The sequence below is a fragment of the Oncorhynchus clarkii genome, chromosome 4 (assembly GCF_045791955.1).
Source record: "Oncorhynchus clarkii lewisi isolate Uvic-CL-2024 chromosome 4, UVic_Ocla_1.0, whole genome shotgun sequence".
Lineage (NCBI taxonomy): Eukaryota > Metazoa > Chordata > Actinopteri > Salmoniformes > Salmonidae > Oncorhynchus > Oncorhynchus clarkii.
In genome coordinates this window covers 93768873-93913051 of record NC_092150.1, presented here as the reverse complement: position 1 = coordinate 93913051, position 144179 = coordinate 93768873, and the positions used below count along the sequence as shown (strand labels likewise).

At 43.2% G+C, this 144179-nt stretch overlaps 1 protein-coding gene across 1 annotated transcript; it reads left to right on the top strand.

Annotated features, from left to right (window-relative positions):
* Window positions 1–42410: 42410 nt before the first annotated feature.
* Window positions 42411–97380, top strand: LOC139407925 (T-box transcription factor TBX18-like). The gene is made up of 8 exons (XM_071151808.1): window positions 42411–43011; window positions 46525–46684; window positions 47317–47418; window positions 47940–48111; window positions 50685–50852; window positions 64746–64810; window positions 77259–77350; window positions 96558–97380. The coding sequence occupies exons 1-8, from the start codon at window positions 42771–42773 to the stop codon at window positions 97109–97111; spliced, it is 1554 nt and encodes a 517-aa protein (XP_071007909.1). The 5' UTR covers window positions 42411–42770; the 3' UTR covers window positions 97112–97380.
* The last annotated feature ends 46799 nt before the right edge of the window (window positions 97381–144179 follow it).

Sequence of the window (144179 nt, the reverse complement as noted above, 5' to 3'; positions counted from 1 at the left end):
GGGCCAGATTGGGAATTTAGCTAGGACACCGATGTTAACACCCCTACTCTTAGCAAAACAGCAGCCCTTGGTCTCTGTCCAGCGGTTCCTCCTTTAAAAGTTGGGTCATACTGCGGCCTTGCCGCATTCTGTGGCACGTCATTTAATTGTCAGCCTTTTTTTTATTGCAAATTATTGCTAATTTGACCCCCAGAGGGCATCTTTGAGAAGCATTTGATAGTATTCCGTATTGGCTTTACCGGAGAATTTAAAACCTTTTTTCTAATAACATAGTATATGGGATTGATTTTAAGAAATGTTGCTTAATTCATTAGATTACTATTATTGTGTTTCTATTCAGAGGAAAATGAAAAACAAAACCCTCAGGGTTTCCGTTAGGATGGAATGGAAAATATGGCGCTGTACAACGTGACGGTCGGGAGTAGGCTACAGGATTGAAGGGTTCTACATTGTTTGCCTTCATTAGACAACTTTGTTCCAATATTTCTGTAAATCAGTGATATTTATTCCGATAGTAATTCGTTATGGATCCATAACTAAATCAACATCTACACTTTGAAAGTTTTTTTTTGTCATTAATTTATTAACAAAATGTGTTTTTTTGCTTATTAGGCTTCTGTGCAGTCTATAATACATACTGTAGTAAACATGGGAAAGTGTCTAATTCCTTACATAAGGAAGAGCAGGTCATGTCTGTACTACAGAATGCGGGGCACATGGAAGACCAGTGTTATTTCATAGTTCTACAATGTAGAAAATAGTAAAAAAAAAATACTTGATTAGTTAATTTCATGGTGTTTCTATTCCATGAAAAATGAAAAACCCTCTGGGTTTCCATTAGGATGGAACAGAAAATATGTACAACGTGACGCTCAAAAATTCAGAGCGTTGTCCGATTGTCAGTTTGTAAATTCAGACCGTTTCACTCTCGAAGCGCACACTGGACATTCGGGCCGAGGAGTAGGGTTGATTTGAGCGTGCTGGCCTTACAACGGCAGTCAAGCACCCAAGTTAACGTTGGCTAGCTTGCTAGCTACTTCCAGACACAAATGAACACACTCTGACCATTTTACTCACCCTAGCAGAGCCGGTAAGGCAGTTTTTGTGTTAACCAGAGTGGTGACTGTAACTATGCTGCTGGAAACAATTTATTTACACTTTTTTGACGACGTTTACTGACATCGGCCATGTTCGACAGGTGTTGAGCGCTCGTAAATGAAATATTCTATGTTCTGGTACTCAGACGAGAGTGCTCTGAAATCTGTGTAGACAGCCAGAGCAAATTCACAAAAGCACCGGAATGCCCATTGAGACAACGACTATACCATTTAGCTAAGCTAAGAATGACGGGAATAATCAAGTCAATAAACGCTTGATAGTTAGTTAGCCTATAGTCAATATACTGACAAATTTGATGTATAACTACTAACGTTAGGTAGCCAGCTAACATACCGGTACATACTGCTGTAATGATATGCTATGTGGTTCATAACACAATATTTCTGTCAAGGAATGCTATTCTGATATGTCAGATGAAGACCAGCAAGTCAGGGCCATTAAAGCAAGGATGCCCCATGTGGCTTTAGAATGGTCAAAGAAAGTCTCAGAGCAACGGGCCATCGTGAACAATGGCGAAGAGTTAGGGAGGCTTTGCAGCGTGTCGATGGTGCAGGTATCATTGCATATTTCCCATCACCTAATGAACAACCACAATACCAGTCTGGTGTTAATATTTCTGTGCTGTATTGACTTTGACTTATCCTGAAAATGACATCTGCTGCTTTAGACTGAACGGTCAAATCTCAGTTATTGTACAAAATACAAGCAATTTTCTTTACTTTCAGAGTGCAAGCTGATCATGGGGTCAAAATGTAGATATTGCCAGATGTTCACTGTCTGAGAAACAGGCCGTGGAAGCTTTACTGCTGGCACAAAGTGTCCATAACCAGAGGTAATTAAACTGTTCTGTGTTCTTCTTCTCTCTTCCTCTCTGCCTGCCTTGTTGTGCTTGGAACCTGTCTCACATGCATTAATTAAAAAACCCTTCAGAGGTCCGCTGCAAATGTTCAGATGTACACCACATAAACACAGACATTTTCACTGGACTATCTGTTGCTATCTGTTGCTGCCAAGTCATGATTTCCCTGGGGGTTAGTCTTGCAATAACCAAGTGGTGAGACACATAGACCTCTATGTTTAAATGTTTCAGGTTCACTCCGATAGGTGTCTGTGTCACATACAGTCTATTGACATTCAGTTGTTTGTCCTCATGTGTCTGTTTTTCAGCATAAAGTACTCTGTAGACACTTAGTGTGGACACCAGGTGAGACCACACACACACATTAACAGTCTCTCTCCTTCACTTCATGCCTCTACCCCTGCTCCCTCTCTATCCATCTGTCTCTCGTCTGCAGGTATGTTTTGATGTGAGTGAGGAAGCCAGTCCCGTCATCGCCACCTCACCCATTCTTAAGATAACCTTTGGGCCAACTGGGGGCCCAAGGCTGGTTAGGAGACACTGTTAGGAGACAATGTAATTGTGATGAACTGTGAGAATATTAGGGTAGCACTGTAATTCATTAATCATATGCTGTCTGCCCCTATTCTTACATCTTTCCCTTTCTGTCTTCTTCACCTCTCTCCCCACCTCGCCTTTCTTCCTCGTTTTATAATGCACAACATATGTGCATTGAAGTACAGATTTAACTTCTATATATAATATTATAATTATCATAATTATAATGCATTTATGTATTTATAACACCTGGATAATGTACTTCTTCCAATAAAGCGTTTCTCCACTGATCAGTGAATATATTCAATGTACAGGCTACAATGAGGGGATCTCATGCGTGGTAATAACTACAGCACATGTAGCACACGCTACACAATAAGCAAGTAAATAGTTAGCTAATTTACTTCAGCTGCATTGCAAGGAAAGGTTACACAATTGTTCCAGTAAATATTTTAGCTAGCTAAAATCTATACATCCACTGCTTCCCAAGACGACAGCCTGGTTTGCTTGTTTTCTCAGGAGTCCCTAAAACATTAAACAACACAAATTCATTCTCATCTCATAACACTAGCTAGCTAGCTGGTTAATGTTAGCTAGTCAGATAAAACTTGCTAAATAGCATTTTGTTTGTAAATTAATTTTATGACAAAAAAACATGCACAAACGTTTGTCTCTACATTAACTAACATATTCCTCTGAATTGTACGTGTTTTGTTTGTCTCGTTATGACGGTATAACTACTTACATTTGGTTCCACCATCATCACCGAGGGACGGGTGGTCAAATTCGTCATTGGATGTGATTGGTCGTATAAAAACCTTGGGACCCAAATGCATAACGAGTGCTCTAACTCCCCCTTGTGGTGGTCTGGGGCAATGAAGCCGTGATGCTGTGTACCTCTAGGTCCCGTGGTGTAAGCTGTCAACTTTTAAAGGAGGAACCACTGTAGACGTAGCCTATCTATCTGATGCTGTCCGGTAAAAAAAGAGTTGTTGCCGACTGTAGCACTGATGCGAGGGAAGCAAGTGAGCATTTGGTCTCCCTTAATAAAAAAGTATAAAAAAATTGCCAATCAGCATTGGCTTCATACCATTGAGAGCAAAAAAAAGCATTGGGGGCAAACTACCTGCCCTCCAGGACACCTACACCACCCAAAGTCACAGGAAGGCCAAAGAGGTCATCAAGGACAACAACCACCGAGCGAGCCACTGCCTGTTCACCCCGCTATCATCCAGAAGGCGAGGTCAGTACAGGTGCATCAAAGCTGGGACCAAGAGACTGAAAAACAGTTTCTATCTCAAGGCCATCAGACTGTTAAATAGCCATCACTAATTCAGAGGCTGCTGCCTACATACAGACCTGAAATCATTGGCCACTTTAATAAATAATAATAAATGAATCACTAGTTTAATAATTCCACTTTAATAACGTTTATATATCTTACATTACTCATTTTGCCTTCTGGATGATAGGCAGCAGCCACTCAATGTTAGTGGTGGCTGTTTAACAGTCTGATGGCCTTGAGATAGAAGCTGTTTTTCAGTCTCTCGGTCCCAGCTTTGATGCACCTGTACTGACCTCTCCTTCTGGATGGTAGCGGTGTGAACAGGCAGTGGCTCGGGTGGTTGATGTCCTTGATGATCTTTTTGGCCTTCCTGTGACATCGGGTGGTGTAGGTGTCCTGGAGGGCAGGTAGTTTGCCCCCGGTGATGCGTTGTGCAGACCTCACTACCCTCTGGAGAGCCTTACGATTATGGGTGGAGCAGTTGCCGTACCAGGCGGTGATACAGCCCGACAGGATGCTCTCGATTGTGCATCTGTAAAGGTTTGTGAGTGTTTTTGGTGACAAGCCGAATTTGTTCAGCCTCCTGAGGTTGAAGAGGCGCTGTTGTGCCTTCTTCACCACGCTGTCTGTGTGGGTGGACCAATTCAGTTTGTCCATGATGTGGACGCCGAGGAACTTAAAAACTTTCCACCCTCTCCACTACTGTCCGATGTGGATCGGGGCTGCTCCCTCTGCTGTTCCCTGAAGTCCACGATCATCTCCTTAGATTTGTTGACATTGAGTGTGAGGTTATTTTCCTGACACCAGACTCTGAGGGCCTTCACCTCCTCCCTGTAGGCCGTCTCGTCATTGTTGGTAGTCAAGCCTACCACTCTAGTGTTGTCTGCAAACTTGATGATTGAGTTGGAGGCGTGCATGGCCACGCAGTCGTGAATGAACAGGGAGTACAGGAGAGGGCTGAGAACGCATCCTTGTGGGGCCCCAGTGTTGAGGATCAGCGGGGTGGAGATGTTGTTACCTACCCTCACCACCTGGGGGCGGCCTGTCAGGAAGCCCAGTACCCAGTTGCACAGGGCGGGGTTGAGACCCAGGGTCTCGAGCTTAACTTGCTATGGCTGCAATCCCCCTATCGGGATAAGTGTCATCAACAACCGCTGAATAGCATAGCGCTTAACCTCTCTGATCTCCCCATCCCGGATCCGGTATCAGGAATACAGACTCAAGCTCATTACCATAACGCAACGTTAACTATTCATGAAAATCGCAAATGAAATGAAATAAATATGCCATCTCTCACGCTTAGCCTTTTGTAAACAACACTGTCATCTCAGATTTTCAAAATATGCTTCTCAACCATAGGAAAACAATAATTTGTGTAAAAGTAGCTAGCTAGCGTAGCATTTAGCGTTAGCATTAGCGTTAGCATCCAGCACGCAACATTTCAACAAAAACATAAAAGCCTTCAAATAAAATAATTTACCTTTGAAGAACTTCTGATGTTTTCAATGAGGATACTCTCAGTTAGATAGCAGATGCTCAGTTTTTCCAAAAAGATTCTTTGTGTATTAGAAATAGCTCCGTTTTATACATCACATTTGGCTACCAAAAAAACCCGAAAATTCAGTCCTCAAAACGCGAACTTTTTTCCAAATGAACTCCATAATATCGACTGAAAACATGGCAAACGTTGTTTAGAATCAATCCTCAAGGTGTTTTTCACATATCTCTTCATTGATATATCGTTCTTGGAAGCATGGTTTCTCCCCTCAATAAAATGGAAAAGTACAAGCAGCTGGCAATTGCGCACCGAATTCCACGCAGGACACCAGGCGGACACTTGGAAAATGTAGTCTCTTATGGTCAATCTTCCAATGATATGCCTACAAATACGTCACAATGCTGCTAACACCTTGGGGGAACGACAGAAAGTGTAGGCTCATTCCTTGCGCAATCACAGCCATATAAGGAGACAATGGAAAACAGAGCTTCAGAAATTCTGCTCATTTCCTGGTTGACGCATCATCTTGGTTTCGCCTGTAGAATGAGTTCTGGGGCACTTACAGACAATATCTTTGCAGATTCTGAAACTTCAGAGTGTTTTCTTTCAAAAACTGTCAAGAATATGCATAGTCGAGCATCTTTTCGTGACAAAATATCGCGCTTAAAACGGGAACGTTTTTTATCCAAAAATGAAATAGCGCCCCTAGAGATCCAACAGGTTAATTCAATAAATATTACTACAAATATTTATATTCATGAAATCACAAGTGCAATATAGGAAAACACAGCTTAGCCTTTTGTTAATCCACCTGTCGTGTCAGATTTTGAAATGATGCTTTACAGCGAAAGCAATCCAAGCGTTTGTGAAGTTTATCGATAGCATAACAAAACATTATGTACACTAAACATTAAGTAGCTAGGTCACGAAAATCAGAAAAGCAATCAAATTAATAGTTTAACTTTGATGATCTTCGGAAGTTTTCACTCACGAGACTCCCAGTTACACAACAAATGTTCCTTTTGTTCCATAATTTTTATATCCAAAATAGCTCCGTTTGTTTGTCGCTTTATGTTCAGAAATCCGCAGGAAATAGCGATCACGACAACGCATTTGAAAATTCCAAATAGTTTCCATAATGTCCACAGAAACATGCCAAACGTTTTTATAATCAATCCTCAGGTTGTTTTTAAAATATGTAATTGATAATATACCAACAGCAAATGTCTTTCACAGTAGGATATGGAAAAACTATAGCTGTCCAAATTCTGTTGCGAGCAAATCTCATGTGACCACTTGACGCGATGTTATCGTTCTGGCTAATTTTTCAAAATAAAAGCCCGAAACTACGTCTGAAGACTGTTGATACCTTGAGAAAGCGATAGGAAAGGGAATCTGGTTCATATCCCTTTAAATCAAGCAAAAAGAGTCTATGGAACATGGAGTTTTCAAAATAGAAGCCACTTCCTGTTTTGTTTTTCCTCAGGGTTTCGCCTGCAAGATCAGTTATGTTATACTCACAGACATTATTTTGACTGTTTTGGAAACTTTAGAGTGTTTTCTATCCAATACTAATAATAATATGCATATATTAGCAACTGAGACTGAGGAGCTGGCCGTTTACAATGGGCACCTTTTCATCCAAGCTAGTCAACACTGCCCCTCCAGCCATAAAAAGTTAATGACGAGCTTGGAGGGTACTATGGTGTTAAATGCTGAGCTGTAGTCGATGAACAGCATTCTACCATAGGTATTCCTCCTGTCCAGATGGGTTAGGGCAGTGTGCAGTGTGATTGCGATTGCGTCGTCTGTGGACCTATTGGGGTGGTAAGCAAATTGGAGAGGGTCTAGGGTGTCAGGTAGGGTGGAGGTGATATGGTCCTTGACTAGTCTCTCAAAGCACTTCATGATGACGGAAGTGAGTGCTACAGGGCGGTAGTTGTTTAGCTCAGCTCCCTTAGCTTTCTTGGGAACAGGAACAATGGTGGCCCTCTTGAAGCATGTGGGAACAGCAGACTGGGATAAGGATTGATTGAATATGTCTGTAAACACACCAGCCAGATGGTCTGCGCATGCTCTGAAGACAGGGGATGCCGTCTGGGCTGGGGATTCCGTCTGGGCCTGCAGCCTTGCGAGGGTTAACACGCTTAAATGTTTTACTCACATTGGCTGCTGTGAAGGAGAGCCCGCAGGTTTTGGTAGCGGGCCGTGTCAGTGGCACTTTATTGTCCTCAATGCAAGTAAGGGAATACCCCCCTGAATTGTACAAAAATGAATGGCAAGATATTGGCATTGGACAAACCATGTACACGATGTCCAATACCACCCAAAGCGGCGTTGATTCGTGCAAAGTATATGGCAAATGCCATATGGCAATTGCCAATTGTAACACCTCAAAAATCCAACAGGGGGCGAGTGCGCTCCACCTGGGTTTTTCATATTGGAAATGCAACCCAAGTCAACATCCAAAAGAAAAATTTTGAAAAAAGGATATTTTTTTCAAAAACTTTTCACCCCTTAAAAAAGTGCTTTCTGGGCCTTTTTTCGAAATTCTTTCGCTTTTTTTGTCAATTACACATGTGTAAGAACTGTATGATTATACTTTTGTCCAATTTTGATATCAATTATTTTTTTTTTTAATTACATGCGCATAAGGCATATGTTTTGTCCATTTGCAATATGATTTCATAGGAAGTCAAAAGTCAAAAATGTCAAAATTTGGTAAAAAACTTCACACATCCTTAAAAAAGTGCTTTCTGGACCGTTTTTCAAAATTCTTTCAATTTTTATGTCAATTACACATGTATAAGAACTTTATCAACATATTTTAGTCATACTTTATTATCATTTTTTTTTTTTTTTTACTAGTGCATAAGGCATATGTTTTCTCCATTTGGAATATGATTTCATAGGAAGTCAAAAGTCAAAAGTCAAAAATGTCAAAATTTGGTAAAAAACTTCACACATCCTTAAAAAAGTGCTTTCTGGACCGTTTTTCAAAATTCTTTCGAATTTTGTGTCAATTACACACGTATAAGAACTGTATCAACATACTTTATTCGTATTTTATTATCATAATTGTTTTTGTTTTTTTTACTTGTGCATAAGGCATATGTTTTGTCCATTTGCAATATGATTTAATAGGATGTCAAAAGTCGAAAATTAGATATTTTTTTTAAACTTTAAAAACTAAAAAAAGTGCTTTCTGGACCGTTTTTCGAAATTGTTTCGATTTTAAGACAATTAATCATGTGTAAGAAGTGTATGAATATACTTTTGTAAAATGTTATTATCATAATTTTATTTTTTTTACTTGTGCATAAGGAATATGATTTGTCCATTTGCAATATGATTTCATAGGAAGTCAAAAGTCAAAGTCAAAAGTCAATTTTTTTGGGGGCCAAAATTGACTGAACTGATGAACTCGGGACGGCCGGGCAGTGATAGTTGTTCATTTCCATCACTCGTTGTGTTGATTTCATCATGTCCATTTGCAATATGTTTTTTCACTATAGAATCATATTGCAAATGCGCGTGCAACTGGTAACCGGGAAAAAAAAAATGATGATTTCATTATGTCCATTTGTTTATGTTTCCTTACTTTTTCAAAGTCACTGTGCATTTGCAATATGTTTTACCATCACGAATTTGTCATGCTCAAAATTCAAACTATACTTTGCTCAAACTATACCTTTGTCAACTTGTATTATCATAATTTTTTTTTGTTTTACTTGTGCATAAGGCATATGTTTTGTCCATTTGCAATATGATGTCATAGGAAGTCAAAAGTCAAAGTCAAAAGTAACGATTTTCCTCCGTGCAACTGGTGATCTGAAATGTGCAACTGGTGATCTGAAATGTGCAACTGGTGATCTGAAATGTGCAACTGGTAACCCAAAAAAAATAATTTGATTCTATGTTTCCTTACTTTTTCAAAGTCACTGTGCATTTGCAATATGTTTTAATGGGCAGGTACCATCACGAATTTGTCATGCTATAAAAATCCTGCAGGAATGTGAAATTGACTGGCCCGATGAACTCGGGATGGCTTTGCAGTGATTCTGGGTCATCTCAATCGCTCGTTTGGGTTGATTTCAGAATGTCGCTTTTGGTGATGTTTTTTCACTATAGAATCATATTGCAAATGCACGTGCAACTGGTCACCCAAAAAAAAAAAAAAATTGATTTTTTTTGTTTATGTTTCCTTACTTTTTCAAAGTCACTGTGCATTTGCAATATGTTTTAATGGGCAGGTACCATCACGAATTGGTCATGCTATAAAAATCCTGCAGGAATGTGAAATTGACTAGCCCGATGAACTCGGGATGGCTTTGCAGTGATTCTGGGTCATCTCAATGGCTCGTTTGGGTAGATTTCAGAATGTCGCTTTTGGTGATGTTTTTTCACTATAGAATCATATTGCAAATGCACGTGCAACTGGTCACCTAAAAATAAAAATAAATTGTTTATGTTTCCTTACTTTTTCAAAGTCACTGTGCATTTGCAATATGCTTTTTCACTATAGAATCATATTGCAAATGCACGTGCAACTGGTCACCCCCCAAAAAAATTTTTAGATTTTTTTTGTTTATGTTTCCTTACTTTTTCAAAGTCACTGTGCATTTGCAATATGTTTTTTCACTATAGAATCATATTGCAAATGCACGTGCAACTGGTCACCCAAAAATGAAAATTTTGGATTTTTTTTGTTTATGTTTCCTTACTTTTTCAAAGTCACTGTGCATTTGCAATATGTTTTTTCACTATAGAATCATATTGCAAATGCACGTGCAACTGGTCACCCCCCAAAAAAATTTTTAGATTTTTTTTGTTTATGTTTCCTTACTTTTTCAAAGTCACTGTGCATTTGCAATATTTTTTTTCACTATAGAATCATATTGCAAATGCACGTGCAACTGGTCACCCAAAAATAAAAATTTTGGATTTTTTTTGTTTATGTTTCCTTACTTTTTCAAAGTCACTGTGCATTTGCAATATGTTTTTTCACTATAGAATCATATTGCAAATGCACGTGCAACTGGTCACCCAAAAATAAAAAATTTGGATTTTTTTTGTTTATGTTTCCTTACTTTTTCAAAGTCACTGTGCATTTGCAATATGTTTTTTCACTATAGAATCATATTGCAAATGCACGTGCAACTGGTCACCCCCCAAATTTTTTTTTAGATTTTTTTTGTTTATGTTTCCTTACTTTTTCAAAGTCACTGTGCATTTGCAATATGTTTTTTCACTATAGAATCATATTGCAAATGCACGTGCAACTGGTCACCCAAAAATAAAAATTTAGGATTTTTTTTGTTTATGTTTCCTTACTTTTTCAAAGTCACTGTGCATTTGCAATATGTTTTTTCACTATAGAATCATATTGCAAATGCACGTGCAACTGGTCAGCCAAAAAAAAAAAGGTTTGATTTTTTTTGTTTATGTTTCCTTACTTTTTCAAAGTCACTGTGCATTTGCAATATGTTTCAATGGGCCGGTACCATCACGAATTGGTCATGCTATAAAAATCCTGCAGGAATGTGAAATTGACTGGCCCGATGAACTCGGGATGGCTTTGCAGTGATTCTGGTTCATCTCAATCGCTCGTTAGGGTTGATTTCAGAATGTCGCTTTTGGTGATGGTACCTCACTGTTTAAACATATTGCAAAAGTACAAGAGTCAAGTGGACAAGAGTCCATCAGTCAATTAGATATCATTCTGACACCAAACTGATACAAACTGACACCAAACCCACTTTTTCCAACTCGTTTAGTAGCCAACTATTACATACTTCAGAGCTGGCCCAAAATTCACAACGCCTTGGGTTCAAACCATAAAAAAAACATAAAACACGTAGTTAAGTTCTAGCTGCGGGTCCATTTCTTAAGTTATGTGTTGGCCTAGCTGAGGCGACCCCGAATCCCAAGTTTCGGCTCGATAGGTCATTTGGTGTCCGAGAAAAACCCTAATTGGTGCTGAAAATCCACTATTTTCCATGACTTGCTACGGGGTCCTTGAACGAGCTATCGGACAGAAACGTCGGGGTCCGTCTCTATGGGCCGAGCCGGTTTCAATGCACCTAGCCTTGCGTCTCTGAGACTTTTCTAAACGTCGTCATTTTCGTGATGGTCAAAATGAATTGAAGGTATTGCAAATGTACAAGGCTGTTTCTCGGTCCGAGAACCATCTAGAGCCACGTAACTCACCACGCACCATCGACCGGAGGTCTAGAACAGGTTTCTAAAGTTTCGGAACTCTAGGTCTGACGGTTCTTTTTTAGCTCGAACAAAGCTAACTATTGCAGCCACTGTCTGTCTCTACGCACCCCAATACGTCCCTCCTTCCAAGTTGTGTTTTAGTGTAATTTTTTTTTCCTTAGAATTTTTTGGGGAAAAATGACTGATTTACAGTTCATGGGGGTTGCCTAATCACACATATGAAGTTTTGGACAGATCTGACTTTTTTAACCCTTCGAAACAGCCCCTGAGACACCAATTATGGCACTTCCGGTTGGCACAGGAAGCTACAAATCAACACATATCCTCATTGGGGTATGCTGTTACAGAATCCTGAGTTTTAACTCCTTACGTTAAGAATTGACTGATTTACACAGGGTTGAATGCACTATGTCTATCAAACTGCAGGCAGGGTATGGGTAAACACTTTTAGGGGCATTTTAACCACTTCCGGTTGGTCCAGGAAGCTCAGAATCAACACAGGTAGACCTCATAGTGGCCTGATGGACTGGTACCGAAGACAGGTTCATACGGCATTCATAACCCATATAGACTTCAGGTTGAAATTAGGGGTGCAGGCAATGTATTCCTATGGGGAGAGATGACCGTGCATTCTGTGAGATCAAAAAACACTGTTTTACTGGTAAGGGTTAATGCCACACGGTCAAGGTTAGGCTTGCACGGATCGGGAGGACCTTAGGAACATTCCTGTGGTGGAATTTTTCTTCTCACCCTAACGGTTCTCTCACTCTCACCCAAAATCAAATGACGTTGTGGGGCAGGCTTCATTTTGGGCCTACTATTCTAATGGTCGCTGCGCCTAGACCGAGCGAGCTACGGTCAAGCGGGATAGCTCGTTGAACTCGTCACAGTCTGGAGACTATGGTGATGCCATTTTTTGTGTTGATTTCAGAATGACATTTTGGTGATGGTCCCTCTCCGTTTAAACATATTGCAAATGCACAAAAGTCAACTAGCAAGTCAGTGTCCACCAGTCATTTAGATGTCATTATGACACCAAACGGATATCAATTGACACCAAACCCACTTTTTCCTACTCATTTAGAAGCCAACTATCACATATGTCAGAGCAGGCCCATAATTCACAGCGCCTTCGGTTTAAAACATAATAAAAAGGTAAAACACATAGTTACGTTCTAGCTGCGGGTCCAGTTCGGACATTATGTGAAGTCCTATGTGAGGCGACCCCGAATCCCGAGTTTCGGCTCGATAGGTCATTTGGTGTCCGAGAAAAACCCTAATTGGTGCTGAAAATCCACTTTTTTCCATGCCTTGCTACGGGGTCCTTGAACGAGCTATCGGACAGAAACGTTGGGGTCCGTCTCTATGGGCCGAGCCGGTTTCAATGCACCTAGCCTTGCGTCTCTGAGACTTTTCTAAACGTCGTCATTTTTGTGATGGTCAAAATGAATTGAAGGTATTGCAAATGTACGAGGCTGTTTCTCGGTCCGAGAACCGTCTAGAGCCACGTAACTCACCACGCACCATCGACCGGAGGTCTAGAACAGGTTTCTAAAGTTTCGGAACTCTAGGTCTGACGGTTCTTTTTTAGCTCCAACAAAGCTAACTATTGCAGCCACTGTCTGTCTCTACGCACCCCAATACGTCCCTCCATCCAAGGTGTGTTTTAGTGTGATTTTTTTTTCCTTTGATTTTTTTTGGGAAAAATGACTGATTTACAGTTCATGGGGGTTGCCTAATCACACATATGAAGTTTTGGAAAGATCAGACTTTTTTAACCCCTCGAAACAGCCCCTGAGACACCAGTTATGGCACTTCCGGTTGGCACAGGAAGCTATAAATCAACACATATCCCCATTGGGGTATGCTGTTACAGAATCCTGAGTTTTAAGTCCTTACGTTAAGAACTGACTGATTTACACAGGGTTGAATGCACTATGTCTGTCAAACTGCAGGCAGGGTATGGGTAAACACTTTTAGGGGCATTTTAACCACTTCCGGTTGGTCCAGGAAGCTCAGAATCAACACAGGTAGACCTCATAGTGGCCTGATGGACTGGTACCGAAGACAGGTTCATACGGCATTCATAACCCATATAGACTTCAGGTTGAAATTAGGGGTGCAGGCAATGTATTCCTATGGGGAGAGATGGCACTGTAATCTGTGAGATCAAAAAACACTGTTTTACTGTTAAGGGTTAATGCCACACGGTCAAGGTTAGGCTTGTACAGATCGGGAGGACCTTAGGAACATTCATGTGGTGGAATTTTTCTTCTCACCCTAACGGTTCTCTCACTGTCACTCAAAAGCAAATGACATTGTGGGGCAGGCTTCATTTTGGGCCTACTTTTCTAATGGTCGTTGCGCTTAGACCGAGCGAGCTACGGTCAAGCGGGATAGCTCGTTGAACTCGGCACAGTCTGGAGACTATGGTGATGCCATTTTTTGTCTTGATTTCAGACTGACATTTTGGTGATGGTCCCTCTCCGTTTAAACATATTGCAAATGCACAAAAGTCAACTAGCAAGTCAGTGTCCATCAATCAATTAGATGTCATTATGACACCAAACGGATATCAATTGACACCAAACCCACTTTTTCCTACTCATTTAGAAGCCAACTAAACGAAATACTGCAAAGTTTCCTAGGAACGTGAAGTGAGGCGACCATCTCTGTCGGTGCCGGAAGTAATGACTAGATGTAGTAACATTAGTCTAATGTTAACTAGAGGTACTAATGTTAGCCTAATGTTAACTAGATGTAGTAACATTAGGATAATGTTAACTAGATGTAGTAATGTTAGCCTAATGTTAACTAGATGTAGTAACGTTAGGATAATGTTAACTAGATGTAGTAATGTTAGCCTAATGTTAACTAGATGTAGTAACATTAGCCTAATGTTAACTAGATGTAGTAACGTTAGCCTAATGTTAACTAGATGTAGTAACATTAGGATAATGTTAACTAGATTTAGTAACATTAGCCTAATGTTAACTAGATGTAGTAATGTTAGCCTAATGTTAACTAGATGTAGTAACGTTAGCCTAATGTTAACTAGATGTAGTAACGTCAGGATAATGTTAACTAGATGTAGTAACGTCAGGATAATGTTAATTAGATGTTGTAATGTCAGGATCATGTTATCTAGATGTTGTAACGTCAGGATAATGTTCACTAGATGTAGTAACGTCAGGATAATGTTAACTATATGTAGTAACGTCAGGATAATGTTAACTAGATATAGTAATGTCAGGATAATGTTAACTAGATGTTGCAATGTCAGGATAATGTTAACTAGATGTTGTAACATCAGGATAATGTTAACTAGATGTAGTAACTAGATGTAGTAACGTCAGAATAATGTTAACAAGATGTAGTAATGTCAGGATAATGTTAACTAGATGTAGTAACGTTAGCCTAATGTTAACTAGATGTAGTAACGTTAGCCGAATGTTAACTAGATGTAGTAACGTTAGGATAATATTAACTAGATGTAGTAACGTCAGGATAATGTTAACTAGATGTAGCAACATTAGGATAATGTTAACTAGATGCAGTAAAGTCAGGATAATGTTAACTAGATGTATTAACATTAGCCTAATGTTAACTAGAGGTACTAACGTTAGCCTAATGTTAACTAGATGTAGTAACGTTAGCCTAATGTTGACTAGATGTAGTAATGTTAGCCTAATGTTAACTAGATGTAGTAACGTTAGGATAATGTTAACTAGATGTAGTGACATTAGCCTAATGTTAACTAGATGTAGTGACATTAGCCTAATGTTAACTAGATGTACTAACGTTAGCCTAATGTTAACTAGATGTAGTAACGTTAGCCTAATGTTAACTAGATGTAGTAACGTTAGGATAATGTTAACTAGATTTAGTAACATTAGCCTAATATTAACTAGATGTAGTAACATTAGGATAATGTTAACTAGATGTAGTGACATTAGCCTAATGTTAACTAGATGTACTAACGTTAGCCTAATGTTAACTAGATGTAGTAACGTTAGCCTAATGTTAACTAGATGTAGTAACGTTAGGCTAATTTAACTAGATGTAGTAACTTTAGGATAATGTTAACTAGATGTAGTAACGTTAGGATAATTTTAACTAGATGTAGTAACGTTAGGATAATGTTAACTAGATGTAGTAATGTTAGCCTAATGTTAACTAGATGTAGTAACATTAGGATAATGTTAACTAGATGTAGTAACGCTAGCCTAATGTTTACTAGATGTAGTAACGTTAGGATAATGTTAACAAGATATAGTAACGTCAGGATAATGTTAAATAGATGTAGCAACATTAGGATAATGTTAACTAGATTCAGTAAAGTCAGGATAATGTTAACTAGATGTATTAACATTAGCCTAATGTTAACTAGATGTAGTAACGTTAGGATAATGTTAACTAGATGTAGTAACGTCAGGATAATGTTAACTAGATGTAGTAACATTAGCCTAATGTTAACTAGATGTAGTAATGTCAGTATAATGTTAACTAGATGTTGTAATGTCAGGATAATGTTAACTAGATGTTGTAATGTCAGGATAATGTTACCTAGATGTAGTAATGTTAGCCTAATGTTAACTAGATGTAGTAACGTCAGGATAATGTTAACTAGATGTAATAACTAGATGTAGTAACGTCAGGATAATGTTAACTAGATGTAGTAGCGTCAGGATAATGTTAACTAGATGTAGTAACGTCATGATAATGTTAACTAGACGGTGTAACGTCTGGATAATGTTAACTAGATGTAGTAACGTTAGGATAATGTTAAATCGATGTAATAACATTAGGATAATGTTAACTAGATGCAATAACGTTACGATAATGATAACTAGATGTAGTAACATTATGATAATGTTAACTAGATGTAGTAAGGCCAGGATAATGTTAACTAGATGTAGTAACATTGGGATAATGTTAACTAGAGGTAGTAATTTTAGCCTCAGGTTAACTAGATGTAGTAACATCAGGATAATGTTAACTAGATGTACTAACTTTAGCCTAATGTTAACTAGCTGATCTGAGAGGATGGAAGTTCAAAATGCAGCTAGATGCAGAAGGCTAATGTTAACTAGCTGGCCTGGGAGGATGGATGTTCAATATGTAACTAGATGTAGTAACGTCAGGATAATGTTTCTCTACAAGTAGGGTGACTCAGTAGGGTGACTCAGCAGGGTGACAGCGGGGTGACTCAGTGGGGTGACTCAGTAGGGTGACTCAGCGGGGTGACTCAGTGGGGTGACTCAGTAGGGTGACTCGGCGGGGTGACTAAGTAGGGTGACTAAGTGTGGTGACTCAGTGGGGTGACTCAGCAGGGTGACAGCGGGGTGACTTAGTAGGGTGACTCAGTAGGGTGACTCAGTAGGGTGACTCAGTGGGGTGACTCAGAAGGGTGACTCAGTAGGGTGACTGAGCGGGGTGACTGAGCGGGGTGACAGTGTGGTGACTCAGTGGGGTGACTCAGTAGGCTGACTCAATGGGGTGACTCAGAAGGGTGACTCAGTAGGGTGACTGTGCGGGGTGACTGAGAGGGGGTGACTTAGCGTGGTGACAGTGGGGTGACTCAGCGGGGTGACAGTGGGTGATTCAGCGGGGTGACTCAGCGTTTTTTTTCGGGGTGGGGTGACTCAGTAGGGTGACTCAGTAGGGTGACTCAGTAGGGTGACTCAGTGGGGTGACTCAGAAGGGTGACTCAGTAGGGTGACTGAGCGGGGTGACTGAGCGGGGTGACAGTGCGGTGACTCAGTGGGGTGACTCAGTTGGGTGACTCAGTAGGGTGACTCAGTAGGGTGACTCAGCAGGGTGACAGCGGGGTGACTCAGTAGGGTGACTCAGTAGGGTGACTCAGTAGGGTGACTCAGTGGGTGACTCAGTAAGGTGACTCAGTGGGGTGACTCAGCGGGGTGACAATGGGGTGACTCAGTGGGGTGACTCAGTAGGGTGACTCAGTGTGGTGACTCAGTGGGGTGACTCAGCAGGGTGACAGCGGGGTGACTCAGTAGGGTGACTCAGTAGGGTGACTCAGCGGGGTGACTCAGCATTTTTTTTCCTACTCCATATATTAAATGAAGGACACGTGTATCTGGAGCATGTCTACTCCTTAGCTCTAACAGAATGTCAGACATCCAGAAGTCTATAAAGATATCTGACCCTTCTCTCCTTCACTCCCTCTCTCATGTGATAGAAGGGGATTTCTGATGGAACTTTCAGTTTTATTTCCTGAAGTTTCCATTGTTAAAGAATCTGCTCCGAATTACCCTTGACCTGCATCGCACCCATTTCTCTCCCTCCCCCTCTCTCTCCATCCCCCTTTCTCTCCCTCCATCTCTCTCCCTCTCCCTCTCTCTCCCACCATCTCTCTCCCTCCCCCTCTCTCTCCCTCCAACTCTCACTCCATCCATCTCTCTCTCCCTCCACTTATCTCTCCCTCCATCTCTCTCTCCCTCCCCCTTTCTCTCCCTCCATCTCTCTCTCTCCCTCCATCTCTCTCTCCCTTCATCACTCTCTCTCCCTCCATCTTTCTCTCCCTTCATCTCTCTCTCTCCCTCCATCTTTCTCTCCCTCCATCTCTCTCGCTCCACCTCTCTCTCCCTCCCCCTTTCGCTTCCTCCATCTCTCTCTCTCCCTCAATCTCTCTCTCTCTCCCTCCACCTCTCCCTCCCCTTTCTCTCCCTCCATCACTCTCTCTCCCTCCATCTTTCTCTCCCTCCATCTCTCTCTCTCCCTCCATCTCTCTCTCCCTCCACCTCTTTCTCCCTCCATCACTCTCTCTCCCTCCATCTCTCTCTCCCTCCCCCTTTCTCTCCCTCCATCTCTCTCTCACACCTCTCTCCCTCCACCTCTCCCCCCACCTCTCTCTCTCCCCATCTCTCTCCCCATCTCTCTCTCCCTCCACCTCTCTCTCCCTCCCCCTTTCGCTCCCTCCATTTCTCTCTCTCCCTCCATCTCTCTCTCCCTCCACCTCTCCCTCCCCCTTTCTCTCCCTCCATCACTCTCTCTCTCCATCTTTCTCTCCCTCCATCTCTCTCTCTCCCTCCATCTCTCTCCTTCCACCTCTCTCTCCCTCCATCACTCTCTCTCCCTCCATCTCTCTCTCCCTCCCCCTTTCTCTCCCTCCATCTCTCTCTCACACCTCTCTCCCTCCACCTCTCCCCCCACCTCTCTCTCTCCCCATCTCTCTCCCCACCTCTCTCTCCCTCCCCCTTTCGCTCCCTCCACCTCTCTCTCCCTCCACCTCTCTCTCCCTCAATCTCTCTCTCTCTCCCCCTCCATCTCTCGCTCCCTCCCCCTTTCTCTCCCTTCATCTATCTCTCTCCCTCCATCTCTCTCTCCCTCCACCTCTCTCTCCCTCCATCTCTCTCTCCCTCCATCTCTCCTTCCCTCCACCTTTCTCTCCCCCAACCTCTCTCTATCCCCCACCTTTCTCCCTCAATCTTTCTCTCCCTTCATCTCTCTCTCTCCCTCCATCTTTCTCTCCCTCCATCTCTCTCGCTCCACCTCTCTCTCCCTCCCCCTTTCGCTTCCTCCATCTCTCTCTCTCCCTCAATCTCTCTCTCTCTCCCTCCACCTCTCCCTCCCCTTTCTCTCCCTCCATCACTCTCTCTCCCTCCATCTTTCTCTCCCTCCATCTCTCTCTCTCCCTCCATCTCTCTCTCCCTCCACATCTTTCTCCCTCCATCACTCTCTCTCCCTCCATCTCTCTCTCCCTCCCCCTTTCTCTCCCTCCATCTCTCTCTCACACCTCTCTCCCTCCACCTCTCCCCCCACCTCTCTCTCTCCCCATCTCTCTCCCCATCTCTCTCTCCCTCCACCTCTCTCTCCCTCCCCCTTTCGCTCCCTCCATTTCTCTCTCTCCCTCCATCTCTCTCTCCCTCCACCTCTCCCTCCCCCTTTCTCTCCCTCCATCACTCTCTCTCTCTCCATCTTTCTCTCCCTCCATCTCTCTCTCTCCCTCCATCTCTCTCCCTCCACCTCTCTCTCCCTCCATCACTCTCTCTCCCTCCATCTCTCTCTCCCTCCCCCTTTCTCTCCCTCCATCTCTCTCTCACACCTCTCTCCCTCCACCTCTCCCCCCACCTCTCTCTCTCCCCATCTCTCTCCCCACCTCTCTCTCCCTCCCCCTTTCGCTCCCTCCACCTCTCTCTCCCTCCACCTCTCTCTCCCTCAATCTCTCTCTCTCTCCCCCTCCATCTCTCGCTCCCTCCCCCTTTCTCTCCCTTCATCTATCTCTCTCCCTCCATCTCTCTCTCCCTCCACCTCTCTCTCCCTCCATCTCTCTCTCCCTCCATCTCTCCTTCCCTCCACCTTTCTCTCCCCCAACCTCTCTCTATCCCCCACCTTTCTCCCTCAATCTCTCTCTCCCCATCTCTCTCTCCCTCCATCTCTCTCTCCCCACCTCTCTCTCCCCCCACCCTTTTCCCTCCATCTCTCTCTCCCCATCTCTCTCTCTCCCCATCTCTCTCTCTCCACCTCTCTCTCTCTCCCGCCATCTCTCTCCCCCCACCTCTCTCTCCATCCATCTCTCCCTCCTTCCACCTCTATCTCACACACCTCTCTCCCTCCACCTCTCCCCCCACCTCTCTCTCTCCCCATCTCTCTCTCCCCATCTCTCTTTCCCTCCACCTCTCTCTCTCTCCAACTCTCTATCCCTCCACCACCTCTCTCTCCCTCCATCTCTCTCTCCCCCCACCTCTCTCTTCCTCCACCTCTCTCTCCATCCATCTCTCCCTCCCTCCACCCCTCTCTCTCCCACCTCTCTCCCTCCACCTCTCCCCCCACCTCTCTCTCTCCCCATCTCTCTCTCCCCCAACCTCTCTCTCCCTCCACTTCTCTCTCCCTCCACCTCTCTCCCCCTCCATCTCTCTCCCTCCACCTCCCTCCCTCCACCTCTCCCTCCCTCCACCTCTCTCTCCCCCACCTCTCTCCCTCTACCTCTCCCCCACCTCTCTCTCTCCCCATCTATCTCTCCCTCCACTCTCCCTCTCCACCTCTTTCTCCCTCCATCTCTCTCTCTCCACCTCTCTCCCCCTCCATCTCCCTCCCTCCAACTCTCTCTCCCTACATCTCCCCCCAGCTCTCTCTCACACTCTCTCTCTCTCCATCTCTCTCTCTCCACCTCTCCCTCCACTTCTCACTTCCTTCAACATCTCTCTCTCCACCCCTCTCTCTCCCCACCTCTCCCTCCATCTCTCTCTCCCTATCTCTCTCTCCCTATCTCTCTCTCCCTCCACCTCTCTCTCTCCAACTCTCTCTCCCTCCACCTCTCTCTCTCCACCTCTCTCTCCCTCCAACTCTCTCTCCCTCCACCTCTCTCTCCCTCCACCTCTCTCTCCCTACATCTCTCTCCCCCCACCTCTCGCTCACTCCATCTCTCTCTCTCCACCTCTCTCTCCACCTCTCCCTCCATCTCTCTCTCCCTCCATTTCTCTCTCCCCCCACCTCTCTCTCCCTCCACCTCTCCCTCCCTCCAACTCTCTCTCCCCCACCTCTCTCCCTCCACCTCTCCCCCAACATCTCTCTCTCCCCATCTCTCTCTCCCCCACGTCTCTCTCTCCACCTCTCTCTCCCTCCACCTCTCTCTCCCTCCATCTCTCTCTCCCCCAACCTCTCTCTCCCTCCACCTCTCTCTCCCTCCACCTCTCTCTCCCCCACCTCTCTCTCACTCCATCTCTCTCTCTCCAACTCTCTCTCTCCACCTCTCCCTCCACCTCTCTCTCCCCCACCTCTCTCTCTCCACCTCTCTCTCCCCCACCTCTCTCTCTCTCCACCTCTCTCTCCCCTCACCTCTCTCCCTCCACCTCCCTCCCTCCACCTCTCCCACCTCTCTCCCTCCACCTCTCTCACACCCACCTCTCTCCCTCCACCTCTCCCCCCACCTCTCTCTCTCCCTATCTCTCTCTCCCTCCACCTCTCTCTCTCCACCTCTCTCTCCCTCCAACTCTCTCTCCCTCCACCTTTCTCTCCCTCCACCTCTCCCTCCCTCCACCTCTCTCTCCCTACATCTCTCTCCCCCCACCTCTCTCTCACTCCATCTCTCTCTCTCCACCTCTCTCTCTCCACCTCTCCCTCCACCTCTCTCTCCCCCAGCTCTCTCTCTCCACCTCTCTCTCCCCCACCTCTCTCTCTCTCCACCTCTCTCTCCCCTCACCTCTCTCCCTCCATCTCTCTCCCTCCACCTCTCTCTCTCCTCCTCTCCCTCCCTCCACCTCTCTCCCTACATCTCTTTCCCCCCCACCTCTCTCTCACTCCATCTCTCTCTCTCCACCTCTCTCTCTCCACCTCTCCCTCCACCTCTCTCTCCCCCACCTCTCTCTCTCCACCTCTCTCTCCCCCACCTCTCTCTCTCGCCACCTCTCTCTCCCCTCACCTCTCTCCCTACATCTCTCTCTCTCTCCATCTCTCTCTCTCCACCTCTCCCTCCCTCCACCTCTCTCTCCCTCCAGCTTTCTCTCTCACTTGTTTTTCTTCTCATTTTAGCCAACAGAACTTAAAGGGGCAATAAAACATACACATTTTAATCAGCCCTTTAAACAGTTGTTTCTTGTTTGCCTTTCAGAGACAGTTTTTAAACTCCTCCCTGCCTCCAACCCCACCCCTCCCCTTGCTTGTAGAGTCACTGATGCATAATGGTCAGAACTTGATAGGCATACAGAGGGTATGGGCTAGTATGCAGTAATGAGAGTGTGTGTGTGTGTAGTTGCCTTCGTGTGTGGTCTGTGGTAGTGGTGCATTATATTACTAATACATAGATGTTAGTATATTACACACTCTTTCATCTCTGTCTGGTTGTGTCATCATGGAGACAAAGGAACGTGCTACTTTTATATGAAACCCAAAATCCTACTTCAGTATAGAACTAATGACTACTACAGGACTACAGAGAGAGAGAGAGAGGGAGAAGGAGGGAGGGAGAGAGAAAGGGGGTGGGAGGGAGGGAGAAAGAGAGAGGGAGAGAGCGAGAGAGAGAGAGAGAGAGAGAAGGGGTAGGGAGGGAGGGAGGGAGGGAGGGAGGGAGGGAGGGAGGGAGGGAGGGAGGGAGAGCGAAAGAAAGAGGGTGAGAGAGGGAGAGTCTAAGCCATGTCTAGGCCGGGGGTATAGTTCTACTAAGCTATATGGAATTGTTTTAGGAAGGTCATATCACGGATTATTTATATAACATACAGAAATGTATAGATAGATGGGATGTCTCCTGGTCTGATAAACACTGCTCTAGTTCTGTCACCTTTCACCTCAGATGGGATGTCTCCTGGTCTGATAAACACTGCTCTAGTTCTGTCACCTTTCACCTCAGATGGGATGTCTCCCGGTCTGAAAAACACTGCTCTAGTTCTGTCACCTTTCACCTCAGAAGGGATGTCTCCTGGTGTGACCAACACTGCTCTAGTTCTGTCACCTTTCACCTCAGAAGGAAAAAAAACAGATATCTCTAGCTGAAACTGACAGATTTTTATGGGGATTTATGTATAATGCTAGATAGATTTCCGCGGGGGCGCGGACATCGACCTTAGAGGGTTAATGATTGTGAAATGTGAAAACTTAGGATGGATCAACAACATTGTAGTTACTCCACAATACTAACCTAAATGAAAGAGTGAAAATAAGGAAGCCTGTACAGAAAAAAAAATTATTAAAACATGCATCGTATTTTTAAAAAATGTGTCAAAGAAATGAACTTCATGACTCACAACTGTAATCGTTGCCAAATGTGATTCTAACATGTATTGACTCAGGGGTGTGAATAATTCTGTAAATTATATATTTCTGTATTTCATTTTCAATAGATTAGCAAAAATGTCATGATAGGGTGTTGTGTGTAGATGGCATGTTGAATTCCGGCTGTCACGTAACAACATGTGGAATAAGTCAAGGGGTCTGAATACTTTCTGAAGGCTGTATGTCCCCATACTTTAAGACATCTTCTCCTCCCACAGCGTACAGGTTTATATTTACAGAGATCACACAGTGTAAAGGTTTATATTTAAAGAGATCACACAGTGTAAAGGTTTATATTTACAGAGATCACACAGTGTAAAGGTTTATATTTACAGAGATCACACAGTGTAAAGGTTTATATTTAAAGAGATCACACAGTGTAAAGGTTTATATTTACAGAGATCACACAGTGTAAAGGTTTATATTTAAAGAGATCACAGTGTAAAGGTTTATATTTACAGAGATCACACAGTGTAAAGGTTTATATTTAAAGAGATCACAGTGTAAAGGTTTATATTTAAAGAGATCACAGTGTAAAGGTTTATATTTACAGAGATCACAGTGTAAAGGTTTATATTTACAGAGATCACAGTGTAAAGGTTTATATTTACAGAGATCACAGTGTAAAGGTTTATATTTACAGAGATCACAGTGTAAAGGTTTATATTTAAAGAGATCACAGTGTAAAGGTTTATATTTACAGAGATCACAGTGTAAAGGTTTATATTTACAGAGATCACAGTGTAAAGGTTTATATTTAAAGAGATCACAGTGTAAAGGTTTATATTTAAAGAGATCACAGTGTAAAGGTTTATATTTACAGAGATCACACAGTGTAAAGGTTTATATTTACAGAGATCACAGTGTAAAGGTTTATATTTACAGAGATCACACAGTGTAAAGGTTTATATTTAAAGAGATCACAGTGTAAAGGTTTATATTTAAAGAGATCACAGTGTAAAGGTTTATATTTAAAGAGATCACAGTGTAAAGGTTTATATTTAAAGAGATCACAGTGTAAAGGTTTATATTATATTTAAAGAGATCACAGTGTAAAGGTTTATATTTAAAGAGATCACAGTGTAAAGGTTTATATTTAAAGAGATCACAGTGTAAAGGTTTATATTTACAGAGATCACACAGTGTAAAGGTTTATATTTAAAGAGATCACACAGTGTAAAGGTTTATATTTACAGAGATCACACAGTGTAAAGGTTTATATTTACAGAGATCACAGTGTAAAGGTTTATATTTAAAGAGATCACAGTGTAAAGGTTTATATTTACAGAGATCACAGTGTAAAGGTTTATATTTAAAGAGATCACAGCGTAAAGGTTTATATTTAAAGAGATCACAGTGTAAAGGTTTATATTTAAAGAGATCACAGTGTAAAGGTTTATATTTAAAGAGATCAAAGTGTAAAGGTTTATATTTAAAGAGATCACAGTGTAAAGGTTTATATTATATTTAAAGAGATCACAGTGTAAAGGTTTATATTTAAAGAGATCACAGTGTAGAGGTTTATATTTAAAGAGATCACAGTGTAAAGGTTTATATTTACAGAGATCACACAGTGTAAAGGTTTATATTTAAAGAGATCACACAGTGTAAAGGTTTATATTTACAGAGATCACACAGTGTAAAGGTTTATATTTACAGAGATCACAGTGTAAAGGTTTATATTTAAAGAGATCACAGTGTAAAGGTTTATATTTACAGAGATCACAGTGTAAAGGTTTATATTTAAAGAGATCACAGTGTAAAGGTTTATATTTAAAGAGATCACAGTGTAAAGGTTTATATTTACAGAGATCACACAGTGTAAAGGTTTATATTTAAAGAGATCACACAGTGTAAAGGTTTATATTTACAGAGATCACACAGTGTAAAGGTTTATATTTACAGAGATCACAGTGTAAAGGTTTATATTTAAAGAGATCACAGTGTAAAGGTTTATATTTACAGAGATCACACAGTGTAAAGGTTTATATTTAAAGAGATCACACAGTGTAAAGGTTTATATTTACAGAGATCACACAGTGTAAAGGTTTATATTTACAGAGATCACAGTGTAAAGGTTTATATTTAAAGAGATCACAGTGTAAAGGTTTATATTTACAGAGATCACAGTGTAAAGGTTTATATTTAAAGAGATCACAGTGTAAAGGTTTATATTTAAAGAGATCACAGTGTAAAGGTTTATATTTACAGAGATCACACAGTGTAAAGGTTTATATTTAAAGAGATCACAGTGTAAAGGTTTATATTTAAAGAGATCACAGTGTAAAGGTTTATATTTACAGAGATCACACAGTGTAAAGGTTTATATTTAAAGAGATCACACAGTGTAAAGGTTTATATTTACAGAGATCACACAGTGTAAAGGTTTATATTTAAAGAGATCACAGTGTAAAGGTTTATATTTAAAGAGATCACAGTGTAAAGGTTTATATTTACAGAGATCACACAGTGTAAAGGTTTATATTTAAAGAGATCACAGTGTAAAGGTTTATATTTACAGAGATCACAGTGTAAAGGTTTATATTTACAGAGATCACAGTGTAAAGGTTTATATTTAAAGAGATCACAGTGTACCCTATCAACTCCACCTGGGTTGGGGTCAATTCATTTTCAATTAATTCAATGAAGAATGTTCAGTTTCCTCATTTCCTCCTGTTAGAATTGGACTTTCAGCTGACTTCCTGAGGTGACTGAATTGAAATGGAGCTGACCCCAACCTCCACTGATACATTGCCCCATATGTAAGCCCCAAAATCAACAGCAGAGCAGAACGAAGGATCATGCTGACATGCTTCTCCTATTGTTCTACACAATAATCTGTGCAATACAAACATAGACAATATTCATTGGGAGAATATCAACTGCATTTCCTTGATTCCTCACATCCTCTTTCTTTGATTCCTTCAAACCCATTGGATGAGGTGAGGGGCCCTCTCAACATCTCATCCAAGGGGTTTTTAAGAAGGATTCCTCGTGCCCTCAAATGGGTTTTGAGAAGGAGGCAAGGAGAGAGGACACAATGAATTAAGGAAAAACAATTGAGATTATGTTATTGCCAAATACATGTGGTCCCTCCCAAATCAACTTCTTGGAAAAATATAATTTCCTTGATTCATTGTGTCCTCTCTCCTTGCCTCCTTCTCAAAACGCATTTGAGGAAGCAAGGAATCCTTCTCAAACCCATTGGATGAGATGGTGAGAGGGCTCTCCTCTCTGACCTTCTCATCCAATGGGTTTGGAGGAAAACACGAGGAATGCAAGGAGACAAAAAAATGCACTCCTTAAAGTATTGATGTAGGTGGAATCTGCGAAAGCCAGCAGCAACGGGAGGAGGAGGGAACCAGGTTATTTTCTTCTAGTTAGGCTATCTTGATTTCTGTCTCCCTCTTGAGGAATGTGTGTGTCTTGATTATTTAAAGCAACAGTAGCCTATATATAGTTTATTTGATTAAAACACATAAGGTGTGTCTATATAGGGAAAAATACACCTTTTAAAATATAAGTTAAAGAATAGGACTAAATCAAATCAAACTTTATTAAGTCCATGTAAAATAGGCGGTGTAGATTGCCTCAAGATAACATCGTAATATTCTATATCTGTAAGTTCAAATCAAAGTTTATTTGTCACGTGCGCCGAATACAACAGTGAAATGCTGAATACAACAGGTGTAGTAGACCTCACAGTGAAATGCTGAATACAACAGGTGTAGTAGACCTTACAGTGAAATGCTGAATACAACAGGTGTAGTAGACCTTACAGTGAAATGCTGAATACAACAGGTGTAGTAGACCTCACAGTGAAATGCTGAATACAACAGGTGTAGTAGACCTTACAGTGAAATGCTGAATACAACAGGTGTAGTAGACCTTACAGTGAAATGCTGAATACAACAGGTGTAGTAGACCTTACAGTGAAATGCTGAATACAACAGGTGTAGTAGACCTCACAGTGAAATGCTGAATACAACAGGTGTAGTAGACCTTACAGTGAAATGCTGAATACAACAGGTGTAGTAGACCTTACAGTGAAATGCTGAATACAACAGGTGTAGTAGACCTTACAGTGAAATGCTGAATACAACAGGTGTAGTAGACCTCACAGTGAAATGCTGAATACAACAGGTGTAGTAGACCTTACAGTGAAATGCTGAATACAACAGGTGTAGTAGACCTCACAGTGAAATGCTGAATACAACAGGTGTAGTAGACCTTACAGTGAAATGCTGAATACAACAGGTGTAGTAGACCTCACAGTGAAATGCTTACTTACAAGCTCTAACCAATAGTGCAAAAAATGTATTAGGTGAACAATAGGTAAGTAAAGAAATAAAACAACAGTAAAAAGACAGGCTATGTACAGTAGAGAGGCTATATACAGTAGAGAGGCTATATACAGTAGAGAGGCTATATACAGTAGAGAGACTATATACAGTAGAGAGGCTATATACAGTAGAGAGGCTATATACAGTAGAGAGGCTATATACAGTAGAGAGGCTACATACAGTAGAGAGGCTATAAACAGTAGAGAGGCTACATACAGTAGAGAGGCTATATACAGTAGAGAGGCTATATACAGTAGAGAGGCTATATACAGTAGAGGCTATATACAGTAGAGAGGCTATATACAGTAGAGAGGCTATATACAGTAGAGAGGTTATATACAGTAGAGAGGCTATATACAGTAGAGAGGCTATAACAGTAGAGAGGCTATATACAGTAGAGAGGCTATATACAGTAGAGAGGCTATATACAGTAGAGAGGCTATATACAGTAGAGAGGCTATATACAGTAGAGAGGCTACATACAGTAGAGAGGTTATATACAGTAGAGAGGCTATATACAGTAGAGGGGCTATAACAGTAGAGAGGCTATATACAGTAGAGAGGCTATATACAGTAGAGAGGCTACATACAGTAGAGAGGCTATAAACAGTAGAGAGGCTACATACAGTAGAGAGGCTATATACAGTAGAGAGGCTATATACAGTAGAGAGGCTATATACAGTAGAGAGGTTATATACAGTAGAGAGGCTATATACAGTAGAGAGGCTATATACAGTAGAGAGGTTATATACAGTAGAGAGTCTATATACAGTAGAGAGGCTATATACAGTAGAGAGGCTATGTACAGTAGAGAGGCTATGTACAGTAGAGACTATATACAGTAGAGAGGCTATATACAGTAGTGAGGCTATGTACAGTAGAGAGGCTATGTACAGTAGAGAGGCTATATACAGTAGAGAGGCTATATACAGTAGAGAGGCTATATACAGTAGAGAGACTATATACAGTAGAGAGGCTATATACAGTAGAGAGGCTATGTACAGTAGAGAGGCTATGTACAGTAGAGACTATATACAGTAGAGAGGCTATATACAGTAGTGAGGCTATGTACAGTAGAGAGGCTATGTACAGTAGAGAGGCTATATACAGTAGAGAGGCTATATACAGTAGAGAGGTTATATACAGTAGAGAGGCTATATACAGTAGAGAGGCTATAACAGTAGAGAGGCTATATACAGTAGAGAGGCTATATACAGTAGAGAGGCTATATACAGTAGAGAGGCTATATACAGTAGAGAGGCTATATACAGTAGAGAGGCTACATACAGTAGAGAGGTTATATACAGTAGAGAGGCTATATACAGTAGAGGGGCTATAACAGTAGAGAGGCTATATACAGTAGAGAGGCTATATACAGTATAGAGGCTACATACAGTAGAGAGGCTATAAACAGTAGAGAGGCTACATACAGTAGAGAGGCTATATACAGTAGAGAGGCTATATACAGTAGAGAGGCTATATACAGTAGAGAGGTTATATACAGTAGAGAGGCTATATACAGTAGAGAGGCTATATACAGTAGAGAGGTTATATACAGTAGAGAGTCTATATACAGTAGAGAGGCTATATACAGTAGAGAGGCTATGTACAGTAGAGAGGCTATGTACAGTAGAGACTATATACAGTAGAGAGGCTATATACAGTAGTGAGGCTATGTACAGTAGAGAGGCTATGTACAGTAGAGAGGCTATATACAGTAGAGAGGCTATATACAGTAGAGAGACTATATACAGTAGAGAGGCTATATACAGTAGAGAGGCTATATACAGTAGAGAGGCTATATACAGTAGAGGGGCTATATACAGTAGAGAGGCTATATGCAGTAGAGAGGTTATATACAGTAGAGAGGCTATATACAGTAGAGAGGCTATATACAGTAGAGAGACTATATACAGTAGAGAGGCTATATACAGTAGATAGGCTATATACAGTAGAGAGGCTATATACAGTAGAGGGGCTATATACAGTAGAGAGGCTATATGCAGTAGAGAGGTTATATACAGTAGAGAGGCTATATACAGTAGAGAGGCTATATACAGTAGAGAGACTATATACAGTAGAGAGGCTATATACAGTAGAGAGGCTATATTCAGTAGAGAGGCTATATACAGTAGAGAGGCTATATGCAGTAGAGAGGCTATATACAGTAGAGAGGCTATATACAGTAGTGAGGTTATATACAATAGAGAGGCTATATACAGTAGAGAGACTATATACAGTAGAGAGGCTATATACAGTAGAGAGGCTATATACAGTAGAGACTATATACAGTAGAGAGGCTATATACAGTAGAGAGGCTATGTACAGTAGAGAGGCTATATACAGTAGAGAGGCTATATACAGTAGAGAGGCTATATACAGTAGTGAGGCTATATACAGTAGAGAGGCTATATACAGTAGTGAGGTTATATACAGTAGAGAGGCTATATACAGTAGAGAGGCTATATACAGTAGAGAGGCTATATACAGTAGAGAGGCTATATACAGTAGTGAGGCTATATACAGTAGAGACTATATACAGTAGAGAGGCTATATACAGTAGAGAGGCTATGTACAGTAGAGAGGCTATATACAGTAGAGAGGCTATGTACAGTAGAGAGGCTATGTACAGTAGAGAGGCTATATACAGTAGAGAGGCTATATACAGTAGAGAGGCTATGTACAGTAGTGAGGCTATATACAGTAGTGAGGCTATATACAGTAGTGAGGCTATATACAGTAGTGAGGCTATATACAGTAGAGAGGCTATATACAGTAGAGAGGCTATATACAGTAGCAAGGCTATATAAGTAGCGAGGCTACATACAGACACCGGTTAGTCAGGCTGATTGAGGTAGCATGTACATGTAGATATGGTTAAAGTGACTATGCATGTATGATGAACAGAGAGTAGCAGTAGTGTAAAAGAGGGGTTGGCGGGTGGTGAGTGGCGGGACACAATGCAGATAGCCCGGTTAGCCAATGTGTGGAAGCACTGGTTGGTCGGGCTAATTTAGGTACTATGTACATGAATGTATAGTTAAAGTGACTATGCATATATGATAAACAGAGAGTAACAGCAGCGTAAAAGAGGGGTTGGGGACACACACAATGCAAATAGTCCGGGTAACCATTTGGTTACCTGTTCAGTAGTCTTATGGCTTAGGGGGTAACAAATTGTTGAGAAGCCTCTTGGACCTAGACTTGGCACTCCGGTACCGCTTGCCATGCGGTAGTAGAGAGAACAGTCCATGACTGGGGTGGCTGGGGTCTATTACAATTTTTAGGGCCTTCCTCTGACACCGTCTGGTATAGAGATCCTGGATGGCAGGCAGCTTAGCCCCAGTGATGTACTGGGCCGTACACACTACCCTCTTTAGTGCCTTGCGGTCAGAGGCCGAGCAATTGCCGTACCAGGCAGTGATGCAACCAGTGCTCTCGATGTCGCTCTCGAAGTTAAACTAAAAATGAGCACTTTACATAGTCGAGGGTAATAACCTTCAATCTGGACAGAAAAAATCTTGAGGCTAGAAAAATGAATTGACAGATATTACGAAAACAAACCCAAACATGACGTAAACAAAGAGAACCAACCTCAAAAAGAAAACACGACTCCTCGACGGACACAGACGACTTATGCTTATGCCACCGGGAATGGTAAGGGTGGAAACCAATCTGTTAAAATCAGTAAATGACAAAATGGTCTTTAATTAGTGTGGACCACTAGGCTGTGCTCACGGATAGTAGCCCAACAAGGCATGGGAGGCAAGGTAACCAGAGGCAATTAAGCACAGCTGACGGTACTAATGACATACTCTCCTTCCCCTATAAGAGAGAGTATGGAACCAGCAGAGATGAGGGGGGAAAACTATCTCTGGAAGATGGCCACCGAGAGAGAGGAGCTATCCAGGAAGAACCACTAAGACGGTGACAATCCTGTGACTTTTGTTGTAGTTTAAAGATAATCCTATTGTGTTCCTGTTTCATCTGGAGAAGAAGATGTATGTTTTTCCTTGGAAGATTTTCGTTGATTATGTTGGAGTGTTTGTGTTGACCAAATGCCCTCAATAGAGAACTGTGTTCAATCAAGAAAACCTACTCCTGACTCGTTTATTCCACCTTCCCGCTTTAGAGTGACGTCCAATTACTTGGTCCGCTCACAGCAGTAAATACACAACAGTTCAGGGGCCTTGCTTTAACAAACTTAACCATTTTCACTGGAGTGTACAAAACGTCTTTCAAGCTGTCAGGCATTCCCTTTGGCGCAAGAGCCTCTCGGTGGATACTGCAGTGTACCCAAGTGACGTCGGGAGCAACTGCACGCGCGTTACCACTCCACTATGTCGCCGGTCATGGCTTTTGTGCCATCAACATAGACACCAACACATCTTGACCACCAAAGTCCATTTGATGTCACAAAGCTGTCCAGTACTGTAAAAATATCCTCTCATGTTGTCCTGGTTTGCCGAAGAGGATGTCTTCCTTAATTGACCCCCAATAAATATAACGGACATATTGTTGACTCATCCAGCTGTAATAAATAGAATTCACTGGCTTATATGCGAAGTAGTAATTGTTTTTGAGATATATGGACACTGGTGTTCCCACTGAGATACATGGACACTGGTGTTCCCACTGAGATACATGGACACTGGTGTTCCCACTGAGATACATGGACACTGGTGTTCCCACTGAGATAGATGGACACTGGTGTTCCCACTGAGATACGCGGACACTGGTGTTCCCACTGAGATATATGGACACTGGTGTTCCCACTGAGATACATGGACACTGGTGTTCCCACTGAGATACATGGACACTGGTGTTCCCACTGAGATAGATGTACACTGGTGTTCCCACTGAGATAGATGGACACTGGTGTTCCCACTGAGATACGCGGACACTGGTGTTCCCACTGAGATACATGGACACTGGTGTTCCCACTGAGATACATGGACACTGGTGTTCCCACTGAGATACATGGACACTGGTGTTCCCACTGAGATACATGGACACTGGTGTTCCCACTGAGATAGATGGACACTGGTGTTCCCACTGAGATACGCGGACACTGGTGTTCCCACTGAGATACATGGACACTGGTGTTCCCACTGAGATAGATGGACACTGGTGTTCCCACTGAGATACATGGACACTGGTGTTCCCACTGAGATACGCGGACACTGGTGTTCCCACTGAGATACATGGACACTGGTGTTCCCACTGAGATACATGGACACTGGTGTTCCCACTGAGATACATGGACACTGGTGTTCCCACTGAGATACATGGACACTGGTGTTCCCACTGAGATAGATGGACACTGGTGTTCCCACTGAGATACGCGGACACTGGTGTTCCCACTGAGATACATGGACACTGGTGTTCCCACTGAGATACATGGACACTGGTGTTCCCACTGAGATACATGGACACTGGTGTTCCCACTGAGATAGATGGACACTGGTGTTCCCACTGAGATACATGGACACTGGTGTTCCCACTGAGATACATGGACACTGGTGTTCCCACTGAGATACATGGAAACTGGTGTTCCCACTGAGATAGATGGACACTGGTGTTCCCACTGAGATACGTGGACACTGGTGTTCCCACTGAGATAGATGGACACTGGTGTTCCCACTGAGATACGTGGACACTGAAAATACAAATGCATTAAACATGTGTCTAGTGCCGTTCCATTTGTTCTATTCCGGACATTATAACGAGCCGTTCTCAGCAGCCTCCACTGATGTGTGTGTATATATCTGAATGAGAAAGTGAAGGAGGGTCAATATGAATATGTGTAAGAGTGTGGGAGAGAAACTGTGTGGAGCCATAGGGTATATGTTGTGTTTGAATGAAGAAGAATGGATGAGGAAGTAAATGTATAGATGTCTGAGGAGAAGGGAGAAAGATAGAGGTGGGGATAAACTTGGCCTGGGGGTGTAATAGAGGGCAGGAGGGGAGGTGGTGAGTCTTTGGGGGGGGGGGGGGGGGGGGGGTGCTGGTATGCTGAGTGAGCTATACTGTGATATGCTGAGTGAGGTATGCTGAGTGAGCTATGCTGTGATATGCTGAGTGAGGTATGCTGTGGTATGCTGAGTGAGGTATGCTGAGTGAGGTATGCTGAGTGAGGTATGCTGAGTGAAGTATGCTTTGGTATGCTGAGTGAGGTATGCTGAGTGAAGTATGCTTTGGTATGCTGAGTGAGGTATGCTGAGTGAAGTATGCTGTGGTATGCTGAGTGAGGTATGCTGAGTGAGGTATGCTGTGGTATGCTGAGTGAGGTATGCTGAGTGAGGTATGCTGAGTGAGCTATGCTCTGATATGCTGAGTGAGCTATGCTGTGATATGCTGAGTGAGGTATGCTGAGTGAGGTATGCTGAGTGAAGTATGCTTTGGTATGCTGAGTGAGGTATGCTGAGTGAGGTATGCTGAGTGACAGTTCCCAGTTCAAAACTGCAGATAACATTAGGCCAGCTACTGTGAAAACAAATACTACACTTCACCTGGTAATTACAGTGCATTCGGAAAGTATTCAGACCCCTTGACCTTTTCCGCATTTTGTTACATTTCAGTCTTAATCTATACTAGATTAAATCGTTTTTTTCCCATCATCAATCTACACACAATATCCCATAATGACATCACAATACCCCATAGTGACATCACAATACCCCATAATGACATCACAATACCCCATAATGACATCACAATACCCCATAATGACATCACAATACCCCATAGTGACATCACTGTACCCCATAATGACATCACTATACCCCATGGTGACATCACTATACCCCATAATGACATCACAATACCCCATGGTGACATCACTATACCCCATAATGACATCACAATACCCCATAATGACATCACTATACCCCATAATGACATCACTCACTATACCCCATAGTGACATCACTATACCCCATAATGACATCACTATACCCCATAATGACATCACTATACCCCATAATGACATCACAATACCCCATGGTGACATCACTATACCCCATAATGACATCACAATACCCCATGGTGACATCACTATACCCCATAATGACATCACAATACCCCATAATGACATCACTATACCCCATAATGACATCACAATACCCCATAATGACATCACAATACCCCATGGTGACATCACAATACCCCAACGGATAAATATTTTCTAACTAAAACTAAACTAAAAAAACATTTACAGAAGTTTTCATACCATTTACTCAGTACTAAATTCCAAACATTTGGAAGGGATGAGACAGCCAAGCCTATGGGTTCGTAACTTCAACCCCGCAGCACACACACACATACTAACTGATTAATGGACTGGTGAATGTATGTTGCTTTGTTTGCTCTTTTCCATATTATGTCTCTGATAAGCCACCCAGGAAAGGGCTGAAAACAGACCATAAGTGGCTCTAACAGTAAACATTACACTACCAAAACTTTCAAAAGAATAAGACTTTTAAAATGTCACATTGTGTACAGTGTTGTAATGATGTGCAAAGAGTTAAAGGACAAAAGAGAAATAAGTAAACATAAATATGGGTTGTATTTACAATGGTGTTTGTTCTTCACTGGTTGACCTTTTCTTGTGGCATCAGGTCACAAATCTTGCTGCTGTGATGTCACACTGTGGTATTTCACCCAGTAGATATGTGAGTTTATCAAAATTGGATTTGTTTTCAAATTCTTTGTGGATCTGTGTAATCTGAGGGAAATATGTGTATTTAATATGGTCATACATTTGGCAGGAGGCTAGGAAGTGCAACTCAGTTTCCACCTCATTTTGTGGGCAGTGTGCACATAGCCTGTCTTCTCTTGAGAGCCAGGTCTGCCTATGGCGGCCTTTCTCAATAGCAAGGCTATGTTTACTGAGTCAGTACATAGTCAAAGCTTTCCTTAATTTGGGGTCAGATGTCAAAGTGGTCAGATATTCTGTGTCACGTGTGTTCCATTTCTGGCCTCCTGCCACCTGCGCGTCATCAGACTATATATTTGGCTCCTTCCCTAGGCGTTATTGTTTCTGTTTAAGTTTCCTGTCTGTGTTGATCTTTGTGTTCTTGTCTTGTTAATTTGTTAATTTGTTTATTAAGTTATGCACTCCCTGAACTTGCCAACTCCCAGCGCACTCGTTACATTCTGCCACTGTGTTCTCTCTGTTTAGGGACAAATAGCATTCTAGTTTGCTCTGGTTTTTTGTTTGTTAATTCTTTCCAATGTGTCAAGTAATTATCTTTTTGATTTCTCATGATTTGGTTGGGTCTAATTGTGCTGCTGTCCTGGGGCTCTGTGGGGTCTGTTTGTGTTTGTGAACAGAGCCCCAACACCAGCTTGTTTTTTTAGGGGACTCTTCTCCAGGCTTTGCTGTGGAAGGTTTGGGAATCACTTCCTTTTAGGTGGTTGTAGAATTTAACAAATCTTTTCTGGATTTTGATCATTAGCATAATTCTGCATAATGTAAACTGTATGAAATTATCTAGACTATATGGAATGATATGGCATAATGTAGACTATATGAAATGATGTAGACTATATGGAATAATATGGAATAATGTGGACTATATGGAATAATATGGAATAATGTGGACTATATGGAATAATATGGAATAATGTAGGCTATATGGAATAATATGGAATAATGTGGAATATATGGAATAATATGGAATAATGTAGACTATATGGAATAATGTGGACTATAAGGAATAATGTGGACTATATGGAATAATATGGAATAATGTAGACTATATGAAATGATGTAGACTATATGGAATAATATGGAATAATGTAGACTATATGGAATAATGTAGACTATATGGAATAATGTAGAATATATGGAATAATGTAGACTATATGGAATAATATGGAATAATGTGGACTATATGGAATAATGTAGACTATATGGAATAATATGGCATAACGTAGACTATATGAAATGATGTAGACTATATGGAATAATATGGAATAATGTGGACTATATGTATTAATATGGAATAATGTGGTCTATATGGAATAATATGGAATAATGTAGACTATATGGAATAATGTAGACTATATGGAATAATGTAGACTATATGGAATAATGTAGACTCTATGGAATAATGTAGACTATATGGAATGATGTAGACTATATGGAATAATGTAGACTATATGGAATTGTCACGCCCTGGCCTTAGTTATCTTTGTTTTCTTTATTATTTTGGTTAGGCCATGGTGTGATATGGGTGATTTGTGTTTCACTTGTCGAGGGTTTTTTGTAGATTTATGTGGTTGTGTTCAGTTTAGGTGTATAGGTAAGTCTATGGTTGCCTAGATTGGTTCTCAATCAGAGGCAGGTGTTTATTGTTGTCTCTGATTGGGAACCATATTTAGGCAGCCATATTCTTTGGGTATTTTCTGGGTGATTGTTTCCTGTGTCAGTGTTTGTGCCACACGGGACTGTTTCGGATTTTCATGTTCCTTGTTTTGTAGTTGTGTTCATGTTTGAGTTTTCTTATTAAAGAACCATGAACTATAACAACGCTGCGTTTTGGTCCGCCTCTCCTTCCCAAGAAGAAAGCCGTGACAGAATCACCCACCACAACAGGACCAAGCGGCGTGGTGACAGGCAGCGCCAGCAGGAGCAGCGCAATCAGGACTTCTGGACGTGGGAGGAAATCCTCGACGGGAGAGGACCCTGGGCAAAGCCAGGGGAGTGTCGCCACCCCAAGGTGCAGTAGGAGAAGCGGCAGCAAGAGCAGCACAAGGAGGAATGGACATGGGAGGACGAGTTGGACGGTAATGGACCCTGGACACAGCCGGGGGAATATCACCGCCCCAAGGCAGAGCTGGAGGCAGCCAAAGCGGAGAGGCGGCGGTTTGAAGAGGCAGCATGGAAGCAGGGCTGGAAACCCGAGTGTCAGCCCCAAAAATGTATTGGGGGGACACAGGAAGTATGGCGAAGCCAGGTAGGAGACCTGCGCCAACTTCCTGTGCTTACCGGAGAGCGAGAGAGACCGGGCAGGCACTGTGTTATGCTGTGGAGCACACGGTGTCCCCAGTGCGGGTGCATAGCCCGGTGCGGTACATACCAGCTCCTCGCATCGGCCGGGCTAGAGTGGGCATCGAGCCAAGTGCCATGAAGCTGGCTCTACGCATCTGGTCTCCAGCGCGTCTCCTTGGGCCGGCGTACATGGCACAAGCCTTACGCATGGTGTCCCCGGTTCGCCTGCACAGCCCAGTGCGGGCTATTCCACCTCGCCGCACTGGCAGGGTGACCGGGAGCATTCAACCAGGTAAGGTTGGGCAGGCTCGGTGCTCAAGAGCTCCAGTGCGCCTGCACGGTCCGGTCTATCCAGTGCCACCTCCACGCACCAGCCCTCCGGTGGCAGCTCCCCGCACCAGGTTTCCTGTGCGTGTCCAGAGCCCAGTACTCCCTGTTCCTCCTCCCCGCACTCGCTCTGAGGTGCGTGTCCTCGGCCCAGTACCACCAGCGCCGGCACCACGCACCAGGCCTACAGTGCGCCTCGTCTGTCCAGCGCCGCTAGAGTCTCCCGCCTGTCGAGAGCTGCTAGAGTCTCCCGCCTGTCGAGAGCTGCTAGAGTCTCCCGCCTGTCGAGAGCTGCTAGAGTCTCCCGCCTGTCGAGAGCAGCTAGAGTCTCCCGCCTGTCCAGAGCTGCTAGAGTCTCCCGTCTGTCCAGTCTGCAAGGAGCCGCCATTCAGCCAGGATCTGCCAGAACCGCCAGTCAGCCAGGATCCGCCAGCGTCGTCAGCCAGTCCGGAGCTGCCCTTCAGTCCGGAGCTGCCCCTCAGTCCCGAGCTGCCCCTCAGTTCGGAGCTGCCCCTCAGTCCAGTGGGGCCATTTAGAGGGTTGCCAATCCTAGGATGCTACAAAAATGGACTAAGACTATGGTGGAGTGTGGTCCACATCCCGCGCCAGAGCCGCCAACGTGGACAGACGCCCACCCAGACCCTCCCTTATGAGTCTAGGTGTGCGGCCGGGAGTCTGCACCTTTGGGGGGGGGGGCCCTGGCCACGCCCTGGCCTTAGTTATCTTTGTTTTCTTTATTATTTTGGTTAGGCCAGGGTGTGATATGGGTGATTTGTGTTTATTCCTGTCTAGGGGTTTTTGTAGATTTATGGGGTTGTGTTCAGTTTAGGTGTATAGGTAAGTCTATGGTTGCCTAGATTGGTTCTCAATCAGAGGCAGGTGTTTATTGTTGTCTCTGATTAGGAACCATATTTAGGCAGCCATATTCTTTGGGTATTTTGTGGGTGATTGTTTCCTGTGTCAGTGTTTGTGCCACACGGGACTGTTTCGGGTTTTCACGTTCCTTGTTTTGTAGTTGTGTTCATGTTTGAGTTTTCTTATTAAAGAACCATGAACTATAACCACGCTGCGTTTTGGTCCGCCTCTCCTTCCCAGGAAGAAAGCCGTGACAGGAATAATATGGAATAATGTAGACTATATGGAATAATGTGGAATAATGTAGACTATATGGAATAATATGGAATAATGTGGACTATATGGAATAATGTGTACTATATGGAATAATATGGAATAATGTGGACTATATGGAATAATATGGAATAATGTGAACTATATGGAATAATATGGAATAATGTGGACTATATGGAAGAATGTGGAATAATGTAGACTATATGGAATAATGTGGAATAATGTAGACTATATGGAATAATGTGGACTATATGGAATAATGTGGACTATATGGAATAATGTGGACTATATGGAATAATATGGAATAATGTAGACTATATGGAATAATATGGAATAATGTGGACTATATGGAATAATATGGAATAATATAGAATATATGGAATAATATGGCATAATGTAGACTAAATGGAATAATGTAGACTATATGGAATAATATGGAATAATGTGGACTATATGGAATAATGTGGACTATATGGAATAATGTGGACTATATGGAATAATATGGAATAATGTAGACTATATGGAATAATATGGAATAATGTGGACTATATGGAATAATATGGAATAATATAGACTATATGGAATAATATGGCATAATGTAGACTAAATGGAATAATGTAGACTATATGGAATAATGTGGACTATATGTAATAATGTAGACTATATGGAATAATGTGTAATAATGTAGACTATATGGAATAATGTAGACTATATTGAATAATATGGAATAATGTAGACTATATGGAATAATGTAGACTATATTGAATAATATGGAATAAAGTAGACTATATGGAATAATGTGGACTATATGGAATAATATGGCATAATGTAGACTATATGGAATAATGTAGACTATATAGAATAATTAAGTAATAAGGCCTGAGGAGGTGGGGTATATGGCCGATCAGCATTCAGGGCTGAACCATTGGTTTATAATAGGATTATTACCTGGGTGGTTTGAGCCCTGAATGCTGATTGGCTGAATGCCATGATATATGAGACAATATACCACTGGTATGACGCAAAACAACTTGTTTACTCTTCTAATGATGTCGGTAACCAGTTTCTAATAGCAATAAGGCACCTCAAGTGTTTGTGGTATATTACAGGGCTGTACCAAGGCTCTACTCTGCCTTGCGTCTTGCATAAGAACAGCCCTGAGCTGGTTTATTGGCCATATACCATATCTCCTTGAGCCTTATTGGTTCAATAGAAAATTAAAAGTGACCATGCCAGAAAGGGACATGTTTTGATGTTGAACACGAACCATTGTAAGAGTTGATTCTCCTTTTCAAATGGAGTTTATTTGGTTAGCAACGCCTAAGGTCTAAGAGCCAGGGGTTTCTGCTAAACGAACAGTTTTAAAGCATTCCTCCCTGCAGGCAGTGGACACTACTGCCGTTTGATCTGATAATGGGAGAATATGACAGCAGCCTTTCCTGCAACCGTCCATCATTTACATTTACATTACCACATCATTTACATTACCACGGCATTTACATTACCACATCATTTACATTACCACATCATTTACATTACCACATCATTTACATTACCACATCATTTACATTACATTACCACATAATTTACATTACCACATCATTTACATTACCACATCATTTACATTACCACATCATTTACATTACCACATCATTTACATTACCACATCATTTACATTACCACATCATTTACATTACATTACCACATCATTTACATTACCACATCATTTACATTACATTACCTCATCATTTACATTACCACATAATTTACATTACCACATAATTTACATTACATTACCACATAATTTACATTACCACATAATTTACATTACATTACCACATCATTTACATTACCACATCATTTACATTACATTACCACATCATTTACATTACCACATCATTTACATTACCACATCAGTTACATTACATTAACACATCATGTACATTACCACATAATGTACATTACATTGCCACATCATTTACATGACCACATAATTTACATTATTTACATTACAACATCATTTACATTAACACATCATTTACATTACCACATTTTACATTACAAGACATTAAACCACTGGTAAGTGGTAACATTAAACCACTGGTAAGTGGTAACAGTAAACCACCGGTAAGTGGTAACAGTAAACCACCGGTTAGCGGTAACATTAAACCACCGGTAAGCGGTAACATTAAACCAAATCAAATCAAATGTATTTATATAGCCCTTCGTACATCAGCTAATATCTCAAACTGCTGTACAGAAACCCAGCCTAAAACCCCAAACATCAAGCAGTGCAGGTGTAGAAGCACGGTGGCTAGGAAAAACTCCCTAGAAAGGCCAAAACCTAGGAAGAAACCTAGAGAGGAACCAGGCTATGTGGGGTTTCAAATGTTCATAAATGACCAGCATGGTCGAATAATAATAAGGCAGAACAGTTGAAACTGGAGCAGCAGCATGGCCAGGTGGACTGGGGACAGCAAGGAGTCATCATGTCAGGTAGTCCTGGGGCATGGTCCTAGGGCTCAGGTCCTCTGAGAGAGAGAAAGAAAGAGAGAAAGAGAGAAAGAGAGAATTAGAGAAAGCACACTTAATTCACACAGGACACCGAATTGGACAGGATAAGTACTCCAGATATAACAAACTGACCCTAGCCCCCCGACACATAAACTACTGCAGCATAAATACTGGAGGCTGAGACAGGAGGGGTCAGGAGACACTATGGCCCCATCCGAGGACACCCCCGGACAGGGCCAAACAGGAAGGATATAACCCCACCCACTTTGCCAAAGCACAGCCCCCACACCACTAGAGGGATATCTTCAACCACCAACTTACAATCCTGAGACAAGGCTGAGTATAGCCCACAAAGATCTCCGCCATGGCACAACCCACCGGTTAGCGGTAACATTAAACCACCGGTTAGCGGTAACATTAAACCACCGGTAAGCGGTAACATTAAACCACCGGTTAGAGGTAACATTAAACCACTGGTAAGTGGTAACATTAAACCACTGGTAAGTGGTAACATTAAACCACCGGTTAGCGGTAACACTAAACCACCGGTAAGTGGAACCACCGGTAAGCAGTAACATTAAACCACCGGTTAGTGTTAACATTAAACCACCGGCAAGTGGAACCACCGGTAAGCAGTAACATTAAACCACCGGTTAGCGGTAACATTAAACCACTGATGGACAAATATGCAGAGTATTTCGGGCATTGGTGTGAGAATGGCGCTCTTCAACGACTTCGATGAGATCAGGGCTCCTATTGGCCAGGAGGCAGATAGATTGACAGCTGGCTGCCCAGCCCTGCAACACCCCTCAGATTACACTGTCCAAAACCGGCTCAAGCGCTTGGCTCACACACATCACGGAGGTTCTATTTCACTTGCAGAGAGAGAGAGAGAGAGAGAGAGAGAAAGAGAGACAGAGAGAGAGAGAGAGAGAGAGGTAGAGAGAGAGGTAGAGAGAGAGAGGTAGAGAGAGAGAGAGAGAGAGAGAGAGAGAGAGAGAGAGAGAGGGGACATTAGGACGGTTCTGTGCGGTGCTCCAATGTCAGTCCTGAACGGGCCATAGCTAAACGAGAGGAGCGTCATAAAGACCCACAGCTCCGGTACCAGGCTACCGTGGAAGCCCTTCGGATTAACTTTTCACTTGACTTCACTTCTCTTTAGAGCGACAGCTTTCTTCCTCTCGTGCGTCTCTCTACGGTCAGTCGGTGGAATGGCAGAGAAGCGACGCTCTTCGTGCAATCTGAGCGTCAAGGCGCACGCGTTCTCGGTGGAAGCTCTCATCGGGGCAGAGAAGACACGGAAGCTCGGGGACGAAGACACCGGGGGGTGCTGTCTTGATGAGTGGACCGAGGTGTTGGAACTTCCCGCTAACGGAGGGGAGAGAGAGAAGAAGGTGTACGACCGCGCCATCGACCGGGGCAGCGAGATAGAGTGTGCTAGTGACGGCTCGCGTAAGTAAAGATCGTTCCGGTTGCAGTGGACTGATGGCACCGGATAAAAGTTAAAATACCCTCACCGCCACTCCGAGGCTCTATCATATCAGCTCCAAACCCTCCACACACATCTACAACACGTAGCCTAAACTCTCTCACACTATAGTCTAGTTACGCTAACTAACTAGTTACGCAAGTTAAACCAAATGTAGCTGCATGCAGATAGTAAACTGAACACTGACGAAAGAAGAATTATTAGGCTACAACTATTCTAACAGTGACTTTCACTCAGAAGGAATAGAACTGCAGATTTATTCAGACCTCTTATTCTCAAATGGATTAAACAAAAGAAAATGTTTCTCATCAATCTACATAAAATACCCCATAATGACAAAGCCGAAACAGGCTTTTAGAAAATTTTACTAATTTATACAAAATAAATAAAAACATAAATACCTTATTTAGTATTCAGACCTTTTGCTATGAAACTCGAAATTGAGCTCATGTGCATCCTGTTTTCATTGATCATCCTTGAGATGTTTCTACAACTTGATTGGAGTAAATTCAATTAATTGGACATGATTTGGAAAGGCTCACACCTGTCTATACAAGGTCCCACAGTTGACAGGTGCATGTCAGAGCAAAAACCAAGTCATAAAGTCGAAGGAATTGTCCGTAGAGCTCAGCGACAGGATTGTGTCGAGGCACAGATCTGGGGAAGGGTACCAAAACATTTATGCAGAATTGAAGATCCCCAAGAACACAGTGGCCTCCATCATTCTTAAATGGAAGAAGTTTGGAACCATGAAGACTTCCTAGAGCTGTCCGCCCCTCCAAACTGAGCAACCGGGGGAGAAGGGCCTTGAAACTTATGGTCAAACTGACAGAGTTCCAGAGGTCCTCTGTGGAGATGGGAGAATCTTCCAGAAGGACAACCATCTCTGCAGCACTCAACCAAACAGACATTTATGGTAGTGGCCAGACGGAATCCACTCCTCAGTAAAAGACACATGACAGTCCGCTTGGAGTTTGCCAAAAGGCACCTAAAGGACTCAGACCATGAGAATCAAGATTCTCTGGTCTGATGAAACCAAGATTGAACTATTTTGCCTGAATGCCAAGCGTCACATGTGGAGGAAACCTGGCACCATCGCTACGGTGAAGCATGTTGGTGGCAGCATCATGCTGTGGGGATGTTTTTCAGCGGCAGGGACTGGGAGACTAGTCAGGATCGAGGGAAAGATGAACAAAGCAAAGTACAGAGAGATCCTTGATGAAAACCTGCTCCAGATCACTCAGAACCTCAGACAAGGCAGGAGTGGCTTCGGGACAAGCCTCTGAATGTCCTTGAGCGGCCCAGCCAGAGCCAGGACTTGAACCCGATCTAATATCTCTGGAGAGACCTGAAAATAGCTGTGCAGCAACACTCACCATCCAACCTGACAGAGCTTGAGAGGATCTGCAGAGAAGAATGGGAGAATCTCCCCAAATACAGGTGTGCCAAGCTTGAAGAGTCATACCCAAGAAGACTTGATTCTGTAATCACTGTCTAAGGTGCTTCAACAAAGTAAAGGGTCTGAATACTTATCTAAATATGTTTCAGTTTTTTATTTTTAATCAATTTGCAAACACTTCTATAAACCTGTTTTTGCTTTGTCATTATGGGGTATTGTGTGTAGATTGACGAGGGGAAAAAAACTATTTAATCAATTTTAGAATAAGGCTGTAACGTAATAAAATGTGAAAAAAATCAAGGGGTCTGAATACTTTCTGAATGCACCGCAGATATATTATTAGTAGTAGTATTGTTGATCTGTATTAATGTATTAATGGTTGTTGTTGTTATATTATTAGTATGTCTTGTTGACCTGTATTAATGGTTGTTGTTGTTATATTATTAGTATGTCTTGTTGATCTGTATTAATGTATTACTGGTTGTTGTTGTTATATTATTAGTAGTATTATTGTTGACCTGTATTACTGGTTGTTGTTGTTATATTATTAGTAGTATTATTGTTGACCTGTATTAATGGTTGTTGTTGTTATATTATTAGTAGTATTATCGTTGACCTGTATTAATGGTTGTTGTTGTTATATTATTAGTAGTATTATTGTTGACCTGTATTAATGGTTGTTGTTGTTATATTATTAGTAGTATTATTGTTGACCTGTATTAATGGTTGTTGTTGTTATATTATTAGTAGTATTATCGTTGACCTGTATTAATGGTTGTTGTTGTTATATTAGTAGTAGTATTATTGTTGACCTGTATTAATGGTTGTTGTTGTTATATTACTAGTAGTATTATTGTTGACCTGTATTAATGGTTGTTGTTATATTATTAGTATGTCTTGTTGATCTGTATTTATGTGTTAATAGCTGTTGTTGAATGTGGTTGTTATATTTCTGTAACTGAATCCATAGTTACGCTTTCTGAATGACCTCAACAATAAGCTCCGAGGTTTTCGGAACCTAATTCTTGACAATATCTCAATTAAGGCCGGCATGAATGAATTTAAGTATGTATTAAATTCAATAAAAGACTAATCTTCAACAACCAAGTGCACAGCTATAATAATAGCCTAATAACGATACCTAGGCTTAATGACGTATACACTTGAACAGGTCTACAATTAGATATTTACAAAAAATAAACATTTAGCAAAGGGTTTGGAACTATTGAACCTATAGGCCTAGTTCAGAAACTCACAGCTTTTGAAACATTAGCCTAAATAAATCACATGTTACATCTGTAAAATAATGATTCAAACATGAATGATGTGGTGATTATAGTCCCCGCTCTACTGTAGATATGTGATATATTATCCGGTTATCGGTCTGGTAGATAGAAACAGCAATGCCAGTGAGTAATAGGCGGCTTTATGAGTCGCGTTACAATCATAAACATTCCAATTAGCGGCAGGAAAATGGCCCCCGAACGGAGCCGTTATATGAACGGGGTTTATACATGCATTAAAAACACACAAACACTGCACTGTTAAATTGTAAAATAAAATAAAAATATATCATCCTGGTTATACGTCTGAAAGAGGGTTGTGGCTCCAGTATCGCGAGTTGTTTTTATTGGTGATAATTTAGGCATCACCGTGATACAGTAAAACCAACATGGTCGTAAATTAATAAATGCGACAGTAACGCTAATAACATGTCACTGAGTAGAGTTGTTTAAGCCTGTCCTATAGAGTTGTTTAAACCTGTCCTATAGAGTTGTTCATTCCTGTCCTATTGTGGCCTGAATACCTATTCTGACAGCAACACAAACGTACCAGCCTGCTCTGGTCAGGTCTGGTCTGAGGAGCGGAACAGACACGGCCCGTTTGGCGATTAGCTGTTTAGAGAGCCATGATTATTATAACACACACACACACACGCACACGCACACGCACACGCACGCACGCGCACATACACACACACCCTAACTGTACCTTTAGGCCTGTAGTCACTAGACTATTAGTAGCCTATTGTACCAGTAGTATTATTACATTAAAACATCAAACTGTCTTTCCGTAGCGGAGAGTTGTGACTTGGTGTTGGAGGCCCAGGCCCAGCGCACGCCGCCGGTAACAGTAACGGTTCCCGGAGAGGAGATGAGCGTGGACTTGCAGGGCTCCGACCTGTGGAAACGGTTTCACGAGATTGGCACGGAGATGATCATCACGAAGGCCGGCAGGTGGGAGAACACATGAACGTCATCACACACAGTACATGACATTACGTCTCATTGACAGATGAAATTAAGAAGAAAGGAAAAAGAAGAGAATCGAACAAATAACAAGTCTTCGTGTTGAAGGAGGATGTGCAGATGTTTTAGATAAACGTTCTGCTATGATATCATTCGGTTATGTATAATATTATAAATATAATGTTATGTTTTATTCATCGGACTGATTCGTTTATAAGAAGCTCAAAGTTTAAGAAAAGGAAATATCGTAAACATTATTTGGTGGCAATGTTGTAAAAAAAATGTGGAGCTTCGACTAATAATAATAATAATAATAATAACAATGTTTTAAATATTTGTTTATTCTAATCTCATTTAAAGCATCATTTAGAAACTCCTGTCAGAGCCTATCGGTGATGAAATGTTTTTTATATTCTGACAGGCTCCGTTTCAGAATCATATATTAGTCTAATGGGCGGATATATCAATCTGTGAGAAATGTGTAGGATCATTTCGTGTTATGTGAAATCCTAATATCAGCCATTGTAAATATGACTGCATGACTATGATGCATACAGATATGAGGCATTTATGTAACTCTATTTAATGTCGGACATCGACTTTCTGTTTTCCCGGTGCAGGCGGATGTTCCCCGCTATGCGCGTGAAGATCTCGGGTCTGGACCCCCGCCAGCAGTACTACGTCGCCATGGACGTTATCCCCGTGGACAACAAAAGATACAGGTGAGGAATAATACAACATCATTTACTAATCATTTATTATAGTATTTTTCAATTCTATGCCTACCGCGGCTACAGGCTATTTCTGTAGTTTTGGTCAAAGTTGAAATAGGCTATAAAGACTAACAGTGGTAGGGGTGGTTAAGATTGGAGACATTTCAGTAGTTATCTGTAACACATGGACAAAACAAGGTGTGTCGTATTGTGGGTATAGTATATGGAGGTAACATGGTAGGCTATATTTAATATAGCAGAAACCCGCGAGGTTTAAGGTTTTGGTAAACTCGTTTTCTTCGGTGGCCAGAGGCTGGAGCAGGACAAATGGTGTTGGTCTGTCTGTTGATCAGTCAGAGTCAGAGATGGTTGAATCCCCGTGCCGTTTGGGAAGATAAACTCCTTTTGCACAGCTGACCTCCTAACCTCCCAGGCCTGAAGGTCTACCAACAAATGTTACAATAACAGGATGAACAAAACCCGTTTTGAAGTTATTCTCTCTCTCCCCCTCTCTGTCTATGTGTGTGCAGGTACGTGTACCACAGCTCCAAGTGGATGGTCGCGGGAAACGCGGATTCCCCGGTTCCACCACGTGTGTATGTCCACCCGGACTCGCTGGCTTCTGGTGAGACTTGGATGCGTCAGGTGATCAGCTTCGACAAACTCAAACTGACCAATAATGAGCTGGATGACCAGGGGCATGTAGGTTACCTAGACAACACTACCTACTGTATATATATTATACATACTGAATATTGTATATATTATGTCACCAACACTAAACACTATTATCTATGTATTATTAGACATAATTCAATAGATTGGTGGATGGATATATTTAAGTTCACTGATTGATGAGCCTATATTATTTGTTATTCTACTGTGAAATACAGTGTCTTTAAACCTGTAAAATAAAATGAAGTAAAATAAAGTGTGTTTAAACCAGAGAAACTTGAGAGGGGACTTCCATCAAATAACAAATAAGAAGTTCTGCTTGAAATGTAATATTTGATCATATTTTTATTATTATCATGTTTACTGTATAATATATGTTGTGATTGATCAAAGGACAGAGGTCAGTGGTCTCTGGTATATATTCTGAGTAAAGGGATGCTGCTTATTGGCCTGGTTCCTCTCTAGGTTTCTTCCTAGGTTCCTGCCTTTCTAGGGAGTTTTTCCTAACCACTGTGTTTGGGGTTTTAGGCTGGGTTTCTGTACAGCTGATGTAAGAAGGGCACTATAAATACATTTGATTTCATTTGATTCATTATATTATTATATTACATTATTATACATTATCATATCTGGGTTGCTTTCAGAGGAAATAAATAGATAATATTTTCCCCAGAAGTTTCATCCTCCAATTAGTATGATATGTATGGGTATTAGTATGATATGTATGGCTATTAGTATGATATGATGGCAATTACTATGATATGTATGGCAATTAGTATGATATGTATGACAGTTAGTATGATATTTATGGCTATTATTATGATATGTATGACTATTAGTATGATATGTATGGCAATTAGTATGATATGTATGGCTATTAGTATGATATGTATGGCAATTAGTGTGATATGTATGGAAATTAGTATGATATGTATGACTATTAGTATGATATGTATGGCTATTAGTATGATATGTATGACAGTTAGTATGATATGTATGGCTATTAGTATGATATGTATGACAGTTAGTATGATATGTATGGCTATTAGTATGATATTATGTATGACAGTTAGTAGGATATATATGACAGTTAGTATGATATGTATGGCTATTAGTATGATATGTATGACAGTTAGTAGGATATATAGGACAGTTAGTATAATATGTATGGCTATTAGTATGATATGTATGGCTATTAGTATGATATGTATGGCAATTAGTATGATATGTAGGACAGTTAGTATGATATGTATGGCTATTAGTATGATATGTATGGCTATTAGTATGAAATGTATGACTATTAGTATGATATGTATGGCTATTAGTATGATATGTATGGCTATTAGTATGATATGTATGGCTATTAGTATGATATGTATGGCTATTAGTATGATATGTATGACAGTTAGTATGATATGTATGGCTATTAGTATGATATGTATGGCTATTAATATGATATGTATGGCTATTAGTATGATATGTATGGCTATTAGTATGATATGTATGACTATTAGTGTGATATGTATGACTATTAGTATGATATGTATGGCTATTAGTATGATATGTATGGCTATTAGTATGATATGTATGGCTATTAGTATGATATGTATGGCTATTAGTATGAAATGTATGGCTATTAGTATGATATGTATGGATATTAGTATGATATGTATGGCTATTAGTATGATATGTATGGCGTGTATTCATCTGTGGATGTCCATCCTCCAATTCGTACATTATGTTACGAATTTTCTAAACGTATAATATTAAGTTACGAATTCCAATTTGTTGTGGGTAACGTTAGCTAAGTGGCTAATGCTAACGTTAGCTAGGTGGCTAACATTAAACTAGGGGTTAGGGTTAGGAGTTATGTTAAAGGGTTAAGGGTTAGGGGAAGGGTTAGCCAACATGCTAAGTAATTACAAAGTAGCTAAAAGTAGCTAGTAAGTAGTTGCAAAGTTGCTAATTAGCTAAAATGCTTTCATTGTCCTTTGGGTTGCTAGACTTTGGCTTTAAATGCCCACCCATCCACCCCGACCACCCACCCTACTTTCATTTTTGCCTTAAGTAATCTTCTCTTTTTTGCAAACGTAACATATCATACTAATTTGAGTGTGCCGGATTTACATGTATTATGTTACGTCTTGTCTATGAGACCAGGCTGGAAGATTAGTTTAGTTTAATTTGAATGTTTTCAGAATCATTGTTATATGTTAATCAGACTTAAGCCCTCAGGCAGGACTAAATGTTTTTGGCCGTTCAAAGACAACAGTATGTGTGTGTGTGTGTGTGTGTGTGTGTGTGTGTGTGTGTGTGTGTGTCTGTGTCTGTGTGTGTGTCTGTGTGTGTGTATGTGTGTGTGTGTGTGTGTGTGTGTGTGTGTGTGTGTGTGTGTGTCTGTGTGTGTGTGTGTGTGTGTGTCTGTATGTGTGTGTGTATGTGTGTGTGTGTGTGTTTAAGTATGCATTTGTGCTTTATGGCGTGGGAATATAGCAGGTAACTCCATTGGTGTGTAATTGTGTGCGCCCGCGTGTGTAATTCTGCTGCAGTCTAATTGTGCCCTAACCGGGCTGTGTGTGTGTGTGTGTGTGTGTGTTCAGATCATTCTCCACTCCATGCATAAGTACCAGCCACGTGTGCATGTGATACAGAAGGAGCGTGGCGAGGAGCTGTCTCATGTTAGAGCCGTTCCCCAGGGAGACGGAACCAGAACACTCAGCTTCCCAGAGACTGTCTTCACCACTGTCACCGCATACCAGAACCAACAGGTAACATTCATATAACGTTTAAACAACATTCAGCTTTATATAGGCCTATTATGCATATTGTATAAACAAATAGAATATTCTATAATTGTGGTACAACAAAGGTAAACTAATTACTTGGACATTCCAGGATTTCAAAGGGCACCAACCACCAAGTCAATAAACCATCAAGTTAGTTCTTAAAAATAAAAATAAATTGATACTTGGAATACTTTAAAAAGTGAGCCTATACAACACTCGGCCTCCCTTGCTAACCTTATAGCACAGTTTAATCGTGCTATCAGGACCTGCAGACAATCATACACACACTAGCCACTATACCACGTCACTGGCTACTCGAACCAACAGCAAACCTTTCCATATAACTCATAGAACATGCACACAATATTTACACAACATTCACACAACCAAACCAGAACCAACAGGTAACATCCACACAACATTTACACAACATTCAAACAACATTCAGAAAATATAGACAAACCAACCGTAAACAAACATTTTCTCACCATCCAGCTCAGAACACAGTAAAGACAGGAGAGTTCTGACTGTATAGATTATTAGAGTTAAAGGGAAGGAAACGAGAGTTCTGACTGTAGAGTATTAGAGTTAAATGGAAGGAAACGAGAGTTCTTACTGTAGAGTATTAGAGTTAATGGGAAGGAAACAAGAGTTCTGACTGTAGAGTATTAGAGTTAATGGGAAGGAAACAAGAGTTCTGACTGTAGAGTATTAGAGTTAAAGGGAAGGAAACGAGAGTTCTTACTGTAGAGTATTAGAGTTAATGGGAAGGAAACAAGAGTTCTGACTGTAGAGTATTAGAGTTAAAGGGAAGGAAACGAGAGTTCTTACTGTAGAGTATTAGAGTTAATGGGAAGGAAACAAGAGTTCTGACTGTAGAGTATTAGAGTTAAAGGGAAGGAAACGAGAGTTCTGATTGTAGAGTAAGAGTTAAAGGGAAGGAAACGAGAGTTCTGACTGTAGAGTATTAGAGTTAAAGGGAAGGAAACGAGAGTTCTGACTGTAGAGTATTAGAGTTAAAGGGAAGGAAACGAGAGTTCTGACTGTAGAGTATTAGAGTTAAAGGGAAGGAAACGAGAGTTCTGAAACAACACAGTGTAGTCAAAGTAACTTAGCTCTAGTTACCATCTGGTTACCTGTAACTTCAAGCATAGTTAAGTTTTTGGGTTATTAGATATTTATTAACTTATTTCCAGATAACTTGTAAACTGCCCACAATGCACTATTTCTCAACCTCATATGGAGGATCTACTCTGTGCTACTCTGTGCTACAGAGTTCGTATGCTAGCTCAAGCTGGCTAACGTTAGCCACTAGCCATGATACCATGTAACTACACTTCAGATCAAGGGTTGGCGGTGGTGAGCTTCAAACCACCAATCACAGGAAGTGTGTTGTAAGCAAGAAACAGATGTGCAGCATGCTCTTCCTGGAGTTTGTGGCTGTGTTATGTAATGGGAACCCGTTAGCACGGCAGGCTGTGGTGCTCTATTTTTGTAGGTTTAGACACTTGTCGGCTCTCCTATCTGTTGTATCAACGTTTAGCAACGTTCTCTGTGAAGTAAGCTAAGGGAGTTTTGTAACATTTTCCACCTTGTCTTAGTGGTAGCGCAGATAAAGAAGAGGAGTTGAGGAGATGATAATTGAGAAAGAGCCTGGTCTCTACTGTTTTTTACTGGTCTCTAGTTTACTTTATTGGATGCTACTGGACTATTCTGGAGTTAACTCGACTCTAACGCTATCTACTGGTCTTCAATTGTTTCTACTAGTCTTTACTATTCTCTACTGATCTCTGCTGGTATCTACTGGTCTCTACTGATCTCCAATGGTATCTACTGGTCTCTACTGATCTCTACTGGTATCTACTGGTCTCTACTGATCTCCAATGGTATCTACTGGTCTCTAGTATTCTCTACTGATCTCCAATGGTATCTGCTGGTCTGTACTATTCTCTACTAATCTCCAATGGTATCTACTGGTATCTACCCTTCTCTACTGATCTCTAATGGTATCTACTGGTCTCTACTATTCTCTACTGATCTCCAATGGTATCTACTGGTCTCTGCAGATCTCCAAGTGTATCTACTGGTATCTACAATTCTCTACTGATCTCCAACGGTATCTACTGGTCTCTACTGATCTTTAATGGTATCTACTGGTCTCTACTCATCTCTAATGGTATTTACTGGTCTCTACTGATCTCTAATGGTATTTACCGGTCTCTACTGATCTCTAATGGTATCTACTGGTCTCTACTTATCTCTAATAGTATCCACTAGTCTCTACTGACCTCTAATAGTATCTACTGGTCTCTACTGACCTCTAATAGTATCTACTGGTCTCTACTATTCTCTACTTGGCTCTACTATTCTCTACTGATCTCTAATGGTATCTACTGGTCTCTACTGACCTCTAATAGTATCTACTAGTCTCTACTATTCTCTACTTGGCTCTACTATTCTCTACTGATCTTCAATTGTATCTACTGGTCTCTACTGATCTCTAATGGTATCTACTCATCTCTACTGATCTCTAATGGTATCGACTGGCCTCTACTGATCTCTAATAGTATCCACTTTTCTCTACTGATCTCTAATGATATCTACTGGTCTCTACTGATCTTTAATGGTATCTACTGGTCTCTACTCATCTCTAATGGTATCTACTGGTCTCTACTGATCTCTAATGGTATTTACCGGTCTCTACTGATCTCTAATGGTATCTACTGGTCTCTTCTTATCTCTAATAGTATCTACTGGTCTCTACTGACCTCTAATAGTATCTACTGGTCTCTACTATTCTCTACTTGGCTCTACTATTCTCTACTGATCTCTAATGGTATCTACTGGTCTCTACTGACCTCTAATAGTATCTACTAGTCTCTACTATTCTCTACTTGGCTCTACTATTCTCTACTGATCTTCAATTGTATCTACTGGTCTCTACTGATCTCTAATGGTATCTACTCATCTCTACTGATCTCTAATGGTATCGACTGGCCTCTACTGATCTCTAATAGTATCCACTTTTCTCTACTGATCTCTAATGATATCTACTGGTCTCTACTGATCTTTAATGGTATCTACTGGTCTCTACTCATCTCTAATGGTATCTACTGGTCTCTACTGATCTCTAATGGTATTTACCGGTCTCTACTGATCTCTAATGGTATCTACTGGTCTCTTCTTATCTCTAATAGTATCCACTAGTCTCTACTGACCTCTAATAGTATCTACTGGTCTCTACTGACCTCTAATAGTATCTACTGGTCTCTACTATTCTCTACTTAGCTCTACTATTCTCTACTGATCTCTAATGGTATCTACTTGTCTCTACTGACCTCTAATAGTATCTACTGGTCTCTACTGACCTCTAATAGTATCTACTGGTCTCTACTATTCTCTACTTGGCTCTACTATTCTCTACTGATCTCTAATGGTATCTACTGGTCTCTACTGACCTCTAATAGTATCTACTGGTCTCTACTATTCTCTACTGATCTCCAATGGTATCTGCTGGTCTCTACTATTCTCTACTAATCTCCAATGGTATCTACTGGTATCTACCCTTCTCTACTGATCTCTAATGGTACCTACTGGTCTCTACTATTCTCTACTGATCTCCAATGGTATCTACTGGTCTCTGCAGATCTCCAAGTGTATCTACTGGTATCTACAATTCTCTACTGATCTCCAATGGTATCTACTGGTCTCTAGTGATCTTTAATGGTATCTACTGGTCTCTACTCATCTCTAATGGTATTTACTGGTCTCTACTGATCTCTAATGGTATTTACCGGTCTCTACTGATCTCTAATGGTATCTACTGGTCTCTACTTATCTCTAATAGTATCCACTAGTCTCTACTGACCTCTAATAGTATCTACTGGTCTCTACTGACCTCTAATAGTATCTACTGGTCTCTACTATTCTCTACTTGGCTCTACTATTCTCTACTGATCTCTAATGGTATCTACTGGTCTCTACTGACCTCTAATAGTATCTACTGGTCTCTACTATTCTCTACTTGGCTCTACTATTCTCTACTGATCTTCAATTGTATCTACTGGTCTCTACTGATCTCTAATGGTATCTACTCATCTCTACTGATCTCTAATGGTATCGACTGGCCTCTACTGATCTCTAATAGTATCCACTTTTCTCTACTGATCTCTAATGATATCTACTGGTCTCTACTGATCTTTAATGGTATCTACTGGTCTCTACTCATCTCTAATGGTATCTACTGGTCTCTACTGATCTCTAATGGTATTTACCGGTCTCTACTGATCTCTAATGGTATCTACTGGTCTCTTCTTATCTCTAATAGTATCCACTAGTCTCTACTGACCTCTAATAGTATCTACTGGTCTCTACTGACCTCTAATAGTATCTACTGGTCTCTACTATTCTCTACTTGGCTCTACTATTCTCTACTGATCTCTAATGGTATCTACTGGTCTCTACTGACCTCTAATAGTATCTACTGGTCTCTACTGACCTCTAATAGTATCTACTGGTCTCTACTATTCTCTACTTGGCTCTACTATTCTCTACTGATCTCTAATGGTATCTACTGGTCTCTACTGACCTCTAATAGTATCTACTGGTCTCTACTATTCTCTACTGATCTCCAATGGTATCTGCTGGTCTCTACTATTCTCTACTAATCTCCAATGGTATCTACTGGTATCTACCCTTCTCTACTGATCTCTAATGGTACCTACTGGTCTCTACTATTCTCTACTGATCTCCAATGGTATCTACAAGTCTCTGCAGATCTCCAAGTGTATCTACTGGTATCTACAATTCTCTACTGATCTCCAATGGTATCTACTGGTCTCTACTGATCTTTAATGGTATCTACTGGTCTCTACTCATCTCTAATGGTATTTACTGGTCTCTACTGATCTCTAATGGTATTTACCGGTCTCTACTGATCTCTAATGGTATCTACTGGTCTCTACTTATCTCTAATAGTATCCACTAGTCTCTACTGACCTCTAATAGTATCTACTGGTCTCTACTGACCTCTGATAGTATCTACTGGTCTCTACTATTCTCTACTTGGCTCTACTATTCTCTACTGATCTCTAATGGTATCTACTGGTCTCTACTGACCTCTAATAGTATCTACTGGTCTCTACTATTCTCTACTTGGCTCTACTATTCTCTACTGATCTTCAATTGTATCTACTGGTCTCTACTGATCTCTAATGGTATCTACTCATCTCTACTGATCTCTAATGGTATCGACTGGCCTCTACTGATCTCTAATAGTATCCACTTTTCTCTACTGATCTCCAATGATATCTACTGGTCTCTACTGATCTTTAATGGTATCTACTGGTCTCTACTCATCTCTAATGGTATCTACTGGTCTCTACTGATCTCTAATGGTATTTACCGGTCTCTACTGATCTCTAATGGTATCTACTGGTCTCTTCTTATCTCTAATAGTATCCACTAGTCTCTACTGACCTCTAATAGTATCTACTGGTCTCTACTGACCTCTAATAGTATCTACTGGTCTCTACTATTCTCTACTTGGCTCTACTATTCTCTACTGATCTCTAATGGTATCTACTGGTCTCTACTGACCTCTAATAGTATCTACTGGTCTCTACTATTCTCTACTTGGCTCTACTATTCTCTACTGATCTTCAATGGTATCTACTGGTCTCTACTGATCTCTAATGTTATCTACTCGTCTCTACTGATCTCTAATGGTATCGACTGGTCTCTACTGTTCTCTAATAGTATCCACTTTTCTCTACTGACCTCTAATAGTATCTACTGGTCTCTACTATTCTCTACTTGGCTCTACTATTCTCTACTGATCTTCAATAGTATCTACTGGTCTCTACTGATCTCCAATAGTATCCACAGGTCTCTACTGATCTCCAATGGTATCTACTGGTCTCTGCTGATCTCTAATGGTATCTACTTGGCTCTACTATTCTCTACTGATCTCTAATGGTATCTACTGGTCTCTACTGATTTATAATGGTATCTACTGGTCTCTACTTATTTCTAATGGTATCTACCAGTCTCTGCTATACAATGCTGATTTTTAATGGTTCCTAATGGCTTTTACTATTCTTTACTGATCTCTAATGGTATCTATTGGTCTCTACTGGTCTCTACTGATCTCTTAAGGTCTCTACTGGTCTCTACTATGCCCTACTGATCTGTAATGGTATCTACTGGCCTATGCTATTCTCTACTGATCTCTAATGGTATCTACTGGTCTCTACTGACCTCTAATAGTATCTACTGGTCTCTACTATTCTCTACTTGGCTCTACTATTCTCTACTGATCTTCAATTGTATCTACTGGTCTCTACTGATCTCTAATGGTATCTACTCATCTCTACTGATCTCTAATGGTATCGACTGGCCTCTACTGATCTCTAATAGTATCCACTTTTCTCTACTGATCTCCAATGATATCTACTGGTCTCTACTGATCTTTAATGGTATCTACTGGTCTCTACTCATCTCTAATGGTATCTACTGGTCTCTACTGATCTCTAATGGTATTTACCGGTCTCTACTGATCTCTAATGGTATCTACTGGTCTCTTCTTATCTCTAATAGTATCCACTAGTCTCTACTGACCTCTAATAGTATCTACTGGTCTCTACTGACCTCTAATAGTATCTACTGGTCTCTACTATTCTCTACTTGGCTCTACTATTCTCTACTGATCTCTAATGGTATCTACTGGTCTCTACTGACCTCTAATAGTATCTACTGGTCTCTACTATTCTCTACTTGGCTCTACTATTCTCTACTGATCTTCAATGGTATCTACTGGTCTCTACTGATCTCTAATGTTATCTACTCGTCTCTACTGATCTCTAATGGTATCGACTGGTCTCTACTGTTCTCTAATAGTATCCACTTTTCTCTACTGACCTCTAATAGTATCTACTGGCCTCTACTATTCTCTACTTGGCTCTACTATTCTCTACTGATCTTCAATAGTATCTACTGGTCTCTACTGATCTCCAATAGTATCCACAGGTCTCTACTGATCTCCAATGGTATCTACTGGTCTCTGCTGATCTCTAATGGTATCTACTTGGCTCTACTATTCTCTACTGATCTCTAATGGTATCTACTGGTCTCTACTGATTTATAATGGTATCTACTGGTCTCTACTTATTTCTAATGGTATCTACCAGTCTCTGCTATACAATGCTGATTTTTAATGGTTCCTAATGGCTTTTACTATTCTTTACTGATCTCTAATGGTATCTATTGGTCTCTACTGGTCTCTACTGATCTCTTAAGGTCTCTACTGGTCTCTACTATGCCCTACTGATCTGTAATGGTATCTACTGGCCTATGCTATTCTCTACTGATCTCTAATGGTATCTACTGGACTCTATGCTTCTCTACTGATCTCTGTTTATATCTACTGGTTTCTACTGATCTCTAATGGTATCTACTGGTCTCTACTATTCTCTTCTGATCTCTAATGGTATCTACTGGTCTCTACTGATATCTAATGGTATCTACTTGTCTCCACATATCTTTAATGGCATTTACTGATCTCTAATGGTATCTACTGGTCTATGCTGTTCTCTACTGATCTCTAATGGTATCTTCTGGTCTCTACTATTCTCTACTGATCTCTAATGGTCTCTACTATTCTCTACTGACCTATAATGGTATCTACTGGCCTCTACCATTCTCCATTGACCTCTAATGGTATCTACTGGTCTCTACTGATATCTAATGGTATCTACTTATCTCCACATATCTTTAATGGCATCTACTGATCTCTTATGGTATCTACTGGTCTATGCTGTTCTCTACTGATCTCTAATGGTATCTTCTGGTCTCTACTATTCTCTACTGATCTCTAATGGTCTCTACTATTCTCTACTGACATATAATGGTATCTACTGGCCTCTACCATTCTCTATTGACCTCTAATGGTATCTACTGGTCTCTACTATTCTCTACTGATCTCTAATGGTCTCTACTGGTCTCTACTGATCTCTAATGGTATCTACTGGTCTCTAATATTCTCTATTGATCTCTAATGGTATCTACTGGTCTCTACTATTCTCTACTGATCTTTAATGGTCTCTACTGAGCTCTATTTGTATCTACTGATCTCTAATGATCTGTAATGGTCTCTACTGGTCTCTACTGCTCTGTAATGGTCTCTACTGATCTGTAATGATATATTTTGGTCTCTACTTGTTTCTACTGGTGGTTCTGTTTTTACTGAACAATGTTTAATGTTTGAGGAGAGTGGCGATACCTATAAACTGGACACGGGTAATACACACACACACACACACACACGCGCGCGCACGCGCACGCACACGCACACGCTCACACGCACACGCTCACGCTCACGCACACGCAATCTATTTAATAACATCATCAACATCATCTATATAATAACACCAACATCATCAACTATATAATAACACCAACAACATCATCTATATAATAACACCAACAGCATCATCTATATAATAACACCAACAGCATCATCTATATAATTACACCAACAACATCATCTATATAATAACACCAACAGCATCATCTATATAATAACACCAACAACATCATCTATATAATAACACCAACAGCATCATCTATATAATAACACCAACAGCATCATCTATATAATAACACCAACAACATCAACAACATCATCTATATAATAACACCATCAACATCATCTATATAATAACACCAACAACATCATCTATATAATAACACCAACAGCATCATCTATATAATAACACCATCAACATCATCTATATAATAACACCAACAACATCAACAACATCATCTATATAATAACACCAACAACACCATCTATATAATAACACCAACAGCATCATCTACATAATAACACCAACAACATCATCTATATAATAACACCACCAACACCATCTATATAATAACACCAACAACACCATCTATATAATAACACCAACAGCATCATCTATATAATAACATCAACAACATCATCTATTTAACAACACCATCAACATCTATATAATAACACCAACAACATCATCTATTTAATAACACCATCAACATCTATATAATAACACCAACAACATTGTCTATATAATAACACCAACAACATCATCTATATAATAACACAAACATCATCTATATAATAACACCAACATCATCTATATAATAACACCAACATCATCTATATAATAACACCAACAATCTCATCTATACAATAACACCAACATCATCTATATAATAACACCAACAACATCATCTACATAATAACACCAACAACATCAACAACATCATCTATATAATAACACCAACAGCATCGTCTATATAATAACACCAACAGCATCAACAACATCATCTATATAATAACACCATCAACATCATCTATATAATAACACCAACAACATCATCTATATAATAACACCAACAGCATCATCTATATAATAACACCATCAACATCATCTATATAATAACACCAACAACATCAACAACATCATCTATATAATAACACCAACAACACCATCTATATAATAACACCAACAGCATCATCTACATAATAACACCAACAACATCATCTATATAATAACACCACCAACACCATCTATATAATAACACCAACAACACCATCTATATAATAACACCAACAGCATCATCTATATAATAACATCAACAACATCATCTATTTAACAACACCATCAACATCTATATAATAACACCAACACCATCAACAGCTATATAATAACACCAACAACATCATCTATTTAATAACACCATCAACATCTATATAATAACACCAACAACATTGTCTATATAATAACACCAACAACATCATCTATATAATAACACAAACATCATCTATATAATAACACCAACATCATCTATATAATAACACCAACATCATCTATATAATAACACCAACAATCTCATCTATATAATAACACCAACATCATCTAAACAATAACACCAACATCATCTATATAATAACACCAACAACATCATCTACATAATAACACCAACAACATCAACAACATCATCTATATAATAACACCAACAGCATCGTCTATATAATAACACCAACAGCATTGTCTATATAATAACACCAACAACATCATCTATATAATAACACCAACAACACCATCTATATAATAACACCAACAACACCATCTATATAATAACACCAACAACATCATCTATATAATAACACCAACAACATCGTCTATATAATAACACCAACAACATCATCTATATAATAACACCAACAGCATCATCTATATACTAACACCAACAGCATCATCTATATAATAACACCAACAACATCATCTATATAATAACACCAACAACATCATCTATATAATAACACCAACAACATCATCTATATAATAACACCAACAACATCAACAACATCATCTATATAATAACACCAACATCATCAACTATATAATAACACCAACAACATCATCTATATAATAACACCAACAACATCATCTATATAATAACACCAACAGCATCATCTATATACTAACACCAACAGCATCATCTATATAATAACACCAACAGCATCATCTATATACTAACACCAACAGCATCATCTATATAATAACACCATCAACATCATCTATATAATAACACCAACAACACCATCTATATAATAACACCAACAACATCATCTATATAATAACACCAACAACATCATCTATATAATAACACCAACAACATCATCTATATAATAACACCAACAACATCATCTATGTAATAACACCAACAACATCATCTATATAATAACACCAACATCATCAACAACATCATCTATATAATAACACCAACAACACCATCTATATAATAACACCAACAACATCATCTATATAATAACACCAACAGCATCATCTATATAATAACACCAACAGCATCATCTATATAATAACACCAACAGCATCATCTATATAATAACACCAACAGCATCATCTATATAATAACACCAACAGCATCATCTATATAATAACACCAACACCATCTATATAATAACACCAACAGCATCGTCTATATAATAACACCAACAACACCATCTATATAATAACACCAACAGCATCATCTACAGTGCCTTGCGAAAGTATTCGGCCCCCTTGAACTTTGCGACCTTTTGCCACATTTCAGGCTTCAAACATAAAGATATAAAACTGTATTTTTTTGTGAAGAATCAACAATAAGTGGGACACAATCATGAAGTGGAACAACATTTATTGGATATTTCAAACTTTTTTAACAAATCAAAAACTGAAAAATTGGGCGTGCAAAATTTTTCAGCCCCTTTACTTTCAGTGCAGCAAACTCTCTCCAGAAGTTCAGTGAGGATCTCTGAATGATCCAATGTTGACCTAAATGACTAATGATGATAAATACAATCCACCTGTGTGTAATCACGTCTCCGTATAAATGCACCTGCACTGTGATAGTCTCAGAGGTCCGTTAAAAGCGCAGAGAGCATCATGAAGAACAAGGAACACACCAGGCAGGTCCGAGATACTGTTGTGAAGAAGTTTAAAGCCGGATTTGGATACAAAAAGATTTCCCAAGCTTTAAACATCCCAAGGAGCACTGTGCAAGCGATAATATTGAAATGGAAGGAGTATCAGACCACTGCAAATCTACCAAGACCTGGCCGTCCCTCTAAACTTTCAGCTCATACAAGGAGAAGACTGATCAGAGATGCAGCCAAGAGGCCCATGATCACTCTGGATGAACTGCAGAGATCTACAGCTGAGGTGGGAGACTCTGTCCATAGGACAACAATCAGTCGTATATTGCACAAAATCTGGCCTTTATGGAAGAGTGGCAAGAAGAAAGCCATTTCTTAAAGATATCCATAAAAAGTGTTGTTTAAAGTTTGCCACAAGCCACCTGGGAGACACACCAAACATGTGGAAGAAGGTGGTCAGATGAAACCAAAATTGAACTTTTTGGCAACAATGCAAAACGTTATGTTTGGCGTAAAATCAACACAGCTCACACCATCTCCACTGTCAAATATGGTGGTGGCAGCATCATGGTTTGGGCCTGCTTTTCTTCAGCAGGGACAGGGAAGATGGTTAAAATTGATGGGAAGATGGATGGAGCCAAATACAGTACCATTCTGGAAGAAAACCTGATGGAGTTTGCAAAAGACCTGAGACTGGGACGGAGAATTGTCTTCCAACAAGACAATGATCCAAAACATAAAGCAAAATCTACAATGGAATGGTTCAAAAATAAACATATCCAGGTGTTAGAATGGCCAAGTCAAAGTCCAGACCTGAATCCAATCGAGAATCTGTGGAAAGAACTGAAAACTGCTGTTCACAAATGCTCTCCATCCAACCTCACTGAGCTCAAGCTGAATTGAAAGGAGGAATGGGAAACAATGTCAGTCTCTCGATGTGCAAAACTGATAGAGACATACCCCAAGCGACTTACAGCTGTAATCGCAGCAAAAGGTGGCGCTACAAAGTATTAACTTAAGGGGGCTGAATAATTTTGCACGCCCAATTTTTCCGTTTTTGATTTGTTAAAAAAGTTTGAAATATCCAATAAATGTCGTTCCACTTCATGATTGTGTCCCACTTGTTGTTGATTCTTCACAAAAAAATACAGTTTTATATCTTTATGTTTGAAGCCTGAAATGTGGCAAAAGGTCGCAAAGTTCAAGGGGGCCGAATACTTTCGCAAGGCACTGTATATAATAACACCAACAGCATCATCTATATAATAACACCAACAACACCATCTATATAATAACACCAACAGCATCATCTATATAATAACACCAACAACATCATCTATATAATAACACCAACAACATCATCTATATAATAACACCAACAGCATCATCTATATAATAACACCAACAGCATCATCTATATAATAACACCAACAACACCATCTATATAATAACACCAACAACATCATCTATATAATAACACCAACAACATCATCTATATAATAACACCAACAGCATCATCTATATAATAACACCAACAGCATCATCTATATAATAACACCATCAACACCAACAACATCATCTATATAATAACACCAACAGCATCATCTATATAATAACACCAACAACATCATCTATATAATAACACCAACAGCATCATCTATATAATAACACCAACAGCATCATCTATATAATAACACCATCAACACCAACAACATCATCTATATAACAACATCAACAACATCATCTATATAATAACACCACCAACATCATCTATATAATAACACCAACAACATCATCTATATAATAACACCATCAACATCATCTATATAATAACACCAACAGCATCATCTATATAATAACACCAACAGCATCATCTATATAATAACACCAACAACATCAACAACATCATCTATATAATAACACCAACAACACCATCTATATAATAACACCAACAACACCATCTATATAATAACACCAACAACATCATCTATATAATAACACCACCAACATCATCTATATAATAACACCAACAACATCAACAACATCATCTATATAATAACACCAACAACATCAGTTTTTTACATCAAATCGATCAGGCGATGTAAAGATCAATCCCAAAACGATCCTTTTTGGAAATTAACTTTTATTTATAAAAACCTGATGTTTGAGAAAATCTGCCGGTATGTTATGGTTATTGCTTTGTTGTTTTTCGATGTTACGGTTTATTGTTGTGTTGTGTCCAGATCACCAAGCTGAAGATTGACAGGAATCCATTTGTTGTTTTTAGATGTTACGGTTTATTGTTGTGTTGTGTCCAGATCACCAAGCTGAAGATTGACAGGAATCCATTTGTTGTTTTTAGATGTTATGGTTTATAGTTGTGTTGTGTCCAGATCACCAAGCTGAAGATTGACAGGAATCCATTTGCCAAAGGCTTCAGAGACTCCGGACGAAACCGGTGAGTTGCACTGGGCTGTGTGTGATTGTATGTGTGTGTGATTGTATCTGTGTGTGATTGTATGTGTGTGTGATTGTATGTGTGTGTGATTGTATGTGTGTGTGATTGTATATGTGTGTGATTGTGGGTGTGTGTGATTGTATGTGTGTATGATTGTGGGTGTGGCTGTAGGTGTATATTTGTATTTATTATGGATCCCCAGTAGTTCCTGCCAAGGCAGCAGCTACTCTTCCTGGGGTCTAGCAAAATTAAGGCAGTTATATACAATTAAAATCATTACATGATATTTCACAACACATTGTGTGGCCTCAAGCCACTACTCTACAACACAATATATATGTATACTGGTGTATATTATCTGTGCCTGCTTGTGTGTCTCTTCACAGTCCCCACTTTTCCATAAGGAGTATGTATATAACAGTGTGTGCATAAATTATATATTCAGTATATATACAGCACCAGTCTAAAGCTTGGGCACAGCTACTCATTCAATGGTTTTGCTTTATTTTTACTATTTTCTACATTGTAGAATAATAGTGAAGACATCAACACTACGAAAATAGATTTCTTAAATGATCACACTTTTGATCGTACAAGGGATAGAAATGATGGAACTGTGATTCTGGTACAAGTGCATTGTCTAATGTGAAAACAATGTAGAATAATAGTGACGACATCAAAACTATGAAATACACATATGGAATCATGTAGTAACCAAAAAAGTGTTAAACAAATCAAAATATATTTGAGATTTGAGATTCTTCAAATAGCCACCCTTTGCCTTGATGACAGCTCTGCACACTCTTGAAATTCTCTCAACCAGCTTCACCTGGAATGCTTTTCCAACAGTCTTGAAGCAGTTCCCACATATGCTGAGCACTTATTTGCTGCTTTTCCTTCACTCTGCAGTTCAATTCCAAACCATCTCAATTGGGTTGAGGTCGGGTGATTGTGGATGCCAGGTTATCTGATGCAATACTCCATCATTCTCCTTCTTGGTTAAATAGCCTTTAAACAGCCTGGAGGTGTGTTGGGTCATTGTCCTGTTGAAAAACAAATGATAGTCCCACTAAGCGCAAACCAGATGGTTTGGCGTATCACTGCAGAATGCTGTGGTAGCCATGCTGATTAAATGTGCCTTGATTTAAAAAAAAATCACAGACAGTGTCAATAGTAAAGCACCCCCACACCATCACACCTCCTCCTCCATGCATCATGGTGGGAACCACACATGCGGAGATCATCTGTTCACCTACACTGCGTCTCACAAAGACACGGCGGTTGGAACCAAAAATCTCAAATTGGGCCAAAGAATAGATTTCCACCGGTCTAATGTCCATTGCAATGCTCGTGTTTCTTGGCCCAAGCAAGTATCTTCTTTTTATTGGTGTCCTTTAGTAGTGGTTTCTTTGCAGAAATTCCACCATGAAGGCCTGATTCACACATTCTCCTCTGAACAGTTGATGTTGAGCATTTATTTGGGCTGCAATTTCTGAGGCTGATAACTCTAATGAACTTATCCTCTGCAGCAGAGGTAACTCTAGGTCTTCCTTTCCTGTGGCAGTTGTCACGTTCATCATAATGATGAGACCAAGGCGCAGCGTGAATAGAGTTCCACATATTTTTAGTGAACTGAAACTCACCAAACAAAACAACCAACAACCAAATGAACCGTGACGCTACTAGTGTGCACACAGGCACCTAACTGTAGACAAGATCCCACACCAGAAAGTGGGAAAAAGGGCTGCCTAAATATGATCCCCAATCAGAGACAACAATAAACAGCTGTCTCTGATTGGGAACCATATCAGGCCAATATAGAAATACAAAACATAGAATTTACAAAACCCCTAGACATACGAAAACCCTAGACATACAAAACTAGAGTACCCACCCTAGTCACACACTGACCTAACCAAAATATATAGAAAAACAGAGATATCTAAGGTCAGGGCGTGATAGCAGTCCTCATGAGAGCCAGTTTCACCATAGCACTTGATGGTTTTTGCGACTGCACTTGAAGAAACGTATTGAAAGTTATTGACATTTTCCTTATTGACTGACCTTCATGTCTTAAAGTAATGATGGACTGTCGTTTCTCTTTGCTTATTTGAGCTGTTCTTGCCATAACATGGACTTGGTATTTTACCAAATAGGGCTATCTTCTCTATACCACCCCTACCCTGTCACAACACAACTGATTAGCTCAAATGCATTTAGAAGGAAAGAAATTCCACAAATAAACTTTTAACAAGCACACCTGCTAATTGAAATGTATTCCAGGTGACTACCTCATGAAGCTGGTTGAGAGAATGCCAAGAGTGTGCAAAGCTGTCATCAAGGCAAATGGTGGCTAATTTGAAATATCTCAAATATAAAATATTTTGTTATTTAACACTTTTTTGGTTACTACATGATTCCATGTGTTATTTCATAGTTTTGTTGTCTTCACTATTATTCTACATTGTTTTCACATTAGACAATGCACTTGTACCCAAATCACATTTCAATAATTTCTATCCATTGTACGATCAAAAGTGTGATCATTTAAGAAATCGTTCAACAAACAATGATACACAAACTAAATGTATTGATCAGATATAATTATAACATACAGTATATCATACTTTACTTTTTTAATGGCTTTGGTGCAGTTTATGGCTTTGGTGCAGTTTACGGCTTTGGTGCAGTTTACGGCTTTGGTGCAGTTTATGGCTGTTACGGTTTTCTTCTGGTGAAAGAGAGGAGGACCAAAATGCAGCGTGGTTGTCTTTATACATCTTTAATAAAATATGAAAAATACGAACAATTTACAAAACAAGAAACGTGAAAAATCGAAACAGCCCTATCTGGTGCAACAAACACAGAGCAATCACCCACAAAACACTCAAAGAATATGGCTGCCTAAATATGGTTCCCAATCAGAGACAATGATAAACACCTGCCTCTGATTGAGAACCACTCTAGGCAACCATAGACTTTCCTAGACTACTTAACTAAACACAATCCCATAAACTACAAAACCCCTAGACGAAACAAACCACATAAATCACCCATGTCACACCCTGGCCTAACCACAATAATAAAGAAAACACAAAATACTAAGGCCAGAGCGTAACAGTACCCCCCCCCCCCAAAGGTGCGGACTCCCTACCACACACCTAAACCCATAGGGGAGGGTCTGGGTGGGCGTCTGTCCACGGTGGCGGCTCTGGCGCTGGACGTGGACCCCACTCCATCATAGTCTTTGTCCACCTCCTTAGCGTCCTTAGATTGGCGACCCTCGCCGTCGACCTTGGCCTACTAATCTTAACAAAGGGCCCCACTGGACTGAGGGGCAGCTCCGGACTGAGGGACAGCTCGGGACTGAGGGGTAGCTCGGGACTGAGGTGTAACTCGGGACTGAGAGGAAGCTCAGGCAGGTTGACGGCTCTGGCAGATCCTGGCTGAATGGCGGTTCTGGCAGATCCTGGCTGACTGACGGATCCAGGCTGAATGGCGGATCCTGGCTGAATGGCGGATCCTGGCTGAATGGCGGATCCTGACTGAATGGCGGCTCTGGCGGATCCTGGCTGAATGGCGGATCCTGGCAGACTGGCGGCTCTGGCGGATCCTGGCAGACTGGCGGATCCTGGCAGACTGGCAGCACTGGCGGATCCTGGCAGACCCTGGCAGACTGGCAGCACTGGCGGATCCTGGCAGACTGGCAGATCCTGGCAGACTGGCGGATCCTGGCGGATCCTGGCAGACTGGCAGATCCTGGCAGACTGGCGGATCCTGGCAGATCCTGGCAGACTGGCAGATCCTGGCAGACTGGCGGATCTGGCAGATCCTGGCGGCTCTGGCTGCTCCATGCTGACAGGCGGGAGACTCTGGCGGCGCTGGACAGGCGGGAGACTCTGGCGGTGCTGGACAGGCGGGAGACTCTGGCGGCGCTGGACAGGCGGGAGACTCTGGCTGCGCTGGACAGGCGGGAGACTCCGGCGGCGCTGGACAGGCGGGAGACTCCGGCGGCGCTGGAGAGGAGGAAGGCTCCGGTAGTGCTGGACAGGCGAAAGACTCCGGCAGCGCTGGAGAGGAGGAAGGCTCTGACATCGCTGGACAGGCGAAGCGCACTGTAGGCCTGGTGCGTGGTGCTGGCACTGGTGGTACTGGGCAGAGGACACGCACAGGAAGCCTGGTGCGGGGAGCTGCCACCGGAGGGCTGTTGCGTGGAGGTGGTACTGGATAGACCAGACCGTGCAGGCGCACTGGAGCTCTTGAGCACCGAGCCTGCCCAACCTTACCTGGTTGAATGCTCCCGGTTGCCCTGCCAGTGCAGCGAGGTGGAATAGCCCGCGCTGGGCTATGCAGGCGAACCGGGGACACCGTGGGCAAGGCTGGTGCCATGTAAGCCGGCCCAAGGAGACGCACTGGAGACCAGATGCGTAGAGCTCGATGGCTCGATGCCCACTCTAGCCCGGCCGATACGAGGAGCTGGTATGTACCGCACTGGGCTATGCACCCGCACTGGAGACACCGTGCGCTCCACAGCATAACACGGTGCCTGCCCAGTCTCTCTAGCCCCCCGGTAAGCACAGGAAGTTGGCTCAGGTCTCCTACCTGGCTTCGCCATACTTCCTGTGTGCCACCCCCCAAGACATTTTTGGGGCTGACTCTCGGGCTTCCATCCGCGTCGCCGTGCTGCCTCCTCATACCAGCGCCTCTCCGCCTTCGACCTTGTTGTGGTGGGTGATTCTGTTATGGTTTTCTTCTGGTGAAAGAGAGGAGGACCAAAATGCAGCGTGGTTATCTTTATACATCTTTTAGTTTATGGCTTTGGTGCAGTTTATGACTTTGGTGCAGATTATGACTTTGGTGCAGTTTATGACTTTGGTGCAGTTTATGACTTTGGTGCAGTTTATGGCTTTGGTGCAGTTTATGGCTTTGGTGCAGTTTATGACTTTGGTGCAGTTTATGGCTTTGGTGCAGTTTATGGCTTTGGTGCAGTTTATGGCTGTTATGGTTTTCTTCTGGTGAAAGAGAGGAGGACCAAAATGCAACGTGGTTATCTTTATACATCTTTTAGTTTATGGCTTTGGTGCAGTTTATGACTTTGGTGCAGATTATGACTTTGGTGCAGTTTATGGCTTTGGTGCAGTTTATGACTTTGGTGCAGTTTATGACTTTGGTGCAGTTTATGGCTTTGGTGCAGTTTATGGCTTTGGTGCAGTTTATGACTTTGGTGCAGTTTATGACTTTGGTGCAGTTTATGACTTTGGTGCAGTTTATGACTTTGGTGCAGTTTATGACTTTGGTGCAGTTTATGACTTTGGTGCAGTTTATGGCTTTGGTGCAGTTTATGGCTTTGGTGCAGTTTATGACTTTGGTGCAGTTTATGACTTTGGTGCAGTTTATGACTTTGGTGCAGTTTATGACTTTGGAGCAGTTTATGGCTTTGGTGCAGTTTATGACTTTGGTGCAGTTTATGACTTTGGTGCAGTTTATGGCTTTGGTGCAGTTTATGACTTTGGTGCAGTTTATGGCATTGGTGCAGTTTATGACTTTGGTGCAGTTTATGACTTTGGTGCAGTTTATGGCCTTGGTGCAGTTTATGACTTTGGTGCAGTTTATGGCTTGGTGCAGTTTTCACCAGTACAACAGATCATCAAAAAGCACAAACTGCTCTCAGTTGATGATCACTTAAATGTCTGGTCAAACCTATAGATTTTACATGGAAACTGGTTTGTCTTCTACAGATGTGGAAAACTATATAATGTATGTCTGTAAAGTAGAAACATTAGAAGATGATTTGTCCTACTATGATGATGACTGTTGTTACTTATTACTCCACAATAACAAGAATGGTCGCGTACCCAGTCTATGTTACAACAGGTGCAGAGAAATGCATGTGTTTCTTGCTCCTACAGGGCAGTAATACAATATCACTCTGCAGGGCAGTAATACAATACCACTATGCAGGGCAGTAATACAATATCACTCTGTAGGGCAGTAATACAATATCACTCTGTAGGGCAGTAATACAATATAACTCTGTAGGGCAGTAATACAATATCACTCTGTAGGGCAGTAATACAATATCACTCTGTAGGGCAGTAATACAATATCACTGTGTAGGGCAGTAATACAATACCACTCTGCAGGGCAGTAATACAATACCACTCTGTAGGGCAGGAATACAATATCACTCTGTAGGGCAGTAATACAATATCACTCTGTAGGGCAGTAATACAATATCACTCTGTAGGGCAGTAATACAATATCACTCTGTAGGGCAGTAATACAATACCACTCTGCAGGGCAGTAATACAATATCACTCTGTAGCGCAGTAATACAATGCCACTCTGTAGGGCAGTAATACAATATCACTCTGTAGGGCAGTAATACAATACCACTCTGCAGGGCAGTAATACAATATCACTCTGTAGGGCAGTAATACAATATCACTCTGCAGGGCAGTAATACATTATAACTATACAGGGCAGTAATACAATATCACTCTGTAGGGCAGTAATACATTATAACTATACAGGGCAGTAATACAATACCACTATGCAGGGCAGTAATACAATATCAAATACAATATCACTCTGCAGGGCAGTAATACAATACCACTATGCAGGGCAGTAATACAATATCACTCTGCAGGGCAGTAATACAATATCAAATACAATATCACTCTGCAGGGCAGTAATACAATATCACTCTGCAGGGCAGTAATACAATACCACTATGCAGGGCAGTAATACAATATCACTCTGCAGGGCAGTAATACAATATCACTCTGCAGGGCAGTAATACAATATCACTCTGCAGGGCAGTAATACATTATAACTATACAGGGCAGTAATACAATACCACTCTGCAGGGCAGTAATACAATATCACTATGCAGGGCAGTAATACAATATCACTATGCAGGGCAGTAATACAATACCACTATGCAGGGCAGTAATACAATACCACTATGCAGGGCAGTAATACAATATCACTATGCAGGGCAGTAATACAATACCACTATGCAGGGCAGTAATACAATACCACTATGCAGGGCAGTAATACAATACCACTATGCAGGACAGTAATACAATATCACTGCAAATCATCCAGAACATACAAAACAGGAAAGAAAGGCCTTTACAGTAAAGATGCATCCAGAATGAAGTTGCCTTTTTGATGGGGGGGAGGGGGGGGGGGGTACTGTAATACTGTATAGTACTGTAATACTGTATAGTACTGTAATACCGTATAGTACTGTAATACTGTATAGTACTGTAAGACCTAATAATACTGTAATACTGTAATACACTGCATACTGAAAGTATTCAAACCTCTTGACTTTTTCCACATTTGTGACCGACCGCCTTAATTCAGTCTTATGTAACAACATTTGAGTGTGTTTTTGACATTGGATAAAAGTAGAGACTCAGAGCTACAACATGGTATATCATACACTGCATTTGAGGAACAATGGGAAAGTTACTCTGCTTTGAAAGTTGATCAATTTGTAACCCCACTTTTTAGTAAATGGCCCCTGAATTTTTGTCTACACCTATTCAGCCTTAAGCCTTAGCCCCACACTTCTCTTTAAGGATTCTCATGTGAGGTCATCTCTTTAAGGATTCTCATGTGATGTCATCTCTTTAAGGATTCTCATGTGATGTCATCTCTTTAAGGATTCTCATGTGATGTCATCTCTTTAAGGATTCTCATGTGAGGTAATCTCTTTAAGGATTATCATGTGAGTCATCTCTTTAAGAATTCTCATGTGATGTCATCTCTTTAAGGATTCTCATGTGAGGTCATCTCTTTAATGATTCTCATGTGAGGTCATCTCTTTAAGGATTCTCATGTGATGTCATCTCTTTAAGGATTCTCATGTGAGGTCATCTCTTTAAGGATTCTCATGTGAGGTCATCTCTTTAAGGATTATCATGTGAGTCATCTCTTTAAGAATTCTCATGTGAGGTAATCTCTTTAAGGATTCCCATGTTATGTCATCTCTATTAGGATTCTCATGAGATAATCTTTTCATGGATTCTCATGTGATGCCATCGCTTTAAGGATTCTCATGTGTGGTCATCTCGTTAAGGATTCTCATGTGAGGTCATCTCTTTAAGGATTCTCATGTGATGTCATCTCTTTAAGGATTCTCATGTGAGGTCATCTCGTTAAGGATTCTCATGTGAGGTCATCTCTTTAAGGATTCTCATGTGTGGTAAACTCTTTAAGGAATCTCATGTGAGGTCATCTCTTTAAGGATTCTCATGTGAGGTTATCTCTTTAAGGATTCTCATGTGATGTCATCTCTTTAAGGATTCTCATGAGATCATCTTTTCAAGGATTCTCATGTGATGTCATCTCTTTAAGGATTCTCATGTGAGGTCATCTCTTTAATGATTCTCATGTGAGGTCATCACTTTAAGGATTCTCATGTGTGGTCATCTCTTTAAGGATTCCCATGTGATGTCATCTCTTTAAGGATTCTCATGAGATCATCTCTTCAAGGATTCTCATGTGAGGTCATATCTTTAAGGATTCTCATGTGAGGTCATCTCTTTAAGGATTCCCATGTGAGGTCATCACTTTAAGGCTTCTCATGTGAGGTCATCTCTTTAAGGATTCTCATGTGTGGTCATCTCTTTAAGGATTCCCATGTGATGTCATCTCTTTAAGGATTCTCATGAGATCATCTCTTCAAGGATTCTCACGTGAGGTCATATCTTTAAGGATTCTCATGTGAGGTCATCTCTTTAAGGATTCTCATGTGAGGTCATCTCTTTAACCTCTTGGGGATAGTGAGACGCTAGCGTCTCAAGTGGCCAATTGCCCCGGGAAATGCAGAGCGCCAAATTCCAATAAATGGTGGGGGGTAGCAGAGTGAGGTATGGGGGGGTAGCAGGGTGAGGTATGGTGGGGGGGTAGCAGGGTGAGGTATGGGGGGGTAGCAGGGTGAGGTATGGGGGGGTAGCAGGGTGAGGTATGGTGGGGGGTAGCAGGGTGAGGTATGGGGGGGTAGCAGGGTGAGGTATGGTGGGGGGTAGCAGGGTGAGGTATGGGGGGGTAGCAGGGTGAGGTATGGTGGGGGGTAGCAGGGTGAGGTATGGTGGGGGGTAGCAGGGTGAGGTTTGGTGGGGGATAGCAGGGTGAGGTATGGGGGGGTAGCAGGGTGAGGTATGGTGGGGGATAGCAGGGTGAGGTATGGGGGGGTAGCAGGGTGAGGTATGGGGGGGTAGCAGGGTGAGGTATGGTGGGGGATAGCAGGGTGAGGTATGGGGGGGTAGCAGGGTGAGGTATGGTGGGGGATAGCAGGGTGAGGTATGGGGGGGTAGCAGGGTGAGGTATGGGGGGGTAGCAGGGTGAGGTATGGTGTGGGATAGCAGGGTGAGGTATGGTGGGGGGGTAGCAGGGTGAGGTATGGGGGGGGGTAGCAGGGTGAGGTATGGGGGGGTAGCAGGGTGAGGTATGGTGGGGGGGTATCAGGGTGAGGTATGGGGGGGTAGCAGGGTGAGGTATGGTGGGGGGTAGCAGAGTGAGGTATGGGGGGGTAGCAGGGTGAGGTATGGTGGGGGGGTAGCAGGGTGATTTATGGTACGGGGTAGCAGGGTGATTTATGGTGGGGGGGTAGCAGGGTGATTTATGGTGGGGGGGAGGTAGTAGGGTGAGGTATGGTGGGGGGGTAGCAGGGTGAGGTATGGTGGGGGGTAGCAGGGTGAGGTATGGTGGGGGGGTAGCAGGGTGATTTATGGTACGGGGTAGCAGGGTGATCTATGGTGGGGGGGAGGTAGTAGGGTGAGGTATGGTGGGGCGGTAGCAGGGTGAGGTATGGTGGGGGGTAGCAGGGTGAGGTATGGTGGGGGGGTAGCAGGGTGATTTATGGTAAGGGGTAGCAGGGTGATTTATGGTACGGGGTAGCAGGGTGATCTATGGTGGGGGGGTAGCAGGGTGATTTATGGTGGGGGGAGGTAGTAGGGTGAGGTATGGTGGGGGGGTAGCAGGGTGAGGTATGGTGGGGGGGTAGCAGGGTGATTTATGGTACGGGGTAGCAGGGTGATCTACGGTGGGGGGGTAGCAGGGTGATTTATGGTGGGGGGGTAGCAGGGTGATTTATGGTGGGGGGGAGGTAGTATGGTGAGGTATGGTGGGGGGTTGCAGGGTGAGGTATGGTGGGGGGTAGCAGGGTGAGGTATGGTGGGGGATAGCAGGGTGAGTTATGGTGGGGGGTAGCAGGGTGAGGTATGGTGGGGGATAGCAGGGTGAGGTATGGTGGGGTTAGCAGGGTGAGGTATGGGGGGGTAGCAGGGTGAGGTATGGTGGGGGGTAGCAGGGTGAGGTATGGTGGGGGATAGCAGGGTGAGTTATGGTGGGGGGTAGCAGGGTGAGGTATGGTGGGGGATAGCAGGGTGAGGTATGGTGGGGGGGTAGCAGGGTGATTTATGGTGCGGGGTAGCAGGGTGATTTATGGTGGGGGGGAGGTAGTAGGGTGAGGTATGGTGGGGTTAGCAGGGTGAGGTATGGTGGGGGGTAGCAGGGTGAGGTATGGTGGGGAGTAGCAGGGTGAGGTATGGTGGGGGGTAGCAGGGTGAGGTATGGGGGGGTAGCAGGGTGAGGTATGAGGGGGTAGCAGGGTGAGTCATCTTGGGGGGGTTGCAGGGTGAGGTATGGTTGGGGGGGGTAGCAGGGTGAGGTATGGTGGGGGGGTAGCAGGGTGAGGTATAGTGGGGGGGTAGCAGGGTGAGGTATGGTGGGGGGTAGCAGGTTGAGGTATGGTGATGGGGTAGCAGGGTGAGGTATGGTGGGGGGGTAGCGGGTGAGGTATGGTGGGGGGTAGCAGGGTGAGGTATGGTGGGGAGGTAGTAGGGTTTTTTATGGTACGGGGTAGCAGGGTGATCGATGGTGGGGGGGTAGAAGGGTGATTTATGGTGGGGGGGTAGCAGGGTGAGGTATGGTGGGGGGTAGCAGGGTGATTTATGGTGCGGGGTAGCAGGGTGAGGTATGGTGGGGGGGTAGCAGGGTGAGGTATGTGGAGATAGCATGTTGAGTTATCTTGGGGGGTAGCAGGGTGAGGTATGGTGGGGGGGTAGCAGGGTGAGGTATGGGGGGGTAGCAGGGTGAGGTATGGTGAGGGTAGCAGGGTGAGGTATGGTGAGGGATAGCAGGGTGAGGTATGGGGGGTAGCAGGGTGAGGTATGGGGGGTAGCAGGGTGAGTTATCTTGGGGGGTAGTAGGGTGAGTTATCTTGGGGGGTAGCAGGGTGAGTCATCTTGGGGGGTAGCAGGGTGAGTTATCTTGGGGGGTAGCAGGGTGAGGTATGGTGGGGGGGTAGCAGGGTGAGTTATCTTGGGGGGTAGCAGGGTGAGTTATCTTTGGGGGTAGCAGGGTGAGGTATGGTCGGGGGTAGCAGGGTGAGGTATGGGGGGATAGCAGGGTGAGTTATCTTGGGGGGTAGCAGGTTGAGGTATGGTGGGGGGGTAGCAGGGTGAGGTAGGGGGGGATAGCAGGGTGAGTTATCTTGGGGGGTAGCAGGGTGAGTTATGGTGGGGGGGTAGCAGGGTGAGGTATGGGGGGATAGCAGGGTGAGTTATCTTGGGGGTTTGCAGGGTGAGGTATGGTGGGGGGGTAGCAGGTTGAGGTATGGGGGGATAGCAGGGTGAGTTATGGTGGGGGGGTAGCAGGGTTAGGTATGGGGGATAGCAGGGTGAGTTATCTTGGGGGGTAGCAGGGTGAGGTATGGTGGGGGGGTAGCAGGGTGAGGTATGGGGGAATAGCAGGGTGAGTTATCTTGGGGGTTAGCAGGGTGAGGTTTGGTGGGGTAGCAGGGTGAGGTATTTTGGGGGGTAGCATAACTTACCCTGTTTCTGTGCACAAAGTGAAGTTTATACAGAAATGCTTTGTCGAGATCGGTGTGGAAGAACTTGACTGGCTCTGACCTCAACTCAACAAGCAAGGCCTCATCGCCCGACCTCACTAATACTCTTCTGGCTGAATAATAAACAGCAATGTTCTAACAACTAGTGGTACAGAAACCAAGCCTAAAACCCCAAACAGCAAGCAATGCAGGTGTAGAAGCACGGTGGCTAGGAAAAACTCCCTAGAAAGGCCAAAACCTAGGAAGAAACCTATAGAGGAACCAGGCTATGTGGGGTGGCCAGTCCTCCTCTGGCTGTGCCGGGTGGAGATTATAACAGAACATGGCCAAGATGTTCAAATGTTCATAAATGACCAGCATGGTCGAATAATAATAAGGCAGAACAGTTGAAACTGGAGCAGCAGCACGGTCAGGTGGACTGGGGACAGCAAGGAGTCATCATGTCAGGTAGTCCTGGGGCATGGTCCTAGGGCTCAGGTCAGGATAATCTGACTCTATGAATGTGTTTGTGGATAATCTAACTGTGTGTGTGTGTGTGTGTGTGTGTGTGTGTGTGTGTGTGTGTGGGTGTGTTTGCAGGATGGGCCTGGAGGCTCTGGTAGAGTCGTATGGGTTGTGGCGTCCTTCTCTCAGAAGCCTGATGTTTGAAGACATCCCTGGAATGAAACAAGGTGATAAAGTTTATGTTAGAAGTACAAGTTTGTTACGTTATTGTTACAGCATCTTTCTGAGTTAATGATACTGGTGTCTCTAACCCCCTGTCTGTCTATAATGACACTGGTGTCTCTAACCCCCTGTATGTCTATAATGATACTGGTGTCTCTAACCCCCTGTCTGTCTATAATGATACTGGTGTCTCGAAACCCTGTCTGTCTATAATGATACTGGTGTCTCTAACCCCCTGTCTGTCTATAATGATACTGGTGTCTCTAACCCCCTGTCTGTCTATAATGATACTGGTGTCTCTAACCCCTGTCTGTCTATAATGATACTGGTGTCTCTAACCTCTGTCTATAATGATACTGGTGTCTCTAAACCCCTGTCTGTCTATAATGATACTTGTGTCTCTAACCCCCTGTCTGTCTATAATGATACTGGTGTCTCTAACCCCCTGTCTGTCTATAATGATACTGGTGTCTCTAACCCCTGTCTGTCTATAATGATAGTGGTGTCTCTAACCCCTGTCTGTCTATAATGATACTGGTGTCTCTAACCCCCTGTCTGTCTATAATGATACTGGTGTCTCTAACACCTGTCTGTCTATAATGATACTGGTGTCTCTAACCCCCTTTCTGTCTATAATGATACTGGTGTCTCTAACCCCTGTCTGTCTATAATGATACTGGTGTCTCTAACCCCCTGTTTGTCTATAATGATACTGGTGTCTCTAACCCCTTGTCTGTCTATAACGATACTGGTGTCTCTAACCCCCTGTCTATCTATGATGATACTGGTGTCTCTAACCCCCTGTCTGTCTAAAATGATACTGGTGTCTCTAACCCCATGTCTGTCTATAATGATACTGGTGGCACTAACCCCCTGTCTGTCTAGAATGATACTGGTGTCTCTATCCCCTGTCTATAATGATACTGGTGTCTCTAACCCCCTGTCTGTCTATAATGATACTGGTGTCTCTAACCACTGTCTGTCTATAATGATACTGGTGTCTCTAACCCCCTGTCTGTCTGTAATGATACTGGTGGCACTAACCCCCTGTCTGTCTATAATGATACTGGTGGCACTAACCCCTGTCTGTCTATAATGATACTGGTGTCTCTAACCCCCTGTCTGTCTATAATGATACTGGTGTCTCTAACCCCCTGTCTGTCTATAATGATACTGGTGTCTCTAACCCCCTGTCTGTCTATAATGATACTGGTGTCTCTAACCCCCTGTCTGTCTATAATGATACTGGTGTCTCTAACCCCGTTTCTATCTATAATGATACTGGTGTCTCTAACCCCTGTCTGTCTATAATGATAGTGGTGTCTCCAACCCCTGTCTGTCTATAATGATACTGGTGTCTCTAACCCCCTGTCTGTCTATAATGATACTGGTGTCTCTAACCCCCTGTCTGTCTATAATGATACTGGTGTCTCTAACATCTGTCTGTCTATAATGATACTGGTGTCTCTAACCCCCTGTCTGTCTATAATGATACTGGTGTCTCTAACACCTGTCTGTCTATAATGATACTGGTGTCTCTAACCCCTGTCTATAATGCTACTGGTGTCTCTAACCCCTGTCTGTCTAGAATGATACTGGTGTCTCTAACCCCCTGTCTGTCTATAATGATACTGGTGTCTCTAACACCTGTCTGTCTATAATGATACTGGTGTCTCTAACCCCCTGTCTGTCTATAATGATACTGGGGTCTCTAACCCCCTGTCTGTCTATAATGATACTGGTGTCTCTAACCCCTGTCTATCTATAATGATACTGGTGTCTCTAACCCCTGTCTGTCTATAATGATACTGGTGTCTCTAACCCCCTGTCTGTCTATAATGATACTGGTGTCTCTAACCCCCTGTCTATCTATGATGATACTGGTGTCTCTAACCCCTGTCTGTCTATAATGATTCAGTGTCTCTAACCCCCTGTCTGTCTATAATGATACTGGTGGCACTAACCCCTGTCTGTCTATAATGATACTGGTGTCTCTAACCCCCTGTCTGTCTATAATGATACTGGTGTCTCTAACCCCCTGTCTATCTATGATGATACTGGTGTCTCTAACCCCCTGTCTGTCTATAATGATACTGGTGTCTCTAACCCCCTGTCTGTCTATAATGATACTTGTGTCTCTAACCCCCTGTCTGTCTATCATGATACTGGTGTCTCTAACCCCCTGTCTGTCTATAATGATACTGGTGTCTCTAACCCCTGTCTGTCTATAATGATAGTGGTGTCTCTAACCCCTGTCTGTCTATAATGATACTGGTGTCTCTAACCCCCTGTCTGTCTATAATGATACTGGTGTCTCTAACCCCTGTCTGTCTATAATGATACTGGTGTCTCTAACACCTGTCTGTCTATAATGATACTGGTGTCTCTAACCCCTGTCTGTCTATAATGATACTGGTGTCTCTAACCCCCTGTCTGTCTATAATGATACTGTTGGCACTAACTCCCTGTCTGTCTAGAATGATACTGGTGTCTCTATCCCCCTGTCTAGAATGATACTGGTGTCTCTAACCCCCTGTCTGTCTATAATGATACTGGTGTCTCTAACACCTGTCTGTCTATAATGATAATGGTGTCTCTATCCCCTGTCTGTCTATAATGATACTGGTGTCTCTAACCCCTGTCTGTCTATAATGATACTGGTGTCTCTAACCCCTGTCTGTCTATAATGATACTGGTGTCTCTAACCCCCTGTCTGTCTATAATGATACTGGTGTCTCTAACCCCCTGTCTGTCTATAATGATACTGGTGTATCTAACCCCTGTCTGTCTATAATGATAGTGGTGTCTCTAACCCCTGTCTGTCTATAATGATACTGGTGTCTCTAACCCCCTGTCTGTCTATAATGATACTGGTGTCTCTAACACCTGTCTGTCTATAATGATACTGGTGTCTCTAACCCCCTGTCTGTCTATAATGATACTGGTGTCTCTAACCCCTGTCTGTCTATAATGATACTGGTGTCTCTAACCCCCTGTTTGTCTATAATGATACTGGTGTCTCTAACCCCTTGTCTGTCTATAATGATACTGGTGTCTCTAACCTCTGTCTATAATGATACTGGTGTCTCTAAACCCCTGTCTGTCTATAATGATACTTGTGTCTCTAACCCCTGTATGTCTATAATGATACTGGTGTCTCTAACCCCCTGTCTGTCTATAATGATACTGGTGTCTCTAACCCCTGTCTGTCTATAATGATAGTGGTGTCTCTAACCCCTGTCTGTCTATAATGATACTGGTGTCTCTAACCCCCTGTCTGTCTATAATGATACTGGTGTCTCTAACACCTGTCTGTCTATAATGATACTGGTGTCTCTAACCCCCTTTCTGTCTATAATGTTACTGGTGTCTCTAACCCCTGTCTGTCTATAATGATACTGGTGTCTCTAAACCCCTGTTTGTCTATAATGATACTGGTGTCTCTAACCCCTTGTCTGTCTATAATGATACTGGTGTCTCTAACCCCCTGTCTATCTATGATGATACTGGTGTCTCTAACCCCTGTCTGTCTAAAATGATACTGGTGTCTCTAACCCCCTGTCTGTCTATAATGATACTGGTGGCACTAACCCCCTGTCTGTCTATAATGATACTGGTGTCTCTAACACCTGTCTGTCTATAATGATACTGGTGTCTCTAACCCCCTGTCTGTCTATAATGATACTGGTGTCTCTAACCACTGTCTGTCTATAATGATACTGGTGTCTCGAACCCCCTGTCTGTCTGTAATGATACTGGTGGGACTAACCCCCTGTCTGTCTATAATGATACTGGTGTCTCTAACCCCTGTCTGTCTATAATGATACTGGTGTCTCTAACCCCTGTCTGTGTATAATGATACAGGTGTCTCTAACTCCTTGTCTGTCTATAATGATACAGGTGTATCTAACCCCTGTCTATAATGATACTGGTGTCTCTAACCCCTGTCAGTCTATAATGATACTGGTGCCTCTAACCCCCTGTCTGTCTATAATGATACTGGTGTCTCTAACACCTGTCTGTCTATAATGATACTGGTGTCTCTAACCCCCTTTCTGTCTATAATGTTACTGGTGGCACTAACCCCTGTCTGTCTATAATGATACTGGTGTCTCTAACCCCCTGTCTGTCTATAATGATACTGGTGTCTCTAACCCCCTGTCTATCTATGATGATACTGGTGTCTCTAACCCCCTGTCTGTCTATAATGATACTGGTGTCTCTAACCCCCTGTCTATCTATGATGATACTGGTGTCTCTAACCCCCTGTCTGTCTATAATGATACTGGTGTCTCTAACCCCCTGTCTGTCTATAATGATACTTGTGTCTCTAACCCCCTGTCTGTCTATCATGATACTGGTGTCTCTAACCCCCTGTCTGTCTATAATGATACTGGTGTCTCTAACCCCTGTCTGTCTATAATGATAGTGGTGTCTCTAACCCCTGTCTGTCTATAATGATACTGGTGTCTCTAACCCCCTATCTGTCTATAATGATACTGGTGTCTCTAACCCCTGTCTGTCTATAATGATACTGGTGTCTCTAACACCTGTCTGTCTATAATGATACTGGTGTCTCTAACCCCTGTCTGTCTATAATGATACTGGTGTCTCTAACCCCCTGTCTGTCTATAATGATACTGTTGGCACTAACTCCCTGTCTGTCTAGAATGATACTGGTGTCTCTATCCCCCTGTCTAGAATGATACTGGTGTCTCTAACCCCCTGTCTGTCTATAATGATACTGGTGTCTCTAACACCTGTCTGTCTATAATGATAATGGTGTCTCTATCCCCTGTCTGTCTATAATGATACTGGTGTCTCTAACCCCCTGTCTGTCTATAATGATACTGGTGTCTCTAACACCTGTCTGTCTATAATGATACTGGTGTCTCTAACCCCCTGTCTGTCTATAATGATACTGGTGTCTCTAACCCCTGTCTGTCTATAATGATACTGGTGTCTCTAACCCCCTGTTTGTCTATAATGATACTGGTGTCTCTAACCCCTTGTCTGTCTATAATGATACTGGTGTCTCTAACCTCTGTCTATAATGATACTGGTGTCTCTAAACCCCTGTCTGTCTATAATGATACTTGTGTCTCTAACCCCTGTATGTCTATAATGATACTGGTGTCTCTAACCCCCTGTCTGTCTATAATGATACTGGTGTCTCTAACCCCTGTCTGTCTATAATGATAGTGGTGTCTCTAACCCCTGTCTGTCTATAATGATACTGGTGTCTCTAACCCCCTGTCTGTCTATAATGATACTGGTGTCTCTAACACCTGTCTGTCTATAATGATACTGGTGTCTCTAACCCCCTTTCTGTCTATAATGTTACTGGTTTCTCTAACCCCTGTCTGTCTATAATGATACTGGTGTCTCTAAACCCCTGTTTGTCTATAATGATACTGGTGTCTCTAACACCTGTCTGTCTATAATGATACTGGTGTCTCTAACCCCCTGTCTGTCTATAATGATACTGGTGTCTCTAACCACTGTCTGTCTATAATGATACTGGTGTCTCGAACCCCCTGTCTGTCTGTAATGATACTGGTGGGACTAACCCCCTGTCTGTCTATAATGATACTGGTGTCTCTAACCCCTGTCTGTCTATAATGATACTGGTGTCTCTAACCCCTGTCTGTGTATAATGATACAGGTGTCTCTAACCCCCTGTCTGTCTATAATGATACAGGTGTATCTAACCCCTGTCTATAATGATACTGGTGTCTCTAACCCCTGTCAGTCTATAATGATACTGGTGTCTCTAACCCCCTGTCTGTCTATAATGATACTGGTGTCTCTAACACCTGTCTGTCTATAATGATACTGGTGTCTCTAACCCCCTTTCTGTCTATAATGTTACTGGTGGCACTAACCCCTGTCTGTCTATAATGATACTGGTGTCTCTAACCCCCTGTCTGTCTATAATGATACTGGTGTCTCTAACCCCCTGTCTATCTATGATGATACTGGTGTCTCTAACCCCCTGTCTGTCTATAATGATACTGGTGTCTCTAACCCCCTGTCTGTCTATAATGATACTTGTGTCTCTAACCCCCTGTCTGTCTATCATGATACTGGTGTCTCTAACCCCCTGTCTGTCTATAATGATACTGGTGTCTCTAACCCCTGTCTGTCTATAATGATAGTGGTGTCTCTAACCCCTGTCTGTCTATAATGATACTGGTGTCTCTAACCCCCTGTCTGTCTATAATGATACTGGTGTCTCTAACCCCCTGTCTGTCTATAATGATACTGGTGTCTCTAACACCTGTCTGTCTATAATGATACTGGTGTCTCTAACCCCTGTCTGTCTATAATAATACTGGTGTCTCTAACCCCCTGTCTGTCTATAATGATACTGTTGGCACTAACTCCCCGTCTGTCTAGAATGATACTGGTGTCTCTATCCCCCTGTCTAGAATGATACTGGTGTCTCTAACCACCTGTCTGTCTATAATGATACTGGTGTCTCTAACACCTGTCTGTCTATAATGATAATGGTGTCTCTATCCCCTGTCTGTCTAAAATGATACTGGTGTCTCTAACCCCTGTCTGTCTATAATGATACTGGTGTCTCTAACCCCTGTCTGTCTATAATGATACTGGTGTCTCTAACCCCCTGTCTGTCTATAATGATACTGGTGTCTCTAACCCCCTGTCTGTCTATAATGATACTGGTGTATCTAACCCCTGTCTGTCTATAATGATAGTGGTGTCTCTAACCCCCTGTCTGTCTATAATGATACTGGTGTCTCTAACACCTGTCTGTCTATAATGATACTGGTGTCTCTAACCCCCTGTCTGTCTATAATGATACTGGTGTCTCTAACCCCTGTCTGTCTATAATGATACTGGTGTCTCTAACCCCCTGTTTGTCTATAATGATACTGGTGTCTCTAACCCCTTGTCTGTCTATAATGATACTGGTGTCTCTAACCTCTGTCTATAATGATACTGGTGTCTCTAAACCCCTGTCTGTCTATAATGATACTTGTGTCTCTAACCCCCTGTCTGTCTATAATGATACTGGTGTCTCTAACCCCCTGTCTGTCTATAATGATACTGGTGTCTCTAACCCCTGTCTGTCTATAATGATAGTGGTGTCTCTAACCCCTGTCTGTCTATAATGATACTGGTGTCTCTAACCCCCTGTCTGTCTATAATGATACTGGTGTCTCTAACACCTGTCTGTCTATAATGATACTGGTGTCTCTAACCCCCTTTCTGTCTATAATGTTACTGGTGTCTCTAACCCCTGTCTGTCTATAATGATACTGGTGTCTCTAAACCCCTGTTTGTCTATAATGATACTGGTGTCTCTAACCCCTTGTCTGTCTATAATGATACTGGTGTCTCTAACCCCCTGTCTATCTATGATGATACTGGTGTCTCTAACCCCTGTCTGTCTAAAATGATACTGGTGTCTCTAACCCCCTGTCTGTCTATAATGATACTGGTGGCACTAACCCCCTGTCTGTCTATAATGATACTGGTGTCTCTAACACCTGTCTGTCTATAATGATACTGGTGTCTCTAACCCCCTGTCTGTCTATAATGATACTGGTGTCTCTAACCACTGTCTGTCTATAATGATACTGGTGTCTCGAACCCCCTGTCTGTCTGTAATGATACTGGTGGGACTAACCCCCTGTCTGTCTATAATGATACTGGTGTCTCTAACCCCTGTCTGTCTATAATGATACTGGTGTCTCTAACCCCTGTCTGTGTATAATGATACAGGTGTCTCTAACCCCCTGTCTGTCTATAATGATACAGGTGTATCTAACCCCTGTCTATAATGATACTGGTGTCTCTAACCCCTGTCAGTCTATAATGATACTGGTGTCTCTAACCCCCTGTCTGTCTATAATGATACTGGTGGCACTAACCCCCTGTCTGTCTAGAATGATACTGGTGTCTCTAACCCCCTGTCTGTCTATAATGATACTGGTAGCACTAACCCCCTGTCTGTATAGAATGATACTGGTAGCACTAACCCCCTGTCTGTCTAGAATGATACTGGTGTCTCTAACCCCTGTCTGTCTATAATGATACTGGTGTCTCTAACCCCCTGTTTGTCTATAATGATACTGGTGTCTCTAACCCCTTGTCTGTCTATAATGATACTGGTGTCTCTAACCTCTGTCTATAATGATACTGGTGTCTCTAAACCCCTGTCTGTCTATAATGATACTTGTGTCTCTAACCCCCTGTCTGTCTATAATGATACTGGTGTCTCTAACCCCCTGTCTGTCTATAATGATACTGGTGTCTCTAACCCCTGTCTGTCTATAATGATAGTGGTGTCTCTAACCCCTGTCTGTCTATAATGATACTGGTGTCTCTAACCCCCTGTCTGTCTATAATGATACTGGTGTCTCTAACACCTGTCTGTCTATAATGATACTGGTGTCTCTAACCCCCTTTCTGTCTATAATGTTACTGGTGTCTCTAACCCCTGTCTGTCTATAATGATACTGGTGTCTCTAAACCCCTGTTTGTCTATAATGATACTGGTGTCTCTAACCCCTTGTCTGTCTATAATGATACTGGTGTCTCTAACCCCCTGTCTATCTATGATGATACTGGTGTCTCTAACCCCTGTCTGTCTAAAATGATACTGGTGTCTCTAACCCCCTGTCTGTCTATAATGATACTGGTGTCTCTAACACCTGTCTGTCTATAATGATACTGGTGTCTCTAACCCCTGTCTGTCTATAATGATACTGGTGTCTCTAACCCCCTGTCTGTCTATAATGATACTGTTGGCACTAACTCCCTGTCTGTCTAGAATGATACTGGTGTCTCTATCCCCCTGTCTAGAATGATACTGGTGTCTCTAACCACCTGTCTGTCTATAATGATACTGGTGTCTCTAACACCTGTCTGTCTATAATGATAATGGTGTCTCTATCCCCTGTCTGTCTAAAATGATACTGGTGTCTCTAACCCCTGTCTGTCTATAATGATACTGGTGTCTCTAACCCCTGTCTGTCTATAATGATACTGGTGTCTCTAACCCCCTGTCTGTCTATAATGATACTGGTGTCTCTAACCCCCTGTCTGTCTATAATGATACTGGTGTATCTAACCCCTGTCTGTCTATAATGATAGTGGTGTCTCTAACCCCCTGTCTGTCTATAATGATACTGGTGTCTCTAACACCTGTCTGTCTATAATGATACTGGTGTCTCTAACCCCCTGTCTGTCTATAATGATACTGGTGTCTCTAACCCCTGTCTGTCTATAATGATACTGGTGTCTCTAACCCCCTGTTTGTCTATAATGATACTGGTGTCTCTAACCCCTTGTCTGTCTATAATGATACTGGTGTCTCTAACCTCTGTCTATAATGATACTGGTGTCTCTAAACCCCTGTCTGTCTATAATGATACTTGTGTCTCTAACCCCCTGTCTGTCTATAATGATACTGGTGTCTCTAACCCCCTGTCTGTCTATAATGATACTGGTGTCTCTAACCCCTGTCTGTCTATAATGATAGTGGTGTCTCTAACCCCTGTCTGTCTATAATGATACTGGTGTCTCTAACCCCCTGTCTGTCTATAATGATACTGGTGTCTCTAACACCTGTCTGTCTATAATGATACTGGTGTCTCTAACCCCCTTTCTGTCTATAATGTTACTGGTGTCTCTAACCCCTGTCTGTCTATAATGATACTGGTGTCTCTAAACCCTTGTTTGTCTATAATGATACTGGTGTCTCTAACCCCTTGTCTGTCTATAATGATACTGGTGTCTCTAACCCCCTGTCTATCTATGATGATACTGGTGTCTCTAACCCCTGTCTGTCTAAAATGATACTGGTGTCTCTAACCCCCTGTCTGTCTATAATGATACTGGTGGCACTAACCCCCTGTCTGTCTATAATGATACTGGTGTCTCTAACACCTGTCTGTCTATAATGATACTGGTGTCTCTAACCCCCTGTCTGTCTATAATGATACTGGTGTCTCTAACCACTGTCTGTCTATAATGATACTGGTGTCTCGAACCCCCTGTCTGTCTGTAATGATACTGGTGGGACTAACCCCCTGTCTGTCTATAATGATACTGGTGTCTCTAACCCCTGTCTGTCTATAATGATACTGGTGTCTCTAACCCCTGTCTGTGTATAATGATACAGGTCTCTAACCCCCTGTCTGTCTATAATGATACAGGTGTATCTAACCCCTGTCTATAATGATACTGGTGTCTCTAACCCCTGTCAGTCTATAATGATACTGGTGTCTCTAACCCCCTGTCTGTCTATAATGATACTGGTGGCACTAACCCCCTGTCTGTCTAGAATGATACTGGTGTCTCTAACCCCCTGTCTGTCTATAATGATACTGGTAGCACTAACCCCCTGTCTGTATAGAATGATACTGGTAGCACTAACCCCCTGTCTGTCTAGAATGATACTGGTGTCTCTAACCCCTGTCTGTCTATAATGATACTGGTGTCTCTAACCCCCTGTTTGTCTATAATGATACTGGTGTCTCTAACCCCTTGTCTGTCTATAATGATACTGGTGTCTCTAACCTCTGTCTATAATGATACTGGTGTCTCTAAACCCCTGTCTGTCTATAATGATACTTGTGTCTCTAACCCCCTGTCTGTCTATAATGATACTGGTGTCTCTAACCCCCTGTCTGTCTATAATGATACTGGTGTCTCTAACCCCCTGTCTGTCTATAATGATACTGGTGTCTCTAACCCCTGTCTGTCTATAATGATACTGGTGTCTCTAACCCCCTGTCTGTCTATAATGATACTGGTGTCTCTAACACCTGTCTGTCTATAATGATACTGGTGTCTCTAACCCCCTTTCTGTCTATAATGTTACTGGTGTCTCTAACCCCTGTCTGTCTATAATGATACTGGTGTCTCTAAACCCCTGTTTGTCTATAATGATACTGGTGTCTCTAACCCCTTGTCTGTCTATAATGATACTGGTGTCTCTAACCCCCTGTCTATCTATGATGATACTGGTGTCTCTAACCCCTGTCTGTCTAAAATGATACTGGTGTCTCTAACCCCCTGTCTGTCTATAATGATACTGGTGGCACTAACCCCCTGTCTGTCTATAATGATACTGGTGTCTCTAACACCTGTCTGTCTATAATGATACTGGTGTCTCTAACCCCCTGTCTGTCTATAATGATACTGGTGTCTCTAACCACTGTCTGTCTATAATGATACTGGTGTCTCGAACCCCCTGTCTGTCTGTAATGATACTGGTGGGACTAACCCCCTGTCTGTCTATAATGATACTGGTGTCTCTAACCCCTGTCTGTCTATAATGATACTGGTGTCTCTAACCCCTGTCTGTGTATAATGATACAGGTGTCTCTAACCCCCTGTCTGTCTATAATGATACAGGTGTATCTAACCCCTGTCTATAATGATACTGGTGTCTCTAACCCCTGTCAGTCTATAATGATACTGGTGTCTCTAACCCCCTGTCTGTCTATAATGATACTGGTGGCACTAACCCCCTGTCTGTCTAGAATGATACTGGTGTCTCTAACCCCCTGTCTGTCTATAATGATACTGGTAGCACTAACCCCCTGTCTGTATAGAATGATACTGGTAGCACTAACCCCCTGTCTGTCTAGAATGATACTGGTGTCTCTAACCCCTGTCTGTCTAGAATGATACTGGTGTCTCTAACCCCCTGTCTGTCTATAATGATACTGGTGTCTCTAACCCCTGTCTGTCTATAATGATACTGGTGTCTCTAACCCTCTGTCTGTCTATAATGATACTGGTGTCTCTAACCCCCGTTTCTGTCTATAATGATACTGGTGTCTCTAACCCCTGTCTGTCTATAATGATACTGGTGTCTCTAACCCCTGTCTGTCTATAATGATACTGGTGTATCTAACCCCTGTCTGTCTATAATGATAGTGGTGTCTCTAACCCCTGTCTGTCTATAATGATACTGGTGTCTCTAACCCCCTGTCTGTCTATAATGATACTGGTGTCTCTAACACCTGTCTGTCTATAATGATACTGGTGTCTCTAACCCCCTTTCTGTCTATAATGATACTGGTGTCTCTAACCCCTGTCTGTCTATAATGATACTGGTGTCTCTAACCCCCTGTTTGTCTATAATGATACTGGTGTCTCTAACCCCTTGTCTGTCTATAACGATACTGGTGTCTCTAACCCCCTGTCTATCTATGATGATACTGGTGTCTCTAACCCCTGTCTGTCTAAAATGATACTGGTGTCTCTAACCCCCTGTCTGTCTATAATGATACTGGTGGCACTAACCCCCTGTCTGTCTAGAATGATACTGGTGTCTCTATCCCCCTGTCTATAATGATACTGGTGTCTCTAACCCCCTGTCTGTCTATAATGATACTGGTGTCTCTAACCACTGTCTGTCTATAATGATACTGGTGTCTCTAACCCCCTGTCTGTCTATAATGATACTGGTGTCTCTAACCCCCTGTCTGTCTATAATGATACTGGTGTCTCTAACCCCCTGTCTGTCTATAATGATACTGGTGTCTCTAACCCCCTGTCTGTCTATAATGATACTGGTGTCACTAACCCCGTTTCTGTCTATAATGATACTGGTGTCTCTAACCCCTGTCTGTCTATAATGATAGTGGTGTCTCCAACCCCTGTCTGTCTATAATGATACTGGTGTCTCTAACCCCCTGTCTGTCTATAATGATACTGGTGTCTCTAACCCCCTGTCTGTCTATAATGATACTGGTGTCTCTAACACCTGTCTGTCTATAATGATACTGGTGTCTCTAACCCCTGTCTATAATGCTACTGGTGTCTCTAACCCCTGTCTGTCTATAATGATACTGGTGTCTCTAACCCCTGTCTGTCTATAATGATACCTATGTCTCTAATCCCTGTCTGTCTATAATGATACTGGTGTCTCTAACCCCCTGTCTGTCTATAATGATACTGGGGTCTCTAACCCCCTGTCTGTCTATAATGATACTGGTGTCTCTAACCCCCTGTCTGTCTATAATGATACTGGTGTCTCTAACCCCTGTCTGTCTATAATGATACTGGTGTCTCTAACCCCTGTCTGTCTATAATGATACTGGTGTCTCTAACCCCCTGTCTGTCTATAATGATACTGGTGTCTCTAACCCCCTGTCTATCTATGATGATACTGGTGTCTCTAACCCCTGTCTGTCTATAATGATACAGTGTCTCTAACCCCCTGTCTGTCTATAATGATACTGGTGGCACTAACCCCTGTCTGTCTATAATGATACTGGTGTCTCTAACCCCCTGTCTGTCTATAATGATACTGGTGTCTCTAACCCCCTGTCTATCTATGATGATACTGGTGTCTCTAACCCCCTGTCTGTCTATAATGATACTGGTGTCTCTAACACCTGTCTGTCTATAATGATACTGGTGTCTCTAACCCCCTGTCTGTCTATAATGATACTGGTGTCTCTAACACCTGTCTGTCTATAATGATACTGGTGTCTCTAACCCCTGTCTATAATGCTACTGGTGTCTCTAACCCCTGTCTGTCTATAATGATACTGGTGTCTCTAACCCCTGTCTATCTATGATGATACTGGTGTCTCTAACCCCTGTCTGTCTATAATGATACAGTGTCTCTAACCCCCTGTCTGTCTATAATGATACTGGTGGCACTAACCCCTGTCTGTCTATAATGGTACTGGTGTCTCTAACCCCCTGTCTGTCTATAATGATACTGGTGTCTCTAACCCCCTGTCTATCTATGATGATACTGGTGTCTCTAACCCCCTGTCTGTCTATAATGATACTGGTGTCTCTAACCCCCTGTCTGTCTATAATGATACTTGTGTCTCTAACCCCCTGTCTATCTATGATGATACTGGTGTCTCTAACCCCCTGTCTGTCTATAATGATACTGGTGTCTCTAACACCTGTCTGTCTATAATGATACTGGTGTCTCTAACCCCCTGTCTGTCTATAATGATACTGGTGTCTCTAACACCTGTCTGTCTATAATGATACTGGTGTCTCTAACCCCTGTCTATAATGCTACTGGTGTCTCTAACCCCTGTCTGTCTATAATGATACTGGTGTCTCTAACCCCTGTCTATCTATGATGATACTGGTGTCTCTAACCCCTGTCTGTCTATAATGATACAGTGTCTCTAACCCCCTGTCTGTCTATAATGATACTGGTGGCACTAACCCCTGTCTGTCTATAATGGTACTGGTGTCTCTAACCCCCTGTCTGTCTATAATGATACTGGTGTCTCTAACCCCCTGTCTATCTATGATGATACTGGTGTCTCTAACCCCCTGTCTGTCTATAATGATACTGGTGTCTCTAACCCCCTGTCTGTCTATAATGATACTTGTGTCTCTAACCCCCTGTCTGTCTATCATGATACTGGTGTCTCTAACCCCCTGTCTGTCTGTAATGATACTGGTGTCTCTAACCCCTGTCTGTCTATAATGATAGTGGTGTCTCTAACCCCTGTCTGTCTATAATGATACTGGTGTCTCTAACCCCCTGTCTGTCTATAATGATACTGGTGTCTCTAACCCCCTGTCTGTCTATAATGATACTGGTGTCTCTAACACCTGTCTGTCTATAATGATACTGGTGTCTCTAACCCCTGTCTGTCTATAATGATACTGGTGTCTCTAACCCCCTGTCTGTCTATAATGATACTGTTGGCACTTACTCCCTGTCTGTCTAGAATGATACTGGTGTCTCTATCCCCCTGTCTAGAATGATACTGGTGTCTCTAACCCCCTGTCTGTCTATAATGATACTGGTGTCTCTAACACCTGTCTGTCTATAATGATAATGGTGTCTCTAACCCCTGTCTGTCTATAATGATACTGGTGTCTCTAACCCCCTGTCTGTCTATAATGATACTGGTGTCTCTAACCCCCTGTCTGTCTATAATGATACTGGTGTATCTAACCCCTGTCTGTCTATAATGATAGTGGTGTCTATAACCCCTGTCTGTCTATAATGATACTGGTGTCTCTAACCCCCTGTCTGTCTATAATGATACTGGTGTCTCTAACACCTGTCTGTCTATAATGATACTGGTGTCTCTAACCCCCTGTCTGTCTATAATGATACTGGTGTCTCTAACCCCTGTCTGTCTATAATGATTCTGGTGTCTCTAACCCCCTGTTTGTCTATAATGATACTGGTGTCTCTAACCCCTTGTCTGTCTATAATGATACTGGTGTCTCTAACCTCTGTCTATAATGATACTGGTGTCTCTAAACCCCTGTCTGTCTATAATGATACTTGTGTCTCTAACCCCCTGCCTGTCTATAATGATACTGGTGTCTCTAACCCCCTGTCTGTCTATAATGATACTGGTGTCTCTAACCCCTGTCTGTCTATAATGATAGTGGTGTCTCTAACCCCTGTCTGTCTATAATGATACTGGTGTCTCTAACCCCCTGTCTGTCTATAATGATACTGGTGTCTCTAACACCTGTCTGTCTATGATGATACTGGTGTCTCTAACCCCCTTTCTGTCTATAATGATACTGGTGTCTCTAACCCCTGTCTGTCTATAATGATACTGGTGTCTCTAACCCCCTGTTTGTCTATAATGATACTGGTGTCTCTAACCCCTTGTCTGTCTATAATGATACTGGTGTCTCTAACCCCCTGTCTATCTATGATGATACTGGTGTCTCTAACCCCTGTCTGTCTAAAATAATACTGGTGTCTCTAACCCCCTGTCTGTCTATAATGATACTGGTGGCACTAACCCCCTGTCTGTCTAGAATGATACTGGTGTCTCTATCCCCCTGTCTATAATGATACTGGTGTCTCTAACCCCCTGTCTGTCTATAATGATACTGGTGTCTCTAACCACTGTCTGTCTATAATGATACTGGTGTCTCTAACCCCCTGTCTGTCTGTAATGATACTGGTGGGACTAACCCCCTGTCTGTCTATAATGATACTGGTGTCTCTAACCCCTGTCTGTCTATAATGATACTGGTGTCTCTAACCCCTGTCTGTGTATAATGATACAGGTGTCTCTAACCCCCTGTCTGTCTATAATGATACAGGTGTATCTAACCCCTGTCTATAATGATACTGATGTCTCTAACCCCTGTCAGTCTATAATGATACTGGTGTCTCTAACCCCCTGTCTGTCTATAATGATACTGGTGGCACTAACCCCCTGTCTGTCTAGAATGATACTGGTGTCTCTAACCCCCTGTCTGTCTATAATGATACTGGTAGCACTAACCCCCTGTCTGTATAGAATGATACTGGTAGCACTAACCCCCTGTCTGTCTAGAATGATACTGGTGTCTCTAACCCCTGTCTGTCTAGAATGATACTGGTGTCTCTAACCCCCTGTCTGTCTATAATGATACTGGTGTCTCTAACCCCTGTCTGTCTATAATGATACTGGTGTCTCTAACCCCCTGTCTGTCTATAATGATACTGGTGTCTCTAACCCCCTGTCTGTCTATAATAATACTGGTGTCTCTGTCTGTCTATAATGATTCTGGTGTCTCTAACCCCCTGTCTGTCTATAATGATACTGGTGTCTCTAACCCCCTGTCTGTCTATAATGATACTGGGGTCTCTAACCCCCTGTCTGTCTATAATGATACTGGTGTCTCTAACCCCCTGTCTGTCTATAATGATACTGGTGTCTCTAACACCTGTCTGTCTCTAATGATACTGGTGTCTCTAACCCCTGTCTATAATGCTACTGGTGTCTCTAACCCCTGTCTGTCTATAATGATACTGGTGTCTCTAACCCCTGTCTATCTATAATGATACTGGTGTCTCTAACCCCTGTCTGTCTATAATGATACTGGTGTCTCTAACCCCCTGTCTGTCTATAATGATACTGGTGTCTCTAACCCCCTGTCTATCTATGATGATACTGGTGTCTCTAACCCCTGTCTGCCTAGAATGATACTGGTGTCTCTAACCCCTGTCTGTCTATAATGATACTGTTGTCTCTAACCCCTGTCTGTCTAGAATGATACTGGTGTCTCTAACCCCCTGTCTGTCTATAATGATACTGGTGTCTCTAACCCCTGTCTGTCTATAATGATACTGGTGTCTCTAACCCCCTGTCTGTCTATAATGATACTGGTGTCTCTAACCACTGTCTGTCTATAATGATACTGGTGTCTCTAACCCCCTGTCTGTCTATAATGATACTGGTGTCTCTAACCCCCTGTCTGTCTATAATGATAGTGGTGTCTCTAACCCCCTGTCTGTCTATAATGATACTGGTGTCTCTAACACCTGTCTGTCTATAATGATACTGGTGTCTCTAACCCCCTGTCTGTCTATAATGATACTGGTGTCTCTAACACCTGTCTGTCTATAATGATACTGGTGTCTCTAACCCCTGTCTATAATGCTACTGGTGTCTCTAACCCCTGTCTGTCTATAATGATACTGGTGTCTCTAACCCCTGTCTGTCTATAATGATACTGGTGTCTCTAACCCCCTGTCTGTCTATAATGATACTGGGGCCTCTAACCCCCTGTCTGTCTATAATGATACTGGTGTCTCTAACCCCTGTCTGTCTATAATGATACTGGTGTCTCTAACCCCCTGTCTATCTATGATGATACTGGTGTCTCTAACCCCTGTCGGTCTATAATGATACAGTGTCTCTAACCCCCTGTCTTTCTATAATGATACTGGTGGCACTAACCCCTGTCTGTCTATAATGATACTGGTGTCTCTAACCCCCTGTCTGTCTATAATGATACTGGTAGCACTAACCCCCTGTCTGTCTAGACTGATACTGGTGTCTCTAACCCCCTGTCTGTCTATAATGATACTGGTGTCTCTAACCACTGTCTGTCTATAATGATACTGGTGTCTCTAACTCCTGTCTGTCTATAATGATACTGGTGTCTCTAACCCCTGTCTGTCTATAATGATACTGGTGTCTCTAACCCCTGTCTGTGTATAATGATACTGGTGTCTCTAACCTCCTGTCTGTCTATAATGATACTGGTGTCTCTAACCCCTGTCTGTCTATAATGATACTGGTGTCTCTAACCCCCTGTCTGTCTATAATGATACTGGTGGCACTAACCCCCTGTCTGTCTAGAATGATACTGGTGTCTCTATCCCCCTGTCTATAATGATACTGGTGTCTCTAAACCCCTGTCTGTCTATAATGATACTGGTGTCTCTAACCCCTGTCTGTCTATAATGATACTGGTGTCTCTAACCCCTGTCTATAATGCTACTGGTGTCTCTAACCCCTGTCAGTCTATAATGATACTGGTGTCTCTAACCCCCTGTCTGTCTATAATGATACTGGTAGCACTAACCCCCTGTCTGTCTAGAATGATACTGGTGTCTCTAACCCCCTGTCTGTCTATAATGATACTGGTGTCTCTAACCCCTGTCTGTCTATAATGATACTGGTGTCTCTAACCCCCTGTCTGTCTATAATGATACTGGTGTCTCTAACCCCTGTCTGTCTATAATGATACTGGTGTCTCTAACCACTGTCTGTCTATAATGATACTGGTGTCTCTAACCCCTGTCTGTCTATAATGATACTGGTGTCTCTAACCTCCTGTCTGTCTATAATGATACTGGTGTCTCTAACCCCTGTCTGTCTATAATGATACTGGTGTCTCTAACCACTGTCTGTCTATAATGATACTGGTGTCTCTAACCCCTGTCTGTGTATAATGATACTGGTGTCTCTAACCCCCTGTCTGTCTATAATGATACTGGTGTCTCTAACCCCTGTCTATAATGCTACTGGTGTCTCTAACCCCTGTCAGTCTATAATGATACTGGTGTCTCTAACCCCCTGTCTGTCTATAATGATACTGGTAGCACTAACCCCCTGTCTGTCTATAATGATACTGGTGTCTCTAACCCCCTGTCTGTCTATAATGATACTGGTGTCTCTAACCCCTGTCTGTCTATAATGATACTGGTGTCTATAACCCCCTGTCTCTCTATAATGATACTGGTGTCTCTAACCCCTGTCTGTCTATAATGATACTGGTGTCTCTAACCACTGTCTGTCTATAATGATACTGGTGTCTCTAACCACTGTCTGTTTATAATGATACTGGTGTCTCTAACCACTGTCTGTCTATAATGATACTGGTGTCTCTAACCCCTGTCTGTCTATAATGATACTGGTGTCTCTAACCACTGTCTGTTTATAATGATACTGGTGTCTCTAACCACTGTCTGTCTCCCTGCAGGAGTCCCGGGGTCGCATGGAGTCCCATCTCAACTGCTCTCCTCTTCTCCTTGCTCCTCCCCATTCAAGGTGTGCCCTCATTCTCCCCTGGACTACACCTGCAGCCGACCAACACACACACACACACACCCCCTCCATCACTACGGCAACCCCGCTTCCTCCTTCCCCCTTCCTGTGGTGCGAAGACCTTCAGCTTATGACCGTGAAGTATTCTGCTCCATGTCCCCACCCCCCTCTCAGATTGGCTACCTGCATCCTCCACCCCGCCAGGGCTACTGTAGTATCTGCCTCCATTCCCCCCACTACGGTCTCTACGGTTACTCCAACCCCCCCACTAACATCGCAGCCAACCCAGACAAGATGGCGGTTTCTTGTGCTGCTGTGGCCAATCAGAACCCTTTCCTTGGCTCCTCCCCCAGTGGAACCCTGACGGACAGTCTGTGCACGCTCAATGGAGACCAGCAGGCCAACTTCCGTTTTGACTCTCGGACGCTGGGATTGTCTGTGAGCCCGTCAGGGGGAGGGGCTTCACAGGTCACCGCCCACATGACCTGAGACACGCTTCTAAACCCTGACCCCCAAGGTTGCTATGGCAACAGGCTGCTGCTCCGTGGAGAGGGTGTGGTGTGTAATCACCAGCCAATGAGGATTGATTAGACATCTCACAGTCCAATGGGGAGAGAGAGAGAGCTGGTTTGTGTTAAAGAGAGAGAAATAGAGAACTCCACTGACTAATGGGACACTTTTATTAGGTACCTGTTGTTGTTATTGTTGTTGTTTTTTCTAAGCATCTCATTAAAGGAATAAATGGACTGGGACACTACAAGATACTGAAACATCTGGTGTGAACAATTCTGGAGACAGGAGTCTGTTATGCACAGAGACAGAGAGACAGAGAGACAGACTCCAGTTATACACAGAGACAGAGAGACAGACTCCAGTTATAAACAGAGACAGAGAGACAGACTCCAGTTATAAACAGAGACAGAGAGACAGACTCCAGTTATAAACAGAGACAGAGAGACAGACTCCAGTTATAAACAAAGACAGAGAGACAGAGAGACAGACTCCAGTTATACACAGAGACAGAGAGACAGACTCCAGTTATAAACAGAGACAGAGAGACAGAGAGACAGAGAGACAGACTCCAGTTATGCACAGAGACAGAGAGACAGAGAGACAGACTCCAGTTATACACAGAGACAGAGAGACAGAGAGACAGACTCCAGTTATAAACAGAGACAGAGAGACAGAGAGACGGACTCCAGTTATAAACAGAGACAGAGAGACAGAGAGACAGACTCCAGTTATATACAGAGACAGAGAGACAGAGAGACAGAGAGACAGACTCCAGTTATGCACAGAGACAGAGAGACAGAGAGACAGACTCCAGTTATACACAGAGACAGAGAGACAGAGAGACAGACTCCAGTTATATACAGAGACAGAGAGACAGAGAGACAGACTCCAGTTATAAACAGAGACAGAGAGACAGAGAGACAGACTCCAGTTATATACAGAGACAGAGAGACAGACTCCAGTCATAAACAGAGACAGAGAGACAGAGAGACAGACACCAGTTATAAACAGAGACAGAGAGACGGAGAGACAGACTCCGGTTATAAACAGAGACAGAGAGACAGACTCCAGTTGTACACAGAGACAGAGTAGACAGAGAGACAGACTCCAGTTATGCACAGAGACAGAGAGACAGAGAGACAGACTCCAGTTATAAACAGATACAGAGAGACAGACTCCAGTTATAAACAGAGACAGAGAGACAGACTCCAGTTATAAACAGAGACAGAGAGACAGAGAGACAGAGAGACAGACTCCAGTTATATACAGAGACAGAGAGACAGACTCCAGTTATAAACAGAGACAGAGAGACAGAGAGACAGACTCCAGTTATAAACAGAGACAGAGAGACAGAGAGGCAGATTCCAGTTATATACAGAGACAGAGAGACAGACTCCAGTTATAAACAGAGACAGAGAGACAGAGAGACAGACTCCAGTTATAAACAGAGACAGAGAGACAGACTCCAGTTATAAACAAAGACAGAGAGACAGAGAGACAGACTCCAGTTATACACAGAGACAGAGAGACAGACTCCAGTTATAAACAGAGACAGAGAGACAGAGAGACAGAGAGACAGACTCCAGTTATGCACAGAGACAGAGAGACAGAGAGACAGACTCCAGTTATACACAGAGACAGAGAGACAGAGAGACAGACTCCAGTTATAAACAGAGACAGAGAGACAGAGAGACGGACTCCAGTTATAAACAGAGACAGAGAGACAGAGAGACAGACTCCAGTTATATACAGAGACAGAGAGACAGAGAGACAGAGAGACAGACTCCAGTTATGCACAGAGACAGAGAGACAGAGAGACAGACTCCAGTTATACACAGAGACAGAGAGACAGAGAGACAGACTCCAGTTATATACAGAGACAGAGAGACAGAGAGACAGACTCCAGTTATAAACAGAGACAGAGAGACAGAGAGACAGACTCCAGTTATATACAGAGACAGAGAGACAGACTCCAGTCATAAACAGAGACAGAGAGACAGAGAGACAGACACCAGTTATAAACAGAGACAGAGAGACGGAGAGACAGACTCCGGTTATAAACAGAGACAGAGAGACAGACTCCAGTTGTACACAGAGACAGAGTAGACAGAGAGACAGACTCCAGTTATGCACAGAGACAGAGAGACAGAGAGACAGACTCCAGTTATAAACAGATACAGAGAGACAGACTCCAGTTATAAACAGAGACAGAGAGACAGACTCCAGTTATAAACAGAGACAGAGAGACAGAGAGACAGAGAGACAGACTCCAGTTATATACAGAGACAGAGAGACAGACTCCAGTTATAAACAGAGACAGAGAGACAGAGAGACAGACTCCAGTTATAAACAGAGACAGAGAGACAGAGAGGCAGATTCCAGTTATATACAGAGACAGAGAGACAGACTCCAGTTATAAACAGAGACAGAGAGACAGAGAGACAGACTCCAGTTATAAACAGAGACAGAGAGACAGAGAGGCAGACTCCAGTTATATACAGAGACAGAGAGACAGACTCCAGTTATAAACAGAGACAGAGAGACAGAGAGACAGAAACCAGTTATATACAGAGACAGAGAGACAGATTCCAGTTCTATACAGAGACAGAGAGACAGACTCCAGTTATAAACAGAGACAGAGAGACAGAGAGACAGACTCCAGTTATATACAGAGACAGAGAGACGGACTCCAGTTATAAACAGAGACAGAGAGACAGAGAGACAGACTCCAGTTATATACAGAGACAGAGAGACAGACTCCAGTTCTATACAGAGACAGAGAGACAGACTCCAGTTATAAACAGAGACAGAGAGACAGAGAGACAGACTCCAGTTATATACAGAGACAGAGAGACGGACTCCAGTCATAAACAGAGACAGAGAGACAGACACCAGTTATAAACAGAGACAGAGAGACGGAGAGACAGACTCCAGTTATAAACAGAGACAGAGAGACAGACTCCAGCTGTACACAGAGACAGAGAGACAGAGAGACAGACTCCAGTTATGCACAGAGACAGAGAGACAGAGAGGCAGACTCCAGTTATAAACAGAGACAGAGAGACAGAGAGACAGACTCCAGTTATATACAGAGACAGAGAGACAGAGAGACAGACACCAGTTATAAACAGAGACAGAGAGACGGAGAGACAGACTCCAGTTATAAACAGATACAGAGATACAGACTCCAGTTATAAACAGAGACAGAGAGACAGAGAGACAGACTCCAGTTATAAACAGAGACAGAGAGACAGACTCCAGTTATAAACAGAGACAGAGAGACAGAGAGACAGAAACCAGTTATATACAGAGACAGAGAGACAGACTCCAGTTATAAACAGAGACAGAGAGACAGAGAGACAGACTCCAGTTATATACAGAGACAGAGAGACAGAATCCAGTCATAAACAGATACAGAGAGACAGAGAGACAGAGAGACAGACACCAGTTGTACACAGAGACAGAGAGACAGAGAGACAGACTCCAGTTATGCACAGAGACAGAGAGACAGAGAGGCAGACTCCAGTTATAAACAGAGACAGAGAGACAGAGAGACGGACTCCAGTTATAAACAGAGACAGAGAGACAGAGAGACAGACTCCAGTTATATACAGAGACAGAGAGACAGACTCCAGTTATAAACAGAGACAGAGAGACAGAGAGACAGACTCCAGTTATAAACAGAGACAGAGAGACAGAGAGGCAGACTCCAGTTATATACAGAGACAGAGAGACAGACTCCAGTTATAAACAGAGACAGAGAGACAGAAACCAGTTATATACAGAGACAGACAGACTCCAGTTCTATACAGAGACAGAGAGACAGACTCCAGTTATAAACAGAGACAGAGAGACAGAGAGACAGACTCCAGTTATATACAGAGACAGAGAGACGGACTCCAGTTATAAACAGAGACAGAGAGACAGAGAGACAGACTCCAGTTATATACAGAGACAGAGAGACAGACTCCAGTTCTATACAGAGACAGAGAGACAGACTCCAGTTATAAACAGAGACAGAGAGACAGAGAGACGAACTCCAGTTATAAACAGAGACAGAGAGACAGAGAGACAGACTCCAGTTATATACAGAGACAGAGATACAGACTCCAGTTATATACAGAGACAGAGAGACAGAGAGACAGAAACCAGTTATAAACAGAGACAGAGAGACGGAGAGACAGACTCCAGTTATAAACAGAGACAGAGAGACAGACTCCAGTTGTATACAGAGACAGGGAGACAGAGAGACAGACTCCAGTTATAAACAGAGACAGAGAGACAGAGAGACAGACTCCAGTTATATACAGAGACAGAGATACAGACTCCAGTTATATACAGAGACAGAGAGACAGACACCAGTTGTACACAGAGACAGAGAGACAGAGAGACAGACTCCAGTTATGCACAGAGACAGAGAGACAGAGAGGCAGACTCCAGTTATAAACAGAGACAGAGAGACAGAGAGACAGACTCCAGTTATATACAGAGACAGAGAGACAGAGAGACAGACACCAGTTATAAACAGAGACAGAGAGACGGAGAGACAGACTCCAGTTATAAACAGATACAGAGATACAGACTCCAGTTATAAACAGAGACAGAGAGACAGAGAGACAGACTCCAGTTATAAACAGAGACAGAGAGACAGAGAGGCAGACTCCAGTTATATACAGAGACAGAGAGACAGACTCCAGTTATAAACAGAGACAGAGAGACAGAGAGACAGAAACCAGTTATATACAGAGACAGAGAGACAGACTCCAGTTCTATACAGAGACAGAGAGACAGACTCCAGTTATAAAAAGAGACAGAGAGACAGAGAGACAGACTCCAGTTATATACAGAGACAGAGAGACAGACTCCAGTTATAAACAGAGACAGAGAGACAGAGAGACAGACTCCAGTTATATACAGAGACAGAGAGACAGAATCCAGTCATAAACAGATACAGAGAGACAGAGAGACAGAGAGACAGACACCAGTTGTACACAGAGACAGAGAGACAGAGAGACAGACTCCAGTTATATACAGAGACAGAGAGACAGACACCAGTTGTACACAGAGACAGAGAGACAGAGAGACAGACTCCAGTTATGCACAGAGACAGAGAGACAGAGAGGCAGACTCCAGTTATAAACAGAGACAGAGAGACAGAGAGACAGACTCCAGTTATATACAGAGACAGAGAGACAGAGAGACAGACACCAGTTATAAACAGAGACAGAGAGACGGAGAGACAGACTCCAGTTATAAACAGATACAGAGATACAGACTCCAGTTATAAACAGAGACAGAGAGACAGAGAGACAGACTCCAGTTATAAACAGAGACAGAGAGACAGAGAGGCAGACTCCAGTTATATACAGAGACAGAGAGACAGACTCCAGTTATAAACAGAGACAGAGAGACAGAGAGACAGAAACCAGTTATATACAGAGACAGAGAGACAGACTCCAGTTCTATACAGAGACAGAGAGCCAGACTCCAGTTATAAAAAGAGACAGAGAGACAGAGAGACAGACTCCAGTTATATACAGAGACAGAGAGACAGACTCCAGTTATAAACAGAGACAGAGAGACAGAGAGACAGACTCCAGTTATATACAGAGACAGAGAGACAGAATCCAGTCATAAACAGATACAGAGAGACAGAGAGACAGAGAGACAGACACCAGTTGTACACAGAGACAGAGAGACAGAGAGACAGACTCCAGTTATGCACAGAGACAGAGAGACAGAGAGGCAGACTCCAGTTATAAACAGAGACAGAGAGACAGAGAGACGGACTCCAGTTATAAACAGAGACAGAGAGACAGAGAGACAGACTCCAGTTACATACAGAGACAGAGATACAGACTCCAGTTATATACAGAGACAGAGAGACAGAGAGACAGACTCCAGTTATAAACAGAGACAGAGAGACGGAGAGACAGACTCCAGTTATAAACAGAGACAGAGAGACAGACTCCAGTTGTATACAGAGACAGGGAGACAGCGAGACAGACTCCAGTTATAAACAGAGACAGAGAGACAGAGAGACAGACTCCAGTTATATACAGAGACAGAGATACAGACTCCAGTTATATACAGAGACAGAGAGACAGACACCAGTTGTACACAGAGACAGAGAGACAGAGAGACAGACTCCAGTTATATACAGAGACAGAGAGACAGAATCCAGTCATAAACAGATACAGAGAGACAGAGAGACAGAGAGACAGACACCAGTTGTACACAGAGACAGAGAGACAGAGAGACAGACTCCAGTTATGCACAGAGACAGAGAGACAGAGAGGCAGACTCCAGTTATAAACAGAGACAGAGAGACAGAGAGACGGACTCCAGTTATAAACAGAGACAGAGAGACAGAGAGACAGACTCCAGTTATATACAGAGACAGAGATACAGACTCCAGTTATATACAGAGACAGAGAGACAGAGAGACAGAAACCAGTTATAAACAGAGACAGAGAGACGGAGAGACAGACTCCAGTTATAAACAGAGACAGAGAGACAGAGAGACGGACTCCAGTTATAAACAGAGACAGAGAGACAGAGAGACAGACTCCAGTTATATACAGAGACAGAGATACAGACTCCAGTTATATACAGAGACAGAGAGACAGAGAGACAGAAACCAGTTATAAACAGAGACAGAGAGACGGAGAGACAGACTCCAGTTATAAACAGAGACAGAGAGACAGACTCCAGTTGTATACAGAGACAGGGAGACAGAGAGACAGACTCCAGTTATAAACAGAGACAGAGAGACAGAGAGACAGACTCCAGTTATATACAGAGACAGAGATACAGACTCCAGTTATATACAGAGACAGAGAGACAGACACCAGTTGTACACAGAGACAGAGAGACAGAGAGACAGACTCCAGTTATGCACAGAGACAGAGAGACAGAGAGGCAGACTCCAGTTATAAACAGAGACAGAGAGACAGAGAGACGGACTCCAGTTATAAACAGAGACAGAGAGACAGAGAGACAGACTCCAGTTATAAACAGAGACAGAGAGACAGAGAGACAGACTCCAGTTATATACAGAGACAGAGAGACAGACTCCAGTTATATACAGAGACAGAGAGACAGAGAGACAGACTCCAGTTATATACAGAGACAGAGATACAGACTCCAGTTATATACAGAGACAGAGAGACAGATTGACAGACTCCAGTTATATACAGAGACAGAGATACAGACTCCAGTTATATACAGAGACAGAGAGACAGACACCAGTTATAAACAGAGACAGAGAGACGGAGAGACAGACTCCAGTTATAAACAGAGACAGAGAGACAGACTCCAGTTGTATACAGAGACAGGGAGACAGAGAGACAGACTCCAGTTAAAAACAGAGACAGAGAGACAGAGAGACAGACTCCAGTTATATACAGAGACAGAGATACAGATACCTCTCCCTATCCCCCACCTCTCTATCCCCCCACCTCTCTCTATCCCCCACCTCTCTCTATCCCCCCACCTCTCTCTATCCCCCACCTCTCTCTATCCCCCACCTCTCTCTATCCCCCACCTCTCTTTCCACCACCTCTCTCTATCCCCCACCTCTCTCTATCCCCCATCTCTCTCTATCCCCCCACCTCTCTCTATCCTCCACCTCTCTATCCCCCACCTCTCTCTATCCCCCACCTCTCTCTATCCCCCACCTCTCTCTATCCCCCACCTCTCTATCCCCCATCTCTCTCTATCCCCCACCTCTCTATCCCCAAATTCTCTCTATCCCCCACCTCTCTCTATCCCCCACCTCTCTCTATCCCCCCACCTCTCTCTATCCCCCACCTCTCTATCCCCCACCTCTCTCTATCCCCCACCTCTCTATCCCCCACCTCTCTCTATCCCCCACCTCTCTATCCCCCACCTCTCTCTATCCCCCACCTCTCTCTATCCCCCACCTCTCTCTATCCCCCCCACCTCTCTATCCCCCAATTCTCTCTATCCCCCACCTCTCTCTATCCCCCACCTCTCTATCCCCCCACCTCTCTATCCCCCCACCTTTCTCTTTCCCCATACCTCTCTCTATCCCCCACCTCCCTATCCCCCACCTCTCTCTATCCCCCACCTCTCTCTATCCCCCACCTCTCTCTATTCCCCACCTCTTTCTATCCCCCACCCTCTATCCCCCACCTCTCTATCCCCCATCTCTCTATCCCCCACCTCTCTCTTTCCCCCAGCTCTCTATCCCCCACCGCTCTCTATCCCCCACCTCTATCCCCCACCGCTCTCTATCCCCCACCTCTATCCCCCCACCTCTCTATCCCCCCAACGCTCTATCCTCCACCTCTCTCGATCCCCATACCTCTCTCTAACCCCCACCTCTCTATCCCCCACCTCTCTATCCCCCACCTCTCTCTATTCCCATACCTCTCTCTATCCCCACCTCTCTATCCCCCACCTCTCTATCCCCCACCTCTCTATCCCCCACCTCTCTATCCCCCCTCTCTCTCTATCCCCCACCTCTCTCTATCCCCCACCTCTCTCTATGCCCATACCTCTCTCTATCCCGCACCTCTTTAACCCCCACCTCTCTCTATCCCCCACCTCTCTGTCCCCCACTCTCTATCCCCCCTCTCTCTCTATCCCCCACCTCTCTCTATCCCCCACCTCTCTCTATGCCCATACCTCTCTCTATCCCCCACCTCTTTAACCCCCACCTCTCTCTATCCCCCACCTCTCTGTCCCACACTCTCTGTCCCCCACCTCTCTATCCCCCACCTCTCTCTATCCCCCACCTCTCTATCCCCCACCTCTCTATCCCCCACCGCTCTCTATCCCCCACCTCTCTATACCCCCACCTCTCTATCCCCCACCTCTCTATCCCCCACCTCTCTCTATCCCCCACCTCTCTATCCCCCACCTCTCTCTATCCCCCACCTCTCTATCCCCCACCTCTCTATCCCCCACCTCACCCTATCCCCCACCTCTCTATCCCCCACCGCTCTCTATCCCCCACCTCTCTATCCCCCACCTCTCTATCCCCCACCTCTCTATCCCCCACCTCTCTATCCCCCCAACTCTCTATCCCCCACCTCTCTCTATCCCCATACCTCTCTCTATCCCCCACTTCTCTATCCCCCACCTCTCTATCCCCCACCTCTCTCTATCCCCCACCTCTATCCCCCCCACCTCTCTATCCCCCACCTTTCTCTATCCCCCACCTCTCTATCGCCCATCTCTCTATCCCCCACCTCTCTATCCCCCATCTCTCTCTATCCCACAACTCTCTCTTTCCCCCACCTCTCTTTCCCCCACCTCTCTATCCCCCACCTCTCTGTCCCCCACTCTCTATCCCCCACCTCTCTATCCCCCACCTCTCTCTATCCCCCACCTCTCTATCCCCCACCTCTCTATCCCAAACCGCTCTCTATCCCCCACCTCTCTATCCCCCCACCTCTCTATCCCCCCAACTCTCTATCCCCCCCACCTCTCTATCCCCCCAACTCTCTATTCCCCACCTCTCCCTATCCCCCACCTCTAGTCTAGGTGACAGTGTGGTGGTAGTCTAGGTGACAGTGTGGTGGTAGTCTAGATGACAGTGTGGTGGTAGTCTAGGTGACAGTGTGGTGGTATTCTAGGTGACAGTGTGGTGGTAGTCCAGGTGACAGTGTGGTGATAGTCTAGGAGACAGTGTGGTGGTAGTCTAGGTGACAGTGTGGTGGTAGTCTAGGTGACAGTGTGGTGGTAGTCTAGGTGACAGTGTGGTGGTAGTCTAGGTGACAGTGTGGTGGTAGTGACAGTGTGGTGGTAGTCTAGGTGACAGTGTGGTGGTAGTCTAGGTGACAGTGTGGTGGTTGTCTAGGTGACAGTGTGGTGGTAGTCTAGGTGACTTAGATTTTGATAAACATGACACACACAGATATACAGATAAACACACACACACACACACTCAAATACACACCACAGATAAACACACACACGCACACTCAAATACACACCACAGATACACACACACACACACACACAGACACTCAAATATACACACAGATACACACACACAGAGACACTCAAATACACACACAGATACACACACAGACACACAAATACACACACAGATACACACACACATACTTACAAATACACACACAGATACACACAGACACACACACACACACAGATACACACACACACACACACACACACACACACACACACACACACACACACACACACACACACACACACACACATACACACATACACACACACACACACACACACACACACACACACACACACACACACACACACACACACACACACACACACACACACACAGACACACAAATACACACACATACAAACACATACACACAACTACACATTCACACAAGCACACACAGACAAGCACACTCACCACCCCCTTAAGACAGGAGAGTATGTAAACCATCTAAGAATTTGATTCGCTGTTGGAACTCGACACTCTGATGGAATCACCAAACACTCTCTTCACACAGTTGCTAAGCAACGCTCTAAGGATGTGTCTTTAGTAAATAAAACCTTAATGTGATGCAGTTTATCTCCAGTAACGCACAACGTGGTCTGTTTAGTGGTATGGAAGACAATGTTCTCCTGATGCTGTGTGTGTGTGTGTGTGTCAGTGGTGGCTCCTCAGAGGAGGAAGGGGACCATCAGTTGAAGTAGGAAGTTTACATACACTTAGGTTGGAGTCATTACAACTTGTTTTTCAACCACTCTACAAATGTCTTGTTAACAAACTATAGTTCTGGCAAGTCAGTTAGGACATCTACTTTGTACATGACACATGAAGTAATTTTTCCAACAATAGTTTACAGACTATTCTACGATTATTTCACTTATAATTCACTGTATCACAATTCCAGTGGCTCAGAAGTTTACATACACTAAGTTGACTGTGCCTTTAAACAGCTTGGAACATTCCAGAAAATTATGTCATGGCTTTAGAAGCTTCTGATAGGCTAATTGACATCATTTGAGTCAATTGGAGGTGTACCTGTGGATGTATTTCAAGGCCTACCTTCAAACTCAGTGCCTCTTTGCTAGAGATCATGGGAAAAATCAAAAGAAATCAGCCAAGATCTCAGAAAATAAATTGTAGACCTCTACAAGTCTGGTTCATCCTTGGGAGCAATTTCTAAACACCTGAAGGTACCACGTTCATCTGTACAAACAATAGTACACAAGTATAAACACCATGGGACCATGCAGCTGTCATACCGCTCAGGAAGGAGACGTGTTCTGAACTTACTTTGTTGAGTAAAGTGCAAATCAAATCCCAGAACTACAGCAAAGGACCTTGTGAAGATGCTGGAGGAAGCATGTACAAAAGTATCTATATCCACAGTAAAACGAGTCCAATATCGACACAACCTGAAAGGCCGCTCATTAAGGAACGAGCCACTGCTACAAAACCGCCCCAAAAAAGCCAGACTACGGTTTACAACTGCACATGGGGACAAAGATCATACTTTTTGGAGAACTGTCCTTTGGTCTGATGTAACAAAAATAGAACTGTTTGGCCATAATGACCATCGTTATGGTTGGAGGCAAAAGGGGGAGGACTGCATGCTGAAGAACAACTTCCCAACCATGAAGCACGAGGGTGGCGGCATCATGTTGTGTGGGTGCTTTGCTGCAGGAGGGACTGGTGCACTTCACAAAATAGATGGCTTCATGAGGCAGGAAAATCCAAATGGACAATGAAAACAAGCATACTTCCAAAGTTGTGGCTTAAGGACAACAAATGGAAGAAAACACAATTTAAACGATTTCAGAATAAGGCTGTAATGTATAAAAGATCAACGAGAATACTTTCCGAGTGCACTGGACATTTCAAAATGAGAGAGAGAGAGAGAGAGAGAATGAGGGACAAAGAGAGAGAGAGAGAGAGAGAGAGAGAGAGAGAGAGGGAGAGAGAGAGAGAATGAGGGACAAAGAGAGAGAGAGAGAGGGCATTCTACGCCATTAAACGCAAATTCAGATTGAAATACCTATTAAAATTTGGCTAAAACTAATTGAATATGTCATTGAACCTATTGCACTTCATGGCAGCGAGGTGTGGGGTCCACTTACAAAACAAGATTTCATCAAATGGGACAAACACCCCATTGAAACCCTGCATGCAGAGTTCTGTCAGATTCTCCTACATGTCCAGAGGAAAACTACAAACAATGCATGCAGGGCAGAATTAGGCCAATATCCACTAATAATAAAACTCAAAAAGGAGCGATTAGGTTTTGGAAACATCTAAAATACAGTGACCCCCTCTCATATAATTTACCAAGCCCTGCAATGCCAAGAGCTGAGCAAAGAAAAGAGTCCCCTCATCCAGCTGGTCCTGAGTTCACAAACCTGTTCTACTAACATGCTGAAGCCTCAGTCCCCTCATCCAGCTGGTCCTGGGGCTGAGTTCACAAACCTGTTCTACTAACACTCTGAAGCCTCAGTCCCCTCATCCAGCTGGTCCTGGGGGTGAGTTCACTAACCTGTTCTACTAACACTCTGAAGCCTCAGTCCCCTCATCCAGCTGGTCCTGGGGGTGAGTTCACTAACCTGCTCTACTAACAAACTGAAGCCTCAGTCCCCTCATCCAGCTGGTCCTGGGGCTGAGTTCACAAACCTGCTCTACTAACACTCTGAAGCCTCAGTCCCTTCATCTAGCTGGTCCTGGGGCTGAGTTCACTAACCTGCTCTACTAACAAACTGAAGCCTCAGTCCCCTCATCCAGCTGGTCCTGGGGCTGAGTTCACTAACCTGTTCTATTAACACACTGAAGCCTCAGGACCAGAACATCCAATCAATCAGGATAAACCAAATTACAACACAGTCATAACAAAACTGTATTGCTTATTGGGAAACACAAGCACAAAGCAAAATGCAGTGCTATCTGGCCCTAAACCGACAGTACACTGTGGCTAACTATATGACCATGGTTACTGATCAAAACCTTAGAAAAACCTTGACAAAGTACAGGCTCAGTGAGCACAGCCTTGCCTTTGAGAAGGGTAGACAGGAAAACCTGGCTCCCTGTAGAGGAAAGGCTGTGCAACCACTGCACCACAGCAGAACCTGGCTCCCTGTAGAGGAAAGGCTGTACAACCACTGCACCACAGCAGAACCTGGCTCCCTGTAGAGGAAAGGCTGTGCAACTACTGCACCACAGCAGAACCTGGCTCCCTGTAGAGGAAAGGCTGTGTAACCACTGCACCACAGCAGAACCTGGCTCCCTGTAGAGGAAAGGCTGTGTAACCACTGCACCACAGCAGAACCTGAGACGGAGCTGCATTTCCTGACAAAATGTCAAAAATATAAAACAATTAGAGAGTGTCAATTTCCCAAATTTTAAACCCTTATTCAAGGTTTCAAAGACCTCTCTGATGAGGACAGGCTACCCGTCCTGTTGGGGGAGGACGCAGAGAGCTGTGGGTTGGCAGACCACTACATTGCTGCCTGCCATAAGATGAGGGACAATGTCTGACAGACCAATCAACCTGCACATGTCCTCTACTGTATGCTTATTGTTATTGTTGAATGTATGGTTATTTTGACCCTTGGTTATTGTTGTTACTGTTGTCCCGTTGACATTTTGATTCTCATATTTATTTATTTTGATATTGTAAATATCCTAAATAAGTTTTGGCAATATGTACATCGTTACGTTATGCCAATAAAGCAAATTGAATTGAATTGAATTGAGAAAGTTTGAGTGGTATTTTTTATTCTTAGTTTACCTTTCACTTACTCAGCTAATCGCTCATTCACCTTACTCAACAACGTAACTCCACAAGAGAATCGTGTTTTTTATGTTAGCTAGCAGGCTATCCAACACTGCAACTTTTCCAAGTAAAGGTAATTATGTGATAATGTCTTTATTTGGGAAGGTTGAGGAGTTTGTTGATGAAAACGATAGCTCCTGAAATGCCTTGTTTTTGTGGTTAATGACATTGATAATGCCAAAACGAATCTTGCTGAGCTGCTGAGTATGTGAAGGGTCGTATTCTACATGACCTTATTCCAGCCCTGCTTTCTGAGACGAGTTATGATAGTGGTATGTGTGAAGTGGAATTTCAGCACAGCTCTGTCAGAAGGTGTGAAGAGTGTTCATTTTCATAACTGTAACCAAAAGGCAGATCAGATTATATCCAGTTTCATCTCGGTCATTTTAGAGATCAGCTGGAGCCGACGCTGAGTGACAGAATTGTTTTGTGGGGGGGGGGGGGGGGGGGGGTTAAATGAGTCTCTCCAATGGTACCTTTTGGCTGAGCCCAATCTGGCATTTAGAGCGACGTAGGAAAAAGCCTTGTTGGCTGAGACTGCTGTAGAGAATGCCTGCATGCTTCACCCTGAGACCATGTCCTTAAAATGTGTCTGACATTCATCTCACTGTGTCCAATAGTAGGCCTGTGGGGGCGGAGTCAGAGAGGACATCAGAGCCTGTTTCAGATGTGGGGGGTGCCCGTAATTCCAACAGCTGTAGGTTTAGTGCTGCAATCTGTCACTACTGTAAACTGAGAGGACATTATAGCTGTTTGAAAAAGTCCGCAGCCCATTAGGACCCCACAGCAGATACACTTGGTACAGTGCCTTGCGAAAGAATTCGGCCCTCTTGAACTTTGCGACCTTTTGCCACATTTCAGGCTTCAAACATAAAGATATAAAACTGTATTTTTTTGTGAAGAATCAACAACAAGTGGGACACAATCATGAAGTGGAACGACATTTATTGGATATTTGAAACTTTTTTAACAAATCAAAAACTGAAAAATTGGGCGTGCAAAATTATTCAGCCCCTTTACTTTCAGTGCAGCAAACTCTCTCCGGAAGTTCAGTGAGGATCTCTGAATGATCCAATGTTAACCTAAATGACTAATGATGATAAATACAATCCACCTGTGTGTAATCAAGTCTCCGTATAAATGCACCTGCACTGTGATAGTCTCAGAGGTCCGTTAAAAGCGCAGAGAGCATCATGAAGAACAAGGAACACACCAGACAGGTCCGAGATACTGTTGTGAAGAAGTTTAAAGCCGGATTTGGATACAAAAATATTTCCCAAGCTTTAAACATCCCAAGGAGCACTGTGCAAGCGATAATATTGAAATGGAAGGAGTATCAGACCACTGCAAATCTACCAAGACCTGGCCGTCCCTCTAAACTTTCAGCTCATACAAGGAGAAGACAGGAGCCAAGAGGCCCATGATCACTCTGGATGAACTGCAGAGATCTACAGCTGAGGTGGGAGACTCTGTCCATAGGACAACAATCAGTCGTATATTGCACAAATCTGGCCTTTATGGAAGAGTGGCAAGAAGAAAGCCATTTCTTAAAGATATCCATAAAAAGTGTTGTTTACAGTTTGCCACAAGCCACCTGGGAGACACACCAAACATGTGGAAGAAGGTGCTCTGGTCAGATGAAACCAAAATTGAACTTTTTGGCAACAATGCAAGACGTTATGTTTGGCGTAAAAGCAACACAGCTCATCACCCTGAACACACCATCCCCACTGTCAAACATGGTGGTGGCAGCATCATGGTTTGGGCCTGCTTTTCTTCAGCAGGGACAGGGAAGATGGTTCAAATTGATGGGAAGATGGATGGAGCCAAATACAGGACCATTCTGGAAGAAAACCTGATGGAGTCTGCAAAAGACCTGAGACTGGGACGGAGATTTGTCTTCCAACAAGACAATGATCCAAAACATAAAGCAAAATCTACAATGGAATGGTTCAAAAATAAACATATCCAGGTGTTAGAAGTCCAGACCTGAATCCAATCGAGAATCTGTGGAAAGAACTGAAAACTGCTGTTCACAAATGCTCTCCATCCAACCTCACTGAGCTCGAGCTGTTTTGCAAGGAGGAATGGGAAAAAATGTCAGTCTCTCGATGTGCAAAACTGATAGAGACATACCCCAAGCGACTTACAGCTGTAATCGCAGCAAAGGGTGGCGCTACAAAGTATTAACTTAAGGGGGCTGAATCATTTTGCACGCCCAATTTTTTCAGTTTTTGATTTGTTAAAAAAGTTTGAAATATCCAATAAATGTCGTTCCACTTCATGATTGTGTCCCACTTGTTGTTGATTCTTCACAAAAAAATACAGTTTATATCTTTATGTTTGAAGCCTGAAATGTGGCAAAAGGTCGCAAAGTTCAAGGGGGCCAAATACTTTCGCAAGGCACTGTAAACTGTGACCAGACCCTGGGCAGTATGGTATCTATAGTACAGTCTGAGAGGGAGAAGGCCTGGGCAGTATGGTGTCTATAGTACAGTCTGAGAGGGAGAAGGCCTGGGTAGTATAGTGTCTATAGTACAGTCTGAGAGGGAGAAGGCCTGGGTAGTATAGTGTCTATAGTACAGTCTGAGAGGGAGAAGGCCTGGGCAGTATGGTGTCTATAGAACAGTCTGAGAGGAAGAAGGCCTGGGCAGTATGGGGTCTATAGAACAGTCTGAGAGGAAGAAGGCCTGGGCAGTATGGTGTCTATAGTACAGTCTGAGAGGGAGAATGCCTGGGCAGTATGGTGTCTATAGTACAGTCTGAGAGGAAGAAGGCCTGGGCAGTATGGTGTCTATAGTACAGTCTGAGAGGGAGAAGGCCTGGGCAGTATGGTGTCTATGGTACAGTCTGAGAGGGAGAAGGCCTGGGCAGTATGGTGTCTATAGTACAGTCCGAGAGGGAGAAGGCCTGGGCAGTATGGTGTCTATAGTACAGTCTTAGAGGGAGAAGTTCTGGGCAGTATGGTGTCTATAGTACAGTCTGAGAGGGAGAAGGCCTGGGCAGTATGGTGTCTATAGTACAGTCTGCAAGGGAGAAGGCCTGGGCAGTATGGTGTCTATAGTACAGTCTTAGAGGAAGAAGGCCTGGCTAGGGAGGGGGACCTTCCATGATGTGTGATATGCATCCTGGAACTTTGAGGATGAAGATGGTGGCCTGGGATGGACATGGAAATTGAGGCTGTGGTGTGTGATTCAGATCATGTCCTCTAGTAAGGCAAAACATGTTTAAGGAACTAAATTAGGTTAGACATCTACTGAAAGGTACAGTGGGTCGGCAGAGTAGGAAACCAACTCAGAACCCTGCTGTAAGATAAGGAGAGCTTGAGGAAACACCTTCAACGTATTTACACTGGATGCAGTTCAGAAAGGGACCTGGTCTCCACCTGTCAGGAGTCCCTCCATGCTTCACCCATGGTCCTATTGCACCCATGGTCCTATTGCACCCATGGTCCTATTGCACCCATGGTCCTATTGCACCCATGGTCGTATTGCACCCATGGTCGTATTGCACCAGTATTGCACCCATGGTCCTATTGCACCCATGGTCCTATTGCACCCATGGTCCTATTGCACCCATGGTCGTATTGCACCAGTATTGCACCCATGGTCCTATTGCACCCATGGTCCTATTGCACCCATGGTCGTATTGCACCCATGGTCGTATTGCACCAGTATTGCACCCATGGTCCTATTGCACCCATGGTCCTATTGCACCCATGGTCGTATTGCACCAGTATTGCACCCATGGTCCTATTGCACCCATGGTCCTATTGCACCCATGGTCCTATTGCACCAGTATTGTACCCATGGTCCTATTGCACCCATGGCCGTATTGCACCAGTATTGCACCCATGGTCCTATTGCACCCATGGTCCTATTGCATCCATGGTCGTATTGCACCCATGGTCGTATTGCACCAGTATTGCACCCATGGTCCTATTGCACCCATGGTCCTATTGCACCCATGGTCCTATTGCACCCATGGTCGTATTGCACCAGTATTGCACCCATGGTCCTATTGCACCCATGGTCCTATTGCACCCATGGTCCTATTGCACCCATGGTCCTATTGCACCAGTATTGTTCCCATGGTCCTATTGCACCCATGGTCCTATTGCACCCATGGTCGTATTGCACCAGTATTGTACCCATGGTCCTATTGCACCCATGGTCCTATTGCACCCATGGTCCTATTGCACCCATGGTCCTATTGCACCAGTATTGCACCCATGGTCCTATTGCACCCATGGTCCTATTGCACCCATGGTCCTATTGCACCCATGGTCCTATTGCACCAGTATTGCACCCATGGTCCTATTGCACCCATGGTCCTATTGCACCCATGGTCCTATTGCACCAGTATTGCACCCATGGTCCTATTGCACCCATGGTCCTATTGCACCCATGGTCGTATTGCACCCATGGTCGTATTGCACCAGTATTGCACCCATGGTCCTATTGCACCCATGGTCCTATTGCACCCATGGTCGTATTGCACCAGTATTGCACCCATGGTCCTATTGCACCCATGGTCCTATTGCACCCATGGTCCTATTGCACCAGTATTGTACCCATGGTCCTATTGCACCCATGGCCGTATTGCACCAGTATTGCACCCATGGTCCTATTGCACCCATGGTCCTATTGCATCCATGGTCGTATTGCACCCATGGTCGTATTGCACCAGTATTGCACCCATGGTCCTATTGCACCCATGGTCCTATTGCACCCATGGTCCTATTGCACCCATGGTCGTATTGCACCAGTATTGCACCCATGGTCCTATTGCACCCATGGTCCTATTGCACCCATGGTCCTATTGCACCCATGGTCCTATTGCACCAGTATTGTTCCCATGGTCCTATTGCACCCATGGTCCTATTGCACCCATGGTCGTATTGCACCAGTATTGTACCCATGGTCCTATTGCACCCATGGTCCTATTGCACCCATGGTCCTATTGCACCCATGGTCCTATTGCACCAGTATTGCACCCATGGTCCTATTGCACCCATGGTCCTATTGCACCCATGGTCCTATTGCACCCATGGTCCTATTGCACCAGTATTGCACCCATGGTCCTATTGCACCCATGGTCCTATTGCACCCATGGTCCTATTGCACCAGTATTGCACCCATGGTCCTATTGCACCCATGGTCCTATTGCACCAGTATTGTACCCATGGTCCTATTGCACCCATGGTCCTATTGCACCCATGGTCCTATTGCACCCATGGTCCTATTGCACCCATGGTCCTATTGCACCCATGGTCATATTGCACCCATGGTCCTATTGCACCCATGGTCCTATTGCACCCATGGTCCTATTGCACCCATGGTCATATTGCACCAGTATTGCACCCATGGTCCTATTGCACCCATGGTCCTATTGCACCCATGGTCCTATTGCACCAGTATTGCACCCATGGTCCTATTGCACCCATGGTCCTATTGCACCAGTATTGTACCCATGGTCCTATTGCACCCATGGTCCTATTGCACCCATGGTCCTATTGCACCCATGGTCCTATTGCACCCATGGTCCTATTGCACCCATGGTCCTATTGCACCCATGGTCCTATTGCACCCATGGTCCTATTGCACCCATGGTCCTATTGCACCCATGGTTCTATTGCACCAGTATTGCACCCATGGTCCTATTGCACCCATGGTCCTATTGCACCCATGGTCGTATTGCACCCATGGTCGTATTGCACCAGTATTGCACCCATGGTCCTATTGCACCCATGGTCCTATTGCACCCATGGTCGTATTGCACCAGTATTGCACCCATGGTCCTATTGCACCCATGGTCCTATTGCACCCATGGTCCTATTGCACCAGTATTGTACCCATGGTCCTATTGCACCCATGGCCGTATTGCACCAGTATTGCACCCATGGTCCTATTGCACCCATGGTCCTATTGCATCCATGGTCGTATTGCACCCATGGTCGTATTGCACCAGTATTGCACCCATGGTCCTATTGCACCCATGGTCCTATTGCACCCATGGTCCTATTGCACCCATGGTCGTATTGCACCAGTATTGCACCCATGGTCCTATTGCACCCATGGTCCTATTGCACCCATGGTCCTATTGCACCCATGGTCCTATTGCACCAGTATTGTTCCCATGGTCCTATTGCACCCATGGTCCTATTGCACCCATGGTCGTATTGCACCAGTATTGTACCCATGGTCCTATTGCACCCATGGTCCTATTGCACCCATGGTCCTATTGCACCCATGGTCCTATTGCACCAGTATTGCACCCATGGTCCTATTGCACCCATGGTCCTATTGCACCCATGGTCCTATTGCACCCATGGTCCTATTGCACCAGTATTGCACCCATGGTCCTATTGCACCCATGGTCCTATTGCACCCATGGTCCTATTGCACCAGTATTGCACCCATGGTCCTATTGCACCCATGGTCCTATTGCACCAGTATTGTACCCATGGTCCTATTGCACCCATGGTCCTATTGCACCCATGGTCCTATTGCACCCATGGTCCTATTGCACCCATGGTCCTATTGCACCCATGGTCATATTGCACCCATGGTCCTATTGCACCCATGGTCCTATTGCACCCATGGTCCTATTGCACCCATGGTCATATTGCACCAGTATTGCACCCATGGTCCTATTGCACCCATGGTCCTATTGCACCCATGGTCCTATTGCACCAGTATTGCACCCATGGTCCTATTGCACCCATGGTCCTATTGCACCAGTATTGTACCCATGGTCCTATTGCACCCATGGTCCTATTGCACCCATGGTCCTATTGCACCCATGGTCCTATTGCACCCATGGTCCTATTGCACCCATGGTCCTATTGCACCCATGGTCCTATTGCACCCATGGTCATATTGCACCAGTATTGCACCCATGGTCCTATTGCACCCATGGTCCTATTGCACCCATGGTCCTATTGCACCAGTATTGCACCCATGGTCCTATTGCACCCATGGTCCTATTGCACCAGTATTGTCCCCATGGTCCTATTGCACCCATGGTCCTATTGCACCCATGGTCCTATTGCACCCATGGTCCTATTGCACCCATGGTCCTATTGCACCCATGGTCCTATTGCACCCATGGTCCTATTGCACCCATGGTCCTAACTACTGCTGTCCACACCTTTGGTTTATTCATGTACTGTCCATATTGTCTATGTCGTTGTATATACAGTATATATGGCTGGTACTGTATATATACGCACACTACACTAAACAACAATATAAACACAACATATAAAGTGTTGGTCCCATGTTTCATGAGCTGAAATAAAAGATCCCAGAAATGTTCCATTTGCACAAGAAGCTTATTTCTCTCAAATGTTGTGCACAAATTTGTTCACCTCTCTGTTAGTGAGCATTTCTCCTTTGCCAAGATAATCCATACACCTGACAGTGGTGGCATGTTTACAATCTGATTAAATAGCATGGTAATTACACAGGTGCACCTTCTGCTGGGGACACAACACAATGCCACAGATGTTTCAAGATTAGAGGGAACGTGCAATTGGCATGCTGACTGCTGGAATGTCCACCCGAGCTGTTTCCAGATAAATTAATGTAAATGTCTCTACCATAAGCCGCTTCCAACGTAGGTTTTGACAATTTGATAGTACGTTCAACCGGCTTCACAACCGCAGACAGCGTTTATGGCGTTGTGTAGGCAAGCAGTTTGCTGATTTCAACGTTGTGAACACAGTGCCCCATGATGGCGATGTGGTTATGGTATGTGAAGGCATGAGCTAGCTGGGTGAATATGAATGACAGTAACCTAAACCTGTCACTGTTACATTGAACTGGGTGAATGGAATATGAATGACAGTAACCTAAACCTGTCACTGTTACATTGAACTGGGTGAATATGAATGACAGTAACCTAAACCTGTCACTTTTACAGTGAACTGGGTGAATATGAATGACAGTATCCTAAACCTGTCACTGTTACATTGAACTGGGTGAATATGAATGACAGTAACCTAAACCTGTCACTGTTACATTGAACTGGGTGAATATGAATGACAGTAACCTAAACCTATCACTGTTTACATTGAACTGGGTGAATATGAATGACAGTAACCTAAACCTATCACTGTTACATTGAACTGGGTGAATGACAGTAACCTAAACCTATCACTGTTACATTGAGCTGGGTGAATATGAATGACAGTAACCTAAACCTATCACTGTTACATTGAACTGGGTGAATGACAGTAACCTAAACCTGTCACTGTTACATTGAACTGGGTGAATATGAATGACAGTAACCTAAACCTGTCACTGTTACATTGAACTGGGTGAATGGAATATGAATGACAGTAACCTAAACCTATCGATGTTACATTGAACTGGGTGAATGACAGTAATCTAAACCTGTCACTGTTACATTGAACTGGGTGAATATGAATGACAGTATCCTAAACCTGTCACTGTTACATTGAACTGGGTGAATATGAATGACAGTAACCTAAACCTGTCACTGTTACATTGAACTGGGTGAATATGAATGACAGTAACCTAAACCTATCACTGTTTACATTGAACTGGGTGAATATGAATGACAGTAACCTAAACCTATCACTGTTACATTGAACTGGGTGAATGACAGTAACCTAAACCTATCACTGTTACATTGAGCTGGGTGAATATGAATGACAGTAACCTAAACCTATCACTGTTACATTGAACTGGGTGAATGACAGTAACCTAAACCTGTCACTGTTACATTGAACTGGGTGAATATGAATGACAGTAACCTAAACCTGTCACTGTTACATTGAACTGGGTGAATGGAATATGAATGACAGTAACCTAAACCTATCGATGTTACATTGAACTTGGTGAATGACAGTAACCTAAACCTATCACTGTTACATTGAACTGGGTGAATATGAATGACAGTAACCTAAACCTGTCACTGTTACATTGAACTGGGTGAATGGAATATGAATGACAGTAACGTAAACCTATCGATGTTACATTGAACTGGGTGAATGACAGTAACCTAAACCTATCACTGTTACATTGAACTGGGTGAATATGAATGACAGTAACCTAAACCTGTCACTGTTACATTGAACTGGGTGAATATGAATGACAGTAACCTAAACCTGTCACTGTTACATTGAACTGGGTGAATATGAATGACAGTAACCTAAACCTGTCACTGTTACATTGAACTGGGTGAATATGAATGACAGTAACCTAAACCAATCACTGTTACATTGAACTGGGTGAATATGAATGACAGTAACCTAAACCTATTGATGTTACATTGAACTGGGTGAATATGAATGACAGTAACCTAAACCTGTCACTGTTACATTGAACTGGGTGATTATGAATGACAGTAACCTAAACCTGTCACTGTTACATTGAACCGGGTGAATATGAATGACAGTAACCTAAACCTGTCACTGTTACATTGAACTGGGTGATTATGAATGACAGTAACCTAAACCTGTCACTGTTACATTGAACTGGGTGAATATGAATGACAGTAACCTAAACCTGTCACTGTTACATTGAACTGGGTGAATATGAATGACAGTAACCTAAACCTGTCACTGTTACATTGAACTGGGGGTATATGAATGACAGTAACCTAAACCTGTCACTGTTACATTGAACTGGGTGAATGGAATATGAATGACAGTAACCTAAACCTATCGATGTTACATTGAACTGGGTGAATGACAGTAACCTAAACCTATCACTGTTACATTGAACTGGGTGAATATGAATGACAGTAACCTAAACCTGTCACTGTTACATTGAACTGGGTGAATATGAATGACAGTAACCTAAACCTATCGATGTTACATTGAACTGGGTGAATATGAATGACAGTAACCTAAACCTGTCACTGTTACATTGATCTGGGTGAGTATGAATGACAGTAACCTAAACCTGTCACTGTTACATTGAACGGGGTGAATATGAATGACAGTAACCTAAACCTGTCACTGTTACATTGAACTGGGTGATTATGAATGACAGTAACCTAAACCTGTCACTGTTACATTGAACCGGGTGAATATGAATGACAGTAACCTAAACCTGTCACTGTTACATTGAACTGGGTGAATATGAATGACAGTAACCTAAACCTGTCACTGTTACATTGAACTGGGTGAATATGAATGACAGTAATCTAAACCTATCACTGTTACATTGAACTGGGTGAATATGAATGACAGTAACCTAAACCAATCACTGTTACATTGAACTGGGTGAATATGAATGACAGTAACCTAAACCTGTCCCTGTTACATTGAACCGGGTGAATATGAATGACAGTAACCTAAACCTGTCACTGTTACATTGAACTGGGTGAATATGAATGACAGTAACCTAAACCTGTCACTGTTACATTGAACTGGGGGTATATGAATGACAGTAACCTAAACCTGTCACTGTTACATTGAACTGGGTGAATAGAATATGAATGACAGTAACCTAAACCTATCGATGTTACATTGAACTGGGTGAATGACAGTAACCTAAACCTGTCACTGTGACATTGAACAGGGTGAATATGAATGACAGTAACCTAAACCTGTCACTGTTACATTGAACTGGTTGAATATGAATGAAAGTAACCTAAACCTGTCACTGTTACATTGAACTGGGTGAATATGAATGAAAGTAACCTAAACCTATCACTGTTACATTGAACTGGGTGAATATGAATGACAGTAACCTAAACCTGTCACTGTTACATTGAACTGGGTGAATATGAATGACAGTAACCTAAACCTGTCACTTTTACATTGAACTGGGTGAAGATGAATGACATTAACCTAAACCTATCACTGTTACATGGAGCTGGGTGAATATGAATGACAGTAACCTAAACCTGTCACATATCCTGAAGCCAGGATATGCATATAATTGGTACCATTGGAAAGACAACACTCTGAAGTTTGTATAAATGCTAAAATAATGTAGGAGACAATAACACAAATCCTAAGAAAGTGTGTGTGTGTTTATGTGTGTGTGTTTATGTTTATGTGTGTGTTTTTATGTTTATGTGTGTGTGCCACATGGTTATCCCCTAGTGTTATAATAGTCTCTGGCTGTTTAATGCTGACCAGCGTCTCACCATCTGTCTCTACTCCCTCGGTGCCTGTAACCTCCCCCACACGCCCTAGAACACCCCCACACCCCCCAGAAAAAACCCACACCCCCTAGAACACCCCACACCCCGTAGAACACAAACACACCCCCTAGAACACAGCCACACACCCCAGAAAACCACCACACCCCCTAGAACACAACCACACCCCCCAGAAAAATCCCACACCACCTAGAACACCCCACACCTCGTAGAACACAAACACCCCCCCCAGAACACAGCCACACACCCCAGAAAACCACCACACCCCCTAGAACACAACCACACCCCCCAGAACACAACCACACCCCCCAGAACACAACCACACCCCCTAGAACACCCCCACACCCCCTAGAACACAACCATACCCCCTAGAACACCCCCACACACCCCAGACCCCCACACCCCCCCAGAACACAACCACACCACCCAGAACACAACCACACCCCCTAGAACAACCCCAAACCCCCTAGAACACCCCCACACCCCCCAGAACACAACCACACACCCAGAACACCCCCACACCCCCTAGAACACCCCCACACCCCCCAGAACACAACCACTCCACCTAGAACACAACCACACCCCCTAGAACACAACCACACCCCCTAGAACACAACCACACCCCCTAGAACACAACCACACCACCTAGAACACAACCACACCCCCTAGAACACAACCACACCCCCTAGAACACAACCACACCCCCTAGAACACAACCACACCCCCTAGAACACAACCACACCACCTAGAACACAACCACCCCCCCAGAACACAACCACCCCCCCTAGAACACAACCACACCCCCTAGAACACAACCACACCCCCTAGAACACAACCACACCCCCCAGAACACAACCACCCCCCCCAGAACACAACCACACCCCCTAGAACACAACCACACCCCCTAGAACACAACCACACCACCCAGAACACAACCACACCCCCCAGAACACCCCCACACCCCCTAGAACACAACCACACCCCCCCAGAACACAACCATACCACCCAGAACACAACCACACCACCTAGAACACCCCCACACCCCCTAGAACACCCCCACACCCCCTAGAACACAACCACACACCCCAGACCCCCACACCCCCCCAGAACACAACCACACCCCCCAGAACACCCCCACACACCCCAGACCCCCACACCCCCCCAGAACACAACCACACCCCCCAGAACACAACCACACCCCCCAGAACACAACCACACCCCCCAGAACACAACCATACCACCCAGAACCGTTTTTATTGGTTAATAGCAGTAAGGACTATCTGTTATTCAATGTGTTTCTATGGGCTAAAAGCAGTAAGGACTATCTGTTATTCAATGTGTTTCTATGGGCTAATAGCAGTAAGGACTATATGTTATTCAATGTGTTTCTATTGGCTAATAGCAGTAAGGACTATCTGTTATTCAATGTGTTTCTATGGGCTAATAGCAGTAAGGACTATCTGTTATTCAATGTGTTTCTATGGGCTAATAGCAGTAAGGACTATCTGTTATTCAATGTGTTTCTATGGGCTAATAGCAGTAAGGACTATCTGTTATTCAATGTGTTTCTATGGGCTAATAGCAGTAAGGACTATCTGTTATTCAATGTGTTTCTATGGGCTATTAGCAGTAAGGACTATCTGTTATTCAATGTGTTTCTATTGGCTAATAGCAGTAAGGACTATCTGTTATTCAATGTGTTTCTATTGGCTAATAGCAGTAAGGACTATCTGTTATTCAATGTGTTTCTATTGGCTAATAGCAGTAAGGCCCAACATAATATTTAATCAAATACATTTCATATGTACATTTTATATTTCAAGGGGTCTTAAAATTCAAAACTAAACTAAATAGAAAAATGATCCTTGGTATGACCTTCTTAAAACATATAGCTTAATAGACACCCCTCCCCGGCTTCGTCTGGTTAACTTAATTAACCATTTGAATTTAATGCCTAAACTTTGAAGTAAATTTCACAATTTGGTGAGAGCTTTCTGTTGCTGCTTTAGCTGAGCGTGCTCCGTTCCCACGGTTACACACCGCCTGATAGGCTGCTAGGACGGACACGCCATTCCCACACAAATGTAGCGTGAGCCCATCGACCGGGACAACCACTGACAGACAGGGAGCTGTGTGATCACCTCCCAGTCCTCCCATTATTCACACCTTATGGTCTGGCTTGGTCCCACAACCAAATAAACACCCCTACACACACACACACACACACACACACACACACACACACACACACACACACACACACACACACACACACACACACACACACACACACACACACACACACACACACACACACACACACACACACACAGGCACAGGGAGGTCTTTCCCTACACACACACACACACACACACACACACACACACACACACACACACACAAACACACAGGCACAGGGAGGTCTTTTGCGAAAGAGAGAGGAAATGAGGGGGGAGAGAGAGAGAAAAAACGAGGGATGAGAGAGAGAGAGACAGACAGACACAGAGAGAGACAGAGAGAGAGAGAAAGAGAGAGAGAGATAGAAAAAGAGAGAGAGAGAGAAAGAGAGACAGAGACAGAGAGAGAGAGACAGAGAGTGAGACAGAGAGACAGAGAGACAGAGACAGAGACAGAGACAGACAGAGAGAGTGACAGACAGAGACAGAGAGAGAGAGACAGAGAGAGAGAGACAGAGAGAGAGAGAGAGAGAGAGATATACATATATTATTATATGACATTTGTAATGTCTTTACTGTTTTGAAACCTCTGTATGTGTAATGTTTACTGTTAATTTTTGTTGTTTTTCACTTTATATATTCACTTTGTATGTTGTCTACCTCACTTGCTTTGGCAATGTTAACACATGTTTCCCATGCCAATAAAGCCCTTGAATTGAATTGAATTGAATTGAGAGAGAGAGAGAGAGAGAGAGAGAGAGAGAGAGAGAGAGAGAGAGACAGAGACAGAGACAGAGAGAGGATAGAGAGAGAGAGAGAGAGAGAGAGAGAGAGAGACAGAAAGAGAGAGAGAGACAGACAGACAGAGAGAGAGACAGAGAGAGGATAGAGAGATAATATGACATTTAAAATGATAAACCAATGTTTATTTCACATTGGTTTATCATCTATTTCTCTTGCTTTGTCAATGTAAACATAAAGCCCCTTAAATTGAAATTGAATTGAGAGAGATTTCCTGGTAGAAGAAAAAAGATTGGAGAAGTGGTTTATCCACATTTCTCCGTTTTGGATATATAGCCCTTCATGTTGTTGTTTATTTCGTGTTTTCCAATTCTCCCAGAAGTGGTTAGAGTCTATGGATTCTTCAATTACATTGAGCAGATTTCTGACGTGATGTTCCTTCTTTTTCCGTAGTGTATTTCTGTATTGTTTTAGTGATTCACCACAGTGAAGGCGTAGACTCAGGTTTTCTTGGTCTCTATGTTTTTGGTTGGATTGTTTTCTCAATTTCTTTCTTAGGTTTTTGCATTCTTTATCAAACCATTTGTCATTTGTTGGTCATTTTCTTAGGTTGTCTGCTTGAAATGGTTTGATTTGAGCTGAGAGGTCAAATATACTGTTTAGGCTTTCTACTGATGATCTATAGGTGTACCTACCATAGGAGACCCCTTAGAAGTTTACATTGACTATGTACTGACCCAGCGTCCGACAGAGCTGCAGGAGTTGTTGGTTTTGTTGGCTGTGTTGTCATAGTTACGCCTAGGGGGGCATATGTGGGAGGGAATGCTGTCACCTCCAGGTAGGAGGTGTTTGTTCCTCTGTGTGCTGAGAGTGTCAGGTTCTTGTCCAGTTCTGGCATTTAGGTCGCCACAGACTAGTACATGTCCCTGGGCCTGGAAATGATTGATGTCACAATCCAGGATGGAGAAGCTGTCTTCACTAAAGTATGGGGTTTCTATTGATGGGATATGGGTAGCACACAGCAGGACATTTTTCTCTGTTGAGATTATTTCCTTATTTATTTTGAGCCAAATGTAAAATGTTCCTGTTCTGATTAATTTAGTAGAGTGGTCTAGGTCTGATCTATATCAGATTATCATACCACCTGGTTGGCAGAAGGAGCATATGCCTGATCTGGGGGGCCTATATGGGGTGTGGCTAAGGTTGGTTTGGGGGTTGGGGGGATCCTCTTGGTGCAGGTTCTCCTGGAGGGGGTCTCACTGGTCTGGGCGGTGTGTCAATTGATCTTTTGCTCCTGTGTGAGCTGCAGGGGCTGCGTTTGAGGGACCTAGCAAAGGTGGTGGACCTGGTCAAAGGTGATGGACCTGGTCAAAGGTGGTGGACCTGGTCAAAGGTGATGGACCTGGTCAAAGGTGGTGGACTTGGTCAAAGGTGATGGACCTGGTCAAAGGTGATGGACCTGGTCAAAGGTGGTGGACCTGGTCAAAGGTGATGGACCTGGTCAAAGGTGATGGACCTGGTCAAAGGTGATGGACCTCGTCAAAGGTGGTGGACCTGGTCAAAGGTGATGGACCTGGTCAAAGGTGGTGGACCTGGTCAAAGGTGGTCAAAGGTGATGGACCTGGTCAAAGGTGGTGGACCTGGACAAAGGTGGTGGACCTGGTCAAAGGTGGTGGACCTGGTCAAAGGTGGTCAAAGGTGATGGACCTGGTCAAAGGTGGTCAAAGGTGGTGGACCTGGTCAAAGGTGGTGGACCTGGTCAAAGGTGGTGGACCTGGTCAAAGGTGGTCAAAGGTGATGGACCTGGTCAAAGGTGGTCAAAGGTGATGGACCTGGTCAAAGGTGATGGACCTGGTCAAAGGTGGTGGACCTGGTCAAAGGTGGTCAAAGGTGATGGACCTGGTCAAAGGTGGTGGACCTGGACAAAGGTGGTGGACCTGGTCAAAGGTGGTGGACCTGGTCAAAGGTGGTCAAAGGTGATGGACCTGGTCAAAGGTGGTCAAAGGTGGTGGACCTGGTCAAAGGTGGTGGACCTGGTCAAAGGTGGTGGACCTGGTCAAAGGTGGTCAAAGGTGATGGACCTGGTCAAAGGTGGTCAAAGGTGATGGACCTGGTCAAAGGTGATGGACCTGGTCAAAGGTGGTGGACCTGGTCAAAGGTGGTCAAAGGTGATGGACCTGGTCAAAGGTGGTCAAAGGTGATGGACCTGGTCAAAGGTGGTCAAAGGTGATGGACCTGGTCAAAGGTGGTCAAAGGTGATGGACCTGGTCAAAGGTGGTCAAAGGTGATGGACCTGGTCAAAGGTGGTGGACCTGGTCAAAGGTGGTCAAAGGTGATGGACCTGGTCAAAGGTGGTGGACCTGGTCAAAGGTGGTGGACCTGGTCAAAGGTGGTGGTACTGGTCAAAGGTGGTCAAAGGTGATGGACCTGGTCAAAGGTGGTCAAAGGTGATGGACCTGGTCAAAGGTGGTCAAAGGTGATGGAACTGGTCAAAGGTGGTCAAAGGTGATGGACCTGGTCAAAGGTGGTGGACCTGGTCAAAGGTGGTCAAAGGTGATGGACCTGGTCAAAGGTGGTGGACCTGGTCAAAGGTGGTCAAAGGTGATGGACCTGGTCAAAGGTGGTGGACCTGGTCAAAGGTGGTCAAAGGTGATGGACCTGGTCAAAGGTGATGGACCTGGTCAAAGGTGATGGACCTGGTCAAAGGTGGTGGACCTGGTCAAAGGTGGTCAAAGGTGATGGACCTGGTCAAAGGTGGTCAAAGGTGGTGGACCTGGTCAAAGGTGGTCAAAGGTGGTGGACCTGGTCAAAGGTGGTCAAAGGTGGTGGACCTGGTCAAAGGTGATGGACCTGGTCAAAGGTGGTCAAACGTGATGGACCTGGTCAAAGGTGGTCAAAGGTGGTGGACCTGGTCAAAGGTGGTCAAAGGTGATGGACCTGGTCAAAGGTGGTCAAAGGTGGTGGACCTGGTCAAAGGTGGTCAAAGGTGGTGGACCTGGTCAAAGGTGGTCAAAGGTGGTGGACCTGGTCAAAGGTGATGGACCTGGTCAAAGGTGGTGGACCTGGTCAAAGGTGGTGACTGCTGCTGCGTTGAAGAGGTAGACTTGGTCATAAAGGCTGTTGAAGTCCAGCATGGAGTGGTGGCCAGATATATGTTCGATTTTGAGGCACAGTGTATGGTGGCAGGGTGAAAGTATTTCCGTGGTAGCAGGGTGGTTGTGAATGAGAAATAAAGATGCTTTTTCAATCACTCGTTGGAGTGCTGTGGCCACCCTTTCCATCAGGTCATTTGTGCCTGTGTGAATTAGGATGTAGATGGGGGACCCTAGTTGGTCCCCAGACAGCAGGTCCAGTGCAGTCTGGGTGTTCCAAAACAAGAGTTTAGCCACTTTCTGTTTAAAAGACGTTTCCTCGCGTCAACCTATTTACCATTTGAGTCAATGAGGAGCACTGGGCTGTGTTGTCCTCTGTTAGCTGGGCTGTGTTGTCCTCAGTGGGTGTTCCTCTGTTAGCTGGGCTGTGTGTTCCTCTGTTAGCTGGGCTGTTAGCTGGGCTGTGTTGTCCTCAGTGGGTGTGTTGTCAGGAGAACTATCCGGTGGGCTGATGGGGTGTTCCTCTGTTAGCTGGGCTGTGTGTTCCTCTGTTAGCTGGGCTGTTAGCTGGGCTGTGTTGTCCTAAGTGGGTGTTCCTCTGTTAGCTGGGCTGTGTTGTACTCAGTGGGTGTTCCTCTGTTAGCTGGGATGTTAGCTGGGCTGTGTTGTCCTCAGTGGGTGTGTTGTCCTCAGTGGGTGTGTTGTCAGGAGAACTATCCGGTGGGCTGATGGGGGGTTCTCTGTTAGCTGGGCTGTGTGTTCCTCTGTTAGTTGGGCTGTGTTTCCTCTGTTAGCTGGGCTGTGTGTTCCTCTGTTAGCTGTGCTGTGTGGTCCTCTGTTAGTTGGGCTGTGTTTCCTCTGTTAGCTGGGCTGTGTGTTCCTCTATTAGCTGGGCTGTGTGATCCTCTCTCTCTTCCTTAAGTTCTCTAACCTCAGACCAGAGTACAGCCAGCTCTCCCAGATAGCCATCTATCTCCACCTTCAGCCCCCCGGGTCTTGTTGGGGGGGTGATGCTGTGCTCGTCCATTTTGTAGGTCGGTATTTGTATTTTGTATTTATTATGGATCCCCATTAGTTCCTGCCAAGGCAGCAGCTACTCTTCCTGGGGTTTATAATGGATCCCCATTAGTTCCTGCCAAGGCAGCAGCTACTCTTCCTGGGGTTTATTATGGATCCCCATTAGTTCCTGTCAAGGCAGCAGTTACTCTTCCTGGGGTATATTGTGGATCCCCATTCGATCCTGCTAAGGCAGCAGCTCCTCTTCCTGGGGTTTATTATGGGTCCACATTAGTTCCTGTCAAGGCAGCAGCTATGCTTCCTGGGGTTTATTATGGATCCCCATTAGTTCCTGCCAAAGCAGCAGCTACTCTTCCTGGGGTTTATTATGGATCCCCATTAGTTCCTGCCAAGGCAGCAGCTACTCTTCCTGGGGTTTAGTATGGATCCCCATTAGTTCCTGCCAAGGCAGCAGCTACTCTTCCTGGGGTTTATTATGGAACCTCATTAGATCCTGCTAAGGCAGCAGCTACTCTTCCTGGGGTTTATTATGGATCCCCATTAGTTCCTGCCAAGGAAGCAGCTAGTCTTCCTGGGGTTTATTATGGATCCCCATTAGTTCCTGTCAAGGCAGCAGCTTCTCTTCCTGGGGTTTATTATGGATCCCCATTAGTTCCTGCCAAGGCAGCAGCTACTCTTCCTGGGGTTTATTATGGAACCCCATTAGATCCTGCTAAGGCAGCAGCTACTCTTCCTGGGGTTTATTATGGATCCTGATTAGTTCCTGCCCAGGCAGCAGCTACTCTTCCTGAGGTCCAGCAAAATTAAGGCAGTTTGTACAGTTTTAAAATATTACAATACATTCACAGATTTAAACTAGGGTCTGTAGGACCTGCCTTGTTGATAGTGTTGTTAAGAAGGTATAAACTAGGGCCTGTAGGACCTGCCTTGTTGATAGTGTTGTTAAGAAGGTAGAAACTAGGGCCTGTAGGACCTGCCTTGTTGATAGTGTTGTTAAGAAGGTATAAACTAGGACCTGTAGGACATGCCTTGTTGATAGTGTTGTTAAGAAGGTAGAAACTAGGACCTGTAGGACCTGCCTTGTTGATAGTGCTGTTAAGAAGGTAGAAACTAGGGCCTGTAGGACCTGCCTTGTTGATAGTGTTGTTAAGAAGGTAGAAACTAGGACCTGTAGGACCTGCCTTGTTGATAGTGCTGTTAAGAAGGTAGAAACTAGGGCCTGTAGGACCTGCCTTGTTGATAGTGTTGTTAAGAAGGTAGAAACTAGGACCTGTATGACCTGCCTTGTTGATAGTGCTGTTAAGAAGGTAGAGCATCGCTTTATTATGGACAGACTTCTCCCCATCTTAGCTACTGTTGTATAAATATGTTTTGTCCATGACAGTTTACAATCCAGGGTTACTCCAAGCAGTTTAGTCACCTCAACTTGCTTAATTTCCACATTTTTTAGTACAAGATTTAGTTGAGGTTTAGGGTTTAGTGAATGTTTTAGAAATATTTAGTGCTAACTTATTCCTTGCCACCCACTCTGAAACTGACTGCAGGTCTTTGTTAAGTGTTGCAGTCATTTCAGTCTCTGTAGTAGCTGACGTGTACAGTGTTGAGTCATCAGCATACATGGACACTCTGGCTTTACTCAAAGCCAGTGGCATGTCGTTAGTAAAGATTGAAAAAAGGGCCTAAACAGCTGCCCTGGGGAATTCCTGATTCTAACTTGATTATATTTGAGAGGCTTCCATTAAAGGACCCCCTCTGTGTTCTGTTAGACAGGTAACTATTTATCCACATTATAGCAGGGGATGTAAAGCCATAACAGATATGTTATTCCAGCAGCAGACTATGATCGATAATGTCAAAAGCTGCACTGAAGTCTAACAAGACAGCCCCCACAATCATTTTATCATCAATTCCTCTCAGCCAATCATCAGTCATTTGTGTGCTGTGCTTGTTGAATGACCTTCCCTTTAAGCATGCTGAAAGTCTGTTGTCAATTTGTTTGCTGTGAAATAGCATTGTATCTGGTCAAACACAATGTTTTCCAGAAGTTTACTAAGGGTTGGTAACAGGATGATTGGTCAGCTATTTGAGCCAGTAAAGGCGGCTTCACTATTCTTGGGTAGCGGAATGACTTTAGCTTCCCTCTAGGCCTGAGGGCACATGCTCTCTAGTAGGCTTAAATTGAAGATGTGACAAATAGGGGTGGCAATATCGTCCTCTATTATTCTCAGTCATTTTCCATCCAGATTGTCAGATCCCGGTGGCTTGTCATTGTTGATAGACAATCATTTCTTCACCTCTTCCACACTAATCTGTGATGTCTCGACTCTGTGGACTCATCTGTAGGACTGGTTGAAGAGGTGTGATCAGACTCGCTCGCGGAAAGGGTAGTCATCACCAAGAGAAATCTTCTCCTCTCAGTGATGGAGGATAGGTAGTTGTCAGACCTATGTGTGTTCAGTACTGGTGCGGGATCTTCTCTTGCCTCTCTGATTCTGTGGGAGTCCTTTACTTAATGTATGAGTGTCACGTTCTGACCTTTATTTCCTTTGATTTGTCATTATTTAGTATGGTCAGGGCGTGAGTTGGGGTGGGCAGTCTATGTTTGTTTTTCTATGTTTTGGGGTATTTCTATGTTTCGGCCTAGTGTGGTTCTCAATCAGAGGCAGGTGTCATTAGTTGTCTCTGATTGAGAATCATACTTAGGTAGCCTGGGTTGCACTGTTGGTTTGTGGGTGATTGTCTGTGTCTAGTTGCATGTTAGCACTATGTTTCATTAGCAGTCACGGTCGTTTGTTGTTGTGTTAGCTTGTTCACGTCGTGGTTTTCGTCATTCAATAAAATAATGCATTCGTACCACGCTGCGCTTTGGTCCGCTTCATACAACGATCCTGACAATGAGGGGGATCTTCTCTTGCCGTGCTCACTCTGATTCTGTGGAGGTCCTTTACTTAATGTATGAGGTGTGTTCAGTGCTCTCTCTCTCTCTCTCTCTCTCTCTCTGTGGAGGTCCTTTACTTAATGTATGAGGTGTGTTCAGTGGGATCTTCTCTTTCTTCAGTTGTACAGGTTGACAGAAGGTGTCTCAGTCACAGGGTCCTCGTTTTCCACTTCTCATTTTCCACCCTGCACCTTTAACCTTTCTCTTGAAAGAGGGTTGGTGTTCTCTTATAACAGTGATGGTCTGTGTGGAAGATGACATCTCTTATGGGCCCATTTTTGTAGCAGTCGGCAAAAAGTGTCTCTGGATTGTCCATGAGGAGCTTCTCTTTCCGTGCCTTGTCAATTTTAATATCCAAGGGGTACTGTACTGCACAGAGGGAAGCCAGCGAGCAGGGGGCAAAAGAGACCTCTGCATTTGGGTGGGAGAGGAACTCTGCTGCTGTTATTGGGCTCAGGGGGTTTACACCTCTCATTTCACACCTCAGTGCTAATTAATGTTGCAGCCGGGTCTGTTCTTTCCTAGCAAGCTTGGTAGCATTTTAAGTTAGTATATATGTCTTTATGAAATAAAATATCTAGATACTATTTATGTCTCTCTCTCTCTCTCTCTCTCTCCCTCTGTCTGCATCTCTCTCTCAATTCAAGGGCTTTATTGGCATGGGAAACATGTGTTAACATTGCCAAAGCAAGTGAGGTAGATAATATAGAAATATATATCTCTCTCTCTGTCTCGTTCCTTCTCCCCTGTCGTTTATTTTCTCTCTAGTCTAATCTAAATTCCTCATGAACACCTTCCATGACAGGGCTGATGATCTATGGAGAGCCTACACACACACAGACACACACACACACACACAGACACGAGCACACACACTGCATTCTAATTTCAGTGTGTGTGTGCCCGTAAACATGAAAGGCTGCTGTGAAAACCAGGGTTTAAGGTCGTCCTGTTATAGACAGGTTCCTATAGTAGGAACTTTAACTGACCACACTGACTCAACATCAGACCACCTAAATATGTCTCTTATAAACACACACCAGGCTGTGACACGTGACATCTCTGCCTGCTGGGTTTTGCTCTTCTTACTTCCTGCAGGAGATTGGTGGGCGGAGTCGGAGAGGTGGCCGGAGCTGGGAGGGTCGTCAGTGCTGATGGGGCACACCTGTGAAAGCTCAGCTGTGGCATAAAGCCACTGTTTCCCCATTCAGCAAGAGATTCCTCTCTGTGCATTCCTTTAGTTGTTTTGCTGTGGTTTTGGCAGTTGAGACCTATTTTCCTGACCTTCATGCCTCATCTGATGATTGTTGTGAGTGTTTACTCTATTTTGTTATTCCTCAGTGTGTGGTTTCCCGTTGTTTGTTACAATCTGAAGCCAGATTGTAACGCACAAAACAAACAGCTCTGTGAAAGTGGAGGACTAGTCATGATCAAGTTCAGAGGTCACAGTCATCACCAAACACCATGTCTGTTTCTCAATATGCATTCTACTGTACTTTGCAACAACGGTCAGAGCATGAGCCCAAATCAAAGTACGTAAAATGGAGCACCAAAGGCACTTTTCGAATGCATACTCCGTTTGTACACATTTCGAATCATGCATTGATGCTTCAATGCAAAACATTCCTAGGGTTCTTGGTGAAAATGTGACACAACCAAAAAAACATACCTAAAATTTATTGAAAACAATGGTGGCAGGTTTTGTGCTTGAGAGAGAAAAATAAACTCAGAGTTCCTAATTAAATGTTTCCCTTTCACATTTTATACACTGCCTAGCTAAAATATACAGTGGGGCAAAAAAGTATTGTCAGCCACCAATTGTGCAAGTTCTCCCACTTAAGATGAGAGAGGCCTGTAATTTTCATCATAGGTACAAATCCAGAAAATCACATTGTAGGATTTTTAATGAATTTATTTGCAAATTATGGTGGAAAATAAGTATAAATCAAATGTATTTATATAGCCCTTCGTACATCAGCTGATATCTCAAAGTGCTGTACAGAAACCCAGCCTAAAACCCCAAACAGCAAGCAATGCAGGTGTAGAAGCACGGTGGCTAGAAAAAACTCCCTAGAAAGCCCGAAGCCTGGTTCCTCTATAGGTTATGTGGGGTGGCCAGTCCTCTTCTGGCTGTGCCGGGTGGAGATTATAACAGAACATGGCCAAGATGTTCAAATGTTCATAAATGACCGGCATGGTCGAATAATAATAAGGCAGAACAGTTGAAACTGGAGCAGCAGCACGGCCAGGTAGACTGGGGACAGCAAGGAGTCATGTCAGGTAGTCGTGGGGCATGGTCCTGGGGCTCAGGTCCTCCGAGAGAGAGAAAGAGAGGAGAGAATTAGAGAACGCACACTTAGATTCACACAGGACACCGAATAGGACAGGAGAAGTACTCCAGATATAACAAACTGACCCTAGCCCCCCGACATATAAACTACTGCAGCATAAATACTGGAGGCTGAGACAGGAGGGGTCAGGAGACACTGTGGTCCCATCCGAGGACACCCCCGGACAGGGCCAAACAGGAAGGATATAACCCCACCCACTTTGCCAAAGCACAGCCCCCACACCACTAGAGGGATATCTTCAACCACCAACTTACCATCCTGAGACAAGGCTGAGTATAGCCCACAAAGACCTCCGCCACGGCACAACCCGGGGGGGGGGCCAACCCAGACAGGATGACCACATCAGTGAATCAACCCACTCAGGTGACGCACCCCCTCCAGGGACGGCATGAGAGAGCCCCAGTAAGCCAGTGACTCAGCCCCTGTAATAGGGTTAGAGGCAGAGAATCCCAGTGGAAAGAGGGGAACCGGCCAGGCAGAGACAGCAAGGGCGGTTCGTTGCTCCAGAGCCTTTCCGTTCACCTTCCCACTCCTGGGCCAGACTAAACTCAATCATATGACCCACTGAAGAGATGAGTCTTCAGTAAAGACTTAAAGGTTGAGACCGAGTTTGCGTCTCTGACATGGGTAGGCAGACCGTTCCATAAAAATGGAGCTATATAGGAGAAAGCCCTGCCTCCAGCTGTTTGTTTAGAAATTCTAGGGACAATTAGGTGGCCTGCGTCTTGTGACCGTAGCGTACGTGTAGGTATGTACGGCAGGACCAAATCAGAGAGATAGGTAGGAGCAAGCCCATGTAATGCTTTGTAGGTTAGCAGTAAAACCTTGAAATCAGCCCTTGCTTTGACAGGAAGCCAGTGTAGAGAGGCTAGCACTGGAGTAATATGATCACATTTTTTGGTTCTAGTCAGGATTCTAGCAGCCGTATTTAGCACTAACTGAAGTTTATTTAGTGCTTTATCCGGGTAGCCGGAAAGTAGAGCATTGCAGTAGTCTAACCTAGAATTGACAAAAGCATGGATTAATTTTTCTGCATCATTTTTGGACAGAAAGTTTCTGATTTTTGCAATGTTACGTAGATGGAAAAAAGCTGTCTTTGAAATGGTCTTGATATGTTCTTCAAAAGAGAGATCAGGGTCCAGAGTAACGCCGAGGTCCTTCACAGTTTTATTTGAGACGACTGTACAACCATTAAGATTAATTGTCAGATTGAACAGAAGATCTCTTTGTTTCTTGGGACCTAGAACAAGCATCTCTGTTTTGTCCGAGTTTAAAAGTAGAAAGTTTGCAGCCATCCACTTCCTTATGTCTGAAACACATGCTTCTAGCAAGGGCAATTTTGGGGCTTCACCATGTTTCATTGAAATGTACAGCTGTGTGTCATCCGCATAGCAGTGAAAGTTAACATTGTTTTCGAATAACATCCACAAGAGGTAAAATATATAGTGAAAACAATAGTGGTCCTAAAACGGAACCTTGAGGAACACCGACATTTACAGTTGATTTGTCAGAGGACAAACCATTCAGAGACAAACTGATATCTTTCCGACAGATAAGATCTAAACCAGGCCAGAACTTGTCCGTGTAGATCAATTTGGGTTTCCAATCTCTCCAAAAGAATGTGGTGATCGATGGTATCAAAAGCAGCACTAAGGTCTAGGAGCACGAGGACAGATGCAGAGCCTCGGTCCGATGCCATTAAAATGTAATTTACCACCTTCACAAGTGCCGTCTCAGTGCTATATTGTTTGTCTTCAGGAAGGCAGTGAGTTGCTGCGCAACAGCCTTTTCTAACATTTTTGAGAGGAATGGAAGTTTCGATATAGGCCGATAGTTTTTTATATTTTCTGGGTCAAGGTTTGGCTTTTTCAAGAGAGGCTTTATTACTGCCACTTTTAGTGAGTTTGGTACACATCCGGTGGATAGAGAGCCGTTTATTATGTTCAACATAGGAGGGCCAAGCACAGGAAGCAGCTCTTTCAGTAGTTTAGTTGGAATATGGTCCAGTATGCAGCTTGAAGGTTTAGAGGCCATCATTATTTTCATCATTGTGTCAAGAGATATAGTACTAAAACACTTGAGCGTCTCTCTTGATCCTAGGTCCTGGCAGAGTTGTGCAGACTCAGGACAACTAAACTTTGAAGGAATATGCAGATTTAAAGAGGAGTCCGTAATTTGCTTTCTAATAATCATAATCTTTTCCTCAAAGAAGTTAATGAATTTATCACTGCTAAAGTGAAAGTCATCCTCTCTTGGGGAATGCTGCTTTTTAGTTAGCTTTGCGACAGTATCAAAAAGGAATTTCGGATTGTTCTTATTTTCCTCAATTAAGTTAGAAAAATAGGATGATCGAGCAGCAGTAAGGGCTCTTCGGTACTGCACAGTACTGTCTTTCCAAGCTAGTCGGAAGACTTCCAGTTTGGTGTGGCGCCATTTCCGTTCCAATTATCTGGAAGCTTGCTTCAGAGCTCGGGTATTTTCTGTGTACCAGGGAGCTAGTTTCCTATGAGAAATGTTTTTAGTTTTTAGGGGTGCAACTGCATCTAGGGTATTGCGCAAGGTTAAATTGAGTTCCTCAGTTAGGTGGTTAACTGATTTTTGTCCTCTGGCGTCCTTGGGTAGACAGAGGGAATCTGGAAGGACATCAAGGAATCTTTGTGTTGTCTGTGAATTTATAGCACGACTTTTGATGTTCCTTGGTTGGGGTCTGAGCAGATTATTTGTTGCAATTGCAAACGTAATAAAATGGTGGTCCGATAGTCCAGGATTATGAGGAGAAACATTAAGATCCACAACATTTATTCCATGGGAAAAAACTAGGTCCAGCGTATGACCGTGACAGTGAGTGGGTCCAGAGACATGTTGGACAAAACCCACTGAGTCGATGATGGCTCCGAAAGCCTTTTGGAGTGGGTCTGTGGACTTTTCCATGTGAATATTAAAGTCACCAAAGATTAGAATATTATCTGCTATGACTACAAGGTCCGATAGGAACTCAGTGAGGAACGCTGTACATGGCCCAGGAGGCCTGTAAACAGTAGCTATAAAAAGTGATTGAGTAGGCTGCATAGATTTCATGACTAGAAGCTCAAAAGACGAAAACGTCTTTTTTTTTTTGTAAATTGAAATTTGCTATTGTAAATGTTAGCAACACCTCCGCCTTTGCGGGATGCACGGGGGATATGGTCACTAGTGTAGCCAGGAGGTGAGGCCTCATTTAACACAGTAAATTCATCAGGCTTAAGCCATGTTTCAGTCAGGCCAATCACATCAAGATTATGATCAGTGATTAGTTCATTGACTATAATTGCCTTTGAAGTAAGGGATCTAACATTAAGTAGCCCTATTTTGAGATGTGAGGTATCATGATCTCTTTCAATAATGACAGTAATGGAGGTGGTCTTTATCCTAGTGAGATTGCTAAGGCGAACACCGCCATGTTTAGTTTTGCCCAACCTAGGTCGAGGCACAGACACGGTCTCAATGGTGATAGCTGAGCTGACTACACTGACTGTGCTAGTGGCAGACTCCACTATGCTGGCAGGCTGGCTAACAGCCTGCTGCCTGGCCTGCACCCTATTTCTGTCTATGTTGGTAGATAAAATGAGAGCACCCCTCCAGCTAGGATGGAGTCTGTCACTCCTCAGCAGGTCAGGCTTGGTCCTGTTTGTGGGTGAGTCCCAGAAAGAGGGCCAATTATCTACAAATTCTATCTTTTGGGAGGGGCAGAAAACAGTTTTCAACCAGCGATTGAGTTGTGAGACTCTGCTATAGAGCTCATCACTCCCCCTAACTGGAGGGGGCCAGAGACAATTACTCGATGCCGACACATCTTTCTAGCTGATTTACACGCAGAAGCTATGTTGCGCTTGGTGATCTCTGACTGTTTCATCCTAACATCGTTGGTGCCGATGTGGATAACAATATCTTTATACTCTCTACACTCGCCAGTTTTAGTTTTAGCCAGCACCATCTTCAGATTAGCCTTAACGTCGGTAGCCCTGCCCCCCGGTAAACAGTGTATGATCGCTGGATGATTCGTTTTAAGTCTAATACTGCGGGTAATGGAGTCGCCAATGACTAGAGTTTTCAATTTGTCAGAGCTAATGGTGGGAAGCTTCGGCGTCTCAGACCCCGTAACGGGAGGAGTAGAGACCAGAGAAGACTCGGCCTCTGACTCCGACTCGCTGCTTAATGGGAATGAGCGACACCGGTTGAGCGTTCCTACAGCATTTCCTTCCAGAAACTGTGAGAAAGTTGTCCGGCTGCGGGGACTGTGCCAGGGGATTTATACTACTATCTGTACTTACTGGTGGCACAGATGCTGTTTCATCCTTTCCTACACTGAAATTACCCTTGCCTAACGATTGCGTCTGAAGCTGGGCTTGTAGCACAGATATCCTCGCCGTAAGGCGAGTACAGCGACTGCAATTAGAAGGCATCATGTTAATGTTACTACTTAGCTTCGGCTGTTGGAGGTCCTGACGAATCGTGTCCAGATAAAGCGTCCGGAGTGAAAAAGTTGAGGGAAAAAAATATATATATATATATATATATATAAACGGTAATTAAAAAGTAAAAACCGTAAATTTGTCAGGTAGCAAAACAGGTTGGCAACAAAACGCACAGCAACTCGAAAACAAGTCTGCAAGTTGTGACCGGAAATTACAGTATACAGCACATATCCCAATCAGAAGCGATGGATTACAGGCAAAATCCGCACTAAGCTAAAGGTTAGAGCTGCAGCTTTTTAGGCTTTATTTCCCCCCAAAAAACTAGTGAAAGACAAAACAGAAAAAAATAAAATCACAAAATGGTTATACAACAAATACACATACAAAAATAAATTAAACTCGTTATAAATGTAGATGACATACTCGGAATACATGAAGAAGCATGTTTGATTGTGTCTGTGAGAGTTAGGCTACATAGAAGAGACGACTGGCTAGTTTGGTTCATTGGGCTGACCCCTAATCTACGACTGGCTAGTTTGGTTCATCGGGCTGACCCCTAATCTACTACTGGCTAGTTTGGTTCATCGGGCTGACCCCTAATCTACTACTGGCTAGTTTGGTTCATCGGGCTGACCCCTAATCTACGACTGGCTAGTTTGGTTCATTGGGCTGACCCCTAATCTACGACTGGCTAGTTTGGTTCATTGGGCTGACCCCTAATCTACGCTTTAAATTATTGATGGATAATTATGTTTTGGTAATGTATAGGAAATTTGATACCGTTTGATGTAAATGAAATTAGGGTAGGGGAGAGAGAAACATTGGCCCCATTTTGTATGGATAACTCTCAGCTCTGTTTTGAGCCCCGACGCAAATTTTCACCATAAAAATGCACCTTTATAATAAAAGTATTTCATGTACAGTGCCTTGCGAAAGTATTCGGCCCCCTTGAAGTTTGCGACCTTTTTCCACATTTCAGGCTTCAAACATAAAGATATAAAACTGTATTTTTTTGTGAAGAATCAACAACAAGTGGGACACAATCATGAAGTGGAACGACATTTATTGGATATTTCAAACTTTTCTAACAAATCAAAAACTGAAAAATTGGGCGTTCAAAATTATTCAGCCCCCTTAAGTTAATACTTTGTAGCGCCACCTTTTGCTGCGATTACAGCTGTAAGTCGCTTGGGGTATGTCTCTATCAGTTTTGCACATCGAGAGACTGACATTTTTTCCCATTCCTCCTTGCAAAACAGCTGGAGCTCAGTGAGGTTGGATGGAGAGCATTTGTGAACAGCAGTTTTCAGTTCTTTCCACAGATTCTCGATTGGATTCAGGTCTGGACTTTGACTTGGCCATTCTAACACCTGGATATGCTTATTTTTGAACCATTCTATTGTAGATTTTGCTTTATGTTTTGGATCATTGTCTTGTTGGAAGACAAATCTCCGTCCCAGTCTCAGGTCTTTTGCAGACTCCATCAGGTTTTCTTCCAGAATGGTCCTGTATTTGGCTCCATACATCTTCCCATCAATTTTAACCATCTTCCCTGTCCCTGCTGAAGAAAAGCAGGCCCAAACCATGATGCTGCCACCACCATGTTTGACAGTGGGGATGGTGTGTTCAGCTGTGTTGCTTTTACGCCAAACATAACGTTTTGCATTGTTGCCAAAAAGTTCAATTTTGGTTTCATCTGACCAGAGCACCTTCTTCCACATGTTTGGTGTGTCTCCCAGGTAGCTTGTGGCAAACTTTAAACAACACTTTTTATGGATATCTTTAAGAAATGGCTTTCTTCTTGCCACTCTTCCATAAAGGCCAGATTTGTGCAATATACGACTGATTGTTGTCCTATGGACAGAGTCTCCCACCTCAATTGTAGATCTCTGCAGTTCATCCAGAGTGATCATGGGCCTCTTGGCTGCATCTCTGATCAGTCTTCTCCTTGTATGAGCTGAAAGTTTAGAGGGATGGCCAGGTCTTGGTAGATTTGCAGTGGTCTGATACTCCTTCCATTTCAATATTATCGCTTGCACAGTGCTCCTTGGGATGTTTAAAGCTTGGGAAATCTTTTTGTATCCAAATCCGGCTTTAAACTTCTTCACAACAGTATCTCGGACCTGCCTGGTGTGTTCCTTGTTCTTCATGATGCTTTCTGCGCTTTTAACGGACCTCTGAGACTATCACAGCGCAGGTGCATTTATACGGAGACTTGATTACACACAGGTGGATTGTATTTATCATCATTAGTCATTTAGGTTGGATCATTCAGAGATCCTCACTGAACTTCTGGAGAGAGTTTGCTGCACTGAAAGTAAAGGGGCTGAATAATTTTGCACGCCCAATTTTTCAGTTTTTGATTTGATAAAAAAGTTTGAAATATCCAATAAATGTCGTTCCACTTCATGATTGTGTCCCACTTGTTGTTGATTCTTCACAAAAAAATACAGTTTTATTTCTTTATGTTTGAAGCCTGAAATGTGGCAAAAGGTCGCAAAGTTCAAGGGGGCCGAATACTTTCGCAAGGCACTGTAGCATTGAAGTCATAAGGGCTAACCTGACCCCTGACCTTTATCACTTGATGTATTACTGCCCCCTAGTTGACATCCCAGAAAACTATACAACACTATAAAACAACAAAACTATACAACACAATACAACAACAAAATTATACAACACATGTCTTCTGAACTCCCACACATGCTTTCTGTCCCTAACACCAAAAATAAAAATAATTAACAGAAATATAACTTGAAAAACTAGGTAATAAGATCTGAAAACTAACTGAAACTAAACTATTTAAAACTAAAATGATATTTTTTTTAAACACAAACTATCATAACCTTGATGTGTGTATGTGTGTGTTTGTATGAGTGTGTGTTAGTGTGTATGTGCGTATGTATGAGTGTGTGTTAGTGTGTATGTGTGCTCTATGAGTTTCTGCAAAACAATGATCAACAGGATAAGTCCCTGTCACTTCCTGTATAAGGGCTTCCTCTCATTACCTAATATGGTGACGGGAAGTCTGGTCCTCTCTTGTTTTGCCAACACCTCCACAACCACTGCTAAACATCACTTCACCAGGTGCACAGAAAAACGCATCGTCAGATAGTTCTGTTCCAATGTAATAAATGGCATTCAACAAGGTGCCAGGACATGCCTGTGTGTGCATGTGTCATGTGTGGCGTGTGTGTGGGCCTGTATGGATATAGCAGGAGCAGAAAATGGTGTCAGCTCTTTAACACCAGGCTAGGGTTACAGGTTAGAGGTCAGGGGTTGTCACCAGAGCAACAGGTCTACTGTACCACTGAGACAAACTCTGATTGGCTTAAACCTGATGAATGACCAATCAGCAATATGTTACTTTCCTCCACTTCTCTCTACCTCTTCATCATTCGCTCTACTTTCATCTATTCCCTTTTTCCATCAATTCTCCTCCCTCCCCTCCCCCCTCCATTCTCTCCCTACTTCCTATCTTCTCTGCCCTCCTCCCCTCTCCTCCACCCTCCTCCCTTTCTCCCTCAACTCTCCTCACCCCCCTAAACCCTCCTCCCTTCATTCATTCTCTCTCTTTTCCCTCCTCCATTCTCTCCCTCCCTCTTTTCCCTCCTATATTCTCTGCCCCCCCCCACACACACATTCTGTCCTTCCCTCTCTTCTCATTCTCTATGGTGTTGTGTAGTAAAACCGTCAGCAATTAAAACTCTTCTCTTCCTCTTTACCAGCGTTTCCCTCCCTCTGCCTCTCTGTAGTTTGGCAGACAGGCCTCCTGCCCTGGGCCATAGCCCACCCTCAGCCACATACAAACACATACACTCTAATTGTTTTGGGTGTACCTTAAACCAGCCCACGTCTCTCTCTCGCTCTGTTTTTCACCCATCTAATTCTCTGTTTTTCACCCATCTAATTCTCTCTGTTTTTCACCCATCTAATTCTCTCTGTTTTTCACCCATCTAATTCTCTCTGTTTTTCACCCATCTAATTCTCTCTGTTTTTCACCCATCTACAGCAGACCACCCTGCATCCCACTGCTGGCTTGCTTCTGAAGCGAAGCAGGGTTGGTCCTGGTCAGCAGCATACCACCCTGCATCCCACTGCTGGCTTGCTTCTGAAGCGAAGCAGGGTTGGTGCTAGTCAGTCCCTGGATGACCAGATGCTGCTGGAGGGCCAGTAGGAGGCACTCTTTCCTCTGGTCTAAAAAATATCCCAGGGCAGTGATTGGGGACGTTGCCCTGTGTAGGGTGCAATCTTTCGGATGGCGCATTAAACGGGTGTCCTGACTCTCTGAGGTCATTAAAGATCCCATTGCACTTATTGTAAGAGTATAGGTGTTAACCCCTGTGTCCTGGTTAAATTCCCAATCTGGCCCTCATACCATCACTGTTAGGGTTTTCTTCCGATGAAGGAGAGGCGGACCAAAATGCAGCGTGGTAATTTTCATACATCTTTAATAAAGACGAAAAACGAACAATACAAAAACAAGAAACGTAACACGAAAACCTAACCGCCTATACTGGTGCAAAACAAACACAGAGACAGGAACAATCACCCACGAAACACTCAAAGAATATAGCTGCCTAAATATGGTTCCCAATCAGAGACAACGATAAACACCTGACTCTGATTGAGAACCACTCCAGACAGCCATAGACAATATATCCTAGAAAATCCCACTAAGCCACAATCCCAATACCTACGAAAAACCCCAAGACAAAACACCCCACATAAATAAACCCATGTCACACCCTGGCCTGACCAAAATAATAAAGAAAACACAAAATACTAAAACCAGGGCGTGACAATCACAGTCACCTAATAATCCCCAGTTTGGCTCATTCATCCCCCTCCTCTCCCCTGTAACTATTCCCCAGGTCGTTGCTGTAAACTCGGTCAATTTACCTGGTAAAATAACAGATGGATAAATAAAAATCTACCTCTGTTTTACACCCATTCATGATTAACTACTGTTAACAACTAGACACTTCAGATAGCAAGGCATACTATCAAATGTGTAAGTGGTGAATTGCATTGTGGGTAGTATAGTCTGTTATTAACACATAACAATACAGTAAAAATATTTTTAGCTAGCCACACACTTCCAGTATGTTGTCGTTTATATCTTTAGGTCAATTGTTTGTCTTGCTATCTATAGTAAAATGAGAATGTGTTAACGTCAATAGAATATAAAAGGTGGTCATTGTTATGTCTTGCTAGCCATGCTACCATAGCCACGTAGACCAACATATCTACCATGCTACCATAGCCACGTAGATCAACATATCTACCATGCTACCATAGCCACGTAGATCAACATATCTACCATGCTACCATAGCCACGTAGA

What these genes read in the sequence shown, in the direction of transcription:
- LOC139407925 (XM_071151808.1), top strand. Translation starts at nt 42,771, where the DNA reads ATGGCAGAGAAGCGACGCTCTTCGTGCAATCTGAGCGTCAAGGCGCAC. An exon ending in ATCATCACGAAGGCCGGCAG is followed by an intron (nt 46,685 to 47,316) that starts GTGGGAGAACAC and finishes TTCCCGGTGCAG; the next exon opens with GCGGATGTTCCCCGCTATGC. An exon ending in CATCCCTGGAATGAAACAAG is followed by an intron (nt 77,351 to 96,557) that starts GTGATAAAGTTT and finishes GTCTCCCTGCAG; the next exon opens with GAGTCCCGGGGTCGCATGGA.